Source organism: Amphiura filiformis, chromosome 7, assembly GCF_039555335.1.
Source record: "Amphiura filiformis chromosome 7, Afil_fr2py, whole genome shotgun sequence".
NCBI lineage: Eukaryota > Metazoa > Echinodermata > Ophiuroidea > Amphilepidida > Amphiuridae > Amphiura > Amphiura filiformis.
The window spans coordinates 22,998,305-23,110,486 of record NC_092634.1 but is presented as its reverse complement, the minus strand read 5'-3'; the positions used below and the strand labels follow the sequence as shown (position 1 = coordinate 23,110,486).

Genomic DNA, 112,182 nt, shown 5'->3' with positions numbered 1-112,182 from the left:
GTTCAATAAGAAACAGTTAATTAAAATGTACGGTACAACTTAATATCCAGCTTTGAAAAAAAAAAACCTCAGAATTTTTAACTTTTTTTAAGCAGCATTGTTTCTCCAGTTCCAACCTTGAATAACAAGTAATTTAAATGGTCTATTATAAGTATAGCTAGCCTAATAGTAATAAAAATTTGTAAAAAAAAAAAAATTTAAAAAGGAAAAATGTTTGTTGGAAAAAAACGCAATGGCTTAAATTTTTTTTAAAGTCAATTTATAGCCGATATTATCAGTCAGGACAACTTGACCCTAATTCCTACAATTTTTTAAACAGGTTACGATGCAAAATGGGGCGAGCTCTGTTCAAGACAAATGGTCATATAGACGGTACAATAGTATGCAAACTTTAAATGACATTCATGATTCTTTTACAATATACTTGCTGAGGGGGATAGCTCTTGTGTATTTACAAGATACAATGTTCAAGCTCTCCTCAGGTTTTAGAGCAATGTCCACTAGTACTAGCTCAGTGAATTTCTTGATACAAGTACCGGTAGGAATCATGTATGTAAGTATGGTAATCAAACATGCCCTTTGCACCAACCTGTTGCCTTGACTCAATTGTTATCATTTCGTCATTTGTTAACATTACATCATTTCGTATATGTATTTCATTTACAAATAGACATAGTAAACTAATAAACAACATCAACTTGCATGTCATACATGTATTTGGTGGGTACAGGTACCCAAAAAAGGTGGCAGAATTTCATTAAAAATCTGAAAAATGCATTGGCATTTCGCAACAACCCCTTGTAGACTTGCAATGTTCGAAATAAGACAAACAACACAAGTGTGCCCCAATGTGAATGTCCTATGGCTCCCACTTGCTTTCAAAAGCTTTGCGTCAGATCGGACGCACAACAGAAAGACCTGGTTGGGAAATGCCTGTCACACAAAATTTGTGCATCCGTACATGTACCGTATTGTTCTTAATAAGCGTTCATGGGCCGTGACATTTCATGAAGGCTGCAGGCGTTTATTAGGGACCAATTTTTGTGTGTACGTTTTTGCATTAAATGACCAAAATAACACTACCCATTCCAGTTTTATTAGAAGCGTCTGTTTGCAGGAGGAATGGCTTATCATCATGAGAAATTAATTTGGGGGAGGGGTGGGTGTTTAGACTGGGCGCTTATTAGGAACAATACGGTATGTAATTGTGTTGGGCATCAGGCAATACAATTTGACAGGGCTCCTGATCTCCGATATTACCGTACATCACATCGCAGATTGATGCTAATATTTGACTATTTCCTTCCACTTTCCTAATGAAATTTTAAAGATCGACTATTATTGTCAATTGATAACAATTACTTGAATCATGCAAACTTGATGACATTGTACGATAGTTTAAAAATTTGTATTTTTCCTCAAGTGTTGAGTGAAAGCTTACACGCCCCAGGGGCATTGCACAAAGGGGGCTCATGGACTGTCATTTGGAAAATACGTTTCCGGGTGTTTCTAGTCCATATACACATCGGATGCCCATGTGCAATTTGAACCAACAAAAAACCACAAATTTTAACTAAATTTATGGGATCTGAATGGGTCCAGCATAAAAAAGTGGATCTAGTTATTTGAGACTGAGAGCAAACTGTGAACCCTGGCAAGCAATACACGTACATCATGTATGCATCAAAGGCAAAAATGTTCAGACGAAGCCCGGGATGCAAAGTATGTTTCGATATTCCTTTGTCACTTTTGCATGTAGGTCCAATAGATACAGTCTTGTAAGTGTAGTGATATTGATGTGAAAGAGTAATTATCTTGTTGACTTTCAACAATAAACTTTTGAGAAATAAAGTCACTCCAGACATAAAAGATGAAAATGAGCAAGCAACATGACCGTGTATTTGTGACATGATTAACACTTTTATTCAGTCATTTACACAAAATATCGGTTATTATGCCATTTAGGGTACAGTTTTGGTTCAAACGCCATTTAGCGGGTGACTTTTGTTTTTAAAAATCACGCCACTAAGGGTTTGAATGATACGTGTATATATTACCGTACACCATTTAGGGTAGCAAATTAACCGGCACTGATTACGCCACTTACATGTAGGGCTCACTTTTGGGATTGATTAACAAGCAGGAGTGACTCCATTAAATGTCGCCTGAGGTTTCCCAACACATCCACATTGAGTCTCCTGGCCATCATGTAGATTTGGACAAAGTTCAAATTCTGGACAAGGAACCCAGATATTTTGAGCGTGATGTGAAGGAGGCCATCTATCTGAGTGAACCAGCCATCGCTGAACAGAGACGGGGCCGATACAAGTTACCTAGAGTGTACGACCCAATTTTGGGGTAAAGTGTCCGAAAGGTCGCTGACCTCTAATTTGGGTTGCAAAGGCCTAACAAAAATAATCTTTGGTTTCTGGTTACATTGCTGAAAAAAACTGGGAAGGTAGGTAGGAAAAAAATTTTATTTTGAAAAAAAAATTTGATCCATGATGCAAACTATTATAGCCCTCCAGTGTTCGAATTAAGGAAAAATAAACGGTTGTCCCACGGACAACCAGGTTACAATTTCTGGTTGTCCGTCTAAGATTTTGGTTATGTATGTACAAAGGTCCATTTGGCTACAGATTTATGGTTGTCCGGCGGACAACCGAATCAGTATTTTTGGTTGTCCAGCCACTTTTTTAGTTGTCCCGGGCAACCGGACAACCAAAATTTCGAACGCTGTAGCCCTCTAACCCACCCCATCCTACGACATAAGTATAAACTATACAAACCCACCCAAGCCCAACCAACCTTTAACCTATAAACCCAAAACCCTTGCCCTTACTAAGGCTGGCATTTTCGAGGCGGGCTTATGGGTACCACCAAGATTACATTACCGGGAAGGAAATACCCTGCCCGGTACCAAATTAAAAAAAAAAAAGTTTTTTTTTTTTTCGGTTTTGTAGTGTCCCTGGACCTAGACCTAAATGCTAGGATCATTCATGGTTGACCTAAAAAAAATTCAATGCATTTTGATATCATTAATAATGACATGAAAACAAATTATCAATTTTAATATTAAAAACACAAAACATTGTGCAAATTTTTTATTTTTTTTAAGTCAACCATGAATGATCCTAGCACTTAGGTCTAGGTCCAGGGACACTACAAAATCGAAAAAATAAATAACTTAAAAATAAAATTGGATAAAATTACTTGAGTCGGCAGGGTTTTACACGGTCGGTCGGGATACCAGTCTGCTGATGAAAGTCGTAAGTGTCGACTGAAAATTCCAGGTACGCAAATTTTTGTGTTGTGATTAAAGGTTTAAACCACTAACATACTCGGCAGTGGGGTTTGACTCCAACCCTTTTTATTTTACCCCCACCCTTTTTATTGAGGCACCCTTTATACTGAAAATTCCTGACCCCCACGCTTTTTACTGAGGCACCCTTTATACTGAAAATTCTTGACCCCCACCACTTTTTGCTTTTTCCGCTATTTGTAAACTCACAAAGTCGCACGCAATTTGGTTAGAAGTATGAAGTACGCCGAATTCTGCACCTATTTCACATGTGCGAGTCCGATGTTTTTCTCTCCAATAAGTTAATTGATACATTACGTGAACAATGCAAATTATATGTGAAAAACTACTACTGCACTGTAAAATAAGCATTTTAATGAATAACTGTACTTTTATGGTGTTCAAATGTTGTTCTTGTCATGAAACTTGACGTACGCTGTGTTCAGCGACTATATCCTACTTCTTCCGTGCTGCTTCGCTCAATCAATTATGCATGTTAATGACGTCACTCATATGACAAGGTTCGAAATGTCACCCCGGTTTGACTGACAAATTTGCCAAAAAGTAAAGTTATTGCTAAAACAATAAAATACACTTTTTCTATAGTGAAATTTTGTGCAGAATCTGAATCTGAAGTCAAAAATACCTACAGTGCTTTCGTTTTCAAAATCCAAAATTCCTATGGCAATTTCCTATACTGAAAAAGTGTGTCCAGGGCTCTAAAATGGGCATATCAGATTGTTAAAAAAATCCAGGCTTTTTTAATAATCGACCTATGGACTTAAAATTCAAACTTGATGTAGCCAAGTATCTTGGGCACATCAAGTTTGAATTTTAAGGCCATAGGTCGATTATTAAAAAAACCTGGATTTTTTTAACAAACGCATGTATTTTTTTCACGCCCTTGAAAATTAAGGGGTAGGGGTAACATTTTGTGATTTTTCTGAATATTTATAAACAATAATAAATACAAAATTATTATCAGCATTTAGCTTATTAAATGCTGAATAAAATGAGGGTAAATCTTCTTTGTAGCACCTTCTGATCAAATTTTATGAATGTTACAAGCCGTTTGTCATTCGAAAATTGAGTTTTTTCGTGAATCTTTTGTCACAGCAAATGTCAATTTCCAGTGACCGTTACAAGAAAAATAAAGGATCAATATGGAAAATAATGGTTTTGACTGAAAAGTACTACCCTAAATTAATGAATAAAAGTGATAAATGGATCATCACTAAAGGTTAAATGGGTATAATCAGTGATTCTAAATGAAGGCTCCAAAATTTTGTCACGCGAAAATGGCGTTTTTCGGACAAAATTGATCCAAAATCAGTATTTTTTTCAAAAACTATACTAGATACAAGGTTTTAAGTAGTAAAATTAGAAACTACAAACAATTTTACCCCAGAAATGACCTATAAGCATATGTTTTATTGTTATTTTCACCCTCAAATATTTTTTTCACGCTCGTGTCAGTCAAATCGGGTGAGTTCTTGAATGCTGTCATATACGATCAATGTAAAGAAAAATAACACGTCATGGAAAATCGGACATTTGCATATGACATAGGTGTTTTGGCAGCGCTTCCGGGGGAGGATATTGTGTACATTGCACTGGATTCACGTAAACAAGCGCGAGCCTGCATCAAATGGAATTTTATCTTGCGACATAGTGTGCAAGTTTTGGTGATTTTCTTGGAACTATGATTATTTTATCATTCAATAAAAATATACTGTAAGTTGGAAGCCCCACGCTTTTTATTTTAATCCCACGCTTTATATCAGTCCACGCTTTTTACCCAAAAAGTTTAAACCCCCACGCTTTCACCAATTTTCAGAATTTCGAACCGGCACGCATTATAAAGCGTGGACTGCCGAGTGTGACTAAACTATATATTTTTCACATTAAAAAGCTAAGCTTACTGTGGTAACGGCAGGTTCAGAAATCCGACGCGAATCAATTCGCACAAAGATTCTTGTAAAACATCAACCGGGCGAATTCGTATGGATTCGTGTGATGCATTGGCAGTTTTACAGAAAGACACTTTATACTTCATTTTTTTAAGGATGTCTCCGGCAATCACAACATTTAAATGCCTTACAGCCTTAGAAAAATAAAATTTTGAATATCGCGCGTTGAGAGATGGCTGTATTAATTTGTTTTTATGATCAATATGAGTTTGTTTCAAATAAAACCATGTGATTCGTGCTTGATAATTAATTTTCTCTCATGAGGCATTTAATATTGTGTTGTGATTGCGGAACCCCAAAATGCCAAATTATGGTATAATTTACTTGTATAATAATACTGATTTGAGAGGGCATCAAAATCAGCCATCAGTTGTGTGCCGATCTTTCATTATTCGCCAAAGCCGCCATCTTGGATGACTGTATGAGGGCAGTATTTTTTCAATCTATAAAGTGCAGTGGGAGCCGGAGACGTAGATTTGTGTGAATCCAAATGGATTCGCCCACTGCCACAGGATAATTAAGGTAGTATGAACAGCTATGGTGTCATGCTGAGATTTGCTTGAAAATGGTAGGCCTACAGAATGTGTAATTAAAATAATGAGCGGACCACTCTTCCTCCTGCTCAGCAATAATGGATTTTTTGGATCATGCCTGCCTGCGTGCGTAGCTACAGCCCCACAGATGTAGATGTAGATTTACTTGAGAACTCTAGCTTCGAATTTGCATTCGATGCTAGAGTGCTTTGCTATCGTTTTCAGTAGGACAGCACCGGAGGTTATTTATTCTGTTGATGTTGAATTGAAATTTGGATCAAAGTTATTTCGATGAGTCAACTGTATCTTTTCAGCAAGATTTGTCTATTTTGGACAGTCTAAAATTTTGCTGAAGTGTAATTTAGCAACATTTTTGATGCAATCGCCTGTCGTGATCAGCTGTGTTTACTTAGAACTTCCATTGCTTTACACGGTGTCATGTTTCAGCGAATCCGACTAGATTTTGAATGCAATGGACGAATGGTCTCTAGCTAGCCTACAATGTAGAATGTGAATGTACGATCTGCCATTAATTAACATAATTAATTTGGATCATTTTATCATATTATAGTGATCTACCTTATTGGATTAAGATCAGTTCATGAAATTCATTCACATATGTGACATAAGTTCATGAGTTTTGTATTTTAAAAGTAGTGTGATGTTTGTTGATTCACCGACACCGTCTCTTAGTTAGCCATGGTCACATTTTAACATGTGAGGGCGGGCTTCATTAAGCTTCATGTGCACCAAGATCCTGTCTTAACTGTGCAATCCAATAGGAAAATGAAGAAAATTTGGATTTTTACCCTCAAAACTCCAACCTAGCATGATTTTTAGAAAAAATGCATCTGTGGAATACTACTTACTATCAAGTAGTGAAAGCCACATTTCATGAAACATTAGCACATTTTTTTGTAAAATGGCCCTGCGTGCTCAAAAATTTGGCCCTAAAATACATACACACATGTTAAGACATAAAGTTGTTTTCTTTAAACTTCCGTGGGCGGGGTACGCGCTGGTGAATTGCGATCGCGTAAAAGTGACAAGGTCGCCTAATACGCGCCGAACAGACAACCAATGGGTCAACCGACTTGTTGTCAAGTGCATTGATCAGCCAATCAGCGTGATTGCTTATTTTTTCTGTGTGTACGCTCGTAGACGCTTGGCGCACAGCTCGGACCACGGAAGTTTAAAGAAATTAACTTTAGGAAGCCATTGATAATGCTGGGACACACAATTTGGGACATTCAGGCGAGCTACTTTTCCTCATAACATTGCCAATTGTAGGCCTACATACACGATTGACCCGGCCTCATTTTTTAAGTTAAATGATTCTCTTTTTAATGAAAGCAATTTTAGATGAATTTATTAAATTTCAAAATTTTATGAACATGCGTATCTTAGTCTTTTTCGTTACAAGTTCAAATACAAGGATAATTTACAGTTTCATTATTATATTCTAAAGTAATCTAGTGTTTATGTTCACTAATATTTATGACAGTATGTCATTGATACATCACATCATGTCATGTGAATGAATGTGTACACGTATACAATAATACATACTGGCCCAATACATTGAATACGTACACACTCACACTGTCATGCCATATCTGCGTGCAGTGCAATTTGTAGAGAGGGGTACTTGGAAATTGTTTTTAAGATCGTTTACTTACACAAATGTCGATACTGTTTTCCGGAAAATCCGTCCTACTAATGAAGCTTATGCCGCTTCACCTCCACTGTGACTGTCTGTCGCAGCTTTTCGGCGAGAAATGGGGTACAATTCCCACAAATATGGTGCAGTGAAATACCTACACTCCGATAAGTTTAAACCGAATAACTTCTTTTTACCACGTAGTACGGAATTGGGACGAAGTACGGATATCAGCAGGGAAATATCATTACGCAGCAGTATATTTAGAAACACCATTTCTGATTGGTTGTTCAGGTAATTTTATGGACATTTGACCAATCACGTATGTTTTGACTTACACTGCGTCTGGATTACTTATTTCGACATTTCATATCAATATAAACCATTAAAATCAACTGAAATATTCAACATTGACTGCTTTAAAAATAGTCATATTACATTTCATTCCATCTTTATATTTCTCACAGAGTAAATAGGATACAACTTGATGATATATACAATATAGTCCCCAGCGGAAAACATAATTAACCTGTATTATAAACAACTTTAACCCTGATTATGGCCTCTAGTTGATAAAACGGTCCACGTGGAAAGTTGATGACTCAATCAGGCTGGGTCAATTGGGCCTATTGAATCAGGCTAGTGGCAGTGGCACTTCCCTGATTGAATGAAATAGCTGCCCCTGGCCCCGGGGGCTCGGGGGCTCGAAAAAACTGATGACATTTAGGGACCGTTCATAAATAGGCCTACTTTGGTGGGGGGTGGGCACTTGGAAATTTTTGGAGTCAAAACTTTTTTGACCCCCCTCCAGAGAACCTAAAACTTTTTTGACCCCCCTCTTTAGACATAGGCCTAGGCCTACAAAACTTTTTTGACCCCCCCCCCCTTTCCAAGAGGTTAAAAAACAATCTGGGGAGGGGGGATAGGCCTACTCCATTTGTGCAAACTCAGTCACAATTATAGGCCTAGGGCCTACATGTTTGAATAGGCCTAGGCCTGTTTCCTAAATAAGTTGGAGGTGTTTTTCACATGCTGTGACTTGCATGAAGTTTAATTTCAATTTATGCATTCTAATTTTTTGAAAATACATATGTTTCATTCTTATAATTAAATTAATAAAAGTAGGCCTAACACAAAAAGGGGAAATTAACAGTGGCGTAGGGGCCTACGTAGCTAGGGCTAGTGGCACCCAGGGCTAAGGATAGGCCTAGGTGTCGCTCCCCCGATTCTTGAAATACCGTAATTATTGCGCCCGGAGCACAAATAGGGCCTACCACTAAGGGGCTGTGCAATAATTATGAGCCCTGTGGGAGGGTAAAATTGGGGGGGGGGGGAGAAATTTTTGGCGAGCCGAAGGGGGGGGCAAGCAATTTTTGGCAAGCCGAGAGTAACATATACTAAGAGTGAAATGTACTGGAAGAGTGACTTGCACTCTGGAATGAGCCACGCACTCTGGAAGAGTAAATGCACTCAGGTAGAGTGAATTACACTCTGACTCTGAGTTGCACTCTGGATGAGTGAAATGCACTCTGGAAGAGTGAAATGCACTATGGAAAAAATGAAATGTACAGTCTGGAAGAGTGAAGTGCTCCTTGGAAAGAATGAAATGTACTCTGGAAAGAAAGAAATGCACTCTTATAAAGAGCGAATTGCACTCTGGAAAGAGTGAAATGCAATCTGGTAAGATGATATACACTCTGGAAGAGTGAAATGCGCTCTGGAATGATGAAGTGAATTCTGCAAAGAGAAATATGTACTCTCGAAGAGGGAAATGCAATCTGCAAAGAGTTAGAATGCACTCTGGAAGAGTGATTTGCACTCTGGAAGAGTTAAATGCAATCTGGAAGTGGAAAGAGTAAACAAACACTCTGGAAGAGTGACACGCACCCTGGAAAGAGTAACATGTACTCTGGAAAGAGTGAATTCTCCTCGCGAAGAGTCACTTGCACCCTGGAATGAGTTAAACGCACTCTGGAAGAGTAAATGCACTCAGGTAGAGTGAATTACACTCTGACTCTGGGCAGAGTGAAATGCACTTTGGAAGAGTGAAATGCACTCTGGAAAAAGTGAAATGCACTCTGGTAGAATAAAGTGCTCTTTAGAAAGAATGAAATGTAGGCCCTACTCTGGAAAGAAAGAAATGCACTCTTATAAAGAGCGAAATGCAATCTGGAAAGAGTGAAATGCAATCTGGTAAGATGATATGCACTCTGGAAGAGTGAAATGCGCTCTGGAATGATGAAGTGAATTCTGCAAAGAGAAATATGCACTCTCGAAGAGGGAAATGCAATCTGCAAAGAGTTAGAATGCACTCTGGAAGAGTTAAATGCAATCTGGAAGAGTAAAGTGCACTCTGGAAATCTTGAATGAAATACACTCTGTTAAGAGTTAAATGCACTCTGGAAAGGATGAATTGCACTCTGGAAGAGTGATAAGCACTCTAGAAAGAGTGAAATGCACTAAGGAAATAGTAAAAATCACTCAGGAATAGTGACAAGCACCCTGGAAAGAGTAAATGTACTCCAGAAAGAGTGAAATGGACTAAAGTGATTTACACAGATCGAGTAGCTAGAATGCAATGAGTGTTTGTTTACTCTTCCCACGTGGGAAGAGTAAACAAACGCACCCTGGAAAGAGTAACATGTACTCTGGAAAGAGTGAAATGTACTCTGGAAGAGTGACTTGCACTCTGGAATGAGTTAAACGCACTCTGGAAGAGTAAATGTACTCAGGTAGAGTGAATTACACTCTGACTCTGGGCAGAGTGAAATGCACTCTGGATGCGTGAAATGCACTTTGGAAGAGTGAAATGCACTCTGGAAAAAGTGAAATGCACTCTGGTAGAATAAAGTGCTCTTTGGAAAGAATGAAATGTACTCTGGAAAGAAAGAAATGCACTCTTATAAAGAGCGAAATGCACTCTGGAAAGAGTGAAATGCAATCTGGTAAGATGATATGCACTCTGGAAGAGTGAAATGCGCTCTGGAATGATGAAGTGATATTCTGCAAAGAGAAATATGCACTCTCGAATTGGGAAATGCAATCTGCAAAGAGTTAGAATGCACTCTGGAAGAGTGACATGCACTCTGGAAGAGTAAAGTGCACTCTGGAAAGAATTAAATAAGAGTTAAATGCACTCTGGAAAGAGTGAATTGCACTCTGGAAGAGTGATAAGCACCCTAGAAATAGTGAAATGCACTCTGGAAAGAGTAAAAATCACTCAGGAATAGTGACAAGCACCCTTGAAAGAGTAAAATGTACTCTGGAAAGAGTGAAATGCACTCTGGTAAAGTGAATTACACTCTTGAAGAGTATAATGCAATGTGGGAAGAGTAAACAAACACTCTGGAAGAGTGACACGCACCCTGGAAAGAGTAACATGTACTCTGGAAAGAGTGAAATGTACTCTGGAAGAGTCACTTGCACTCTGGAAAGAGTTAAACGCACTCTGGAAGAGTAAATGCACTCAGGTAGAGTGAATTACACTCTGGAGAGGTGCACTCTGAAAAGAGTGAAATTCACTCTCGAAGAATGACATGCACTCTGAAAGAGTGAAAAGCACCCTGGAATTTAAGAGTTTATTGCACTCTGGAAGAGCAGTATGCACCTTGGAAACTGGTTAGAGTGAAATGCAATATGAAAGAATGAAAATACACTCTCGGAAAATAACATGCACTCTGGAATAAGAATGCAATGTTGAAAGAGCACAAATCACTGTATAGAAGAGTACGAGTCAGTATAATGTACTCTGGAATAATGAAATACACTCTGGAAAGAACGGTATGCACTATGAAAGAGTGGCATGCACTCTGAAAGAGTGAAATGTACTCTGGAAAGAATGAATTGTACTCCGGAAGGAGTCAAATGTACTCTGGAATAGTGAAATGTGTTCTGGATGAGTGAAATGCACTCTGGAACGAATTAAAAGCACTCTGGAAAACGACCACGACCAGAAATGCACGATGGAAGAGTGAAAAGCACTCTTGAAAGAGTGAAATGCAGTCTGGAAGAGCGAAATGCACTCAGAAATATTGAAATACACTCTGAAAAGAGTGATATGCACTCTGGAAGGAGTGTAATGCACTCTGCAAAGAGTGAAATGTACTCTGGAAAGAGTAAATACACTCTGGAAGGAATGTATTCTGGAAGAGTGAAACGTGTTCTTTAAGAGTGAAATATACTCTAGAAGAGTGAAATGCACTCTGGAAAAAGTGAAATGTAGAATGATATGCACTCTGGTTAGAGTGAAATATACTCTGGAAAGAGTGAAATGCACTCTGGAAGAATGAAATATACTCTTGAAAAATAATATGCACTCTGGAAAGAGTGAAATATACTCTGGAAAGAGTGAAATGCACTCTGGAAGAATGAAATATACTCTCGAAAAATAATATGCACTCTGGAAAGAGTGAAATGCACCCTGGAAAGAATGAAATGCACTCTGAAAAAGTGATATGCACTCTGGAAAGAGTGAAATGCAGCCTGGAAAGAATAAAATGCACTCTAGAATAGTGAAATACACTCTGGAAAGAGCGGTATGCACTATGAAAGAGTGATATGATTCTGAAAGAGTGAAATGTACTCTGGAAAGAGTGAAATGTACTCTGGAAAGAGTAAATTGTACTCTGGAAAGAGCAAAATGCACTCAGAAATATTGAAGTACACTCTGGAAAGAGTGATATGCACTATGGAAGCGTGAAATGCACTCTGCAAATAGTGAAATGTACTCTGGAAAAAGTGAAATGCACCCTGGAAAGAGTGAAATGTATTCTGGAAGAGTGAAATGTGTTCTTTAAGAGTATCACTCTGCAAAATGCACTCTGGAAGAATAAAGTGCACTGAAAAGAATGAAATGCACTCTGGAAAGAATGAAATGCACTCTGGAAAGAGTGAAATGTGAAAAAATATAGAACCTATATAAAAATCAGCAAAACATTTTCCGTGAACCACGTGAATAATGTAACAGACCTACCTTCACCTCTACACCTTGCATACAAAACACTCACCAAAAGGAGCAACATCATTTATCACACCTGCATACAACGAGTACATAATATCTTCCACTTTACACCACGTAACTCACTCAAAAAATGAGAAATGAGAAAAGATAATTTAAAACCCTTAGTGATCAACATCTATCTCAAAACACTCCTCAAAATGAGTCAAATATATTAAACCACTCATCAAAATGAGTTACATATAAGTGTAAATGACAAAATATACCCTACTTATCAATGTATGTATTTCGAAAACTTATCAATGTACGTGTACAAACTTGTGTACTACCTTAAAATACTGCATCTATTTGACAAAATATCATAACATGTCACAAATATCAGAGCAATTCTTCAAAAACCGCAAAAAAAAAAAAAAAATAAGCAAAACCTCCAACTTCACTCACAATAAATATCTAATGACAAAATATTGTAAAAGGAACGGGTGGTCGCTGGCTTACCCTCTTTTTATTGATGGCCGAGCGGATTTGCCAAATTTTTGGAGCAGCGCCACCCCTCCTTTTAGGGTAAAAATAAAAAGTAGCGAAGGCTGGTTTCTAAAAGCGCAGATTTATGCGAACAGAAATACTGCCACCATCAGGGTAAGTTGGTGTGGCAGAACACACCGAGGTATCCGTCAAAGGAATCCTGGTCAGGCTTAAAAACACAACAAACAATGAATAATATTATTTGTTAACAAGTTTTATTAAAGTTCTTACTCTACAAAATGCATCTTACTCTACTACATGAATAACAGTTATGTCACTAATGGCTTACCATACCTGACTGAAAGAAATGATTTGATTTTAAAATGCACAGCTGTTTAATTAAACAATTAGCAACAGTGTGTTTTATCTGCTGTGTTATGACGCAAATGGCCTACCATACTTTGTTCTATGACACATTACATCATTTTACATAAAGTTTCACATTTACATGACAAAGAATACTTTTTATATGGTTCATCAAAGCATCCCACACAATGACAATACATGGTGCCTTTTTTTAAGAATTCATCAAAGCACCTGACACGTATAAATACATAAACAAAGGTCACTGCACTATTAACTTCATGCACAACTATTTGAAATACCAAACCTTACACAATTGATTTTTACCTTACTCTTATACTCAATATGGCTTCACTACAACTGTACTCCTCGTTTCCCATATTCTCGCACCTTTCCTTTAATAATTTTACCCGTAACACCTGGGCCTAAACTATTTTAATGGTCTCACCCGGAAGTTGGCAAAAATACATGGGTCGAACCATGTTTAATGTCACACCTGAAAGTTAATTAAAACACGTAGGTTGAATCATTTTTTTAATGGTCACATGACCCGAAAGTTTACCGAACACATGAATCAAACCATTTTGTCACTATTAAATCCGTACCCGCGATAACTGTTTTAATCCACAATCCCATGCCGACCACCTAGATCTACACTCTTTCACGTACATGTAAAATCCTTTAATACCACACAATCCATTACGACTCTAACACTGTACACAATGTTAACTCGCAATTTAAGCGCCTCAAACCTTCGCGTCTCTAAACTCTCACTAAAGCTCTCTCACAACTCGCCTAATCTGCAACTCCTTAATGCATAAATCTCAAAAGCGCAATTTCCAACATTAATATTACATTTACAATTATTTCACACAAATGACATCATGAATGCACACTGCAAGCATTATTCTTGAAACCATATTACGCCTACACACTGAATACACATGCTTAACGAATGTCCTCATGGAAATCTATGTTGCGCACAACCTTCGGGAGCTGATGCTGGGAGCCACATCAACACATTCTGCACCACTGCGCAGATTTCCACTTGAAAGACAGTCTTTTTTATATAACACACATTTTTCAATTGATACACAAATCCCATGTAATTTTATCCAATGCTCAACTTGACAGATTTCAACACACACTTATACAATATTTCAACAATGGCTGCGTCATTTATCACATTTTTAATGATCTATTTTTATCACACACAAATCAACAATTTCAATGCTAATTTTGTCAGCAATGGCTTGCCATACTCAAGTTATAAATACACAATTGTATTTACCAGTGTTTTGCCAAAGTACACATGGTTTCTTACTTGTACACAAGTTATTTACAAAGCATGAAATACACATTTTTATCAACACATTTTTTTATAGGCCTACAAATCTTGAATCAAATGATGCACTAATATACCTCCACACAAAGCATTTAGCCAAACCTGAAATATGATTACGCAATTAGCATGCACAAATCTGGTAAATTATGCAACTACATGTTATTTAAAGTCACACATTATTTTAACCTGGCCTACCTTTTCGCAAAGTGCACAATATCTGAACCATGCTCAAAATCGCAATTATGACGCTTTTGGCGCACCATACTTTAGCTACAAAATGTCAATCAACATGGTGAAATAGCTTCAAATATTTATTTACACAAAGTTTGACTTTCTGTACACAAAATGTCATGTCAACTTGCAGTCATCTGTGCTGCTTGTTCTGCAAAACATAATATTTCAACCCATTTTACTTTCCACAAGGTTTTGACCCAATCCCTGCCAAACAATGACCTGAACTTGAACTCTGACCCAATTTCTGATATTTTGACTCTCAAAACAATGTTCAAAACAAATACAAGCCAAAACATTGCTCAAAACACATCCCAATTTGGCAAACATTTTGTTTCACTCATCCCCCCTCAAGAAGCACAAATTGTTTGTTTACATTTAAATATGCATAATTATCAAAATCATAAACTCACATTAAAAATATACACACAATGTCCATGATGTCGTCGCCTGTTGATCTTGCTTGTCGCGATGTGCACTTTTTATCGAAGTAATTAAAATCCGACATTTTGCTGGCCAGCTTTTTAACTGCGAAATGTCCATTGCAGAAATACATGCGATGGAAGAAAACGGCGTCTTCGCTAAATCACTTCGTTAAAATACCATGTCCATTGCGTCATGAGCTGCCAAAACTCCATTGAAGACATAACCTCAATCTAGGCGATAATATCCACTCAAATATGTGATGCGATCAAGCAAAATCAGTCGGAACTCGGCCATAATAAATTTTCAGTTTCCTATAGGATAGTAAAAAGCATTTACAAAGCTGGATTTTGCAGAAAACCCCATTGAAATTGAACAACCAGTTCCAAAGATCTGAGCAATTTAAGAGTTTCTAAAACAAGAGGAAACAAAAGGAAAAACTTTCTTTGTTTGGCTATATCTCAAAATCAATATTTCCGAGTTCCGACTGATTTGGCTTGATCGCATCACATATAAAGGAAAAATTTGAATCTTTCTCATACTACGAAGTGAATGTCGTCACAATTAAAACTCGTCAACTTGGTAAACTCGTATCGTCCATACTGCTGTCAATTTACTTGGTCTTTTCCAATTCCACACGAAAATATTGCCAGTAATTTCCATCTCTTCTAAACTCTCGTCTTTCTTTCAGAAAAGCACACAAAGGTAAATATTATCTGTCCACCCGTCGAAATTGTCTTCATCTTGGTCATCCTCCACTCCCCTGTCCATCATGTCACACGGTCTGCACTCAGTCGGTCGGTCTCTCCGTCTGACAAGTTTCTCAATCCGCGCACTCAAAACCCACGCCAAAGTTGGATCAGCTGACCTCCGTCCAATCAGCGTCAGCGATTTCCAAATCCTCACAAAGGGCGAAGCCGCTTCCTGACTGACGGTGCTTATACGCGCTGAATACAATGGAGAACTTTACAATAACAACTTAAGGGCTGGGGTATGAACGTTTGGACAGTATTTATTTTGGGACATTAGAGCACATCAGACATATCGAATTGCATTCTGAATACGAAGAATGTCATTCTGATATCAAATAATTTTGATTTTTTGAAATTCGCAATTTAATACACATTTTATGGCAAATCATTAAAATTTATATTTTTGATATTTAACAGTACTTGAAGTAAACTTTATAAATCTGATGATTTATACTTAAAGTGTATGTAGGTGGGATGAAAAGCCGACGATCAATTGAAAATTTTGACCTTTCGTATTGAAGATATGGATTTTTCCCCAAAACACCAAAAAAAAATTAGGTCTTTTGGGAAAAAATCCATATCTTCAATATGAAAGGTCAAAATTTTCAATTGACCGTCGGCTTTTCCTCCCTGCTACATACACTTTAAAATATATCATTAGATTTATATAATTTACTTCGAGGACTGTTATATATCAACAATTTGAAAAATATCAAATTTTTATAATTTGTCATAAAATTTGTATTATATTGTGATTTTCAAAAAATGAAAATTATTTGATATCAGAAAGATATGCTTCGTATTCAGAATGCAATTCGATAGGTCTGAGGTGCTCTCATGTCCCACAAAAAATACTGTCGAAACGCAATAAACGCTCATTTTAGATCCCTTAAGTGTGGTACAAAAAATACCTTGATGTGGCCGCAAAACACGTGATTATTTGGCTTGCAAAATAGTGGAAAACAAGCTATTTATAGAGGGGAAATCCCGTTACAATATACTCGTCTTATCAATGCATGTATTTTAAATAAATATCAATGTATGTGTATCATTATCAATGTACCTTAAGGGGGTACTACACCCCTCGATAAATTTGTGTCTATTTTTGCATTTTTCTCAAAAACTAATAACACAGTAGTAACAAAAGTTATGTATATTATAGGGACAAGGAATCCAATTACTACACTGGAATTTCAGTGACCCAAGACAAGCGGTTTGTTATTTATGATCAGAAATAAGGTACCGCTAGGATGTACCTCGTTTCCTATCATATATACTGAACCGCTTGTCTTGAGTCACTGAAATTTCAGTGTAGTAAGTGGATTCCTTGCCCCAATAATATACATAACTTTTGTTACCAGTGTGTAATTATTTTTTGAGAAAAATGCAAAAATAGTCACAAATTTACCACATGGGTGTAGTACCCCCTTAAAACACCGAAACTATTTCACAAAAATATCATCCCAGCAAACACAAAACGTTTTCGACATCATTCGCAAAAGGTCATAAAAGGTTGTCAGAAAACGTTTAAATTTCGGTTATATAAAGGGTACATTAATGGTATAAAACGTTTTCATAACATTAAATAACATTTGTTGGTAATTTACTGCACAGCAAACACAAATGTTTTACAGAAAACATTTAAATGTCAGGTTATATAAAGGGTATAAAAACGTTTTAATAACATTCCAAAAACATTTTTGAAAACTTGGTACAAATCATTCTAAACAGAATGTTATTTTGGGGTTGAAAAAATATTTTGCAAAAAACGTTTGCCCAAAAACGTTTTTAAAATGTTTTCACGACCTTTATATGACCCGACATTTTAAATGTTATTAAAACGTTTTGTAAAACACATTTAAAGAACATTTCTGTGTTTGCTGGTTGCAAATATTTTAACATAATGTTATTTAAGTGTTGACAAAACATTTGGCCAAAAATGTTTGCCAAAATAGTTTACAATGACATTTCGAAAACATTTAAAAATAAGTTGTAGTGTGTTTTCATACAAAACGTTTTAAACGATATCATGACCTTTATATAACCCGACATTTTAATGTTATTAAAACGTTTTTACCTAAGCAAAAACCCAAAATATAACTTATTTAAAACGTTTTAAAAACGTTTTTGTGTTTGCTGGGATGGCATATCACAAATATCGGAGTAATTTTTCATAGACCTCTATACACTTCATCAAAATGATCAAATTACTACATGTATACAATGCAATATCAACACTGATTCAACATAAAATTCATTTTGTCAACAACCGTGTCAGTTTTAAACTAACTTTGCAATAAACATTGCAATTGCAACTGCACTCAATTATTTAACAATATCAGGGGCTGTGCAATATAATTATGAGCCCTGGGGAGGGTAAAACAGGGGGGAGAAATTTTGGCGAGCCGAAGGGGGGGGCAAGCAATTTTTGGCAAGCCGAGGGGGGGACGCTCTAAAAGGCTTAGGGAAACCGTACGGAAACGCTTATATATGCAAATTGTACAGGGTGTAACAATAAAATTTGTACAATTTGGAAAATAGAATGACACAAGTCATCATCATCATCATCAGTCGGCTGCGGAGCAGGCGACTACAAGCTTTCTCCAACTAATGCGATCTTGGGCAAGCGAAACAATTTTGTTTGGCTGCAGCATCCCTTCAGTATCTCCCAGGAGGTGCTGGACATACTGTAAGTACAGTGTGCGTGGCCGTCCCGGTTTCCTCTTCCCATGTGGTGGAATATAAAGCGCATATTCTTTCACAGGCTCGCCATCTTCAAGACGCAGTATATGGCCGAGAAATTTGAGTTGATGAATCTTGACTCTGGCAACCAGTGGAGTGGTGTTGGTCAGGTTGTAGATGGTTTCATTTGGAATCCGATCCACACGCTTGATGTTTAACATGACTCTGTAGCAAGATGTTGCAAATGCATTGATCTTGTTTTCCATGTCCTTGATAATTACCCATGACTCGCACCCGTACAGAAAGACAGTAACACACGTTGTCTGAAACAGCTTGATTTTTGTTTCGATTGGCAAGGACGGGCTTCTCCAAAGGCGTTCCAGTTTCCAGAAAGCTGCCCAGGCTAGTGCTTTTCTTCTTTTTAGGTCTCCAACACTAGAGCCCATCTTGGAACCCAAATACTTGAAGTCTGTGACATGGTTGATGGTACTACCATAGACTTCAAGTGCTGGTTGGGCGTTACAGTTTGCAGTCACATATTCTGTCTTAGGTGCGCTGATGACAAGGCCTAGATCTGTTGCTGCAGTTGCAGTCCTAGTAAGCTGTGACTGGGCCCGGTCTATGGAAGATTCCAGCAGGGCAATATCATCAGCAAAATCCAGGTCATACAGCATCTTGGCAGGATACCTGCTTGACCGACGTGGGTAGGTAACAATTCCAGCGTCAATTCCAGAAGTTGATTTCATCAGAAGGTAGTCTACCAGGATAATGAACAGGAATGGTGCCAACACATCACCCTGAAGCACTCTAGTTGTTACTTGGAAAGGCTCTGAGATACTGCCATCTACCATAACGGCACTATTGGAGTCTTTGTAGAGCACCTGGATGGCATTGACCACAACCTTTGGTATTCCATAATGCCGCAGCACTGAAAACATGACGGACCTGTTGATGGAGTCGAAGGCTTTTTGAAGTCCACAAAAGTGACTGTTAAGGGAAGTTGGTACTCCTTGAAGCCTTCCATGATCCTCCTCAAAATGTGTATTTGCTGAGCACAGCTGCGACCCGATCTAAAGCCAGCCTGGTTGCTTCTCAGTAAAGGATCAATGTGGGGTCGGATCCTGTTCAGAAGGATCTTGTTGTACACTTTTGCGGCAATGGACATAAGCGAAATACCCCGGTAGTTTGTCATGAGAGAGAGGTCACCTTTCTTTGGTAGAGGAATGATTACATTCGTAACCCATTGACGTGGCGGTGTCAGCGTTGAGAATACTTCCATACAGGATTCGAGAATCATATCAATCATGCTATCCCCTCCTCCCTGAAGTGTTTCTGCAGTTATAGCACAGTCCAATCCTGCTGCCTTATTGGTCTTCATGGCTGCTAGCTATTGCTTTGACTACTTCTTCACGAGTGGGGGCGCAGTGATAATAGGAAGATCTTCAACAGCTGGTGCAGGAAGTTCTGAAGCTGCTGTGCCACTGTCGTTGTTAAGGAGTGAGCTAAAATATTCCTTCCATTCCTCAAGCAGTTCATGGTCACTGGTTGGAGCTGATCCATCTCTCTTTTTGACTTGAGACTTTTTCCTTGAGTTCTTCCCAGAAAGCGAGTGTATAATTTTCCAGGTGGTGGTATAATTCCCCATCTCGTCGGCCAGCTTCAGGTCTTCCATTTGCTTATTGAGGGTAGCAAGCTCATCAGATTTATACGAGTTGTTAAGGCTGGTGTTCAAGTTCCTCCATATTTCTCTAGATTGACGAGACTTTGAAATGGAGTACCGCTTTTGGCCTCATCCCTTTCAAGTTTAAGTCTGATGGTTGCATCTGATACCCAACTTGGTAGTATAGTCCGCATGGCTCTTGTTTTCCAATAACTTTCTCAGCAACTTCACGGACCGCTGTTTCGAAGGTCTCATACCTATCAGAGATGGGTGTGGTGTCATCCATGCTCAAGACCTGGAATCTGTTTGATAGTTCCAGCTGAAATTCGTCCTTAGTATCAGGATCTTGCAACTTCTTCCAGTTGAATTTTGGTCTCTTGCAAGGTTTTCCTTTGCTAGTTCGCAGACTGGCAGCTAGACGGATGCTCACAATACGATGATCGGGGTCCACTTCTACTGAGTTGTATGCTCGACAGTTGCGGAGAGAATTTACCCACTTGCTGTTTATTAGTATGTGATCTAACTGTGCATGGGTTGATCCAGCTGGATGGGTCCAAGTCCAGAGACGGTTCCTGGGTTGCGGGAATCTCATCTGGGCCGGTCTGAGATTGTACTCCTGGCAGGTGTTGACCAGACGCTCACCATTGTCATTTGTTGAATCATGGTAGCAATGTGGACCAATGACCCAAGGATGGGAAAGATGACTGTCTGTTCCTATTCTGGCATTAAAATCGCCGAGGATGAGATGGATGTTGTGCCTTTTCATACCATCCAGGTGGTCAGATAGAGATGAATAGAATTCCTCCTTGTCAGAAGATGTTGCGCACTCAGTGGGTGCATATACAACATTGATGCTGAGCTGAGGGTTGCCATGGAATGTTACAAATAGTATCCTCTTGGAAACACAAGTATGTCGCTTATTCTTTGGTTTGATATTTATATGACTATCCAGATCATTTCTTTAGCTACCAGATAAGCTTTGTTCCAATAAAATCGATGGTATACAAGTAAAGTTATGGCCAATTATGTAACCTATAGTCTTTTAAGAAAACCGCTTGGGCCATTTTTGTCTAAGTGTTACAAAAGTGACTAAATAGAGTCGAACCATGGACCAGTTGGACGATGCTCTTAGGTAGTTTTAAACAATGGGGTATTCGAAGTGGTAGAAATGATTATATAATCCTTGAGTTTTGAAAGTCAGAACTAATACATAACAACCTCATTTACTAGAAATCATGGCTGCAGCTCAACAACTTCAACCCCAATTCACGTTGGAAGAGCGTATTTTTATGGTTGTGACATTCGGTAGCACATGGAGTCAAGCAGAAACCATAAGATTGTTTATAGCTCATTTTCCAAACTCACATCTTCCATCAAGGCATACAATTACATATAACTGTGAGAAGTATGTGGAATTTGTTAACAGAAATGTTGGCAATAGTCGCCCCAGAACAGCTAGAAGCCCAGCTGAACATAATTTCAAAGTTTTATTGTTTTGTACTTATGTTATCAGTTTTATGAATGATATCTCAGGAAATTAATGTACTTTATTTTAATTCGAAAGACATTTCATGACTTCATTTATAGATTTTAAAGAAATATCATATTATTATTAAGTTCATGTTAATTATATGAAGAAACACCACTTATGATTCTTTTGTGTCAGTTCTTTAATGCACGATAAGCATATCTACGTGGTTCAAACTTGATATGCGCAAACATGACAAAAGTGGCCCAACACGTTTTCTGGACGATTTAATTAATCGGACATAACATTTGAACCCAAGCTAGTAAATAAACCAACTAAACGTCTTCTTTTAGCCAGGATATTACTGATTAAAGTGCGTATAACATTTGTACCATAACTCTTTTAGTTTTTTCGTGAGAAGTCAAAATGTAATTGTACAAATTTTATTGTTACACCCTGTATTTAAAGTTTGCAAATTGGGATCCCAAAAATTTGGCATGTGCAAGGGGGGGGGCAAGAGATTTTTGGCGGGCCGAGAGAAAGGGGGGGGGCCAAGCGATATTTGGCGTATTTTGACATATTATTTAAATTTAAATTATGATAATATGTCGAACTTTGCTCTGTTGACCTACAAAGACAACAAATTTGGCCGATTCCATTTAGGTACAAGTTGGGACATTTGTAAAATTACAAATATGCAAAACAATCAAGTTTGAAAAAAAAAAAACAATTTCATATTATAATATCGCACATTATGGCTTTAAATATCAATGCATGTATCGTAAACACTTTGCACCTGTATAAAAACATTGCATAATAATTCACAAATAGCTTAAAACATATTCAATGCATATCAGAATATGGGGTACATTTCATAAAGGAGTTTGGGCACATTTTATTAACATAATTTGTATAAAAATCAGCGATGATTGAACTGCGAAGGCGTGATTTATCTCACAAATGTTCTGTCTTGATACACGCCGTGAATCTTGTCATGCGATGAAAATATTAAAATGCGATGGCGTGATCATTTTAATGCATGCGTGTTCGTCAATACAGCTTTAGTCTCCTCCACCTTCGTGGAGTGACTGGAATCACAATGACGACGGAGGAGAATACTAGCTGGTCAGAGAGTTTAATTCTATCCAGCATAATAATACCTGAATAATCACCGTCATTTCATCGATTTACTACAAAATAAACTGAGCTCAAAAAGAAACTTATAATTTTTCACAAGGTCATATCTTGAAATCCTGTCCATCAAATTGAACCAAAATTACACACAGATTTACTTCAATACTCTACTCTTAACACATGTCAGTAACCAAGCAGTTATCCAACTGACACAACAGCAAAATGCACTGACATGGGACAGCTTCCTGGACCACATTCACAGTTTCTTTTTGAGCTCAGTTTATATTGTATACTCAAAATGTAATTTTAAAATTGTAAACCTGTTAACTTATATATTTGTGTACTATATATTGACACGTAAATAAAATCATTTGAAGACAAAATGGCCGCTAATCCGCCTATTGTCTAGACCTAGGCTACATCTTCCGGTTTGGTTATGTAACCTAGGATGCTTATCCCTTTGTATCCCTGTTGCAATCTACCATGACAGTTCGTCTCACCAGAGAAGATGTAAAGAAAGGAGATAGATCCAGCTATCCTCAAACAAAATATGTGTGTTGCCGCTCATTCAAAAGCAATCACGCTATTTAGGTTTAACAATAAAATACAACAAAAGGGTTCGAACCCATGACGGGTGTGATACACAAGTTGCTGCTTACTAGTTTTAGGAAAGGTCAGTGTCTGTATACCATCAATACTATGCATACCATGCATGCAGATCCTAACATCCAGTTTATTTCAAATAAAATATGACCGAAGTTCCATGGCAAATAATAATTTTGCACGCTTGGTTACGCTTTTAACCTCTACGATTTATGATACAGCCTATTTTCAATTATCAAAATATCTTTATTAGGTTTGCAGGAAATGACAGGAAAATACATTAAAACAATAAAATATAGATGATCAAAAATCATCCCGTTTCTAACAAAATCCTAAAACACTCTCCTAAATAATTAATATATGTTCCAAAATGGGCTAATTTTTTTGGAATCTTTACAAAACTACATTTCTTTCTTATAGTATCCACGTGTGGTATCCCTGCAGAGCAACATCAGGTACTTAACACACACGTGTCATACTTTCAAGGAATTATCTATAGAAACATTGGATATGGTTTCAATTCTGGAGTGAAAATTAATCAACCGTAGTCGGCAACACACATCACATCAAAGGCTACTTTCAAGTAGATGTGTAACTACTTGAGAATAAAGGACTATGAATAGATGCGACAGGATAACCTACGGGATTATCTCAAGGATATAATTCCGTTCTTCCTCCTTCTTTTTCAACTTTCCTGGTCTCACACACATAACCCTGCACTACGATCAAATAGGTTGATGACAACATTTGATTGAATGGACTGCACTCCGCCATAACTACGGTGAAGGACACCGGCTCAAATCCTTTGTTTGGAGCCAATCAATAATTTCATGCAGGGCCTCTATACGCCGTAGAAGTGACGTCATAATCGGATTAACTACCATAACAATAGATGAATACAATTTTGAATAGACCGCCCTGCACTACAAGCAGATTGCACTAATCAACTGTGTATATCAGCAAACATAGATTGAATACAATACCGCTCTTTTCAAAGATACTTATCTTACAGGTGTGAGTGATCAGCCTTGAAAAATTTCTTTGACATCTATGGTTCAATGCATCGGTACCGCATGAACGTTGTAGTGCAGGGTGGTATAGTCAAAATTGTATTCATCTATTGCTATGGTAATTAATCCGATTAATTACGTAACTTCGCCAGCGTATACGCCGTAGAAGTGACGTCATAATCGGATTGACTACCATAGCAATAGATGAATACAATTTTTGAATAGACCGCCATGCACTACAAGCAGATTGCACTAATCACCTGTGTATGTCAGCAAACATAGATTGAATACAATACCGTTCTTTTCAAAGATACTTATCTTACAGGTGCGAGTGATCAGCTTTTCTTTGACATCTATGGTTCAATGCATCGGTACCGCGTGAACGTTGTAGTGCAGTGCGGTATAGTCAAAATTGTATTCATATATTGCTATGGTAGTTAATCCGATTAACTACGTCACTTCTACGAGCTTCTACGGCGTATAATGGCAACTGCGATAGCCGAATTGAATTTTGAATCCAGAATCCAGAATTTTTTATATTTTTTTTACATTTTATAAAAACCATTTCTGCTTTCCATAAATTTTTCTTCGGTTCAGCTTTCATACAAGTCTTCTTTCTTCGGTATCACCGTCATGTAAATCTTCTTTCTTCATGTATCATACGTAAACATCTCCTGGCTTGTCACTTCAACACATGGCCATCTGAAATAACATCACTTCACACAGTTCGATGCCAACCAAGCTGCCTCTGTATGTCGAAACTGCAAATTCGCCTGGATGGGTAATTTTTTTGTCAAATATTTTCATATTTTGGTATGAAATTGAGCAAATAAAATTCAATGTCATGTTAATTTGGAGTTATTAAGGGCAACTAAAACTGATTTGAGGTAAGTTGTAACTGTTTGGAATCTGTATTGACTATTCTGAGGGAATTACTGCAATGTAAACAAACTAACTCATGGCCCATATGAACATGGTGTACTGGTTTTCAGTACACCATTTTCCCATTTTCCCCAAACAAGAATATTCTGAAAAAGGTATGGATCCCCAATCAACATTCTGCACTGTTACACTCTGATGAAGTAAAATATGAAACTGTGAATCAATCAATCAATAAATAAAATAATGGTCAAGCTGGTTGCCATAACAACGAAGTTGAAGTAGATTGCGAACATGTTATATGTTCATTTAAGGCATGGAGCTGCAACTTTCAGCAACTTTAACATTTGAACTTTACATTTGCCTTCTTTGCCCAACTTTAGACATTTTCCCAAAGTGACATCGTAGCCTATTATTATTATTTTTTTTATAAATTTGCCTCGGCTTCTTTAGATTCATTTTCATGATGACGAAGATGATCCTGTTTTAGTTGATCATACTGCAGTTACTGTCCATTTTTCCTATACATAATACACAGTACTCTCACCATTGACGCGTGACCTCTACACTGAACAGTGCATGTTATAGGTATATGGGCATTGCCTAGTTAACGTCACTGTGTGAAAAATAACCGGCCAATATTTAAAGTACTCTCTGAAATTCTAGAAAATATAGTTTTGTAACATGTCCTAAATTTTTAGCTAATTTAGGTGTTTGGAAATATTCGCACTTTGGTGTTTTAGTGTATGTTATAGGTAATAGGGCATTGCCTAGTTAACGTCACTGTGTGAAAAATAACCGGCCAATATTTAAAGTTCTCTCTGGAATTCTAGAAAATATAGTTTTGTAACATATGTCCTAAATTTTTAGCTAATTTAGGTGTTTGGAAATACTCGCACTTTGGTGTTTTAGGAAGGATATGTAAACGACAGATAACACCAAAAAATATGAAGAAATTATTCCCAAACCGTGTTAAGTCTGTAACCATTATGTTTCTCATTTTCAAGAATGCTGGTTAACAATATGCAGACTATTGTCTCATTTCTTAAACAAAGGCGCACAGAGTATTGTAACCTTGCGTTTGCTTTATAATCGTTCACCCAACTGAAACTATAATACCAGCTCATTTCTCATTGCACAGGTAAAACAGAAACATGTGTAGTGTGGATTTAACCAGAGAAGATCTGATTTAACATAGTTAAGCTGTTGTCAATGAGTGTTATCTTGGTTTAATAGCTTTTAATGGGGTTTAAGTCCTGCAAAGGTCGTGGTGAATGCATGCTGCATCATGTCACTAGATATAGTTTGTAGCTCTGTGTCTTGAGAATTGGACATCGACCTCTGGGTTGTGAATACATGTGTCTTTAGCAAATTTTCATCCGGAGGTGTTTGTCTTCCAGGCTTCTGATCCCATGGTCGATGCAGTTCTCGGTTGTTTTCAACTTTTTCAGTTTTACGCTTTTTGCGATACTTGCTGATAAGTGCCGCAATGGTGTACAAATACGGGTTGATAGCAGAATTTACGGGTAAAATAACTGAAACAGACCATGCAAATACCGAAGAGGGTAAAGTCATTACCCCACTTTGCACCAATATCCCAAGCACAATAATCGGAGACCAACAAAAAAAATCTGTAAGAATTATGGCAGAGACTTTGGCAGTCATTTTGATCTGATCTTTCATACCTAAATCACGTCCTACTCGTTTTGATGACTTGACAACAGATCGCACAATCTCTACATAACACACCATTATAACAATAATGCAGATGCCATTAAGACCTAGAAATATTGCCGACGCATAGTACATACCAGGAACATAACCAAGAGATACAGATCCATCAAAGATACTTAAAAAAAAAAAATAATTATTTCCCATTGGAATTCCCACGACTGATACATTCTTGAGTTCGAATCTTTCAACCTGCGCCAGAGGAAGTCCGATGCACACGTGAGAGTTCTCATAAAATTTGAAGTTTTTTCCTGAGAAAATGGAGGGAATCACTCCTAATGTGAAAGAAATCAGCCAAAGAAATGTTACTGTTACAGCTGATGACCTTTGTCTTAATTTGCGACCAGAGTAAGGAAATCGAATGTTCATGAATCTGTCAATGCTTATCAATGTTACAAAAGAAAACAGAAGCTTCACTGGACAGTATCGCCATTGCGCCAGCAATTCTGCATGTGACACCAGTTCTCCAAGACTCAGCATGCATAGGAAAATATTCACCAAAATAGATATCAGCGGATGCAATGATAAGCATATAGATTCCCGTAAGTAAATCAGACAGCGCCAGATTGCTTAGCAGAATAGTTTGAATTTTACCTTTTTCTTGTTTTGTTTTTTTCCTGCATAAAACAAACAAATTCCCAACTATGGCATTCAAAGCAATGAGCCACATAAAACCCAACAACACCCTACTGGACAATAATCTATCGCATGTCAAATATGGAGACCTCACCTCTGCAGCTTTACAATTATCACTTGGTAGATAACATTCACATATTTCTGATTTGCTTACCACAATTACAGTCTGCGTTGGAAAATCGACAAATGTATTGTTATCTATCATTGTCAATCTGTTTTCTCGTAAGTCAATGTAGGTAAGATTGTTTAAATGGGTAATATTTGGAATGTTTGTTAATCTGTTATCATTCAACATCAGATAAGTGAGGTTCACTGTGTCTTGAAATATACGGGAATCCAAGATATGTAGCCGATTGAAAGACAGAGACAAAATTGCAATATGTCTCAATCCCTCAAATGTTCTGTAATGTAAATCAGTCAAATAGGGGCTGTATGTCAGGGTAAGTGCTTCCAAATTAACCAGCTTCCAAAACGTTCTATATCCTAACTTCATCAGTTTGGGAAAACGCATAAACAACCCCTTTAAGTTAAGTAAAAAAAAAAAAAAAGTATCATCTAATGATGCTATTTCATATATTTCGATGAATAGTGCTTGCAAGTTACTAATTCTGGAGAACAACCCTTTTGGCATATTTGTCAGGTTGAGTTGCAGTAAAATCAGATTACCTGTGTCATTGAACAAATCTGCATCTAATGAAATAATTTGATTTCCACCAAGGAACAACTGTTCGAGGTTAATCAAACCTTTCAATAAACCGTTTGGTAAAATTGTCAAATTATTTTTAAACAGATCGAGTATGATCAGCCCACTCGTGTCATTAAACAAATCTTTATCTAATGAAAGAAGTTGATTTCTTCTAAGAAACAATTGTGTAAGGTTAAACAACCCTTTAAGCAAACCTTTTGGTAAAATTGTCAACTTATTTTCATTCACATCGAGTCTAGTCAGCCTACTAGTCTCATTGAACATATCTCCATCTAATGAAATAATTTGATTTCCATCAAGGGACAAGTTATAAAGCCTAATCAACCCTTTGAACAAACCTTTTTGTAAAATTGTCAACTTGTTATTAGACAGAATGAGTCTAGTAAGCCCACTTGTCTCATTGAACAAATCTCCATCTAATGAAATAATTTGATTTCCATCAAGGGACAACGTTTCAAGGTTAATCAACCTTTTGAACAAACCGTTTGGTAAAATTTTCAACTTGTTATTAGCCAGACTGAGTCTAGTAAGCCCACTTGTCTCATTGAACAAATCTCCATCTAATGAAATAATTTGATTTCCATAAAGGGACAACGTTTCAAGGTTAATCAACCTTTTGAACAAACCGTTTGGTAAAATTTTTAACTTGTTTTCATTCAGACCGAGTATGCTCAGCCTACTTGTCTCGTTGAATAAATCTCCATCTAATGAAATAATTTGGTTTCCATAAAGGTCTAACGTTTCAAGGTTAATCAACCCTTTGAACAAACCGTTCGGTAAATTTGTCAACTCGTTTTCACTAAGGTACAACTGACTAAGGTTAATCAATCCTTTGAACAAACCTTTTGGTAAAATTGTCAAATTGTTTGTAGCCAAGTAGAGTGAAATCAGCCTACTTGTCTTGTTGAATAAATCTCCATCTAATGAAATAATTTGATTTCCATGAAGGGACAATATTTCAAGGTTAATCAACCCTTTAAGCAAACCTTTTGGTACAATTTTCAACTTGTTTTCATACAGGAAGAGTGTAATCAGCCTACTTGTGTCGTTGAATAAATCTGCATCTAATGTAATAATTTGATTTCCTCTAAGGGACAACGCTTCAAGGTTAATCAACCCTTTGAACAAACCTTTTTGGTAAAATGGTCAAATTGTTTTCAGACAGGAAGAGTGTAATCAACCTACTCGTCTCTCGTTGAATAAATCTCCTCCAATGAAATATTGTGATTTCCATGAAGGTCCAACGCTTCAAGATTAATCAGTCCTTTGAACAAACCTTTTGGTAACATTGTCAACTTGTTTTCATTAAGACCGAGTATGATCAGCCCACTTGTCTCGTTGAATAAACCTCCATCTAATGAAATAATTTGATTTCCATGAAGGGACAACGTTTTAAGGTTAATCAATCCTTTGAACAAACCTTTTGGTAAAATGGTCAAATTGTTTTCAGACAGGAAAAGTGAAATCAGCCTACTCGTCTCGTTGAATAAATCTCCATCTAATGAAATAATTTGAATTCCATGAAGGGTTAACGTTGCAAGGTTAATCAATCCTTTGAACAAACCTTTTGGTAAGATTTTCAACTTGTTTTCATTCAGATCGAGTATGCTCAGCCTACTTGTCTCGTTGAATAAATCTCCCTCTAATGAAATAATTTGATTTCCATGAAGGTCTAACGTTTCAAGGTTAATCAATCCTTTGAACAAACCTATTGGTAAGATTTTCAACTTGTTTTCATTCAGATCGAGTATGCTCAGCCTACTTGTCTCGTTGAATAAATCTCCCTCTAATGAAATAATTTGATTTCCATGAAGGTCCAACGTTTCAAGGTTAATCAATCCTTTGAACAAACCTTTTGGTAAAATTGTCAATTTGTTTGTAGACAAGTAGAGTGTAACCAGCCTACTTGTCTCATTGAACAAATCACCATCTAATGAAATAATTTGATTTCCATCAAGGGACAACACGTAAAGCCTCATCAACCCTTTGAACAACCCTTTTGGTAAAATTGTCAACTTGTTTGTAGATAGGTAGAGTATAGACAGCCCACTTGTCTCATTGAACAAATCTCCATCTAATGAAATAAGTTGATTTCGAAGAAGGGACAACTTGTAAAGCATCGTCAACCCTTTCATTAAACCTTTTGGTAAAATTGTCAAATTGTTTGTAGACAGAAAGAGGGCAAGCAGCCGACTTGTCTCATTAAACAAATCTCCATGTAATGAAATAATTTGATTTTCATTGAGATACAAATCTTGAAGTTTAATGAACCCTATGAACAAACCTTTTGGTAAACTTGTCATATTGTTTGCAAACAGGGATAGCGTAGTCAGCCTTCTTGTCTCATTGAATAAATCTCTATCTAATGAAATAATTTGATTTCCATGAAGGGCCAACACTTTAAGGTTAATCAACCCTTTGAACAAACCTTTTGGTAAAATTGTCAACTTGTTTTCATACAAGAAGAGTGTAACCAGCCTTCTTGTCTCATTGAATAAATCTCTATCTAAAGAAATAATTTGATTATCATAGAGATTCAAGTCTTCAAGGTTAATCAACCCTATAAATAATCCTCTTGGTAAAAATATCAACTTGTTTGAATTTAGTGAGAGTAAAGCCAGCTTCCTAGTTTTATTAAACAGTTCTCCATCCAATGAGATTATTTGATTTCCATGGAGGTACAACTCATCAAGCTGCATCAACCCTTTCTGATCGATAAAGGCATTACTGGTCACTTGAACTATATTCTGTTCTGACAGGTCTAATGTCATGATGTCATTTGGATAAATAATCAGAGCTGTGTGATTTGACCGGGAGTTGTGACACGTAAATTCTACGTATCTATTCCCAAGAAAAGCATCACAGTTAGTTGGAAACTCAAACAAACAAGTGAAATCAATGAAAGAGGAACAGGTAATAGTATGATTGAATTCTTTTGTGGGACATTTGTTTGAATCATATTCACCGGAAAGAGCCTGATTGTGTACGCCATCTCCTTCTGAGCACAAAAGCAAAGACTGGTTTATTGGTATATTACTCATGAGGACGTTGCCAGTACCATGTAGATATAGTTGGAGATTTGCGTGTGCAAATATAATGTAACAGGATTCATTTGCTACAATAACAACATATCTATTCTGACAATTCAAAAGATCTCCTTGCTTGTCTACGTACATAAAGGTATCAGTGGGCATTCCGTGAGGAATACGTGTCAAGGCACCTGTTCCTTCTGATGCTGTTAATTGCAAGCTGCAAGAGTTGAATGGATCTCCACTGAAAGTGAACGTGATTTCATCGATTATTTGTTTTTTATCCTGGGTGAGAGAGCACATAAAGTTGTTACTGTCTGCACTATTTCGGAGAGGAACTACTTGCAAACTCGCAATAACATGAAACACCAGATTGAAGAAAATTAGGGGAAACGTGTTGGGAGTAGTTTTGATTCGGAACATGCTAAAAGTTGACATGTTGAAGGTATTAGGGATCTTTGTGGCTTGCTATATAACTATATATTTTAGTAATTTAATTTACAAATACCCTCAAAACCATGACGAACAAGTTGGTGTATAAGCACAAACCAGGCTGTACCAAAAGAACTACATACCAATTTTTCTGAACTAGTTAACTTATTTATTTATCTGTCAATATTACCGACGTGTTGTCATTGTTCGTAGAATACGTCAAATGTCCAAAATATTTTTTATTCACTAAGAATAAACAACTACGCCAATATAATATTGGTACAGTGCCGATAAATAAGTTATTTCTGATATCCAGATAGATTGGAGGGTTTGAGATATTATTTGTCACCTCCCTGGTAGTCGTTGTCATAACCTAGGGAACTGATTACTATCCGCGAGCCACCAACAATACCTACCTAGACGAATGACTGCTTCAATTTGGATTTACTTCCAACGATATGAAAGAACCCCGGTTTAAAGCTTGGGGTTGGACAACAATATAAAAAGCTATAAAAGAACTCCGGATTGAAGCTTGGGGCTAGACAATTCAGTAGTTTCTGATTCAGATGGATGACCGAATTGCGCAATCTTTACTTTCTTTCTTAGCTGACGACGATTCTTTTGGATCCTTTCTTCCAATTATAAACAGAAAGTCAGAGACAAAGCTTTAGGTTGGACTCCGGATTGAAGCTTGGGGCTAGACAATTCAGTAGTTTCTGATTCAGATGGATGACCGAATTGCTCAATCTTTAGGTTCTTTCTTAGCTGACGACGATTCTTTTGGATCCTTTCTTCCAATTATAAACAGAAAGTCAGAGACAAAGCTTTAGGTTGGACGATTTATCAGGTTGAAATGATATACTTGCTTTTAGCGAATGGGCAATGGTAGTTTCGACAATACAGTAGATCTTCAATCAGTTTATGGATTCCGTTCTAATCGTGTACACAGATCTGTTTTAACAACAAAAAGATAGCATGGTTAGAAATACAACAGCGGTTCATATTGGATATTCCTGAAATTATTGGCACCCCTTCAAATGAAGAAATTAGAATTCCGTACAAAAACAATTAATAAATGCCTTTTCAGAAGTGCAAATTATTATTATTATTATTATTATTATTATTATTATTATTATTATTATTAATTATTATTATTATTATTATTATAATTATTAACGAATATTTCGTGATCCTAGCATCCTCTTTTACGACATTTTTCAGTACATATCCACGAAAAAAGCATATTCCCAAAATTTCAGTTGATTCCGATTTTGCGTTTGCGAGTTATGCATGATTATGTGTATTACACAGCTCCATATACAATACGTTGTAATTTCGTTCTGGTGCACCAGAACGAAATTCAAATTTCGCGATATCTTTGCTAAACGAATTAATCTGCAAGAAATATTTTGTACATAAACATTATGTAGCCAGAGTATTCCAGTGATATAAAAATCTCAACTTTTTTTTTGAGAAAAGTGGGGGGATGAGGCTGTGGATCACGAAATGCCCTTTTAAACGCTTTAATAATTTTTTGGGTTGTTGTTGTTTTTGTATATTTTGCTCTTGTTTGTTGGTTGATGTTGTTGTTGTGGTTGTTATTTTTGTTACTCCCAAAAGATTGGAACGGGTGCAAACAATTGACGGTCAACGATTTCACAAATTATGCCGGGGGAAAGGTGTTAGTCCGGCAGAGAAAACAATATTTTGAAGGGCTAGATGGATTTACCAGTTATCCCAGATAGCAACACTACGTTGGCCCAACGTTGGTCCAACGTGGGTGAATTGACCTTACTACGTTGGTCCAACGTTGCTTTTCGACGTTGGCCCAACGTGATTTTGGCCGGGCAGCCAACCACCAAAACGTTGGGCCAACGTCGATCCAACTTTGACCCAACCGCAATACAAATGTAACTTGCGACGTTGGGCCAACATCAAATCTTTCATGATGGGCCAACGTTATTTGACCAACATTGATCCAACCATTAGCCAACGTTGATCCAACCATTGGCAAACTGGCCCAATGAGAAAAAAAAACCGGAAAAAATCAGTTACTTGTGAATACTGTGCTTAGTTTAAGTCTAACATTGTCAGGCTCTCTATTTTACAACGAAGACAAATTAACTATCTTAAATTTACACAAGACACTTACCTTAGCACCTACCGGGATTCGAACCAGGGACCGTCTGTTTATAAGTCTGATGCTCTACCAATTGAGCTAACTGGGATTACATACGAGGGTCATTCAAAAAGTTCTACCTGTTGGGTTATAGCTTTTGTTTTGTTAAAGGTAGCTACTTGAAAATTTGCATACATATAGTTCGTAATGTCACCTACAGGTGGTGAAAACATCATGTCAAGACTAGACTCGCTGAGTCTCATGGACGCCGTTCCTATGTCCATCAGACTCGTATTTCCCATTTTGATGTCAATGGGAAATACACACTTAACGATTTGCGCCGGTTAGAAACTTGAAAAAATTTCTTTAAAATTTTATCAATGTATATAAAAGTGGTACCAACCTTATTGAGGCTTGCTAATTTAAGACTCGGTTGAAACAAAATTAAGGATCGAATGCATTTTAGTGTCCAAAAACCGGGCAAAATTATCGTCAAAGTTCTGCTGAAATCGGCATGTCCTACCCTTGCGAAGGGGTTCAGAATTCGAATCGGGAACGAAAATATCCGATCTTTGCGATCAAAAACACAAAATTACAACTTTAAACAAACTAATAACAAAAAGACATTATTACCAAACAATATAGAATAGAAAATTTGACATCATTTTCTCAAAATATTGAAGAAATTTACTCACTAGACATCGAAAAGTACGCAATCCAATTCCCTGTTCAAACGCGTGAGAAACTGAAAGTGCATAATCCCGACTAGTCAAGACCATTTTCAGATTTTTGTTGGTGTCCTGAAAAACACAGTAAGATATGGTACACCGGAAACGGTGACGCATCTTTGGATATTGCACGTGAAAACATGCTTGCAGCCAATGTACGAACTTCCCTCTTTAAACAAAAAACTCCGATATTAGTAACAATATAAATTTTGAATGAATATACACTACAGTCCAAAACATCATCTGTGACTGAAAAAGTAAAATTTTGATGGACACAAATTACCCAGAATTCCAATTTTTAGAGGGATATCTTGTAACATCTCAGGTATTGATAATCAGCACAGTGTACATCCCTACAGCGTGACTTTTCTAGCTGCTCTTTTGGATAAAAGACAAAAGTTCAAGCTACTATAACACATTTTTCAGTCAAAAAAGTAAATTTAATTCCCTTTGTGATCTATTGTGGTATTTTATTCCAAAGAAAGCGACATAATGCTACCATTTTACACCATGTTTTATTAAAGTCAATATCTTCATAAACTGTGTTTGTGGTCATTTATACTAATTTTATTAGACTGGCTATTTGTTCTATTAGTTTTGTGCATATTAATGTCCATCATTTTCAGTTTGTGGCAACCTTTTAACCAGTACATACAATTTTATGATTATTCTTGTGTTTTATACAGTTTTTACTGTATAACATGACCAAATGGAATATGGGATCTTCAGCACACTTTACTTGAGACGCCTTTGTAAATATTGTACATATTTTGACCGTTTCCGGTGAACCATATCTTACTGTAGTTTTCAGGTCACCAACAAAATCTGAAAATGGTCTTGACATGATTTTTCACCACCTGTAGGTGACATTACGAACTATTTGTATGAAAATTTTCAAGTAGCTACCTTTAACAAAACAAAAGCTATAACCCAACAGGTAGAACTTTTTGAATGACCCTCGTAGATGAATAAGTGTTTGAAGTTAATATAAGCTATATTTTCATGACTAAACCTGCCAAAGTGCATCTTTTTAGGGATATTGATCAAATTTACAGTGAATATTGATAACATTTGCTATAAATGTTGATTTAAAAAAAGAAATAATATAAAAAAATATAATTCTTATTGTTGATTTAATTCAAAAGCAATATTGTTATTACATGTATTATAATTACATACCTAGTAGGGTATAAGCATTATCATTATTATCATCATCATTATTATTATCATTGTCATTATTATTCATTAGGCCTATTATTATTATTATTATTATTATTATTATTATTATTATTATTATTATTATTATTATTATTATTATTATTATTTGATATTATTTGATATTATTATAAGTTTATCTAGTGGGGCTTTTATAGTCTTTATTTAATGTCACTTTAATACGCCTTAGTAGTAAAAAGAAAATAATTATAAACATGATCATTTCCATGACTTGAACAACAGTTTATACCATCGTTGGTCCAATGTTGGGATTCCAACCGTTTATGCGACGACATTGGCCCAACCTCCACGGTCATTTTACGACTGGCTGGTAACGTTGGTGCAACGTTGGCATACCAACTATCATTTTAAGGTTGGCACAACAACGTTGGCCCATCCTCGGCGTACCGACTGTCATTTTAAGGTTGGCTTGCTAAGTTGGCTCGACGTTGGCATATCGACCATCATTTAAGGTTGGCACAACAACGTTGGCCCAACGTTGGCATACCGACCGTCATTTTAAGGTTGGCTGGCTACGTTGGCTCGACGTTGGCATACCGACCATCATTTAAGGTTGGCAAAACAACGTTGGCCCAACGTTGTCATGCCGACCGTCATTTTAAGGTTGGCTGGCTACATTGGCTTGACGTTGGCATACCGACCATAATATAAGGTTGGCATAACAACGTTGACCCAACGTCGGCCTGACGTTCCCATACCAACCATGACTAAAGGTTGGTATGTCAATGTTGATCCAACGTTGGCTTGGCGTCGGCTTACCGACCGCGACCATGCCGACCATTGCCAACGTTGGGCCAACGTTTTCTTGCTATCTGGGATAGTTTGTTTCTTTCCTGATTTTTGCTAGTTGAGTCGTACACAATAAAATTCCGGGGCTAACGGTTATCAAAATGATTTTGTCCATTATTATGTGCTGATGAATAAAAGTGTGTGAATATATTGGATCCAACATATATTAATGATAAAATTGGTGGGAAAATTGGATGCTTTACGCCCAATATTGCCGGGCCAGGCAGCATGTTGCTTGCGCAGGTAGCATGGACTTTGGTAACTCTTCCGAATTTGACAGACTAAGCCCTAAATGGTGATTTTATGAATTTTATGACCTACATATAATTGACAATTTTCCACCGGTGGAAAAACAAATTTCATAGGGAATAAAATAATTTGAATAACAAAACAATTTCTACCGGTTGTTTGAAAATTTAATTTAAATATGCAAGATTTGAATAAAATGATGAAAAAACACCGATTTTTCATCCATTGATAATGTTATAAAATTTAACTACTTCTTTAGTCTAATAAAACCAAGAATAATGGTGTAGAGTAAACGGATGCTCTATTTGAAATAGAGCATTGCATTATGGGATACCATGTTAATTGGGTAGGCAACATGCTGTCAGGAAATGTTTCCTGGCCAGGCAGTCGGACCAGACTGTTTATTGGTCTCGCTATGAGCTTTAAAATATTGGACGAGGCATAGTCGAGTCCAATATTTTAAAGCTTATAAAAGCTATAAATCGATCAATTAATATGGGCTCCATCCCCTACACCTATGCCCATGGCTAAATCTTCATTGGTGCTTATGAAGGCCGCGGTGCGGAGGGGTGATGGGAACCGGGGATGGAAACATACTTCATCATACAGAACATCACATAGTGCTGCAGAATGGTGAAACCATTGTTAAAGTTTTGTGAAAAGTGTGAAATTTGGCTCAGATGTAGTATTCTGTCTGGTGAACAATAATCTAGGGGGAGGGCCAAAATATTTTGTCCAATATGGCCGCTATAGAGGTCATCGAGCTTTATACAGGGAAAAAATTCAAAGTTATTCAAATTGAGTTATAAACCATGCCAAAGTGTTCCTCTGGTCACAAGGATTCAGAAAAAGTATAGTTTGCCCTATCTGTGATGTATGGTTCTCAAATTATAAGCACAGGGGCCAAATGTAAACAATAATTGCTCGGATTGTTGTCAAAATGGTCTCAAATTCTTCCTCTCGTCATAATAATTCATAATAAGGTTTCACATTACGTAGGAAGTTTGCTTCCCAAGGTTACACCAACAAATTAGTCAATAGTTTCTATGTACATGTTTGATATGGAGCTTTATGGTCTTGACCTATTTGCCTGTGCAACCTCGGGAAGCAAACTTCCTACATAAACACAGCCAAAAAAAAGAAAGTCTCCAGTAGTTCCATCCCCATTTAATAATCAGAGTCTGATGAGTTTATGGCAAAATAATTTATATAATAGTTTTCTATACACGTTCCTTTAATGGTTCATACCAAATTTGATATCAAAAGTTTAATTTGGCCGCCATAGAGATGACCTCTATGGCGGCCATATTGGACAAAATATTTTTGGCCCTCCACCTAGAATTGTTCACCAAACTGAATACTACATCTGAGCCAAATTTAACACTTTTCACAAAAATTTAACAATTTTTTCCTATGATTCACCATTCTGCAGCAACACGGTACTAGCGCAGTGTAGACGAAAGCAGGAGGTACTAGTAGTCTAAAGCAGATGACGTACCCCTGGGACGTACCAGGCTCACTGACATCTACAGAGGTCAGTGACCAGGCTATTGTCAATAGCCTTAGTCGGAGATCCGTCGGCCTATGGTCTCAAAACTATAAAACAGGTCGGGACAAAATGGCAATGCGTGGCTGTTGAAGAACTAGCGGATTAGCTCTAGCATCATGGGAATTTCATGGGAAGATATCAAGGGCGATGACACTGTGCGCAGAGGAGTATAAATTTAGCTTCCACATCGATATTCTTGTCAGCTTTTTGTCTTTGCTTTTAATACTTATCCCTTTAATGATGTGTAATCGTCTATGTAATTACATGTCATAAGCCTCCGTCATCGTGGAATCGATATCTTTCCAGAGGTGAACGCTTCTCTACCATGTTTTGCGTTCAAATTTACATTACTGTCATGTAATTCAGTGATGCGCCTGTCACACTACACCGAATAGGTCTTCCGTACAAGAAACGGATGGTATTTTAGTAAATCCGTTGTTGTTCGTCAATGATCGTTTTATGTTTTTTTTATGTCCTGCTATCATCCGCCAAATGCGTTTCGTGTTAGGTGATGTTCGTTAGAATCCGTCGGCAAGTTTGTGCATGCACAAAACTTGAAACGGAGTGTACCGAATACACATGTTCGGTATTTATCCGATGTGTGTTCGTATGGTGCTGCATATTGCCGGAGTTTGTTCGCTCTCCTTTCGTTCATGTTCGTTCTTTGTTCGTTGCACTCGGCCCGTGTTCGTTGCAAACACGTTCCTGTGAGGCCTTCACCCCCAAATATTCGGTGTGATGTATGTTGACCCACCCGTCTTAGTGTCACACTACACCGGATCGGTCTTCCATACAAGAAACGGACGGTATTTTAGCAAATCCGTTAGTGTTCGTCAATGTTCGTTTTATGTTCTTCATATGTCCTGCTATTATCCGCCAAATGCGTTTCGTGTTAGGTGATGTTTTTTAGTCCGTCGACACTCCGTTTCAAGTTTTGTGCATGCACAAAACTTGAAACGGAAATGTGCTCGGATACTACATGTTCGGAAGTTGTCCGATGTGTGTTCGTACGATCCTGTATATATTCGATTGGGTTGTTCGTTATTCTTTCGTTTATATACCGCAGGTGTTTGTGAGGTTTCGCAGGTTTTTGTGCCGGATGTAGGCCTATGGCGAACATGTGCATCGATCATGGGGGGGGGGCTCTTTCTGAAGGGTGTGGGACGCAATATCAAATCGCCCCAGTAGTTTTAGTAGTGACTGACAAGTAGAAAAAAGGGGGAAAGGAGAGAAAAAAAAGAAAAGAAAGTGAGAAAAATTGAACAGAGAAGAGAAAAAGTTAAATTGCACGTAGGCCTAATAAGTAGGCCCATGCATGTAAGTAGTATCGGGGGAGGGGCACTTTCTGAAGGGTAGAGGACGCGATATCAAATTCCTACCAGTTTTAGTGATTGACAAGAAAGAAAAAAGAAGAGAAAAGGTTAAATTGTACGTTATTGAGTAGGCCCAGGATAGCAGTAAGCCTAAGTATAGGCCTGTGATTATTATAGGCAGTGCTTAAAGGTGGGTCCTTGGCCCAAAAGCCTGTGAAAATTACTGCCGGCCCGTCGATATGTAGGGCCCGTGACATTTGTCACCAAAGTCAGTATTTAAGACGGACTTAGGTCTATTACTGACTTTAACATATATCAATCCATGCATGCTTTACCTGAAATTACGAGTCTGAAGTCTTATATCTAAGTGTCAGTGGACCAGTGTAACATTTTAAATTTTGCAAATTCAGTTCGGGCTTTCTTTGTTTTTTTTTTTAACATGTTTAAGGCAATAATAGTGTAAAAATGATGTACCAAAACAATTTTCCAAATTTTCCATTTTTAAAACTAAATTTTTACACAATAGGCCTAGGCCTAATAATGTAAATAGGCCCTACAGTCCCCATGCAAATGGCTTCAATTGGACCTTCATTTTGAAAATGGACAAGTCTTCCTTTTGCTTCTGCTATGGACATCCACGTGTTATTTTTAAAACAATTGTTTATATTATACAATAATGGTGAAAACTTTTCAATGGCTTCAATTAGGCTTTCGTTTCACCAATTTGCGGCTGTTTCAAACTAAAATAGTACCCAATAATAGTGCTAAAATTGATCCAAAAAAATGACAAATGGCTTCAATTGGGCCTTCATTGTCCAAAGGTTTCTCACCTCTATTGCCCCCGGACGCTGGTTGCCCTGATATATAAGATTTGTAGCCGTTTTCGGCAAAGTTTTCCCCCTTAAAAGTTGTCTTTCCCCACTTTGTTCACCCTCTGAAAAAGTGCTTGCTACGTCACTGCCTCTAAGGGGTCAAAAACCCTCTCAAACACCCTCTCCTCCCCACTTTTCTGATAGGGTGGACGTCCCTGTTGGTGCCACATGCGACGGATTCGCCGGTCATTAGTCGGACGTTGAACGATTGAATATAAGACGCCTGCAGGATTATTAGCGGCCACAACGCATAGAGAGACGAACGGGAATCGGACCCTCAAATCCGGTCATTTGTCGGACGTTGACCCCCAAATCCGGTCATTTGTCGGACGTTGAACGATCGAATATAAGACGCCTGCAGGATTATTAGCGGCCACAACGCATAGAGAAACGAACGGAATCGGACCCCAAATCCGGTCATTTGTCGGACGTTGAACGATCGGATATAAGACGCCTGCAGGATTATTAGCGGCCACAACGCATAGAGAGACGAACGGGAATCGGACCCAAAATCCCACCGAATCTTCTGCCGGACTGGTGATTTTTCCACCGAATAAAATATTTTTGTATTCGGTGATGTACGTTGATCCAGTCCGTCGTAGTGTGACAGACCTATGACATTAAGACAACAGAACACTTGCATTACCACCAAGTATATGTCTTGTGAAAGCCATATTATAACAATTGCTGAGGAGAACGCCCTCAAATTTTTTTAAATTCTGGTTTTATACGATTGTAATGTACTTAGTCAATAAAGATACTCTGCAAAAATCAAGACTTTAGGTGCTGTAGTTTTGTCAAAATCCGAAATTTTGAATAAAACGCTGGACCCGGTGTTTTATTATTACGATGGAAATATTTGTCGAACACGTATGCACAGTACGTACGCGGCGTGTGGGATACACATACACACACCCAGAGGATCGTACCGTATTACAACCGCTTTTATATCATGCACGGGCGCTAGTAGTAAATACCCATTTTCTATGCTTTACCTCACTTGTTCGGCTCAAAATTAAAGGGACATATCTTACTGTAAAAGCTAACATTTTATGGAAAATAAAATACTAATCTATTTTACAGAAATGTTATAATATGGCTTTAAGACAAAACCTATGTAAGAACACAACAAATAATCTTGCCCACCCCTAATTTTCAATAAATAGAGCTCAAGTGTTTTTTTAGTGTTCTGTGTAAATGTAGTCTCGTGGAGCATCTGTTTAGTCTTCTTTATCAGTCGTTTGTTTAAACTATGACTCCAATTATACACATTGGTATAATATAAAAATATAATATAGATACACAAGGCCAGAAAAATTTTAACCAATGACAATTTAGTTTTTAATTCGACTTCGCTTAATTAAAAGCCAGTCGCATTGAGTTCTATTGAGTTACACTGACCTTCTTAATCGCTGGACAAGGAAGCTCCCCAGATAGTTAAAACTAATCTTTTTCTTATTATTCGCAACAAGATTATTAATTTGAGACCATTTGAATAAATTCAGAGCAATTTCCATTTTCGCCTCAGCGGAGCCAAAAGATGGTAGGTCAAATTATACTTTTCTGAATCCTTAGGATTACGATGGTGTTACGGTTTTTGCAGGTTTGACTATGAATAAATATAAATCTGACACCGCGCCGCCCATGAAAACCACAAGTTAGTCTCCTGTTGGCAATACTAGTATATAATGTAATAAAATAATATACATAATCATATTTAACGGAATTTTATATTTGCATTTAGAGGACAGAAAAATCATACTTCTAACACAATTATTTCGACAAATTATTTGAGAGAATTAGGTGTTTAACATTCATCATGTTCGCACTGTTCATAGATATAAAAACAAACCACTTACGTTTTTGTTCTCGAATCTTTTCAGTTCAGAGAATATTAGTCCATGCCACAGACGGAAATGATGTCCGTGCTTCAACGTTACTCCATCCCATAAGCATTTAATGTTCTAGCTTACGATCCACTCCCTGTCTTCAGTTTTCACTTCCCTGGTCAGACGCCTCAATTTTATCAAATTATATCTCTACCAGTTGTAAATCAGGCTTTTATTTCAGTAAGCGATTTACAGCAACAGAATTTTGTTCTTCTCATTCTGTTAATCGAATAAAATTAGAAGTCTATCCGATCGTGAAAAACATATTTCATCATACTGCTGATGGTGTATTGAAGAAAATTTCCTTTAACCAACGACACTAAACAAGGCAAGCAACAACAGTCGAGCCGAGTAATAAGCCAGCTAAATTTAAACTCAAAATATTAATTTAAAAAACAAATCTATTCAAAAAGGGATGCGTCTGGTTCAGAGAGCAGATTGGATGCGTTGTGAACATGAAAACAAGACTTGAAGAATCAAGAATCAAATACTAGTATATGTCCCGGTATATGTATTCTCATGCCATTTCAGCTATGGCACGATTTAGGGTGTAATTTCTGTGTGAGGATTTTGTGCCGCACTCACATTATTGCCCTCTACAGTCTCTCCACATTTTTATTTTCGGTGGTTTGTCCCTTTTCAAATCGGCCAAAATACTACCATTTCTATAACTTCTCGACATGGGGCCTCCAGCCTACAACAAAAATAAAGACTCTCCTCTACAGCTTCACATAAAATGCAATTTTCGCCAAGTATTTAATCTTTATTTTACCGAAATTGGTCCAGAAATTTGCTCGATTCGAGGTCAAAACAGAATGTAAACAAACTGAGTCAGCTCTGCTACAAGTCTTCAACTAGTCGCTCTGTTTCACGATCTATTGTGGGTTGAAAAGCGTAAGTGTAGCGTCATGTAAAATAAGTACCCGGATGGCTGGGGTCACCTATACACTAAAGTACTTCCCCATATTATTTAAATTATCCTTTTCGATAAATTATGAAATTTAGGAAATATCGGCACCGGTCACAATTTTCCAAGAGCTCTATGTAATTTTAATCAAGTCGGGGTTATATAACGTCACTGTAACATCATTTTTCTACGATAATTAAGAAACATGATGAAATGTTGACTAATAGCAATGCTTTATTTGAACTAAAATGGAAGGAAATTATAATCTGTTGACCCTATTGAAATGTCTAACTTTCTATATTACCTATTAGTGATAGTTCTGTTCTATTATATGTACAGTCAATCTTTATTAAAGTGTTCTTTAGTATGCCAAATATGAAATGTTTATCACCTATGTCACGAGCGAGCCATGTTTTGCCCTAAACATGCTCTAATACGGTCCATGGTTTTAACAATTTAAAATACTAGTAGTCACATGATGCTCACATCATATCTCCGATAAACATCCTACGTGTCCTACCCTGGCAATTTGTATGAGGTGTCACAAGATTTGGAATAGATAATAGAATGAACTTCCATTTGATATTCTATTTTAAATCAATGCACATGCACTTCAAATCCAACCTTCTACCTCTTGTCAGGCAAACGGTCCAAAGGTCCCACAAACATACTATAATATTCGTTTGTGCAAATGGACTGCGCATTAGGCGCAAAATATTAGTTATTATTACAAATTATTGGTATGGCTGGACATGCGGTATAGGGTTAAGGTTACGCTGATTTGGTGCACTAAACTTTCTACTATAAAATATATTATGGCTACTTCATCATCCTTTCTGGTTCGGATTCTACATCTTCTTGTTTGCTTCATTTCAATCGTTGAAACGGCCAAGTACCTTTTTACATCATGGATAATGGTAGTGTTGGACTCAATATTAAATCTATTGGCAAAAGCATTAGCCGCAAGAGGACATGATGTTACCTTCGTTGTTCCTGAGGAAATCGGTAGCCGTTTTGATGATGGCGCTGAGAATACTTACAACCTGATAAAATGCAAGGGTGTGTTTTCTGAAGAAGAGTATTTAGCTATAACAGCTTTCTACTGCAGCTTTGCAAGGAAAGGTAAACGACGTATTTATTGATTTGAGTATTGCTCATACCATCGATGCGAAGAGGCAACCGCGTTATTCAAGAATGCAGAACTCATGAATCCTTCGCAACCAAACCTTCGACTTGCATTTTTTGAGTCTATGTATATCGAATTTGGTCACACAGCGAACGCCATTAAGGTACCATACGTTCTAATGGACCCAATGCTGACGAACCCATATATGGCATGGTTTATAAGAGCACCACGGAATCCATCTTATCACCCGGGAGATTTGTTAGACTTTGATCAACACATGTGTTTTACTCAACGACTTCAGAATACAATTGAAAACATCAAAGGCTTCATCTTCAACTACATATTTGTGTCAATGTCAGAAGTTTCGCCAGAATATCTGCAGATGAATAAACCAACATCTCAGCTAATGATGGAAGCAGAACTTGTGTTCGTCAGAACACACTTTGTTTGGGGCTTCCCAAGACTACTACCACCTCATGTTATACCAATGGGAGGACTAATGGCAAGACCGATACAACCTTTAAATGAGGTAATTTACTTTCCATGCTCAAGAACCTGTTAAGCCATTCAAGAAGTAAAATTACTAAGGTTTTACATAGTATATACAAATACATGCACAAATGAAAAACCACACCACAAATTGATTGATTTGTACAGAGTGTCTCAGAAAAAATACCAATTGAATAAATTTGGTCATTATTCGAGAAATAGGCATCAGAACCCCAAAATTAAAAACAAACAAACAACGTGTAGCTCATCTTATTATGCAACTTATACGCACATTTTATTTGATTCTGGTTGACTGATTGTGAAGAAATGATGCGATTATACAATTTACACATGCGTCAATTCATTTCATTCCAAGTTTAAAAGAAAGATCATTCAACCAACACAATAGAGGTTATCCGTGTTCTATAAATTGAATACATGAATACAAAAGCCACCTAAGTCCATGCGAAGTTATTTTGAGAGAAAAACCTGTGTATCATTTTAATTCCTTCAGTTAGATTTACCTGGTCAATATGGTAAGTTTTACGTGCAAATGAGTGGATAACCTGTATTAGGTATGACGATTAGCATTTCAGGGACTTCGTGGGGTTCATTTTAAATTTTGGACTTAGGTGGTTTTTTGAATCATATACAAAGCCAACAATGTTAGAATGAGATTACCACTAGTAAGATAATACAAAATAAAGCACACAGGTATGTATAATGTTGATAAGCATTCTGCCATGTAATATAAACCACACACGTTCCTTTATTAAACCCATTTTTTGTTTTAAAGTCAATATCTAGCAATAAATGTGTTACAAGTGGACTTTTATACATACTGGATTTCAATCAATGTGTTACAAGACTCAAATCATGGAATTGGGTGATTCTTTCATACATGCTATTTTTCACATGCCCAATAGACACAGAGAATGAATTTGAGTTGTTCTTTCATGCATATGACAGTATGTATAGCAACAATTTCCCATGCTTAACTCAATTTGGCCAAAGCTATGGACTTAGGTGGCTTTTGTATTCATATATTCAATTGCATATCATATCAGCGACTGCTATCCTTGTTTAGGACTTTCAAACGAAGTACCTGCATGTGCAACATGACTGTTCAAAATAGCCCGCCAAAGTCATGCAGGTAACTCCGAGGTCGTGCATTGAATGGGTTTGAATGAGGAATACTACGGGAATCGGCGCCTTTTTTAGAAGTCACGCATGTAATTTGTATAACCTCTATGTGCATTACTAGTCGTTAACTGGCAATGGGATTTATATTTTGTTCGGTAAAATCCATTTCGTTCTTTTTTTAACAATCTGTGTCTTGCAAAACATTTCATATTTTGCTCCAATTTGAAAAAACTTCACGATATTGAAAATGAAAGCTTGCATGTAAGATGGTGCTCGGTACTTGTAAATATCTTGTGAAGTACTTTAATTTGATTATTTATCTTTGTTTCAATTAAAATCTATTTCATGAGACATTTTAGGGATTCTTCAGGCATCAAGTTGATCAACAACAAATTGAATCATTTCTAATTTTGAATAGTTAGGAATTCCCATTGATTGTAAAGTGAAAGTGACATCATGTTGGGGGAAAACCCAGGAAGTGATGTAATGAGAAAGGTTAATGTTATAATTATTATAGATTGAAACTTACCTGAGATCCATCAATTATTTATTCTGGTGAAAGATAGAATTCACACCATAATAGATGACCGATGGATCTCAAAATTTCACGAGGAAAAGACTCGCTGAATACACGAAATGAGAAATAAACGGATAACAAAATATAACTTCACAATAATCTTTAATTCCGCATCATCAAATATCAACTAAGTATCACAACATAGATTATGGATTGAGTACGCTTGCGGTGTGTCTCCTTCTAGAGCTGACCATCGACTACGAAGAATCGTAGGCGAGCGTGATTGATGAGAGAAAAGACCGCGGAGCAATACATTTAAATAATTGGTAAATAGACATGAAAATAGCGCCATAACATAATTAAGGCTTGGCAATTTCAAGATTACATCATGTGTTGTAAAATAGCAATTGATTATTTCCTGAGCTATCATGTTCAGTGTAATTCCTTCAAATAAAGGAATTTGCGAACCAGAATTATTTTATGTAGTCAATGTACTACTATACCTTTGATGTCTAGTTTACGTCAAATGCGTACCTCTTCCACGAAAAATTATATTCATCTGTCGACTTGCTGAAGTCTGGTTTATGAAACAACACATCTGTCAATGTAAGAAACAGAGTACTGCTGCGACACAGATCTATTTCCTGAAGAAATTGTGTAAAAGGTGAAAATAGCACAATTTTGGAGATAGTCAATCTTGCGATGATTTTAAGCAAAGGATATAAAAGTGAAAAAGTCTTCAGTGAACTTCGCTGAACAGTGATCTTCCCAAGTGAATCAGGATATACATCAAGAACAATAGAACTTGAACTTGGTAACCATCAACAAGAAGAAGGCTGCTGGATAAGAACATTCATAGTAGATATATTTGATTGTGCATGTATTTTTATGTTTATGTATCAAATCATTATAAACTATAATTTTAATAAAAAGACTTGGGTTATAATTAACCAGTGTGTTTTGTTGTGCATTCTGAAGTGAATTTGGGATAATTAAGAAACATGATGAAATGTTGACTAATAGCAATGCTTTATTTGAACTAAAATGGAAGGAAATTATAATCTGTTGACCCTAGTGAAATGTCTAACTTTCTATATTACCTATTAGTGATAGTTCTGTTCTATTATTTGTACAGTCAATCTTTATTAAAGTCTTCTTTAGTATGCCAAATATGAAATGTTTATCACCTATGTCACGAGCGAGCCATGTTTTGCCCTAAACATGCTCTACTACGGTCCTTGGTTTTAACAATATAAAATACTAGTAGTCACATGATGCTCACATCATATCTCCGATATACATCCTACTTGTCCTACCCCTGGCAATTTGTATGAGGTGTCACAAGATTTGGAATAGATAATAGAATGAACTTCCATTTGATATTCTACTTTAAATCAATGCACATGCACTTCAAATCCAACCTTCTACCTCTTGTCAGGCAAACGGTCCAAAGGTCCCTTAAACATACTATAGTACTAATATTCGTTTGTGCAAATGGACTGCGCATTAGGCGCAAAATATTAGTTATTATTACAAATTATTGGTATGGCTGGACATGCGGTTACGGTACAAAGGCATTTTTCCAAATTTAAACAAGTAAGATATGTACTAATAGGGGCAAATGGACTACAACTACTGCACTGGAATTTTATTTCAGCACAAACAACAGTTGTGGAGTTAGAGTCAAAAATGAGGAAAACCAATATTTGATCAATAAATCAATAACTACTTGTCTTGCGTTGCTGATTTTCATTGGTATTGGCTATAATATGGACATGCTATAATTTTGAGTTAAAAATAGGCACGCTGATTTGGTACGCATTTGGTGCTAAACTTTCTACTATAAAATATATTATGGCTACTTCATCATCCTTTGTGGTTCGGATTCTACTTCTTCTTGTTTGCTTCATTTCAATCGTTGAAACGGCCAAGTACCTTTTTACACCATGGATAATGGTAGTGTTGGACTCAATATTAAATCTATTGGCAAAGCATTAGCCGCAAGAGGACATCATGTTACCTTCGTTGTTCCTGAGGAAATCAGTAGCCTTTTGATGATGACGCTGAGAATACTTACAAACTGATAAAATTCAAAGGTGTGTTTTCTGAAGAAGAGTATTTAGCTATAATAGACGCTGTGGCTACTGCAGCTTTGCAAGGAAAGGTAAACGACGTATTTATTGATTTGAGTAAGTTGCTCATACCATCGATGCGAAGAGGCAGGACCGCGTTATTCAAGAATGCAGAACTCATGAATCAACTTCGCAACCAAACCTTCGACTTGGCATTTTTTGAGTCTATGTATATCGAATTTGGTCACACAGCGAACGCCATTAAGGTACCATACGTTCTAATGGACCCAATGCTGACGAACCCATATATGGCATGGTTTATAAGAGCACCACGGAATCCATCTTATCACCCGGGAGATTTGTTAGACTTTGATCAACACATGTGTTTTACTCAACGACTTCAGAGTACAATTGAAAACATCAAAGGCTTCATCTTTAACTACATATTTGTGTCAATGTCAGAAGTTTCGCCAGAATATCTGCAGATGAATAAACCAACATCTCAGCTAATGATGGAAGCAGAACTTGTGTTCGTCAGAACACACTTTGTTTTGGACTTCCCAAGACTACTACCACCTCATGTTATACCAATGGGAGGACTAATGGCAAGACCGACACAACCTTTAAATGAGGTAATTTACTTTCCATGCTCAAAGAACTTGCTAAGCCATTCAAGAAGTACAATTACTAAGGTTTTACATAGTATATACAAATACATGCAGAAATGTAAAACCGCACCACAAATTGATTGATTTGTACAGGGTGTCTCAGAAAAAATACCGATTGAATAAATAAATTTGGTCATTATTCGAGAAATAGGCATCAGAACCCAAAAATTAAAAAAAAACCCGTGTAGCTCATCTTATTATGCAGCTTATACGCTTATTTTATTTGATTCGGTTGACTGATTGCGAAGAAATGAGCGATTACACAATTTACACATGCGTCAATTCATTTCATTCCAAGTTTAAATGAAAGATCATTCAACCAACACAATAGAGGTTATCCGTGTTCTATACGTGGCGAATTACGTAATAAATCGGATTAATACCATAGCAATAGGTGAAAACACTTTTGAATATACCGCGCCGCACTACAAGTAGGTTGCACTCATCACCTGTGTATGTCTATAATCATTTGAATACCTTTTCAAGATTTAACAGGTGCAAGTGAGATCATTCCGCGTGAACCAAGCGCGGTATATTCAAAATAGAGGTTATCCGTGTTCTATAAATTGCATATCCTATCAGCGACTGCTATACCTTGTTTAGGACTTTTAAAAGAAGTACCTGCATGTGCAACCATGACTGCTTCAAAATAGCCCGCCAAAGTCATGCAGGTATCTCCGAGGTCGTGCATTGAATTGGTTTGAATGAGGAATACTATGGGAATCAGCGCGTTTTGTTAGAAGTCACGCAAGAGTAATTTGTATAACCTCTATGTGCACTAGTCGTTAACTGGCAATGGGATTTATATTTTGTTCGGTAAAATCCTTTTCGTTCTTTTTAAACAATCTGTGTCTTGCAAAACATTTAGATTTTGCTCCAATTTGAAAAACTTCACGATATAGAAAATGAAAGCTTGCATGTAAGATGGTGCTCGGTACTTGTAAATATCTTGTGAAGTACTTTAATTTGATTATTTATCTTTGTTTACAATTAAAATCTATTTCATGAGACATTTTAGGATTCCCCTCTCAGGCATCAAGTTGAGCAACAACAAATTGAATCATTTCTAATTTTGAATAGTTAGGAATTCCCATGAGATTGTAAAGTGAAAGTGACATCATGTTGGGGAAAACCCAGGAAGTGATGTAATGAGAAAGGTTAATGTTATAATTATTATAGATTGAAACTTACCCGAGATCCATCAATTATTTATTCTGGTGAAAGATAGAATTCACACCATAATAGATGACCGATGGATCTCAAAGTTCCACGGGGAAAAGACTCGCTGAATACCCAAACAGAAATAAACGGATAACAAAATATAACTTCACAATAATCTTTAATTCCGCATCATCAAATATCAACTAAGTATCACAACATAGATTATGGATTGAGTACGCTTGCGGTGTGTCTCCTTCTAGAGCTGACCATCGACTACGAAGAATCGTAGGCGAGCGTGATTGATGAGAGAAAGACCGCGGAGCGATACATTTAAATAATTGGTAAATAGAAAGAAAATAGCGCCATAACATAATTAAGGCTTGGCAATTTCCAAGATTACATCATCTATCTACATCTATTAGGATACTCAGTAAAGTTGCCAAGGCAATATCTGACTGAGAAAACAATACTGACGCCGGTCATCAGACACGGATAAAATACCTGACATATAAGTTTAAAAGTGCGTACACTTCCACGAAAGGAACTTATAATTGACATATAATAAAATTACTTAAAGCTACTTAAACTTACAAAATGAACTGCACTACTTAATTAACACTTTTGTTTTAAGACCAGATGTAAATGATTCCAGTTTGTTACAATCATGTTACAATCATTCCAGTTTGTTACAATCATGTGTTGTAAAATAGCAATTGATTATTTGAATGTTGTTCTGAGCTATCTAATGTGCTCACAGTGTAATTCCTTCAAATAAAGGAATTTGCGAACCAGAATTATTTTATGTAGTCAATGTACTACTATACCTGCCAGTGATGTCTAGACATTTACGTCAAAGTGTTACGTCACGAAAGGAAATGTATATTTATGGCTTCTCATTTTTCCTCTTCCACGTTCAAGTCTATTCTTTATGTGAAGTCTGGTTTATGAAACAACACATCTGTCAATGTAAGAAACAGGGGTACTGCATGCGACAAGAGATCTATTTCCTGAAGAAATTGTGTAAAAGGTGAAAATACCACAATTTTGGAGATAGTCAATCTGGCGATGATTTTAAGCAAAGGATATAAAAGTGAAAAAGTCTTCAGTGAACTTCGCTGAACAGTGATCTTCGTAGGACAAGAATGAATCAGGATATTCATGGCATGAACAATAGAACTTGAACTATACATCAACTCGAAAATAGAACTGAACTGGGTAACATTTCATCAACAAGTGAAGTTGGCTGCTGGATAAGTAACATTCATTCACTCTGCCGATAGATATATTTGATTGTGCATGTATTTTTATGTTTATGTATCAAATCATTATAAACCATACTTTTCTTTTAATAAAAAAGACTTAGACATTGTTAACTTAATTAACCAGTGTGTTTTGTTGTGCATTCTGAAGTGAATTTGGGAAAGGTGTTTTGGCCTTCAGTCATTAAGCGACTCGTAATAATCATTTTTCGTTAAGGGCTCTGGTAACAACTTAATTTTAATTTATGCATATTTTAATTATTTTGTCTGGTACTGAACTTGTATTAGTAATGTGGGACGTAGAGCGCATCAGACATATCGAATTGTATTTTGAATACTAGGAATTCCTTTATTATTAAAAATGTATATATTTTTTTAAAATATTTTTCCGATTTAACAGTCCTTGAAGTAAAATTTATAAATCAAAATTAATGATATGTACTTTTAAGTACATATCAGACTCTTCACAAATGATTTTGAGTTTACCATGTTTACTGTTTCCCTCCCGCATTATTTGATTTTCATTTGACATTTTCTTTATTTAATGACATTTTTTATTACATTGATTTGCTACTCTCTTACTTTGATCATCCTAACTATGGTGCCGAACAAACAACGAACACCCCTCCATTATTATGCATACAATCAACCATAACTGCAATATAATTAAATCCGCAGTGCCAAAATATACTGTTGATATTGGCCTATGATCAATCGTTTCAAAATAAAGAAAATAAAAAGTAATTAGTTATTAGTTACTGATTTGTTCAGTAGGTGACGGACAGACCAGGGTGGCTAGGAGAGGATTGCTCACCCGCCTAGCTTACATACGAGTGGGTGGAACTGATTCATGATGAAGAACCAAAACAGCACCAGGGTTAAAGCCCCTGAAATTACTAACCCGCCACTTCTTCCAATAGGCCTACAAAGGACAGAGCACCATGACGCTGCAGCCCTAAAGCCAATTGGAAGGTTTGATGGTTCTCCCAGCGCGGGACAAACACCAAGCCGACTCCCAATTAGACGGGTTGTTGCTGATACACCAAAGGAAAGAGTGGCACTACTAACTACAAAAAGCAAGTATTGAATCGGGACCTGGAATGTTAGAACATTGCATCAAACAGAGAACCTGGAAATACTACTTAACCAAATGAAGAACGTTAAATGGGAAATACTGGGAATTGCAGAGACGCACTGGACAGACTCTGGTGAATTCACCATGGAAGGCTATAAAATCCTTTGCGCGGGAAATGACACCATACACCGAGCCGGAGTCGCCCTGATTCTCAACAAACAGGCACAAAATGCCCTTCTAGGCTACAACCCCATCTCAGCAAGAATAATGTCTGCAAGATTTCAAACAAAGACGGGAGCCATCACTATCATCCATATGCGCCCAATACTGCAGATACAGAAAACAGTGTGGACGACTTTTACGACCAGCTACAGCAGGAAATAAACAAAAAAACCAGAAAAGACATTCTAATTGTAATGGGAGACTTCAATGCCAAAGTAGGAGACAACTCAGAATGGGCAAATGTCATGGGAAACTATGGATATGGAAACATTAATGCCAGAGGTGAAAAGCTATTGACTTTCTGCGCCACAAATGATCTGTGCCTCACCAACACTATCTTCAAATAAAACAAAGACAGCAGACAATGGACATGGGAATAAAAAAAAAAAAAAACTCACAATAAAATTGACTTTATTATGATCAGCAACAAATGGAAAGGATGTATTACAAACTCAAGGAGCTTTCCAAGTGCTGACGTGGGATCCGACCACCAACTTGTACTAGCAAACATCCAACTGAAATTCAAGACTAAACCTAAACCAAAATATCCCAAGCGATATGATGTCTTTAAACTCAAGAATCAATCTACAAGAGAGAGAGAGAGATATGAGATTGAAATTGGGGTAGTTTTGCCCTGTTGCTTGATGATGATGACACTGATATCAATGACACATGGGAAGCAATGAAGTCAGCCTTCAGTAACACATCAAAAAAGAGCTTGGAAACAAAAATACTCAATTTAGCCTAAACCCTGGATAAGTGAGGAGGTTATCAGTCTAAGTGAAGAACGTTCGAAGGTCAAGCTGGAGAAACTGATAGATCCTAGCAAAAAGACAAGGTATAACTATCTCACCAGGGCAATCAAGCGGAAAAGCAAAGGCTGCAAAGACACTTGGCTTAAAGACCTGTGCAGAAATGTAGCGAAAATCAAAATGCAGACTGTAAAGAACAAAGAAGGAAAGATACTAAACTTAACTCCAGGATGTGAAAAACCGATGCAAAGAAAACTATGAACAACTTTACAACAACCAAAATCCTATAAATGAAGGGATAGCAAACAGCATCCCGCAAATGCCAAACACAGAAGAGAGCCAGATATACTGAAGGAGGAGATTACCAGCGCCATACACCGGCTGTGTAACAAAATATGGAATAACGAAGTCTTCCTAGAGGACTGGGGAAAGGCCATAATAACACCAATATTCAAGAAAAAAGACAAGTTAGACTGCGCAAACTACAGGGGCATCAGCCTACTGAGCCAGGCAGGGAAAGTATTCTGCAACGTAGAATCATGAAAAAAGCAGAGGAGGTCATCTCGGAATCTCAAACTGGCTTCCGACCTGGAAGATCAACAGTTGACCAACTTTTCACCCTACGTCAAATCACAGACAAATTTCTTGAGAAAGGCAAAGGAACTCTATTGTTGCTACATCGACTTTGAAAAGGCCTTCGACACAGTTTGGCAGGACGGTCTCTGGAAAGCAATGGGATTCTTCGGCTTCCAAAGCAAGATCATCAGGCTTCTCAAAGCACTATACAGTATATCAAACAGTGCTGTGTGTGTGAATCGCGGCCTAACTGACTGGTTTCACACAACAGTAGGAGTGCGGCAAGGCTGTATGATATCACCGCAACTCTTCAACATAATTCTAACGACTACAAAGCTGTTGCGGATAGCATCAATGATCACTTCGTTTCGATTTCTAAAGATCTGAAGCCTCTTGACATCGCGGAGTTACCAGCGTATAGACCGGATCCTAAGCCCTTCCCCATTGTTCAGGACTTTCAAGTTTATAATATGCTTCGTAAGACTAAAGCTGGTAAAGCTGGTGGTCCGGATGGTATTTCATCCAGGATAGTCAGAGACTTCGCGTATGAACTTAGCAAACCCTTAGCAGACATTCTCAATCAGTCTTATAAAGAAGGGGGTTGCCCACCTCAGTGGAAGAGAGCAGTGGTGGTACCCATCCCCAAATCAAAACCTGCGGTGTGGGATAAACTAAGACCTGTGTCCTCACAGATCACTTCGCGAAAGTGGCTGAAGGCTTTATGGCAAATTGGCTGTTGGAAGACACGGAGAGCGGCATTGATCCAAACCAGTACGGAAATCGCAAGGGCGTCTCCACCACTCATTACTTGGTCAAGCTTTTAGATACTTTGCATGTGAACGCAGACAAACCTGGGCACACAAGCACCGTTGCTATTACAGACTTCAGTAAAGCATTTGACCTAGTAGACCACAACATCCTCATGAACAAGTTAATAACCCTAGGCGTGCGCCCATCTGTTGTTACCTGGATTGCCAGCTTTTTAGATGGTAGGGAACAATGTGTACGCTATCGCGGTCAAACTAGTGACCGATTCTTTGGCCACGTACAGCGAATGGGCAACGACAGATACCCCAACATTTTGCTAGAGGACAATGTACATGGGAAAAAGACCACGCGGAAGACCTCCCAAAAGATGGATGGACACTATTAAATCAGACTGCCTAGCTCGAAACATCACCTCCGTAGCAGCAGCAGGAGCTAGCAGGAAGGCTGGCCAAAGACCGGGTGACATGGCATGGAATCACCATGGATCAGATGGCAAGGCAGAGTGCATCAGCATCCGTGCCGACGCCTTAGGTCAAGGGTCAATAAAAGGTTAAAGTTAATTTTTTTTTAAATCTAAGACAGTAAACTAAAAATTTAATGTGAAGCGCCTTAAAGCTGGGAGGAATAGCCGACGTTATACCAATGGGAGGACTAATGGCAAATCCGATAAAACCTTTAAATGAGGTAATTTACTATCCAGAACTTGTTAAGCCATTCAAGAAGAATAAATAATTAGACCTTAACTATGGCTAAGGTTTTACATACATTTGAAACTGCACCACAAATTGATTGATAAGTACAGGGTGTCACTTAAATAATGTTTATTTATATATATAATTCCCGTCGATCATGCCACTCTTTTTCCGTTTAATATTTCCTCACAGGGAGGATGGCAATTTATTTCTCGCCTTTACCTTTACCTTACTATGGGCTATTTACGGGGAGGAGATAAATTTAAGTTACCGCTTATGGGTTCGAATTTCAACCAGCCTCATCATGATGCTCCCGTGGGCAAGTGGTTAAGGCGTAGGTCTCGTAAACCTGAGGTCCTGGGTTCGATTCCCAGGTGGGATCACTTTTTCTACTTGTCTCCTTTATTATTTGCGACGGCGAACCTGATGAAAAATAATGTTTATTTAACAAAATTGTAATTGGAAAAATTGACAGAGTTATACACTAAAGTACTTCCCCATATTATTTTCTATAAATTACCCTTTTCGATGGAAATATCGGCACCGGTCACAATTTTCCAACATCTCTACGTAATTTTAAACAAGTTGGGGTTATATAACATCATTTTTTTACGATAATTAAGAAACATGATTAAATGTTGACAAATAGCAATGCTTTATTTGAACTAAAATGGAAGGAAATTATAATCGGTTGACCCTAATGAAATGTCTGACTTTCTATATTACCTATTAGTGATAATTCTGTTCTATTATTTGTACAGTCAATCTTTATTAAAGTGTTCTTTAGTATGCCAAATTCATTACTATGTCATTGATGTGATTACTCATGCATAAAATTCCTCCACATAGGCTGTTTAGCTTAATCGGGAAAGTGACCTCTTGAAATGATATCATAGTGATCTTTATGTTATTACAGTGAGGCCCACATACAATGTTCAACACAAAGTGAACGATGCTATAACTTGGAGGGCAAACAAACCAACACCGCCAAAATTCGACTGACGTGCTCTGATACAACGTGGGAAGCTATGGGGGAAATTTAACATTCTTTGTCTGATCATGCGTGTGTTTATGGTTCGGAGAGCGGTTCCGCTTGGGTTTATTGAATAAACTCTATAGTATGAACTCTTTTGATATTCTATTATTTTCAACCATGATGCACATGCACTTCAAATCGAACATTCTACCTCTTGTCAGGCAAACGGTCCAAAGGTCCCTTAAACATACTATAGTACTAATATTCGTTTGTGCAAATGGACTACGCTGATTTGATGCACTAAACTTTCTACTATAAATTATATTATGGCTACTTCATCATCCTTTGTGGTTCGGATTCTACTTCTTGTTTGCTTCATTTCAATCGTTGAAACGGCCAAGTACCTTTTTTACACCATGGATAATGGTAGTGTTGGACTCAACATTAAATCTATTGGCAAAGCATTAGCTGCAAGTGGACACGATGTTACCTTCGTTGTTCCTGAGGAAATCAGTGGCCTTTTTGATGATGATGCTGAGAATACTTACAAACTGATAAAAGTCAAAGGTGTGTTTTCTGAAGAAGAGTATTTAGCTATAACAGACGCTGTGGCTACTGCAGCTTTGCAAGGAAAGGTAAACGACGTATTTATTGATTTGAGTAAGTTGCTCATACCATCGATGCGAAGACTCAGGACCGCGTTATTCAAGAATGCAGAACTCACGAATCAACTTCGCAACCAAACCTTCGACTTGGCATTTTTTGAGTCTATGTATATCGAATTTGGTCACATAGCTAACGCCATTAAGGTACCATACGTTCTAATGGACCCAATGCTGACGAACCCATATATGGCATGGTTTATAAGAGCACCACGGAATCCATCTTATCACCCGGGAGATTTGTTAGACTTTGATCAACGCATGTGTTTTACTCAACGACTTCAGAGTACAATTGAAAACATCAAAGCCTTCATCTTTAACTACATATTTGTGTCAATGTCAGAAGTTTCGCCAGAATATCTGCAGATGAATAAACCAACATCTCAGCTAATGATGGAAGCAGAACTTGTGTTCGTCAGAACACACTTTGTTTTGACTTCCAAGACTACTACCACCTCATGTTATACCAATGGGAGGACTAATGGCAAGACCGATACAACCTTTAAATGAGGTAATTTACTTTCCATGCTCAAAGAACCTGTTAAGCCATTCAAGAAGTATAATTACTTAGACCTTAACTATGGCTAAGGTTTTACATACATGCAGATATTTGAAACTGCACCACAAATTGATTGATAAGTACAGAGTGTCCCAGAAAAAAATTACATACAGAGTGAATATATTTGGTTATTAGTCGAGAAACAGGCATCAGAACCCCCAAATTTAATAGAATGATATATATTATTTTAACTTAACTGCAGTGTTTAGATAACATGTTCCGTATGCCATGATTAAAAAACAGTGATGGATATAGTAGGTCTATATTGTCATATCGGAGACTGCATAGAGTTAACCATGCAGGTTTATTAATTGTAGTTAGTGATTAACTAAGATAGTGCTAAAATTAAAATGTAGTTTATTTCAATATGCATATCACATTTTAACAAGTGTTTATTCATTTCATAAACCAATGTGATTATATATAGTAGAAGAAAATACTAGTATTGTATTTCTGTATTTCAGTGTCCCCTCAATTACAAACACAACAAAATTATATATTTTGTCTTCACTAATCTGATCAACATGATCAAGAGACCATTCATAAACTAATACATTCACAAAGATTCATTGATCAAAGAACGGGGCAAGTTTAGCATATTTAGCACAGTAGATTTCGGGTACTATCATGACAAGAATAACACACTCGTGTTTTTCAGGGTTTTTCACGCTGACAAATTTTGGTTTGGGGTTTAAATGCAAGATAATTAACAACAAAATTGTAATTGGAAAAATGACAGAGTTATAGGTGACCCCGGAATGACGTCACAAGTCGTTGACCTCCGTTGACAACAAATCCGATTCAAAAGTCAAATTTGTAGTTTTCTGTGGTTTGTCCTTTTCAAATCGGCCAAAATGCTACCATTTCTATAACTTCTCGACATGGGGCCTCCAGCCTACAATAAAAAAATAAAGACTCTCCTCTACATGGTCATGTGTTCAGCTTCACATAAAATGCCATTTTCGTGAGTATTTAACCTTTATTTTACCGAAATCGGCAGAAATTTGCTCGATTCGAGGTCAAAACAGAATGTAAACAAACTGAGTCAGCTCTGCTACAAGTCTTCAGCTAGTCGTTCTGCTTCACTATCTATTGTGGGTTGAAAAGCGTAAGTATAGCGTCATGTAAAATAAGTACCCGGATGGCTGGGGTCACCTATACACTAAAGTACTTCCCCGTATTATTTTCTATAAATTATCCTTTTCGATAAATTATAAAATTTAGGAAATATCGGCACCGGTTACAATTTTCCAACAGCTCTATGTAATTTTAATCAAGTCGGGGTTATATAACATCACTGACACTGTAACATCATTTTTTTACGATAATTAAGAAACATGATTAAATGTTGACTAATAGCAATGCTTTATTTGAACTAAAATGGAAGGAAATTATAATCTGTTGACCCTAATGAAATGTCTGACTTTCTATATTACCAATTAGTGATAGTTCTGTTCTATTATTTGTATAGTCAATCTTTATTAAAGTGTTCTTTAGTATGCCAAATTCATTACTACGTCATTGATGTGATTACTCATGCATAAAATTCCTCCACATAGGCTGTTTAGCTTAATCGGGAAAGTGACCTCTTGAAATGATATCATAGTGATCTTTATGTTATTACAGTGGTTACAGTGAGGCCCACATACAATGTTCAACACAAAGTGAACGATGCTATAACTTGGAGGGAAAACAAACCAACACCGCCAAAATTCGACTGACGTGCTCTGATACAACGTGGGAAGCTACCGGGGGAAGCTATGGGGAAATTAATTTAGGGGCTGTGCAATAATTATCAGCCCCGGGGGGGGGGGGAAAATTTCCGAACGGCTCGCCAAAATCGCTTGCCCCCCCTCTCGACCCGCCAAAAATCGCTTGCCCCCTCTCGGCCCGCCAAAATTCTTTGCCCCCCTTGAACATGCCAAATTTTGGGATCCCAAATTCCAAACTTTAAATGGTCTAGATGTATGTTGCGAGCGCAGCGAGCAGGAAAATTTGCATATTTAAGCGTTTCCGTACCGTTTTCCTAAGCTTTTAAAGCATTTTATTAAAAAGGTGCCCCGTGAATGCGTGCCAAAAATCGCTTGCCCCCCTCTCGGCTTGCCAAAATTGCTTGCCCCCCTTTCGTCTCGCCAAAAGTTCTTGCCCCCCCAATTTTACCCTCCCCCAGGGCTCATAATTATTGCACAGCCCCTTAGCATTCTTTGTCTGATCATGCGTGTGTTTATGGTTCGGTGAGCGGTTCCGCTTGGGTTTATTGAATACACTCTATAGTATGAACTCTTTTGATATTCTATTATTTTCAACCAATGCACATGCACTTCAAATCCAACCTTCTACCTCTTGTCAGGCAAACGGTCCAAAGATCCCTTAAACATACTATAGTACAAATATTCGTTTGTGCAAATGGACTACATGTACGCTGATTTGGTGCACTAAACTTTCTACTATAAATTATATTATGGCTACTTCATCATCCTTTGTGGTTCGGATTCTACTTCTTCTTGTTTGCTTCATTTCAATCGTTGAAACGGCCAAGTACCTTTTTTACACCATGGATAATGGTAGTGTTGGACTCAATATTAAATCTATTGGCAAAGCATTAGCTGCAAGTGGACACGATGTTACCTTCGTTGTTCCTGAGGAAATCAGTAGCCTTTTTGATGATGACGCTGAGAATACTTACAAACTGATAAAATTCAAAGGTGTGTTTTCTGAAGAAGAGTATTTAGCTATAACAGACGCTGTGGCTACTGCAGCTTTGCAAGGAAAGGTAAACGACGTATTTATTGATTTGGGGAAGTTGCTCATACCATCGATGCGAAGAGGCAGGACCGCGTTATTCAAGAATACAGAACTCATGAATCAACTTCGCAACCAAACCTTCGACTTGGCATTTTTTGAGTCTATGTATATCGCATTTGGTCACATAGCGAACGCCATTAAGGTACCATACGTTCTAATGGACCCAATGCTGACGAACCCATATATGGCATGGTTTATAAGAGCACCACGGAATCCATCTTATCACCCGGGAGATTTGTTAGACTTTGATCAACGCATGTGTTTTACTCAACGACTTCAGAGTACAATTGAAAACATCAAAGCCTTCATCTTTACCTACATATTTGTCTCAATGGTGGAAGTTTCGCCAGAATATCTGCAGATGAATAAACCAACATCACAGCTATTGATGGAAGCAGAACTTGTGTTCGTCAGAACACACTTTGCTTTGGACTTCCCAAGACTACTACCACCTCATGTTATACCAATGGGAGGACTAATGGCAAGGCCGACACAACCTTTAAATGAGGTAATTTACTTTCCATGCTCAAAGAACTTGCTAAGCCATTCAAGAAGTAGAATTACTAAGGTTTTACATATTATATGCAAATACATGCAGATATTTGAAATTGTTCCACAAATTGATTGATTAGTACAGTAGGTTGTTTTAGAAAAAATACCGAGTGAGTTTGGTCATTACTCGAGAAATAGGTCCTGATATTACAACCTATTCTGAAAGAACCAAACAGTTATCATCAATGAGCTTAAATGCAAGAAAGAAAAGCAAATACCAGGATCTTGTAGCCGACTGCGAAAATAGGGGATGGTGACGCACTACTTCCCAATTGAAATTGGAAGCAGAGGTATTTACAACACATCGCTGACAAAATGCATCGCTGACAAAATGCATCGCCGCGCTCAGAGTACCAAGTGGAAAGAGACGTCATATCATGGATGTGGCTTCTAAAACCGCACTCAGATCGAACCAGCTATGTGATATGGTTATGCCGTCAAAGCAAAGCATTCCGACAGATAGACCTGGAAACCGTCTCCATGTGACGATAAAGAAGACGAACCAGCACAAGACACTCAGACCTAAATATGCCAAGTGACACCTATAAATATTCCTCAACGACACTTTTCATCACAGTACACTCCCGGAGTACACTAGTCCTGCCTGCTGCCTTACATCACCCCGCACAGTGACATCGCCCCGATATCTTCATGGTAGAAATCGCCATGGTAGGTTGAATCCACAGCCACCCATGCCCATTTTATTGGGACCTTATGAGATGCATAATTAGCGAAGTGACCTGACTAAGGCTGCTGACAATAGACGGGGTAATTGATTTCTTTACAACACATCGCTGACAAAATGCATCGCTGATAAAATGCATCGCCGCTCTCGGAGTACCAAGTGGAAAGAGACGTCATATCATGGATGTGGCTTCTAAAACCGCACTCAGATCGAACCAGCTATGTGATATGGTTATGCCGTCAAAGCAAAGCATTCCGACAGATAGACCTGGAAACCGTCTCCATGTGACGATAAAGAAGACGAACCAGCACAAGACACTCAGACCTAAATATGCCAAGTGACACCTACAAGCTTGCTGTGTGAGCAAGCTTGTAATTTTGTATACGACATTGCGGTCAATGGTTATGGTCTCCACTTGAGTGAGTGCTGCTATAGCCTGCTGCGCGCTGTAGTCCATATAGGACCAACGCAATATAAAATTAAGAGTTTTGGTCAAATTTTGAGTTCAAAGCGCACGGCCAATTTTCAAAGCGCACGCTAACGACTATCATATCTGTTCAACACGTATTTTCAAGTGTATGAGACCACATCTGGTTTCTTGAGAAAAATTCATTTACGGGAGATATTCATCATTTTCTAACCCAGTGATCCGAAGATTTTCGTCTGATATCAAAATCGTGCATAGCAATTCACGTGTATCGATCCCGTGTATTCATTTTAATGTCTCAGCTGCACCAAATAATTATTAGCCAGGCGATGTCGGTGTGCCCCGGGTGGACCGTTGCAACGGTGTGGCACTTGCTAGTGTAACAAGCTAATTTTGTTCGTTTGCTAGTTAGACTGCAACAAGGTGATTTTTCCAATTTTGTCATCTTCCAAGAGAGAACTACACCAGGAGTGCTCATCTTAAGAAGGGTGAAATTAGACTATAAGACGACCGTTTGATGATACCTCTACCCTCTGCCACCCAGTCTGGATGAGAGATGTCAGAAACTCTTTGGCTAAACGAGTTTAAGAATTCGATTTCATTACATATATCTTGTGCAAGCCATGCATAGCCAAAGCCATACGAGAAAAGAATCTCTTTAACAGCGCTTTCCCAAGTTGTTTTACCATTTTCATCAAGTCTGAGAAGCATCTTATATGCAATTTTTGGATATCTATGATCGGGAAGTCGCAAAATCCTCAGCCAATTTTTATAAATCTGATTATATGACGAGATGATCTACCACACTCACCCAGAGCTGCACAATTTGGAGTCGATGAATTTACACCAAGGAAAAACTTACACACTTTTGTTTGGACTCTTTCAATAAGATGATATTCACTAAAGCCTCAAATTTCAGAACCATACATAAAAATGGGAGCAACAGTTGAATCAAAAACTTTAAAAAGTGCCACATGTGCAAAGCCGGCACCTTTTTTTAAAATTAAACGGAAAATGAGCTTTACTAGCTTGGTCCGACAAAGTGCTTTTCAATAAAGAATAATAGAGGGTTTTTTCTGGTGGTTTATCGTGGATAAACGTTGAGTCACATTATATTTGATGTGAATTGGTTTATCGTGGATTACACCTGTTAACCGAGCTCCCTACACACACATTGTCTTCAGGGGCGGATTTAGAGGGGGTGCATCCGCCGGGCGCGCGCCCCTCTATTTTTCGGCAGTCACACGGGTATTACTTCTCATACTACTTTAGATAATTATACCTATTTATATTTGCAACTTTTTCTAGGATCTTGATGCTTTCATCCGCCAATCAGGACATCACGGTACAATCATCTTCAATTTTAGTACCTACATGAGAGCAATGACGAAAGAACAAGCTGCCATTTTCATCAATGCATTTTCAAGACTCAAACAACATGTCATCATGAAGAATAAAGGTGATACGAAGCTTACTCTCCCGGACAATGTACGGAGCATGAAATGGATAGCCCAAAATGATCTATTAGGTAATTCTTGTTTTGCTTCGTTTAACTGTGCAACACTGTTGTTTGATGGGATCATGTATTAATTTTTATATAATGTTCAATTCTAGACCAGGGCAATACCAACAGCTATCACACTAATATTCGCACAATTTGTTTAGCTATTTTTAATATAGATTTTGGTCTCTATATCAAATTATTCATCTTTTTCTGCATTTTTTTGTTATTTTTATTATATAATCTGTACTTTTGTGTGCAAACTGAGGGCGCTATTTACCCGGGGCTATTTACACATATTTTAAATTTAAATTAGCCAATTAGGCCTAATATGAGTTATTCCTTTTATTTCATGATAAATTTATTTTTGAAAATTTCCTTCTCATTTGTCTTTATCTGATGTTCTAAAACCATTATATAAGTGTATATACCCCCTTGTAAAGATACAAACAATATTTAAGATAAATAGCGCCATCATTGTTCAACTTTTCTTTAAAAATGGTACAGTTTTACATGCCATCAAACAACCGTGGCAACGCGTTGTTCTTCTTTCCCCTGTATAGGCCTATATTGATATATTAATGCTCTGCGTGCTAGCCATGCGCTTCAATGGAAAAAGTTCCAAGTTTTGAAATATTTTCTCAAAATATCAAGAGCTATCTTAAGAACTACTGAATCAATACTATGCTTGTTTGTACTCATTTTAATGCATTTTTCATGCTGATTCCAGATATGGTGATGAAAATTTACATTTCTGAAATTTTTGAAGTTTTAAAATGTTTTTGAAACTTGTCGTCTGCAGTCGACACCCGCGTTAAGCATGTTAAGAATTACGATTTAACATTAATTATTTAATCTCGTCGCGGCGCTAGTTGAAAAAAATGTTTCTTTGTTCTAGGGTAGGATGCGTAAGCCTCCTCCCTTCTTTTTGCATTTTAATACCGTTTAGGTTATATGTTATAATAATAATATGCCTATATGGTAGGTTTGCCACCCATTTGATTTGATAAATCTTCTTGTTTAGCCTAATACAAAAACCAATTTAAAATTCCATTTTTACGTGTACGCCTACAGAATTATAGGCCTACTAGTTGTACATACCGAAATCTGCATCTGAAATTGTAAAGAATCCGATGTTGATTCTGTGTGTTTTTTTTTTTTTAATTTATCATCATTTCAACTATGTTTTCCTTTAGGTCATACCAACACCAAGTTGTTTATATCTCACTGCGGATGTAATGGCGCCTTTGAAGCCCTCTACCACGCTGTTCTATCATATGCATTCCTCTTTTCCATGATCAATTTGCCATTGCGCAACGTATAGTATCAAAGGGAATAGGAATCAAGCTAGATATTGTAGGATTAACCAGTGACAAGTTAGAGGACGCTATTTCATATGTGCTAAAGAATCAAAGGTTAGTGGATTTTGTTGTTAGTCATAGATTTGAAATCATTGCCTTTGTAACTACCTGTATTAGTAAATCAAAATTCAGAGGAATTGTGTTTCCATCATTTAATTTCGATCAAACGGAATCGAACACTGTGTCATCTGTATCATCCAAATCTCCTGAAAAAGATTAATTTTTACGAGTAATCATTTGGTAATGAGCGCCAATCTAAAGGTCGGGTCTGTAGGCCTACATACTACTTAATGTTCATTATCAATTTTGTAATGTATACCATTAATCAACAAGTATAGCATAAATAACAATGGGCCTAAAATAGAACCCTGCAGCACACACGTGCTGCATATAATAATTCATATAATATTCTGTCTTACCTTACAGCTACCAGAATAATATTAACCATCTCTCAGCGATTTATCGAGATGACCTCCAAACACCCATCGAACGAGTAGTCTATTGGATGGAATTCCTAGTACGTCATGGGGCGCTAAACATCTACGAAGCTCAGCCGATGACCTAAACATGTTCCAATATTATCTCCTTGATGTGTATTTTGTACTGATAATAATTTCCATTGCTGCCATTTTTGTGGTTCTTAAGTTTGTAAGATTTGTATATCAAGGACTCGTTAAATGCAAGAAGGTATGGTCAGATCGTGGATCTAAGGCGACCAAAAAGAAACCAGAATAGTGCGTACTCATCGACCAGTATCTCTTAAAGATATAAATCAATACTTTGTACCTCATTATGTTTCACTGCCTGAAGAGAATTGAACATATCTCACCTTCTTTTCCAACCAAATTGACGGTAATAACTCTTGTAGTGAGTGAGGGATCAATATTTAACCACAAATTACGTCAGGCCAAACTCACTTCCTTGGAACTAAATAACGCACAAGGTCATTTTGTCATTTTTATGTAACTTATTGACCCATTTGTGTTATACTGCCTCCTGCCTCTAGCTACAAGCTGTATCAAAATGATTGGTACCCAATTGATAAGGGACGCATCATTAGATTCTCAGGGTGGGGGTAGGAAGTTTTTAAAAAAAAAAACCTTCACCCACTACATGAGCAAAAAAACACTTTCCCCACCAACACTAAAAAAAAAAAAAAAAAAAAAAAAAAAATTCCCCACCTAACTGTGTATAATGCATGAAATTTAAAAAAAAACTTGCAGCCTGCTTGTAAAAAAAAAGAAACTTACATGCTTGATTTCTTTTCCCGACCCCAACTTCCTACCCCCCTCTGAGTATCAAATGGTGCGTCCCTAAGCCTGCCTCTTCCAAATGCAGCATTGGATACCCTTGCAGTACCCAGAATGTATAGTTTATGCCTTGGTATACAATTAATCTACAAATATTTGGATCTTATGTTGAATTTTGATGTGTCGGACTCATCCATTATCAATGAAAACTGCCCTGATTTGGTAAAAGGATCTAACTTGAAATTTGTACATTTTGAGATAAATCCATATCATGGGTAATGTGAGGGCGCTCTTTCCATTGGTGACATCCCAAAATCACCACCATGCCACCAAATAATGAGATTTTTATGTTTTCCAAGACATTAGATCTGTTTAATAATTTATTTTATTCAAAAAGAAAAACGTCAAGTGTTCAAACTTTAAAGCTCTTTTTCTTGAAACAGCGATTTTAATTTCAAGTTAGATCATTTTACCAAATCAGGGCCATAATAAATCAGTTGATAGTACTCATAAATTACATAATTAGTCTTCAGTAAATAATAAATAACATAATTACTGTCTTCAGTATATAATCATAAATTATATTATTATTGTTTGCAGTTAATAAAAATCTTAAATTTCAAAATTGTCTTCAGTAGATTTTTCAAATTTATCTTTAGTATAATAATAATAATAAATAATAATAATAATAATAAATATAATAATAATAATAATAATAAATTTCATATTTGTTGTATAAATTTCATAATTGCTGTCTTCAGTAGATACCAATAATGAATTATTATATAGTAAATAATAAATAACATAATTACGGTCTTCAGTAGATAATAATAAATTATATAATTATTGTTTGCAGTTGATAAAAATATTAAATTTCAAAATTGTCTTCAGTAGATTTTTCAAATTTATCTTTATTATAATAATAATAATAAATAATAATAATAATCGTAATAATAATAATAATAATAATAATAAATTTCATATTTGTTGTATAAATTACATAATTGCTGTCTTCAGTAGATAGCAATAATGAATTATTATATAGTAATAATATGTTATATAATTACTGTCTTTAGTAGATAAGAATAATACATTCCGAATCATGTTAAAATCCACAATCACATGTTTCTCATTTAATGTAGCTTTGTTTGATACAATCACAATTAACATGGTTTAGAAACAAGCTCTTCAGTTGTTATTTTCAATATATGGTAATTATCAATTTCATAATTGCTGTCTCCAGTACCGGGGGCACTCCAACTTTTAAGACCCCCTTTTTGCAACATCGCTGTCACCCAAAGACCCCATATTTTTTTACGAACACAGCAGGTCGAAACAAGGGGTCTTTCGGTGAGAGCCTAGACGCTGAAAAAGGGGGGTCTTTCAGTGAAAAGGCACCCAAAAAGGGTCTTTCCGTGCGACCGGTGAAATCTGACCAAAAAAAGGGGTTATTCAGTAAGACTGGGAAAAATTTTAGGAAAAATACTGAAAAAACGGGGTCATTTAGTGAGAGATTATCAGTAATTTCCCAAATTTTTTTGAAAAAAGGGGGGTCTTTTGGTGACAGGAAAACAAAAAAGGAGGTCATTGGGTGAGAGGGAGTTCAGTAGAATAAAAAAGGGGGTCATTGGGTGAGAGGTAGTTGAAAAATGGGGGTCAATGTGGCCACACATCCCCATCACCCATTTTTAGTGAGTGCCCCCCCGGAACATACCCACCAACATTTTTCATGTGCCCACCCCGGGGGCTATGTTACATATGGACATATCATTGGTGGATATCAATAACCTCCACGCATGTGTGTGTTTGCATATGTCATCTAGTAAATTTCTGATAATCTTATAAATAGTTCAATGTTTTTTAAAAATACTGCCGTCAAATCCCGATGTTTGGTTTTGGCTATATAGGCCTTGGTACCGTGCACGTGTGTTTATTTAGGCCTTTCTGAAATCGATCCACTACACTGTCAACTTTTATGTTTTTGACTGGTACTGCATTGTATATCCCTGTCCTGATTGATCCTTTCCCGCCCTGCCCTGTCTCGTCTTGTCCTGTCTTGTACTGTTCTGTCTTGTCATGTTCACCTCCCTCCCAACTCTAATATTTCCCTATCAAATTTGCTAAGGTGGGACCAGCCTTAAAGCCCTTTGACTTTATTTGGCCTCTCCTTCACATGTTTTATTTTCACCCCTTCATATTATTCTCTTCTCGTTTTCAAAATCTACTGAGTTAATGAGTATGTCCATACTTTTTGTACAAATTAAATTTTGTATCATTAATTGAATTGAATACCTGAGTGGAAGAAGGGCCCAACTCCAATTTTTTACAAAAATGAGTTAGACCCAGCATTTTATTGTCAACAGACTGTTCTTCCTTGTGTATGAAAGATGAGCCAAAATCCACTCTCTAAATAGTCTTCCACGTACACTTAATCATGGTTTTCATGGAAGAAAGGCTAACTCCATGGAGTTGGGCCCTTCTTCCACAAATATAGGGTTAAAGAGGTATTTTGTTCATCCATGAAATCTGCTTTTCACTACAATAAACTTTCTTGCTAACATATTACATGAGTTCTACTTGTGCAATTAATGGTGATTACCTAATTTCTGTAGCTATTTATAACACAGAACTGGCACTTGCAATATATTAGTGGAAGAAGGGCCCAACTCCAGCTCGCATTAAGACCTCTGCCGTTGCCATGGAAACATCATATACAATTTCGAATGTATGTACTATTGTATGTTCATGTATTACAGGTCCCCTGAAGATAAAAACGTTCTATCTATAAAACTTTTCCAAATATTAAGTTTTTTCTTAATATCTCAAAAACAGTTTTGATGGAGTTGGGCCCTTCTTCCACTCAGGTATTCAATTGCTAAAGGGTTCACGAAAAATAACTCCCCCCCCCTAAAATGACAAGACATTTCTTTGCATAACTTGACATACATTTTGTTGATTTGAAAAATCTAAAAACCTGTGAATAAAGGAATCATTTTCCTACCCTCCCAAAGTTCTTTTCTTAAAAAATATTTTTGTTTGGGCCAAAAAAAAAATCACATTTTCCAAAATTGATGCTTTCAGAAAAAGTTGCACTTTTCCACATCCTATACATTTAATGTACAAAAACATTCTCGATATCAATGTTTTGATTTATTTAATGGTGTTTTTGTTTTCTTTAAATTTTATGTATACGATTACCCAGTCACCCATTCAATCATCTTGCAGTATAATACAATGACTAATTGACATGTCCGGTGTTTCAAAAATGGTAAAATCAATTTAGGAGTTTCTTTGCATAACTTAATATTCATTTTGTTGATATTGAAAATTTAAAAACCTGTGAATAGAGGCATCTTTTTGCTACCCTACCAAAGTTATCCCTTCTCAAAATCTTTTTGTTTTGGTCAAAAATAATCACATTTTTCAAAAATGATGCTTTAAAAAAGCTGCGCTTTTCAACATCCCATACATGTAATGTACAAAACTTTCTCCGTATTAATGTTAATTTTTTTTCCCTTCACCTTTTTGTCTCTTAACTCTTAGTCACCCATGCAACGATCACGTAGTGCAAAATAATGATTTGTTGAAGCTAATTTTGACATAAATGAGGATGTTGAAAAGTGCAACTTTTTCTGAAAGCATCATTTTAAGAAAACGTGATTATTTTTGGCCAAAACAAAACAATTTTCAGACGAAAGAATGTTGGGAGAGTAGAAAAACAATTCCTTTATTCACAGGTTTTTAAATTTTTCAAATCCACGAAATGTATGTCATTAAGTTATGCAAAAAAATGTTTTGTAATTTTAGGGGGGAGTTATTTTTTGTGAACCCTTTATTTAATCATAATTTTTCTGTGTAAATATTTTATATAAATTTGTTCTACTATACACATATGTTTTTGGAAATTGTGATTTGCATTAACTGAATTATCATAATTTTTTCTGTGTAAATAATTAATATCAATTTGTTTATATTTATATTTTCGGAAATTGCGATTGTGATTTGCAATATAACCATTTAATTTTGTATTATCCTTCAGATACATTTCATTATGTTACCAACTTAAATTTGTTTTGTTGTTGATGCTTAAATTTTGTATATATTATATAGGGGTGTGTGTGTGTGTGTTGTATGTGTGTGATTTTGGAAATATTGTTATTATACATAATGTGAAATCATGTGTGAATAAATTGAATGAATGAACAAGCAAGTTGACTGCGATTACTTGTGGTGTGATAGGCAAGGTCATGAAATGGGCATGAATTACATTAGTCTTGTCATTATGAAGCAATAGAATGGAACTTTATACGAAAAATATAAATGTACAAAAATGTATTACTAAATTTGTAAACTTTTCACAATAAAAACTAGGGAGGGTGGTGAAGCTTTTGCAAAACATGCATTCTTGCAATGCTAATCATACACCGCTTTATTTTCAATGTTGGTATTAAATTACTCTTTTAAGTTGCCAAATGAAACATAGCTAAATCCTAATCCTTTGGTTGGTCTGAAGTGGCAATGAAAGTCAAATTTAAATATTTTTGCAATTTGAGGGAAAATGGTCCAAAAACATGCAATTTTCTTACAATTGTAGTCACAAAGTTGTAAGAATTGGCACAACTCTAAGCATTCAAAATCTTGAGTATAAGGTAAGAGTTAGCTCATAATTTTAATATAATATGTTATATTTTGCTAATTGGTTATGAAAAAAATTACAAAATGTGTTTTCCAAAAATTAGCATGCATAACTTGAAATTAGTCTTTGTTCAAGTCTTTGGGCTTGATTAACACAGAATACGAAAAGGTCGAAAAATGCCTTAAGGGATCTAAAATGAGCGTTTATTGTGTTTCGACAGTATTTTTTGAGGGACATGAGAGCATCTCAGACCTATCGAGTTGCATTCTGAATCTGAAGCATGTCTTTCTGATATCAAATAATTTTCATTTTTGAAAATCACAATATAATACAAATTTTATGACAAATTATAAAAATTTGATATTTTTCAAATTTTGATATATAACAGTCCTCGAAGTAAATTATATAAATCTAATGATATATTCTTAAAGTGTATGTAGCAGGGAGGAAAAGCCGACGGTCAATTGAAAATTTTGACCTTTCATATTGAAGATATAGATTTTTTTCCCAAAAAGACCTAATTTTTTTTTTGGTGTTTTGGGAAAAAAATCCATATCTTCAATACGAAAGGTCAAAATTTTCAATTGATCGTCGGCATTTCATCCCACCTACATACGTTAAGTATAAATCATCAGATTTATAAAGTTTACTTTAGTACTGTTAAATATCAAAAATATCAATTTTTAATGATTTGCCATAAAATGTGTATTAAATTGCGAATTTCAAAAACCAAAATTATTTGATATCAGAATGACATTCTTCAGATTCAGAATGCAATTCGATATGTCTGATGTGCTCTAATGTCCCAAAATAAATACTGTCCAAACGTTCATACCCCAGCCCTTAAAAATACATGTTTTTGGCCCTTGTTTCCAAAAATTTACTAAATAATAAATTTTTACTTTCATTGCCAGTTAGGACTAACTAAAGGATTAGGATTTAGCTATGTTTCAATTGGCAAAAACAGGATAATATTTTTCAATCCAAAAAATTAGTTCTGTATTTTTCTGGAATGGGGAGTAGGGCAAAACAAAACAAAAACAACAACAAAAACAGTGATATTTTTACAACAGTTATACTTTTAATTTATCCCTTAGGCGACGAAAAAAGAAAACCCTGTTCTACGGGCCCGACCGACCCAGATTTTGAACAAATTGGGAAAAAAAAGTTTCATGTACAAATAAATGCCGACCCAAATTTCGGACATTTCAGGAACAATTTTTTTTTGTATTTTCTCAAATTTCAAATTATTTACAGATTTTGGTGATTTTTTTTTTGTAATTTCCAATTTCCAAAAAAAAAAAAAAAGGCCGACCTACCGACCCTACTTGAAAGGTCCGTCCGCCCGTAGAACAGGGTTTCTTTTTTTCGTCGCCTTAAGTCCCACTATCAACCTACCACTGTTACATGTATTGTAGAGTATTATAATATTTGATTAAAGTGGAACCTCCTTAACACAAAATTGTCAGGGCCTCCTATTTTAGTTTGTGCTAACAGCAGGCATGAAAACTGGTCTTGAAACACTAGGAGACGATTTTGTGTTAATAAGGTTCCACCTACATTCACTGAACTGAAGTGATCGAGATCTACTTTAATGAATGTCTACTTTATACAAAACAATTTGACTTAATTTACCCTCTTTCACATATGCTGGCAATTAAAGCCATATTATAACATTTTCAAACAAAATAGATTAGCATTTCGTTGCCATAAAATGTTAGCTTTTACTGTCAGATATATCCCCTTTTTTTTGAGCCGAGAAACTACGGCAAAGCAACCTTTGTTGTGTATATCACCGTCCCGCACGCCGTGTACATACTGTGTGTTATGAACATCGTGTATGCGTTCGACTAATAATTCCATCGTAATAATAAAGCGCCCGGTTCGGCGTTTTATTCAAAATCTCGGATTTTGACAAAACTACAGCACCTAGAGTCTTGATTTTTTGCAGGGTATATTGGTTTAATAATTGTACAATTTAATCGTGTAAATAAGGAATTTTAAAAATTCAGTGAGGGCGTCTTCCTCGGCAAATGTTATAATATGGCTTTAAGTATACCCAATGTTTACAATAAGAAATTGAAATGATACCAATTGACCCTTTCCATCATCATCTCAAAATGAAAATCACACTTTTCTGAATTCTTATGGTCAGACGAAAACCTTTACATTGGAGTGGGTTTCAACATTAAGATATCGAGGGTTGAGAGCCAGAAAGTTTCAACTCGAAATCACCCGCTCCCACAAAATTGAGCATAAAGTCGGCAGGGCACAGAAGATTAAGTCCATTAATTATGACAAAATTCAACAGAAAACAAAAGACATTTGGAGGAAATATTGATTTTTGAAGACCAAAGCAAGTAGTCCACTTTATGCTCAATTTGTGAGAGCTGGTCATAGTGACTTATGGCTTTCTGGTTCTGAACCCTCGATATGAGCAATTTTGAAATTTGACCCTGTACAAAATTTGATCTTTTTCTCATACTGTAAAAGTGGAAATTTTCGTGTGATTAATCTTTCACATTTTACCAACGAACTGTTTCCCTTGTTTTTATATTTGAGTTTCCATACTCAAAAGAAATATGTTTGTATGTTGTTATTTTCACAGTAGAAATTTGGAACATGAAAGTAAATATAGCTTGAAAATTTCACTTTAATAATAAACTGAGCTCAAAAAGAAACATATTTTTTTACAACTTGTGAATCACAAGGTCATATCTTAAAATACTGTCAATCAAAATGAACCAAAATTACACACAGGATTACTTTAATACTCTACTCAAAACACATGTCAGTAACCAAGCAGTTGTCCAACTGACACAACAGCAAAATGCACTGTCATGGGACAGCTTCCTGGACTTCCTCCACTTTCACAGCCCAACATTTGACACACAGCACAAAAATTCTGTGAGAATGCACACAAGATCCTTGCACAGATGATAAAACAGTGCTGCTTTCTGCTTTTCATACACTTTTTTCATGAAACAGGGCTGGGCTGTGAATGCGGTCCAGGAAGCTGTCCCATGTCAGTGCATTTTGCAGTTGTGTCAGTTGGATAACTGCTTGGTTACTGACATGTGTTAAGAGTAGAGCATTGAAGTAAACCTGTGTGTAATTTTGGTTCAATTTGATGGACAGGATTTCAAGATATGACCTTGTGAAAATTATAAGTTTCTTTTTGAGTTTAGTTTATTTCACATGATTTGATTGTTTTAGTGTTAATTGTTCACACAAGGTACTCACACTACTGAACTTCCCCACCCCAGGATGCCAAGTGTATGGAGAAAACAATCCTGTTGCAAATGTTTTGACCATAAAAAGGTTTCTTGTTCATGTATTTTGAAGTGAATTTTGAGATTACTAATACATGCAAAATATTTCTGACAATACTCACATTGATTCATCATGTTGGGTTCTTCTTTTGTGTGGATTTTGATGTGTTTTGTGAGGCTACCGTTTTGTGCAAAATATTTTTTTTTTACTTTTTACAATACATTGCTATTAAAGTTTCTCTTTGGTGTGAGTTGTGATGTGTCTTTTTAGGTCAATGTTTTGGGTAAAGCAATTTTGACAATACTCACACTGATAAGGTTTCTCTTTGGTGTGAATTCTGATGTGTGTTTTGAGGTTATTGCTTTGTGCAAAATATTTTTGACAATAATCACACTTATATGGTTTCTCTTTGGTGTGCGTTCTGATGTGGATTTTCAGATATCGCTTTTGGGTGAAAAATTTCTGACAGTACTTGCATTGATAAAGTTTCTCTTTATTGTGAGTTGTGATGTGTCTTTTCAGGTAAATTTTTTGGGCAAAGCAATTTCGACAATACTCACACTTATAAGGTTTCTCTTTGGTGTGAGTTCTGATATGTTTTTTGAGGTTGTGTTTTGTAAAATATTTCTGACAATAATCACACCTAAATGGTTTCTCATTGGTGTGCGTTCTGATGTGGGATTTGAGATATCGCGTTTGGGAAAAACATTTCTGACAATAATCACATTGATATGGTTTCTCTTTGGTGTGAGTCCTGATGTGTTTTGTGAGGCTACCGTTTTCTGCAAAACTTCTCTGACAATATTCACACTTATAGGGTTTCTCTTTGGTGTGAGTTCTTATATGTACTTTGAGGTTATTGCCTTTTGTAAAATATTTCTGACAATAATCACACCTAAATGGTTTCTCATTGGTGTGAGTTAAGATGTGGGATTTGAGATATCTCTTTTGGGAAAAACATTTCTGACAATAATCACATTGATATGGTTTCTCTTTGGTGTGAGTTCTTATATGTACTTTGAGGTTATCACGTTTTCTAAAATATTTCTGACAATAATCACACCTAAATGGTTTCTCATTGGTGTGAGTTAATGTGATGTGGGATTTCAGATATCGCTTTTGGGAAAAACTTTTCTGACAGTATTCACATGGGTAGCATTTCTTTTTATATCACCCACTACATTGACCTTTACAGATGAAGGAGGAACATGATTTAAGAAGTTGTACTTTCCGATGAATCCTCTTACACTTACACAGTTTTTACATTGGTACATTATCATCTTGGGCAAGTTCAAATGTCTTTGTAGGACTCCTTTTTCCACAAAGCTTCTTTGACAATAGACACACCTTTTGCTTCTATAAGCCTGTACATATTTAATCATGTGTCTGTCAACATGAGTTTTCCATCTGTCAAATGAATGAAGGTTGGTTGTACAAAATTTACAAGTGAACGGTTCGAATAGTCTGGTTCTCATCGTTGTTAATGTTTCAAAATGTATTCAAAATACAGTCAATAAAATCCGGCAATAAAAGCATTGTACAATCATAAGACAACTTTATCCAAGTTTAGACTATGCGCACCAATACATCGCCATCGAAAAAGTTCACTTTACCAATAAGTCGCCCTAGAGTGAAGTAGCAGACCAGACCTCGGCACTGGCTCCTTGCTGTATTATTCCTGTGGTTCTACGCAGTCTTTCAACACCCAACAGATCAATGTGTTCAAAATATCTGAAATGTACATAGAATTTTACTTCGATCACTAGTACTTGAATCATATAAAATCAAGTTTAATTTATTCCAACAAATTCACCTACATAAAAGCTTATTCATGCAGTGATCCCAGCGAAAGTTTAAAAAATATGTATAAATTGCCTAAAAGTGAATGATAAGTCATTGAAATGATCATTATTAGGGTTTTTTTGTAATGAAATAAGGAAAAAAGCAGTAATGATAAAGCTGAAAACCAGGCCCGTACGCAGGGGGGGGGGGATGCGGGCGGTGCGACCGCACCTCCCTAAATTTTGAAAAGTATACAAATAGTCCCAAAATATCAGAATTTGAGAGCGTAGCGAGCAAAAAAATCAGGTTTTTAACGCTTTTTTGGTCAAAAAAGGTCCAAATTTGTGGAAGAAAGTCCACTTTTCACAAAATCGCCCTCCCTTGGAAAAAAAGTCCACTTTTTCAAAATCAGCACCCCCAAAAAAAATCCTGCGTGCGGGCCTGCTGAAACCCCATTGAAACAGTTCATGTAAAATGTTGTATTTTGTCTTGGAGAGGCTTGGAAAGGAGAGGCTTGGAGAGGAGAGGCTTGGAGAGAGAGGAGAGGCTTGGAGAGGAGAGGCTTGGAGAGGAGAGGCTTGGAGAGGAGAGGCTTGGAGAGGAGAGGCGAGGCTTGGAGAGGAGAGGAGAGGCTTGGAAAGGATAGGAGAGGCTTGGAGGAGAGGCTTGGAGAGGAGGAGGAGGGAGAGGCTTGGAGAGGAGAGGAGAGGAGAGGAAGAGGAGAGGAGAGTGAAGTAGCAGACCAGACCTCGGCACTGGCTCCTTGCTGTATTATTCGTGTGGTTCTACGCAGTCTTTCAACACCCAACAGATCAATGTGTTCAAAATATCTGAAATGTACATGGAATTTTACTTCTGTCATTTTCTTCGGAAGAGGGGCGTCATGAATATACTGGGGGTCATAGAATATTTAGACCAACACAGTACATACATGGCATGCGTGATGGACCACATCAGAGGCACGTATTGGCAACATCTGATTTGCATAGTAAATTCCAGTTTTATTTGATTTACCTCATGTTGTCCAGCACAATATTAAAAGGGGTACCTGACAATAAATGGTAACATTTTATGAAAAAGAATCTAATCTACTAGGCGGTGACCCGTATTTGGCGGTTCTCGGCTGTCGCGGTTACCTGGCTGATGGTGTCTGATGCCCATAGGACAGTTTTTACCTCAGATGACCCCTTGTGACCTTGAAATGACCTTCCAAAATTTGGCTCTAAATGTTAAGTGTACCCACCACGTTTCATGCCCATACGAGTTTTTAGTTATTTGACCTTGGATGACCCCAAAATGACCGTCCAAAAATTTGACTCTAAAAGTTGACTGTACCCATCAAGTTTCATGCCCATACGACAGTTTTACTAATTTGACCTCAGATGACCCCGGATGACCCCAAAATGGTCGTCCAAAAATTTGACTCTAAAAGTTGACTGTACCCACCAAGTTTCATGCCCATACGACAGTTTTTACTAATTTGACCTCAGATGACCCCTAAATGACCTCTGGTGATCTTGGCCCACTAACCGAAACAAACTTGTTCTGTCTGAGGTCCAGATGCACCCACCTACCAAGTTCGAGGAACGTGCGACCCCTAGTCTCTGAGAAAATAGGCGGAAAACAGTTTTTACTAATTTGATCTCAGATGACCCCTGGGTGACCTTAGGACCTTAAGACCTCCGTCTTAGGTCAAGATACACCTACCCACCAAGTTGCATGCCCATATGACAGTTTTTACTAATTTGACCCTTAGATGACCTCTGGTGACCTTGACCCACTAACCAATACAAACTTGTTCTGTCCCGGGTCAAGACGCACCCACCGTCAAGTTTGAGGAACATGCGACCCCAGTCCCTGAGAAAAACAGTTTTACTAATTTGACCCCTGGATAACCTTGGGTGACCTTGACCCACTAACCAATACAAACGTGTTCTGTGTGGGGTCAAGCTGCACCCACCCACCAAGTTTGAGGAACGTCCAACCCTAGTATCCGAGAAAATAGGCGGACAGACAGACTCACAGAGGGACAGAGTCACAGACTACCAGTATTATTATATAGAACTAGGCGGTTACCCGTATTTGGCGGTTCTCGGCTGTCGCGATTACCTGGTGACTGTACTCACCAACTTTTATGCCCATAGGACAGTTTTACTAATTTGACCTCAGGTGACCCCTTGTGACCTTGAAATGACCTTCCAAAATTTGGCTCTAAATGTTGACTGTACCCACCACGTTTCATGCCAATACGACAGTTTTTAGTAATTTGACTTTGGATGACCCCAAAATGACCGTCCAAAAATTTGACCCTAAAAGTTGACTGTACCCATCAAGTTTCATGCCCATACGACAGTTTTTACTCATTTGACCTCAGATGACCCCTGGATGACCCCAAAATGGTTGTCCAAAAATTTGACTCTAAAAGTTGATTGTACCCACCAAGTTTCATGCCCATACGACAGTTTTTACTAATTTGACTTCAGATGACCCCTAAATGCCCTCGGGTGATCTTGGCCCACTAACTGAAACAAACTTGTTCTGTCTGAGGTCCAGATGCACCCACCCACCAAGTTTGAGGAACGTTCACCCCTAGTCTCCGAGAAAATAGGCGGAAAACAGTTTTACTAATTTGACCTCAGATGACCCCTGGGTGACCTTGACCCACTAACCAATACAAACTTGTTCCGTCTTAGGTCAAGATGCACCTACCCACCAAGTTGCATGCCCATATGACAGTTTTTACTAATTTGACCTTTAGATGACCTCTGGTGACCTTGACCCACTAACCAATACAAACTTGTTCTGTCCCGGGTCAAGACGCACCCACCCGTCAAGTTTGAGGAACGTGCGACCCCCAGTCCCTGAGAAAAACAGTTTTTACTAATTTGACCCCTGGATGACCTTGGGTGACCTTGACCCACTAACCAATACAAACTTGTTCTGTGTGGGGTCAAGCTGCACCCACCCACCAAGTTTGAGGAACGTGCGACCCATAGTCTCAGAGTCACAGACGATGCGTATTATTATATAGATTTTTTATGAAAATGTTACAATGGCTTTAAATAGCAACCCATTGACTTTGTGTTGTGATGATTTTGATCATGGTTCCGAACATAAATAAAGGGGAACCAGTTTACCTAAACCTGGTAACAATATATTTTGACATACGACAGCAAATTTCTGAACTATACCTAAAGCCATGATTTCTGTGTTACAAAATTTAAAATCTGTGTTACAAATTGTACGATTTCCGTGATTTTCCATTTTCAACAATAAAGCACTGAAAAGTTAAAACAAACATGTTTTAAAAGTGTATTTTGTCTTACCTTTTATTGTAGTATATGGCCAGAGTCTTGCATCGAAGGCTTAGAATTAATGCTAGAATGGATTGTTAATGGTTGATTTCTGCTAAACGATCACTTTTCTTTGTTTTATTTTGCAAATCAACACAAAAAGTAGACATTTTGCAGTTTTTCACTATAATTTTGTAGCATTTTCCGTGAGCAAACCCTGAATTCCATGAATTTTTCCGTATCATGGAGAAATCATGGCTTTACTATATACCTGTTTCACTATTTCATTGTCATAAAGATTGGAATACACCTAAATTGAAAATTTTGGTTCTTTAATTCATTTTTCACTCTCGACAAACACACAGAATATTGGAGACAACCACATACGCATTAATGTTTGTGTTACTGATTTATTGCTAGTCTATAATAATCATCAAGCTGTATTTATGTATGGTCTAGAACATTATAAAAATATGTGCAGGTGAGTATAATTTATTATAAATTGGCAAGTTGATGAACATGTTAGTTATTAAATTGAAAACCTAAGTGGAAGGGCCCATCAACTCCACCAAAAACGTTTGAGATATACACAAAAAACTGAATATTATTTTTAATTCACCATCTTTTAATCTTCAGAGAATCTCGACCTTTAATATATGAACCTGCATTTATATATCCATGTGATATGAAATATTCCATTACCATGGCAACACCACATGTCTTTGTTCATGCTGGAGTTGGGCCCTTCTTCCACCAAGATCACTGAAAATGTTTGTTCTTTTAGCCAAAGTGTTATACATACATTATTGTATAGCTCTGAAAAGTGGCAGTTACACAAATAGAAGAATGGAATTTGTTAACACGAATGTTTTTATAAGTTAACCCCCTGGACACAACTGGTTATCTAACATGATTTCTGATTGGTTGATAACTTGAAATGCTCATTTCAATTGCCAATTATAAATAGGCTTTACAACTATTTATGGTCAAATTTGCAATTGCAGATGATCTTATTAACACCCTCCTTGATTGGTTCAAAATTGGACTATTCATTTTGGCCAATCAGCAGGTAGTTTTCATGGGGTTAACAAAAATAGATGATCAAAACCTCTTAAAAACCCAAACACCTGCATTCAATATATTTTCAATATTAGGCCTATACTTGCATTGCAACTCGATCAAAAAAAACACCCCACCATAGGCCTACTTTTTTTCTAAAGTTTATTATCAAACTCCTCTAACCCCTCTACGAGGTTTATTATCATACCATAGTATTATCATTACCAAGTTTAACAGAATTATTAAATATCCACTTGCATAATGGGCAACTCCACTGAGCAAAATATTTAATGTAATTAGCAAAATATTTAATGTAATTTAACAACAGCTGGTAAAGAGACTGTTTTACATCATTTGATCACCCGAAATAAGCAAGTAAGCACACGTACACTTTTACTTCATCCTTATGGCCAAAGGAATACATTTACATTGGAGTGGGTTTCAACACCAAGATGTGAGCGATATTTCATACGGGTTGATTTGTCTAGTCTTAGCGTGTTTTCACAGGGACCTCACAAAATGCATAGTGGAAAATCATTTCTGTTGCAATTGTTTTGGCCACCCTACATAATATATTTCTGGGATTATTATGGCTTTTCTTTCATGTACTTTTATGTGACTTTGGAGATTACTATAATGTGCAAAATATTTCTGACAATAATCACATTGATATGGTTTCTCTTTGGTGTGTTCTGATATGCTTTGTGAGGCTTCTGTTTAATGCAAAGCATTTTTGACAATATTCACACTGATAGGGTTTCTCTTTGGTGTGTGTTCTGATGTGCTTTGTGAGGCTACCGTTTAATGCAAAACATTTTTGACAATACTCACATCGATAAGGTTTTTCATTGGTGTGTGTTCTGATATGTCTTGTGAGGTCAGTGCTTTGTGCAAAACATTTTTCACAATACTTACATTGATAAGGTTTCTCTTTGGTGTGAGTTCTGATGTGTCTTTTGAGGTCAGGATTTTTGGTAAAGCAATTTTGACAATACTCACATTGATAAGGTTTCTCTTTGGTGTGAGTTCTGATGTGACTTTTGAGGTCACTGTTTAGTGCAAAACATTTGTGACAATACTCACATTGATAAGGTTTCTCTTTGGTGTGAGTTCTAATGTGTCTTGTAAGGTCATTGCTTTGTGCAAAACCTCTTTCACAATACTCACATTGATAAGGTTTCTCTTTGGTGTGAGTTCTGATGTGTCTTGTGAGGTCAATGTCTCGTGTAAAACATTTCTGACAATACTCACATTGATAGGGTTTCTCTTTGGTGTGAGTTCTGATGTGTACTTTAAGTGACTTATTATCTGCAAACAATTTGCCACAATATTCACACTGATAAAGTTTCTCTTTGGTGTGAATTCTGATGTGTCTTTTGAGGTTAGCCTTCAGTGCAAAACATTTCTGACAATATTCACACTGAAAAGGTTTCTTATTTAACGTGACATCTTTGGTATGAGTTCTGATGTCTTTAAGATCACACAGGTCTGCAAATCTTTTCTGACAGTACTCACATGGGTAGCATTTCTTTTTTATATCACCCACTACATTGATGTTAACACATGATGGAACATGATTTAAGAAGTTATACTTTCTGATAAACTCTTTTAAACATTTTTTACATCGGTACATTGTCATCTTGGGGAAGTTCCAATGTCTTTGTAGAACACCATTTTCCACAAAGCTTCTTTGACAATAGACACACCTTTTGCTTTCACTAGCCTGTACATATTTGACAATATGTCTGTCAACGTGTGTTTTCCATCTGTCAAATGAATGAAGGGTGAGTGCACAAAATTTACAAGTGAACGGTTGATATAGTCTGGCTTTCATCGTTATACAAAATGTATTCAAAATAAGTCAATATTGTACAATGATAAGACAACTTTATTAAAGTTAAGACTATGCGCACCTTACATCGCCATCGGAAAAGTTCATGTTACTAATAAGTCGCCCTAGAGTGAAGTAGCATATCGGACCTCCGCACTGACTTCTTGCTGCATTATTCCTGTGGTTCTTCGATCTTTCAACAACAGCTAACTCTAGCGATTGACGTGTTCAAAATATCTGAAATGTACATAAAATTTTACTTCACTAGTATGTCTTGAATCATTATAATCAAATTTAAATTTGTACTCCAACAAATTCACCTGCTTAAAGTATATATTGATTTGTTCGCAGCAGCATGAACTAAAGATTACTTTTATATACGAGGTGGATTTTATGTTGGAGTTACAATGGCGACATTGCTACTTTTTGTTGCACCTATACTCATTAACCCCGGGTCATTAACCCCATGAGAACTACCTGCCGATTGGCCAAAATGAATATTTTGTCCAATTTTGAACCAATCAAGGAGGGTATTAATAAGATCATCTGCAAATGCAAGTTTGACCATAAATAGTTGTAAAGCCTATTCATAATTGAATATATGAATACAAAACCCACCCTAGTCCATACGTTGGCCAAATTGAGTCAAGCATGGGAAATTGTTGCTATACATAGGCCTGTCATATGTATGAAAGAACAACTCAAATTCATCATCTGTGTCTATTGAACATGTGAGAAATAGCATGTATGAAAGAACCACCCAATTCCGTGATTTGAGTCTTGTAACACATTGATTGAAATCAAGTATATATAAAAGTCCACTTGTAACACATTCATTGCTGGAGAGTGACTTTTGAAAAAAAAAAATTGGGTTTAATAAAGGAACATTTATATTACATGGCAGAATGCTTATCAACATTACACATACATGTGTGCTTTATTTTGTATTATCTTACTAGTGGTAATCTCATTCCAACGTTGTTCTCTTTGTATATGATTCAAAAAACCACCCAAGTCCAAAATTTAAAATGAACCCTTCAAAGTCCCTGAAATGCTAATCATATACTTAATACAGTTTAATCCACTCATTTGCACGTAAAACTTACCATATTGACCAAGTAAATCTAACTTAAGGAATTAAAATGATACACAGGTTTTTCTCTCAAAATCACTTCCCATGGACTTGGGTGGGTTTTGTATTCATGTATTCAATTGGCAATTGAAATGAGCATTTCAAGTTATCAACCAATCAGAAATTCTGTTAGATAACCAGTAGTATCCAGGGGGTTAACATAAGGGATGACTTCAAAACCAAACCTCCAGTGTACTACCAGAATCAGCAGTTGGGCCTAATTTCAATAGTTTTGAAGTCATCACTCACAAAACTGATGCCAATCATATAAACTATTCTGGCTGCATATGTTAGCGAGAAAAACACCTGTTCATCGACTTTGTTGTTCCGAACACTAATAGGGTGAACCAGTTGACTTGGCAAGAATCTATTTTGACATCATACTATGACAGTGGATTTCTGACAGTGGATTTTTGCATTTAAAAATGCACTCCATGCATGCTTTGTGCAACTCTTCACCCCATCTGGTGCATACCATACATACCGGTACATGTAACTGTTTCACCATTTTATTGTCATAGGGATTGGAATACACCACTTGTAAATATTGGCATAATGCATTTTTCACTCTCCAGAAACACAACCACATACATATATTATGCTAATGTATTGCTACAGTCTATATGCTGGCGAAGTTACGTAATTAATTGTGATTAATTACCATAGCAATAGGTGAAAATAATTTTGAACATATCGCGCTGCACTACAAGCAGGTTACACTCATCACCTGTGTATGCTGCAATCATAGATTGAATACAATACTGGTCTTTTCAAAGATACTAATCTTTAGGTGCAAGTGATCAGCATGATATGGTTCAATGCAGAGGTACTGCGTGAACGTATCAGTGCAGCGAGGTATATTCAAAAATTGTTTTCACCTATTGCTATGGTGGTTAATCTGATTATTACATAACTTCGCCAGCATATGGAACATTATATAAATATGTACAGGTGGGTAATTTATTATAAATTGGCAAGTTGATGAACATAATTTATGTTGGTATTAAATTACTTTTTCAGTCCAAAACAGGACAAAATGTCCTAAAATACAGATCCAGGGTAAAACAATAGTGATACGCCAAATATAGACTTTTTTTTTTAAATAACAGTGATACTTTTTGAAGTCCAACTATAAAACTGTATTATCATCTATTTACATGCATGTTCACTAAACGTAAGTGAGTTCTATTTTAGTGTCTCTACGTAGAAGTGTTGATGTTTCCTTTCAACAAAACATATTTAAACTCCCTCACACAGTCGGCAATGAGTTACCAAATACTATCTTGCAATTTTAGAATTAAACTAATGCCAATTGACCCTTTGTGCTGTAATCTCAAAACAAGATTCTACCTGCTGTATTTACTGTACTCACAGAATTTAAAAATACCCACTTGCATAATGGGCAAGTCCACTTGCATAATGGGCAAGTCCACTTGCATAATGGGCAAGTCCACTCGCACAATGGGCACGTCCACTTGCACAATGGGCAAGTCCACTTGCACAATGGGCAAGTCCACTTGCACAATGGGCAAGTCCACTTGCACAATGGGCAAGTCCACTCGCACAATGGGCACGTCCACTCGCACAATGGGCACGTCCACTCGCACAATGGGCAAGTCCACTCGCACAATGGGCAAGTCCACTTGCACAATGGGCAAGTCCACTTGCACAATGGGCAAGTCCACTCGCATAATGGGCACGTCCACTCGCACAATGGGCACGTCCACTCGCACAATGGGAAAGTCCACTTGCACAATGGGAAAGTCCACTTGCACAATGGGCAAGTCCACTTGCACAATGGGCAAGTCCACTTGCACAATGGGCAAGTCCACTTGCACAATGGGCAAGTCCACTTGCACAATGGGCAAGTCCACATTTGTCACAATGTCCACATTTAAAGGGTCTGGTGTGACTTCTGATGTGGTCTTTAAGTGCACTACTCTCTACAAAACCTGTGCTGTAATCTCAAAACGAGTGTCTACATGTACCTGCTGTATTTACTGTACTCAGTTTTTGAAAAATACCCACTTGCAAATGGGCAAGTCCACTTGCATAATGGGCAAGTCCACTTGCACAATGGGCAAGTCCACTTGCACAATGGGCAAGTCCACTTGCATAATGGGCAAGTCCACTTGCATAATGTGACTTTAGAGGTAATTGCAGGGTAACCTAAACACATCAAAAGAAATAAATCTCCCTCTGAACATGTCGTCATAACATAAAGTTTCGTTTTGTACCAATAAAACTAACTTTGAAATAATTATATGACTGTTTACTAAGTGCTGTATGAAAATGAGAGATTTCCATGACTTCATCACAGGGCTGAATGAGCCTAAATTGAAGGCAAAAACTGCCCTTTTCAAAAGTCACAAAGTAGGCGGCCTATGCTTTTCACAAAAGTTGATTCATGGCTTGTTGCTAATGGAAAACCCCATGTGTTTGAGTGCAGTTTAAAATCCTCACCAAGTGAACATTTACTGTAATGTGTATTGATTCTTGATCATTCAGCCATGCAAATCCCCTTGGTGCAGAGTTCAGCACAGTGAGTTGTAAGATGGCCAGTTCCATTCCTTGCCCCAATATGCCTTGCAGTTTACAAGCACAGGCCTACTTTGTGACTTTTGGAAAGGGCAGTTTTTGTCTTCAATTTGGGTTCATTCAGCCATGAAGTCATGGACATCTTTCATTTTCACAAAACACTTAGTAAACAATCATATAATTATTTCTAAGTAAGTTTTATTGGTACAAAGTTTTACTTTACGATGTTATGACGAAATTTTCAGAGGGGTACTTATTTCTTTTGATGTGTTTATGTAATTTACGGGCAGGTAACCATGGTGATGGATCCAATCAGAGTGAAGTGAGAAATTTGCACCCAAATTTGTCAAATAAATATCTCCGAACAGATGTAAGTGAGAAGGAATAGTACGGTATTTTGAGAAAATATATATGGAGCAAGAAACCCTGGACACTGGGATGGATTCATCTGACCTGTGTACTGGGATATCGATGCATGACCAGAGAATATGGAAAGCTGTCATGGTTTGGCAAAACCGCCCAAAATAAGCACGGAAGGAAGCACACTGTTTCCAAATCCTTATGGCCAGACTCTAGAGTAATACATTTCCATTGGGTTTCAACACGAAGATTTGAGCAATTATGAAATTGTACCCTGTATTTCAATATTTCATTTTTTTCTCATATTTCATAATGGGTCTGATTTTTCTACAGTTTCAGTATGTTCTCACTGGGACCTCAAAAAATGTATACTAAGGCCAAGGAAAATGTGCGCATTTTGGCTATAATCGCGCATTATAGATCCGACCGCAAATTTTCCCAAAATAACCATTTTCAAGTACTCATTTTCCAAAAACTTCCATTTCACTAAAATCAAAAATCCATAATAATCTGCAACACTATCCATGTTAAAAAATAAAGAAATATAGAAAATAGACCGTCGCAAAAAAAATGTAAGAAAAAAAGTAAAATTTTTGAAAATATTTTAAATTATTGCAAATACAAACTTTTTGTGGAGAAAAAATCACAAATTTTGGAAAAAAAAGGCGCAAATTGAGCATTTTCGAATACTAGCGCGCATTTTGCTCTCAAAAATCAAGCATTTTCCCTATGCTTAATGTATATATTGTGGTAGTAGAAAATCATTTCTGTTGCAATTGTTTTGACCACTCTGTGTTATATATTTCTGGGATTATGGCTTTTCTTTTGTGTACTTTTATGTGACTTTGGAGATTACTATTACGCGCTAAATATTTCTGACAATATTCACATTGATATGGTTTCTCTTTTGTATGGGTTCTGATATGCTTTGTGAGGCTACCATTTTGTGCAAAACATTTTTGACAATATTCACATTGATAGGGTTTCTCTTTGGTGTGTGTTCTGATATGCTTTGTGAGCCTACCGTTTAATGCAAAGCATTTTAAACAAAATTCACACTGATATGTTTCTCTTTGGTGTGTGTTCTGATGTGCTTTGTGAGGCCACCGTTTAATGCAAAGCATTTTAGACAATACTCACATTGATAAGGTTTCTCTTTGGTGTGAGTTCTAATGTGTCTTGTGAGGTCAGTGCTTTGTACAAAACATTTTTCACAATACTTACAATGATATGGTTTCTCTTTGGTGTGATACCTTATGTGCCTTTTTAGGTCAGCATTTTTGGCAAAGCAATTTTGACAATACTCACATTGATAAGGTTTCTCTTTGGTGTGAGTTCTGATGTGACTTTTGAGGTCACTCTTAAGTGCAAAACATTTATGACAATAATCACATTGATAAGGTTTCTCTTTGGTGTGAGTTCTAATGTGTCTTGTGAGGTCATTGCTTTGTGCAAAACCTCTCTCACAATACTCACATTGATACGGTTTCTCTTTGGTGTGACGTCTGATGTGTACTTTAAGTGACTTACTATCTGCAAAAAATTTCCCACAATATTCACACTGATAACGTTTCTCTTTGATGTGAGTTCTCATGTGCCTTGTGAGGTCAATGTCTCGTGTAAAACATTTATGACAATACTCACATTGATAGGGTTTCTCTATGGTGTGAGTTCTGATGTGTCCTTTAAGTGACTGATTATCTGCAAACAATTTACCACAATATTCACACTGATAATGTTTCTCTTTTGTGTGAATTCTGTTGTGTCTTTTAAGGTTACCCTTCAGTGCAAAACATTTCTGACAATATTCACACTGATAAGGTTTCTTATTTAATGTGACATCTTCGGTATGAGTTCTGATGTCTTTAAGATCACACAGGTCCGCAAAGCTTTTCTGATAGTACTCACATGGTTGGCATTTCTTTTTTATATCACCCATTACATTGATGTTTACATATGAAGGAACATGATTAAAAAAGTCGTACTTTCTGATGAATCCTTTTAAACAATTTTTACATCGGTACATTGTCATCTTGGGGAAGTTCAAATGTCTTTGTAGGACACCATTTTCCACAAAGCTTCTTTGACAATAGACACACCTTTTGCTTTTATGAGCCTGTACATATTTGACAAAATGTCTGTCAACGTGTGTTTTCCATCTGTCAAATGAATGAAGGGTGAGTGCACAAAATTTACAAGTGAACGGTTGATATAGTCTGGTTTTCATCGTTATACAAAATGTATTCAAAATAAGTCAATATTGTACAATGATAAGACAACTTTATCAAAGTTAAGTCTATGCGCACCTTACATCGCCATCGGAAAAGTTCATGTTACTAATAAGTCGCCCTAAAGTGAAGCAGCATATCGGACCTCCGCACTGGCTTTGTGCTGCATTATTCTTGTGGTTCTTGTGTCGATCTTTCAACAACAGCTAACTCTATCGATTGACGTGTTCAAAATATCTGAAATGTACATAAAATTTTACTTCACTAGTATGTCTTGAATCATTATAATCAAGTTTAAATTTGTACTCCTTGAACAAATTCACCTGCTTAAAGCATATTGATTTGTTCGCAGCAGCAACAACTTAAGATCACTTACAGGATGGATTTTATGTTGTAATTACAATGGTGACATTGGTAGCAAATGATAGTTACAATGAAATTGATGCTTTTTGTGGCACCTATACTCATTAACCCCATGAGAACTATCTGCCAATTGGCCGATTTTGAACCCATCAATGAGGGTATAGATCATCTGCAAATGCAACTTTGACCATAAATAGTTGTAAAGCCTATTCAGAATTGGCAAGTTATCAACCAATCAGAAATGATGTTTAGATAACCAGTAGTGTCCAGGGGTTTAACATAAGGAATGGCTTCAAAACCAAATCTCCGGTGTACTGCAAGAATCAGCAGTTGGGCCTAATTTCTATTAGTTTTGAAGTCATCACTCACAAAACTGATGCTCGTACAAACGATTCTGGCTGCAAATGTTAGCGAGAAAATCCCATTTGCTGTTGTAATGCACATCATACTGGTTCGCGATTAGTTTGCAGTGCACACCTGTTATCGCAACCCATTGACTTTGTTGTTCCGAACACAGATAGGGTGAACCAGTTGACCTGGCAACAATCTATTTTGACATCACACTATGACAGTGGATTTCTGAACTGTGCATCTCAGAGAATGATTTATTGATTTTGATCATTTTGCATCTACAATGTACCCCCCCATGCCTGCTTTGTGTGACTCTTCACCCCATCTGGTGCATACTATACACACCAGGACATGTACCTGTTTCACCATTTTATTGTCATAGGGATTGGAATACACCACTTGTAAATATTGGCCTAATGCATTTTTCACTCTCTACAAATACACACAAAGAACAATACATTAGAGCCAACCACATACGCATATTATATATTTTGCTAATGTATTGCTACAGTCTATGAAGCTGCATATTTATGTATGGAACATTATACACAGGTGTACAGGTGGGTAATTTATTATAAATTGGCAAGTTGATGAACATATGTGTTGGTATTAAATTACTCTTTCAGTTCAAAACAAAATACAGATCCAGGGTGTACATGTATTTATAAAAAAACAGTGTTAAGCCAAATATCGACTTTTTTTAAAAATAGTGATACTTTTTGCAATTTGACGTCCTATTTACTATAGATGATTTCTATTTTAGTGTCTCTACATCGAAGTGTTAATTGATGATGTCTACTTTCGAAAAAACATTCAAACTCCCTCACACAGTGGACAATGAGTTACCAAATGCTCTTGCAATTTTAGAATTAAACTAATGCCAATTGACCCTTTGTGCTGTTATCTCAAAACAAGTTTCTAGCTGCTGTATTTACTGTACTCACAGAATTTAAAAATACCCACTTGCATAATGGGCAAGTCCACTTGCATAATGGGCAAGTCCACTTGCATAATGGGCAAGTCCACTTGCATAATGGGCAAGTCCACTTGCATAATGGGCAAGTCCACTTGCATAATGGGCAAGTCCACTTGCATAATGGGCAAGTCCACTTGCATAATGGGCAAGTCCACTTGCATAATGGGCAAGTCCACTTGCATAATGGGCAAGTCCACTTGCATAATGGGCAAGTCCACTTGCATAATGAGCAAGTCCACTTGCATAATGGGCAATTGTGATGATACCACTGCATTTTTTTCTGATAAAGATATTAACGTTCTCTATGATACAATGATGAACTGCAAGAAGTATGCAATTGGTTCAAATGTAATAAATTATCTCTTAATGCTTCTAAAACTAATCTAATGTTACTTGGAACGGCCTACAAAACGAAGAATGCTAAGGTAAATCAATCAATTCAATTAGACGGTTGTAAACTGACAAGAATTACTAGTACAAAGTTTTTAGGCATGATTATAGATGAAAATTTGACATGGAAATCTCATATTGAAAATGTTTGCAAATTATGTTCCAGAAATCTTGGTGTCTTGAACAAAGTCAAACACTTCTTGCCCAAAAATTCATTGTATCAATTATACTGTTCTTTTATCTTACCTTACTTATTATATGGAATATTGTTATGGGGTAATGCACCTAGGACCTATTTAACGAAAAGTATTCAAGCTTCAAAAGCGGGCTATAAGAATAATATCAAACAGCTCATACTTGTGTCATACAAAACCATTGTTTGAAAAATATAATACTCTGAACATTTTTGAAATATATAACAAAGAGCTGGGTATTTTCATGTATAAGTACAAGAAGGGTTTACTTCCGTCATCATTTGATCATGTTTTTACTGAATTAGGAAGCTTTCATGGATATGATACTAGATACAAATCAAATTTCCGACATGAAATTCATAAAATTAAAACTGTTTTTAACACAGGACCAAAATTATGGAACAGTTTACCTGAATCAGTTAAGGATGCAATAACTTTGAATTCTTTTAAGAAAGCTATCTCTTCCTTCCTAAGTAATACAAATGATCAAATGAGTAGTAGACATTCCAGTCTTGTGAGTCGGTAAATTTCTAATAAATTATCACCATAATTGTTTTTCCCAGGAAACGTTGCAGTTTGGCTGGATTGCGGGTGGAGGGGTGGGGTGGGGGGTGGGGGTGTGAAAGCTTATTTTTGTCCTTGAATATGGTGAAATGTTGGTGAAGTGTTTCGGCTTGGGGTTATGTTATCATTGAGTTGTTGTTACAAGATTATCCTATACTTTAAATGCTTTAGGCCCCTAGTTTCTTAGTAAGTACTTTAGTTTACAATTTTGTGTATTTTCATAATTTACATTAATTATGTTAGGGGTTCATTCATGTATTTTCATGGCTGGGCGGTTGTTTGTGCCCGAGGGGCCGCTTGCGGCCCGAGGGCATAAACGGCCGTTTATTCGTGTGGATATATGAAGGAACCCCGTTCCTTCGACCCTGAATATTTTATGATTCTTATATCATCAAAACAATATATAAAAAAAAATACAAATACATTATTAAAAAACATGATTTTCCTTACCCGACGATCTCACATCCGGGACGACTATTTACGCGCGCTGTTATATAGCGTGTATGTATGAACGTAAATTAATGCTTATTTACCGGTTGATTAACCGTCATTTTTTAATTTGCCGGTAAATTAACATCACTGACTTATTTATTTTTGTTTATCCTTATTTGTTAGGCCTCCGCACTTGTCTTGTTTAGTTGTTATGTGTGTGTGTTTAAATTTTTTTTTTTTTGTAAGGTGGTGCAACACTTTTGCAGGCATTTTGCCTTTTGTTGCATCTCCTCCATCTTGTGTTTTTTAATAATTTTGGTGTTAATTAAGTATTCTTTGTATTTTTGATGGAAATAAATTGAATTGAATTGAATTGAATTGAAGTCCACTTGCATAATGGGCAAGTCCACTTGCATAATGAGCAAGTCCACTTGCATAATGAGCAAGTCCAATTGCATAATGAGCAAGTCCACTTGCATAATGGGCAAGTCCACTTGCATAATGGGCAAGTCCACTTGCATAATGGGCAAGTCCACTTGGTAATCCACTTGCCTGACTTGTTATTTTACATATAGACACCAGTAGGAGTGTGACTTCACAGGCAATTGCAGGGTAACCTATGTAATTTACGGGCAGGTAACCATGTGATGGATCCAGTCAGAGGTAAGTGAGAAATTTGCACCCAAATTTGTCAAATAAATAATCTCTGAACAGATGTTATGTGAGAAGCAATGGTATTTTGTGAAAATAAATATAGAGCAAAAAACCCTGGACACTGGGATAGAATCATCAGACCTGTGAACCGGGATATCGATGCATGACCGGAGGATATGGAATAATGGAAAGCTGTCATGGTTTGGCAAAACCGCCCAAAATAAGCAAGGAAGGAAGCACACTGGCTGTTTCCAATTCCTTATAGCCAGAGTAATACATTTCCATTGGGTTTCAACACAAAGATTTGAGCAATTATGAAATTTTATCCTGTATTTAATATTTCATTTTTTTTCTCATATTTCATATGGGTCTGATTTGTCTACAGTTTCAGTATGCTCTCACTGGGACCTAAAAAAATGTACACATTGTAGCAGGGTTATAGCTAGACAAATTTTAGTGCCGGGTGAAATTTATATGAAATGATAAAAAAATTTTGATAAGAATTGCTTATTTTTATACTGATTGTTCATTGATTTTGAAACATTGAGACTTGAGTGCCGGGTATTTAGGCTCAAAATTAATGTGAGTACCAGGTGGAAATTAAGAGTGCCGGGCGGGTCCACCCGCCACTGCCCAGCGTAGCTAAAACCCTGCATTGTAGTAGTAGAAAATCATTTCTGTTGCAATTGTTTTGACCACTCTGTGTCATATATTTCTGGGATTATTATGGCTTTTCTTTTGTGTATTTGTATGTGACTTTGGAGATTACTATTACGCGCAAAATATTTCTGACAATATTCACATTGATAAGGTTTCTCTTTTGTATGGGTTCTGATATGCTTTGTGAGGCTACCATTTTGTGCAAAACATTTTTGACAATATTCACATTGATATGGTTTCTCTTTGGTGTGAATTCTGATGTGGGTTGTAAGTGCATTTGCAACTGCAAAACTTCTCGGACAATATTCACACTGATATGGTTTCTCGTTTGTGTGAGTTCTAATGTGGTTTGTCAGGTCAATTTTTTGCACAAAACTTCTTTGACAATAATCACACTGAAATGATTTCTCATTTATATGGAATCTGATATGTCTTGTCAAATGACCTTTCTGTGTAAAACGTTTCACACAATAATCACATTGATAAGGCTTTTCTTTGGTGTGAGTTCTGTTATGGGTTTTAAGATTGTGCATTTTTGAAAAGCATTTGTCACAATGTTCGCATTTAAAGGGTCTGGTGTGACATTTGATGTGTTCTTTAAGTGCACTACTATCTACAAAACCTTCCTGACAAAATTCACATAGATATGGTCTTTCATTTGTGTGAAATCTAATGTGCATTTTAAGACGGTAAGATCTTGAGAAACATTTCTGACAAAATTCACACTGAAACGGTTTCTCTTTAGTGTGGGTTCCGATGTGCGTTCTCAAATGAGCATTACATGCAAAACATTTTTGACAATACTCACACTGATAGGGTTTCTCTTTGGTGTGAGTTCTGATATGTATTTTTAGAGCACTATCTCTCGCAAAACACTTCTGACAAAATTCACACTGATAAGGTTTCTCTTTGGTGTGAGTTCTGATGTGCTTTGAAAGGCTACTGAATTGTGCAAACCTTTTTTGGCAATACTCACACTGATAGGGTTTCTCTTTGGTGTGAGTTCTGATGTGGCTTTTACAATTATAAGCATGCATAAAGCTTTTCTGACAGTACTCACACTGGTAGCGTTTCGTATTCATATCACCTACATTAATATTCACACATGAATGAACATGGTTTAAGAAGTCACATCTTCTGATGGCACCCTTTAAACAGTTTTTACATTGGTACAATACCATCTTGTGGATTTTCAAATGTCTTTGAAGGACACCATTCTTAGCCAAGCTCTTTTGACAATAAACACAGCTTTTGCTTTTATGCGCAAGTACATATTTGATCATATGTCTGTCAACATGAGATTTCCATCTGCCAAATGAAGTAAAGTTGATTGTACAAAATTTACAACTGAACGGGCTCATAAGTCTGACTGTCATTGTTGTTTCAATACCTTAACCAGGTTAAACTATGCGCACCTTATTTATATCCACATCGAGAAGTCGTTTCACAAGTTATCCCCCCAGGAAGTAGCAGGTAAGACAAGACCTCTGCACTAAACTGGTTTCCTTCTTGTGTTTATTCCTGCAGTTCTGGGCAGCTTTTCCACAACAGCTCACTAGATGATGTTCTAATAAAGAAGGGAAACAATGAAAAAGCAGAAAAAGGTAAAAAATGAAGGAAGGCGAGAGGAAAGAAGCAGTGATGACTCCGCCATGTTTGCATCTCGGTCATGGAGGCAAAATAGAGGTCTACAGATTATTCTGCTATGCACCCGGCAAACTTTGACGCAAAGTGCATAGTTGTTTGCCTTTTGCATGGAACATGTTCTGCCAAACACACACATTAAAGAAAGTCTCCCGCAATCACAACATTATGGATTATATGTTGGGAAAAATAATTACAAGCACAAATCATGTGGGTTTTTTTAACAAACTCATAATGACCATAAAAACGAATAAAAACAGCCGGCTCTCAACACTCAAAATTCCTGCACCAAAATTGCCTAGGGCAAATAACGTCATGTGGATTTTTGCTCAATTGTCTTCAGCCTTGATTGTAGCACTGGGACATCACTGCACCAGAAAATTTCGGTGCACAGGAATTTTGAATAGCATGTGCTGAGAGACGGCTGTATTTATTCATTCTTATGGTCAATATGTGTTTTAATTAAAACCATGTGATTGGTGCTTGATAATTATTTTTTTCTAACATATAAGGCATACATGTAGTGTTGTGATTGCCAAAGACTTCCCTTAAGCACCGCATATGCAGATGTTTGTAATACTCACTCTTAAAGATGCCAATTATTGTTCCATTTTGGGCTTCAGTGAATTATGTGTGAAGCTTTGTGATAGTATTCGCACTGGTAGCTCTCTTCTTTTTCTTATCGCCCTCTACATTTTACACACAAATGAGCACAGTTTAAGAAGTCACACCTTTTGATCACACCCTTCAAACAGTTATTAGTACAATAAAATAAGTTCAAATGGCTTTGAAGGACATAATTCTCAGTATAACTTCTTTGACAATCAGGATCCAAACCTCAACAGAAACAGGGGGTGCCATGACCTTCCAGTTGTTTACAACAAGATTTTGTCACTTAACCAAAACCAATCAATACATGGTAGTCAAGTGTCAAGTCAAATGGAATAATCTCTTCAGTGGCTAAAGAAGACCTGTAGTCGATGCAGGTTGCAAACTACCACACCTCTGCAATAGTGTAAGTCTTCTGATCTTTTTAAATCTAATATACATGTATGTACTTTTACATAATTTGATTGTATGTTTGTCAATCTGCTATCTGAAGTAAAGTTGATTAAACAAAATTTAAAACTGAATGGGTTCATCTACATTTTGATGTTTCAATATCTTAACCAAGCTTAGACTATGCGCACCTTACAAGAAGTCAGTTTTCACAAGCTGTCCTCTAGGGCAGCAGCAGCTAGCAGGCAAGACAGGAAATGTGCACTAAACTGGTTTGCTTCTTGGCAGCCTATTCACAACAGCTCAAAATCTGAAATATACAAAGTACACTATACTAGTTAAGCTATTGCGATGTTGAAAAACATTGACCATTGTTATTAAACATAAAACATTGAAAACATTTACTACAAGGTCATAGCTATGATTTGACAAGTGCCCGTCATTGACACAAAACTGCCTGTCCAAAATTTGACCCTAAAAACATAAACCATCAACTCCTTTTGGGGGTCCAGTCAGGTTAAATAGCTATTGCTATAGCTTTGATTTATTTGCCTGGTCTTGTTTTGAGTCAGGGGCTGCGGAACAATTTTGAAAGTGGGGGGGGCAGTCAGGGTGATGTAAAAAATCAAGAAGTGTCTGAGAAGTGAAGTGAGAAACTTTTGCAAAATGAAGGCCCAAATGAAACTATTTTATGGACTATTTTGGTACTATTATTGTGTACAATTTGTAAAATTAACTGTAATATTACTGTAAATATTAAGTGTTGGGTGTCCAAAGCAGAAAAAAGGGCGAAAACAAGGGGGTGTCTGAGGGGGGATGCGCCCCCTCAGAAGTGAGAAACTTTTGCAAACTGAAGGCCCAATTGAAGCCATTTGGTGGACTATTCTGGCACTATTATTGTCAACAATTTTAGTTTGAAAAATCCGATAATGGGTCGATCAAATGAAGGCCCAAATTGAAGCCATTCGTGGATAAGTTTTCACTATTATTGTATAAATTATTGCTTTTAGTGTTGGGTGTCCAAAGCAGAAGCGAAAAGGGGAATTTGTTTATCCATAGGCCTACACACTGTAACACAGGGGAGTTGGAAAATGTTGCAAAATGAAGGTCCAATTGAAGCCATTTCTTCTGGGGACTTTTGTGGCATAAGCCCTTTCGCAATTCTAGAATCATGATGCATTATGGGCAATATTTGCTGATTTTTTTTGGATATAAACACAAGGAGGCTGCAGTGCATTTGCAATGGTGGCGAACTTTGCACTTCCTTCAAAAACACATTTTTGTAAAACATTTTTTATTCATTCCTACATGTTAATATTTCCTGTGAAATACAAATTATACAAATTTCCTGCGAAGACCCAACTGTCAGCGAAATTCCAGTACAAGGGTGTTTACGTTTAAACGTTTCACATGTAACCGCCTGTTAAATGCACTATCCGTTTAGAAAAATCGCTAACCGTTTAAACTTTACACAAAGTCTAACCCATCCCCAAACCTTACTATATACAAGCCTACCCTAGCCCAACTAACCTTTAACCTAACCCAAAACCAGTGTTCTTAGTCGGTTAATTAACCTCAATCTTACCGGTTAATTAACCGGTTAATTAACCGCATCATATTTAACCGGTGGTAAAATAGGTTAATTATGAATTTTGAATTATTTGACGCTTTTTGAAGTTTTAACATTTTAATATCACTTTGTGTTCACTGGAAATATTAAAATAGTATTCTTCTTCTTGCTCTCTAGTCCTAGAGTGTCATGCAGCACATCATAGACCATTATATGCAGAGAATTATCATAGTCTATGAGCACATGTACAAATCCGGGGGGGGGGGGGGGTTACTTTGAAAAAATGTGTACGGGGGGGTGCCACACAAACTTTTGGATGCTGACTTTCTCTATACATGTACTTCCAATCAGAATCAACGAAAGCTAACAGTTCCCCCGAAAAACACTGTTCCCCATTAAGTCAACAGATAAGCAATTCAATGTTATAGCAGGTGGTAAATCAGTTGAAAACTACCTATCCAAGCACATTTTTTGACCAAAATGTAGGTTTTAAAAAGTCAAAACGTCAAGTGTTCCTTACAATATTTTTATGAAAATGCACACTTATACTAGCCTCATTTTAATGAGCAATGGCCAATTCTAAAGAAGCACTTACAAATTGACATGACCCAAAATGTGCAAATTTTGGCACATTTTCCCTGTCCTTACCCATATACCAAAATTGCTGAAAAGGTACCTCAAAACCATGGCACATCCAGGTATTCAGTATCGAAGTTACGTAATGTTACTATGTCAACGCGGGATCACGCGCTAGAGTAATGAACCACGATCGAAATGATCACCACATAAAGTATATGGCACTCGAAGGCATACCAAAGTAGCGTGATCCGGTAACCAAGAGAATTACGTAACCACTTCGATGCTGAATACCTTCAACCAGGCAGAATGCCCATGCCTCGATCCTCCACTACCACCTGTTGTACAAAGTACCCAAAAATCTACAGCAGAGTGAGCAGATTTAACCATTTTTGCCCAGGATTGCTTCAATCAATAAATAAAAAGTTGATAAAATTAACAATATATGCGAGTCACAGACTTACAGTGTCATTGTGCATCTGTGTCAATGATTGTTAAATTTTTTTAAACATGTTGAATTGACATAAGTTTATATAAAAATATTTTTTTAATATTAAAATTTTAAAATGGAATGTTTTAAAGCTATAGGTGGACAAGAACACTTTGTTTTGCTCATGTTAAATACTTGCACAATGTTCTTCAGTATGATGGCATATTGAATTCAGAGCTCGGATTTATATATTTTCCAACCATAATTAACCAATCTTACCGGTTAATTAACGTTAATTAACCGGTTAATTAACCGCCGTTTATAATTAACCGGTTAATTAAGAACTTGCCCTTACCCCCAAAAGGGAACTAGGGAGAAATTGATTTCACCTGAAAATCGGACCTATATTTAATGTTTTTAAATGCATGAATTTGTAATGTTTTAATTACTAAATGTGCCTTCGTCGGCACCGTTTTTTAATGTCGACATGCCGATATAATTCGTATACCGACGTCGACAGTGTGTCGACATAAAAAAAAATTCTAAAAAAAAAAAAAAAAAAAATTTTTTAAATTATTTATAAAAAATATTTTTGGCCAGAAAAGCAAGTTACAGGCCCAAAATGACTTGTTATTCAAGGTTGGAGAGCAGAGAAATACTGCTACTCCAAAAAAAAAAAAAAAATGCCAATTTTTTTTTACAAACTTAAGCTGCGTTCTCACTATGCCTGTTTGATACCAGGACGTGGACTCGATCCTACATCGAGTCCACTTCCAAGCATAGTGAGAACGCAAAATAAGTGGTTTCGATCCTACATCCAGGATGTAGCATCGAGACCACCTCATTGAGGTAGTCTCGTACCTAGGACGTGGTATCAAACAGCATAGTGAGAACGCGTTTACAAGTGGACTCGATCCACTTATACCGAAAATGTTGTATACACAACCTTGATGGCCGTCGTTGTACTATACAATATACATGTCTACATTATATAATTTTCCATGATAAAATGTAAACATGCATTTTTAACTTAAAAACTCGTAGCTGGTATTACAGAACAAATTTATACATGCATGCTTTATTTCATGAATTTACAATATTTATTTTTTTTTTGGTTATTAGTCGAGGGGAAAGTGGATATACACGGACGTTAGTTCGCTCGAGATGCTTGCCGTGGTTTGATGAGCAACATGCTTCTCGTGCAGTGTGAAAACAATGGCATCGCGGCAAGATACAGATTTTATCCAGTTTCAGAATTAAACAAAACGACATTGGGCTTTACAGTATAATACAAAAGAATATTCAGGTGTAATATTCGTTTTTGAGGTGTACATTTTGCTAGACTGAGCCCGGGGGCCACTCAAATATGAGAGTGTACGCATGCGTGACCAAATTTTTTTCGAACACCCCCTAAACAAGTTTTCCTCTGTGAGCAAAATGACCCCCTAAACAAGTTTTTAGCGCGCTTTCCCCAAAAATTTGACCCCCTAAACAGGTTTTTGTCTAATTTTGACCCCCTAAACAAGTTTTTGTCTAACTTTTGCCCCCCTAAGCAAGTTTTTGTCTAAATTTGACCCACGTTACAAGTTTTGATGGATTTTGACAAATTGAACAAATTTGTAGGCCTACTAAGTTAGTAACTGGCATTGAACACTATAACTGCACCTCCTGGATATAGGCCTACCCCCCCTCCGGAATACCATACCGTAGGCCTACCACTTTAAAATATAAATAATTCAGATTCGTAGCTTGTTACATGAATCTGATTGGATTCTCGTAAAGTAGTTTTGTGAGAATATACCAATATTCAGCGTAATTTATCATTATAGTTTATCCAGAGGAGAGCGTGGCCTAGCGGTTAAGGCATAGGACTGTGAACCCAAGGGTCAAGGGTTCGAATCCCAGGTCCGGCTCTTTGTGTCCTTGAGCAAGACACTTCACTCTACTTGCTTAGTGCTTCGGAGGGCACTTTAAGCTGTCAGTCCCGTGTACATGCATATTTTCTCACATTAATGTAGTGTGCACGTTAAAGAACGTCACAGGCTATTCGAAAAGAGCAGGGGATCATCCCGGTCATGTTGACTGTACTTCAAAATACACTCATCTACTCTCGGTTCCAGAGTAAAAAATAAGTACAGCTTGTCTGTACGCAGTGCGACAATACTCATACATATGAGGGAGGCACTTATAAGGAAGAAGAAGAAGAAGACGCAACGTTTAGAGCAGGCCCCGGCAGTATTCACATCGTATTTGGTTCCGAATTCGGCACCTAAAGTTGATTATCGTGTCCTGATATCAGCGGCCCTTTTCATGCTTTCTACTGCATATATAATTTCCTAAAGTAATCCAGAGAAGGGGAAACTCGCAAATCTACTAGCAGGAGTAGTAAATAATGTGAGGAATCTATAAAGGTTCTAAAAATCTTAAGTTGAAATAGGCCTACATGATATTTTCATTCCGGATTTTCGTCTCCCGGTTTTGTCCACTGAACTATATACCCATCATCATAATCATGACGTCATTAATTAATATGCACGTTTTTTTAATCTAAACAGTATTTTACATAGAAGTACGAGGCCATGGTTAAATCACATGTAACACGTCATGAAATATATTTGCATAACATAGTGCTTTAAACATTTATACGACACTGGAATAAACTTTTTTTCGGAATCGGAGTTTCAGCAGATTTGAAAAGCGGATTAAAATGGTACCCTAAATGCGTTACAAACGATTTTAAAACAACCCCTTTTCATGAAACAACCCCTTTTCACCGTTTTTGCCCCTTAACGCGTCCGCAGCGTAACGTGCCCAACCGAAAAAAACACCCCTTTTCACGCTGCTTTTTTTGGTCACGCATGCTTACATCATTATATTTGAGTGGCCCCCCCCCGGGAGACTGAGTTAAAATTACCAATCAAAATCAAGTATTTTTGATGGTGATTTAGAGGTTGTGTTGCGTGTGAATCGGCGTGCTTGACCAAAATCAGAAATAACAACCCGATGTATTTCTCTCATTTTACACGTAGGCCTATATAAAATAACAGTTTTTAGAGGTGTTTATTTCAGATCTTTCCAAATACAAGCATAATTTTTATCACAAAATAACATATCCATAGATTGAAGGAATATATCAGGGGGCCTGGAAATAAAACATGATCTTTCCAAATTGATAGTCTATAGTAAAGTTTGATTTGTGCTGTGAGTTCGGCTCAAAACATGCATTGGAACGGAATTTGTGACGTCATGGTCATGCATTGAAGCCTTGATATTATAACATCCGGGTAAGTGGAGTCGATCCTACTTCAGCATTTTGGTGTTAGTGAGAACGCGAAATCAATGTGGACTGAGTCCACTTGTATGTGGACTCGGACCTAGGTACGAGACCCCATGTCTGTAGTGAGAACACGACCTTGGATACATTTGTATATTTTAAATTACTTTTGCTTCTATTTCAATGTGTCCCTGACTGTTCAAAATAAACAAATTTATCCAACTTTGTAAAAAAAAATTGGCTTTTTTTTTTATAGTAGCAGTATTTCTCTGGTTTCCAACCTTGAATACCGGTAACAATTAAGTAATTTTGGGCCTTCTTCTTTTTTTTTAGAATTTTTTTTTTTTTATGTCGACATGTGCTGATGTCGACATTATGTCGACATAAGGCATGTCGACGACGGCACTATTAATTACTGTACTTTATTTATCCCCATTTCATCAAAATTGTTATTTCTATAAAATAAAAGAGAAACCTCTCTCATAATTTTGGAAATTTAAAATTTAAAAAAATTTCTAAAATTCTAAAAATACCAAAGAAATACAAATACCAAAGCAAAAGCTTTTTTTCTTCAGGTTAAGAATTATTTTCTTACATATGCAACAGTTTTTTTCCTTGCTCCATAGACAATTGTGTTGTAATTTCGTTCTGGTGCACCAGAACGAAATTCAAATTTGGCGATATTTTTTGCTTGCTAAGCTAATTAATCTGCAAGAAATATTTGGTACATAAACATTATGTAGCCAGAGGTATCCAGTGGTGTAAAAATCTCAACTTTTTTGGGAAAAAGTGGGGGATGAGGCTGTGGATCACGAAATGCCCCTTCAATTATACAAAATGTGTGCATCAAATTTCTAACCTGCAAGAAAAAAGCTGTTGCATGCAAGAAAAAAATTCTTTGGTTTCACCTCATTTTTTGTTTGGCTCGAAATTGTGGACAAAATGTGATCAGTGAAAACTAACATTAATTTAGGAATCTATTCTTTATGTAAATTCTGCTTTACAAATACAAATTTACAATTACTCAATAATAAAATTATAAGCTTACTTACAAACATTAATTTAAGTTGCGCTGAAGTTGCGCATGAAACTATTTGATATCTACTATACATCTTATTCTTATACCTACATATTTTGACATTCATATACTGAACATAACAGCGGGTTTATATGGCAAAGAAGCTGAAAATCCACGGTAAATGTAAACGATATTTCTTTGTTCGAATAAAATTGTGCCACTTTGGCTGCGACTAAAAACAGCTCGTCCACACCAAAATTTGTTACAGGGCTCATTGCGTCCACTCTTTTGGGCACACATCCGGGGGGGGGCACTCAACTTTGGAAGTGACGGGTATGTGCCTACCGGAGTCGCAAAGTAGGGGCCTATCGGGTACAAAGCGTTATTTAAAAAAAGGGGGTCATTGGGTACAAACAAAATAAAAAAGGGGGTCATTGGGTATAATATTTTGAAAAAAGGGGGTCATTGAGTATAAGATTTCAAAAAAAGGGTCATTGGGTAGAAAATTTTGAAAAAATGGGGCAAAATTTTGAAATTTTCGGCATAATTTTGAAAAAATGGAGCAAAATTTGAAAGTTTCCGCATTATTTTGTTGCATTTTGATGATGCTATTCTAGAAAATCTTGAAAAAAAAGGGGGTCATTGGGTAGAAGCAACCAAAAAAAAAGGGGGTCATTGGGTAGCCGCAACTAAAAAACAGGGGGGTCATCAGGTATGACTTTTAAAAAAGGGGGTCATCGGGTATAGGCGACTTCAAAAGAGGGGGCCTATTGACAGGCACATACCGTCACTTCCAAAGTTGAGTGCCCCGGCACACATCACTAAATAAAGGGGAGCAACATGCCCCGGGCGCCACCCTTAGGGGGCGGGGCGCGCCAAATTGACCAATTCAGCATCGATCCTGCACCCCTCCAAGTGATGAAAGTCAAAATTTTCAGCACAAGATCAATTGAAAGAACATTTTAAGACCGATATTCAACTTCTAGTAACCAAAATTAATTTATTGTATAGGCCTTATTTGTCCAAAATTTCGCAGGCACAGCGCGCAATTGTTTCAGGAATGAGGGGCATTATGTATCCTTAGCTCCTATAGCTACGCTACTGCCCGCGTCTAAGATATTGTCGGTGGGGGGGGAGGGGCACCAATTTTGTTTCTTGCCCCGGGCGCTACCAACCCTAGTTACGCCACTGCATTTTAAACAAATTTGATTTGATTGTGGGCTGGGCCTATATATTTCATATGCACTACAATGGGGTCAAAGAGGGTGGTGGGGGAGATCAATTTTTAGCAGGCTGTGAGGGGGAAGCAATTTTTAGCACGCCATTTGGAAATTTTACCATCCTCGGCTCAGTAATGCACAGCCCCCAAACGATGAACTGTAGAGGTTAAATATGTCATAGGCAATTGGCTGGCCTGTAGATTGTTGACTTCCATTGCAAATAACAATACATAACATTTTAGAGAATTAATGACAAGGGTCATTTGGTGACAGCTTATCTAAATTATGTTCCCTGGAATATGTTCATGGGGTGGTTTGGTGACAACAAAAGTGAGAGGGAGTTGAAAATAGGGGGGTAATGTGTGTGTATGGGGGGGGGCAGGGTCTTAGCTAGAAATTGAGGGTTGCCCATCATTTGAATAAATTTGCCTGTCCTAATTTGACCTTTAAAATATTTACCAGACATCTATAGCCCATTGGGGGTTCAAAGAGTTCAAATATGAGCTGATATGGCCTTGTTCTACAAATTGGATCTACTATAGGGCAATTAGCTTTTCAAAACATGATATAGCACCTGTCAAAGGCATTAATTTTGCCCGTCCCGTCTAAATTGACGGCCAGACCGGGTGGCTAGCTAAGACCCTGGTGGGGGGGGTGAGGTGTGTGAATATGGCTGCACATTTCCATCACCCATTTTCAGTGGGTGTCAGTAACATAATGCCATGCACCCCAACTTTTGACAATCAGTCAGGAGGAAAGTGAACTGCCCCCACGGGGAGGGGGGGAATGACCATGTGTGGATGTGCCGCAAACATGGGCAGCATTTTGGGCCTTTTGGTATATCAATGACCCCTCTATCTAGGCCAATTTTGGTATATGGATTAACTGGTCCTTTTGTTCAAAATTTCCTCGATTTTTTTTGGAAAATTTTGCCTCCCTGGCAGCCAAAAACCTTTGAAATTTCCCCAAAATTTGGGAGAAAAGTTGTACAAATTGAGACAATATGTGTTAAATTTGGCTGAAAATTTTGAATTTTCAAATATCGATGGGTCCAAATTTTTTGAATAATTGGTATATTGATGGCCATGATGGGAATACTTTCAAATTCTCAGCAGCACAACCCTACCCAAACCAAACTTCGGTACCCCACTCCACCCCGGACTCAGGTGACTGAAATGCATCTTGTTGGGAGAAATTTACATCTCCCCATGTTTGTCAATCGGTAGAAATGCACCTAGTTACTCTAGATGGGCAATAGCAACACATAAAAGTGAGCAACATTTAACATTATTATGTTTTGATGAGTCCAAGTGTGTGAAAATATTGGATCCAAAACATAATAATGACAAAGCTGGATGCTTTACGCCCAATATTTATTGGTCTTGCTATGAGTTTTAAAATATTGGACTTGACCATGTCTCATACGACTCAAAAACTCATAGCTCGACCAATAAATATGGGCTTAATCGATCCAATTTTATATATGTGACGTGTCATGTCAAAAGGAGACACTTTTGGGCAGGTTATGAATTTTGAGGTTTTTACATATCTTAAATATAGAGATATTTTGCTCCATAACGCCGTTTTCCCCAATGAAATCGGACATTTCTAAGCGAAGATATTGAGTTCGGAAGTTATGGTATTATAAAATTGGAAATTGAGATATCTGCCTTTAAAAATATTATTGACAATGTTGAGAGTAGGAATTAACTTGAAAAATGTCTCAAAAATACAAGATGCCAGTTATATTCCGGTCTGAAACTATCAGACAATATTTTTAACATTAATAACATCACAAATTCATAACAAACCCAAATTGTGAAAAAATCACCCACCGGCAGATTTTTGGCTATTTCTCCATTTACGATCCTGCCCAAAAGTGTCTCCTTTTGACATGACACGTCACATATATCAAAATTGGTAAAACCCTTAACCCCCAGTTTTTCCGAATTGAACCCCTGGAGGTAGTGCCTTAAAAGTAGTCATCGTTCTCAAAGATATTTATGATACGATTCTTTATCAGTTGTTTTATTTATGACAATATAATATTCAACACTATCGCTGGCTACTAACTTGCTAAAACCCAGTTCCATTATTCAATATGACCGCAAGAAGGCAAAGCTCAGAGACAGCTTTATCCACATCATACCAGTTACTGTAGGCCTAAAGTTTCTCATTGGTGGGCGTTCTACTGTGGTCTCTGAGGTGACTTTTTGTTGAAAAGTTTCTGACACAGAAACAAATGTCTCATTAATGTGTGTTTTAGAGTGTATTTTAAGATTACCACTTTTTGCAAAGCATTTCTGACAATAATTACACTGATACGGTTTCTCTTTTGTGTGAGTCCTGATGTGAATAACAAGTTGACTTCGTGTCGTAAAGCATTTCTGACAAAACTCACACTGATGGGGTTTTTCATTGGTGTGAATTTTGATGTGTCGTTTGAGATCATCATTTCGTGCAAACCATTTCTGACAGAGCGTACACTGATGGGATTTCTCTCTGGTATGAGTTTTCACATGTCTTTTGAGCTCGCTGTTTTGTGAGAAGCATTTCTCACAAAACTCACACGGATATGGTTTTTCTTTCGTGTGAGTTTTGATGTGTCTTTTGAGGGCACACTTATGTGCAAAGCAGATCTGACAATATTCACACTGATAAGGTTTCTCTTTGGTGTGGACTCTCATGTGGTCTCTAAGGGTATTGTTCCGTCCAAAACATTTCTGGCAATAGTCACATTGATAAGGTTTCTCCTTGGTGTGAGTTCTGATGTGTTTATTCAGGTCACCTTTTTGCACAAAGTACTTCTGACAATACTCGCACTGAAAGGGTTTCTCTTCCATGTGAGTTTTCATGTGTCTTTTGACATCACTGCTTTGTCTAAACCATTTCTGACAATACTCACACTGAAAGGGTTTCTCCTTGGAGTGAGTTAAGATGTGATCTTTGAGATGGCTACTTCTTGGGAAACATTTCTGACAAAATTCACATTGGTAAGGTTTCTCTTTGGTGTGAGTTCGAATGTGATTTGCGAGTTGGCTTCGTGTTGCGAAGCATTTTGGACAGTACTCACACACGTATGGCTTCTCTTTTGTATGTACTCTTACGTGGTCTGTAAGAGTGCTGTTCTGTGCAAAACATTTGTGACAATACTCACATTGAAATGGTTTCTCTTTAGTGTGTGTTCTGATGTGTTTTTTCAAGTCACTTGTTTGTGCAAAGCACTTTTGACAATGCTCACACTCATAGGGTTTCTCTTTGGTGTGAATTCTGATATGTTTTTTGACATCACCTTTGTGTGAAAAACATTTAAAACAATATTCACATTGATAGGGTTTTTCTTTGAGGTGATAGTTGATGTGTTGGATAAGGTCTTCGATTTGTGCAAAACATTTCTGACAATACGCACACCAGTAGGGTCTGTCATTAATGTGAGTTCTGATGTGGTATGTGAGTAGAATTTGTGTTCTTAAGAATTTGTGACACAATGCACACTGGTAGTTTTGGATCTTATGGATATTCAAATGTCTTTGGAGAACACCTTTTTCCACAAAGCTTCTTTGACAATAGACACACCTTTTGCTTTTATGAGCATGTACATATTTGATCAAATGTCTGTCAACATGAGTTTTCCATCTGTCGAATGAAATAAAGCTGATCGTACAAAATTTACAAGTAAAAGGGTTCACACGTTTGGCTTTCATTGTTCTCCTGTTCAAAATGTATTCAATTACTTGTGCCCACCTCAAACTCACTGTGGATTCGTCACTCGTCAGTTTATGTAGCATACACAAAAAGACCTAAGTCTGCAATCTGGCTCATAGTTGTACATGTAGTTATCTTGGTGGTAAAAAGTATATTGCCATCCAACCTCCAATAGCAGATCACAGAATTATGCTCAAAATACTATGTTAGTGTCTGAAATAAAACAAAATATTTAGTGGCTTTTAGTGGTTTTTTTAATGTAAAAATATGTATCATGTTTGGCTGACTAACAAATGTGTTAACTACCATTAATGGTTTGCCTTTCAATGAGCTTTTGTACCTACAGAATTCAGCTAATAGTTAAAACCATTTTGTAACATTTGTTGAGAAGGATGCCCTTTTTCAAAATTCTGTTTATTACCCAGTTGTAATGTACTTTAACATAGCCTGCAAAAATCAAGACTTTAGGTTAGGTGCAGTAGTTTTGTCAAAATCCGAGTGAATAAGTTCGAAACCATTGTAATTATTACAATGGAAATTTAGTCAAACACATAGTATACGTGATTTAGGGTTTATTCATATATTTTCATGACTAAACGGTTGTTCATACATACATGCTATATAACAGCGTGATTGGTCGAGAGCCGGGCATAAACAGCGTTTATGCCCGGTGTCCCGGATGTGAGATCGCCGGTAGGGAAAATGAAGGAAAATCATGTTGTTACTTGTAAATTTTTGTTATTATTGTGATGAAATAAGAATCACAAAATGTTCTGGTATGTATGAACGGGGTTCATATATTTCATGACTAAACGGTTGTTTATGCCCTCGGGCCTCGGCCATAAACAACCGTTTAGTCATGAAAATATATGAATGAACCCCTAATTTATGCCCGAGGGCATAAACAACCGTTTAGGCATGAAAATAAATGAACCCCGTTCATACATACCAGAACATTTTGTGATATCTTATTTCATCAAAATAATAACAAAAAATAACAAGTAACATAATTTAAAACTATGAATTTCCTTTGTTTTTCCTACCCCACGATCGCACATCCGGGACACCGGGCATAAAAGAGGAAATTTGAGAAAAAGGGAAAGGTTTAAATAAAATGAATAAATTAATACCTTTTCAATGATTCTACCTGTTCAGTAATTCTTCCTGTTTTATTGAACACTCTCATAAATATCATCTAGCAGTAGCAGTAGCTGTAACCATAATCAGGTCCGTAGATGTCATTATGTTTATGATGAAGACTGAAGTCTTGCTGGCAAGACTAGCAGTAGCAGGGACCCACGCGAAGCGCGGTTGTCCCACTAGTGTTCATAACACAGTACGTACATTGTGTGCAGGACGGTCATACAGTACATACATCAACAAAGGACCGTGCCGTAGCACGACCGACGGAGTGACACACATGGGCCACGGCTAGTTATTCAAATGTTCTTTGCTTTTTGCTTGTATTTTTTAAAACTTGTAACCTGTTTTTCAACTCAAAATTAAAAGGGTAGGGGAGATTGGGGTTAGTTGAAACATTTTTCACAAAATCGTCTTTTTAACGCAAACCGATTAGGTGATTACTTTCAAGAAACACTAACCATATCAGTATAAACACATACATACATGCTACAAATACAGCCTTAAACTTTATTGGACCTGCTTATGATTATTCATATAATCCAATTTGAAAAAAAGTGTTTCAACTAACCCCACCCCTGGGGTAAGTTGAAACATAGGGTGGAGGTTAGTTGAAACACGACTTGTAAAAATTTCAAAATAATTATTATTGTGTTGTTATAGGGTTATACTTCCCTTGAAGGCACCCTTTAACATACAATCAGTGTGAAAAAATGAATAAATAAATATGTGGGAGTCTTGGTCAATACTTTGGACACAAGGTGACGAGTGTCACCATGGACCAAAATATGAGAAGCCTAAAATATTATAAAATGTACTTTCTGTGTGCTCTTTTTGCTTGTATTATTGCTTTTTAACCATAAAAGCAATATTGAAGAAATAGTAAACATGTTACAAATTTTAAAAAGTCAAATTTTAACCATATTTTTCTATGCAATTTTCATGTTTCAACTAAACCCCACCTCAAAAGTTTCAACTAACCCCGATGCCTATTTTTACATTTCAAAGTTCATTACACAAAATAAGAAATACAATAAAACTTTTATTTAACATTATTCTGGGACTTACTACTAGTGCTTATGTCATAACTTATGATACTCAAAAAATAATCCCCTGAATCTTCAAACAACATGGAGATAACGCATTTTTTCTGAGGGGTATAAAAATTAGTCAGTAAGTCAAAAAACAGATATTCCTTTCCCAAGCCAACACTGGTGGGGCATCAGTGCTGTTGCTAATTTGGTGGATGACCCTTACTAATACCTATTACTAGGTGCCAGTATTTTACCAAATTAATTTTTTGTGTCAGAAAAAAAATACAATGTTTCAACTTACCCCGCATTCCAACTAACCCCAATCTCCCCTACCGGTACTTATTTGACAGTAAAAGCTAAAACATTTATCGGAAAGAAATACCGGTACTATTTTTTCCATGGAATGTTACAATATGGCTTTAAAGCTTACCAAGTTACAATACAAATTACATTGACATTGTGCGTTTATTCTCAGCAATCTGAGACTGAGAGCTGCACAGTATTGGAAGGAAGGTCAAGGAAGGAAGCTGGAAGAATAGAATGGAAATTTCTTTCCTGTTAAGGCTGTTAATGTTCTGCTTTCTGCATACGGATTAACTGAGTTAATACTACAAAGTTAGTTAATTATTCATTACCTACATAAACACTCACAAACTGGTCACAAAACAGCCAATATTATGTTGAAATTGAAGCACTAAATCCCAGAAAAACATGCACAAGAAATTCCTCCATCCGATTTAGGAGGTTAAACACAGCTCGTCCACAAAATTAAAGGCTCACTGCACTGTGAAAAGGTGGCGCATGCAATGGAAATTGCCCGGCCAGACCAGACCCTGGGCCAGATCGCTCATTTCAAAATAGAGAAAATATAATTAATAATTAAAAGTTACATCGTGCCTTTTTTTAAAACCTTAAACAATAAACTAAGAATTTATTGTAAAGGGCCTGGGGGTTGTCTAAGTATTTTAAATATTCAGTGGTGTATCAGGGGCAAAGACAAGTTGGTGGTCACATTTTGGTTGTAGGGCCTATTTTTCTATAGGCCTTATTGTACACTATTTGAGCAAAAAAAAGGTGAAATTTTGTGTTTGCCAGGCAAATTTTAAATTTTTCATTTTTTTCTCCAAAATTAAGGTGAAATCTTGTGTTTCCAGCCAATTTTAAATTTTACACTCATCCGATGGAGGGGGTGGTGGACTCAAGGGTTGAAATTGTCATGTTTAGGGGGGGGGGGGGGGGGAAGGGGTTTAAATTTTCTTTTGAGGGTTGACTTAATTAGCAAAACAACTCATTTGGGGATCATTAAAGGAGAATTCTTTAGAATAGGAACTCCAGTAATTCTTTAACCTAAAACACCACAAACTAACAACTATCCTCTTGTCTTCATCACAAAGTACACAGGACATCTAGAATCAAACTGTTTAAGAATGACATCAAACTTTCAGGCATATTTCCCAATACTCCACTTATATAGTTTCCTGACCGGAAGGCTTTTTTCTTAACCATTTAAATATCCGCTGCAATTATGTTTTTCTCTCTTCTCTTTTCATATAGGCCTAGTAGGCCAGTATGCTTAAATTGACTTTTTAGTCTGTCATTCTAACGTAGATGATGCACACCATACTTTTCAAACTATGTTTGATGATGCCTGTAACGTTCATTGTCCTGTTAAAGAGAAGCGTGTCAAGGGTTCATTACCTGATTGGATTACAGGAGATTATATTAAACTTTCAAAGGACAGGGACTATTATTTTGCTAAAGCTCATAAAACCAATAATTCTGATGATTGGAATATGGCAAGACAATTAAGAAACAAAGTCAATAAACTTAATAAGACATTGAAAAGGAACTATTGTAACAAGGCCATCAATGAAAATGTAAAAGATTCTAAGAAATTATGGAGTACAATTAGGAAAATAATTCCTAAGAATAAATCT

General features: G+C 36.9%; 2 protein-coding genes across 14 annotated transcripts; one reads left to right on the top strand and one right to left on the bottom strand.

Annotated features, from left to right (window-relative positions):
• Positions 1–60,584: 60,584 nt before the first annotated feature.
• Positions 60,585–66,810, top strand: LOC140156895 (UDP-glucuronosyltransferase 2C1-like). Its single transcript, XM_072179925.1, has 4 exons — positions 60,585–61,651; positions 64,116–64,335; positions 65,505–65,723; positions 66,096–66,810. The coding sequence occupies exons 1-3, from the start codon at positions 60,800–60,802 to the stop codon at positions 65,630–65,632; spliced, it is 1,200 nt and encodes a 399-aa protein (XP_072036026.1). The 5' UTR covers positions 60,585–60,799; the 3' UTR covers positions 65,633–65,723; positions 66,096–66,810.
• A 10,499-nt stretch (positions 66,811–77,309) lies between these two features.
• Positions 77,310–111,013, bottom strand: LOC140156894 (uncharacterized). 13 transcript variants are annotated; one of them, XR_011859604.1, is made up of 7 exons: positions 110,885–111,013; positions 108,111–108,284; positions 96,470–96,588; positions 95,051–95,202; positions 89,130–89,288; positions 82,876–83,030; positions 77,310–77,440 (listed from the first exon to the last, which is right to left on the bottom strand). XR_011859604.1 is itself a non-coding variant. In XM_072179918.1 (7 exons), exon 7 carries the CDS (start codon positions 82,794–82,796, stop codon positions 81,624–81,626), a length of 1,173 nt encoding a protein of 390 aa, XP_072036019.1. In that variant the 5' UTR covers positions 82,797–83,030; positions 88,468–88,524; positions 89,130–89,288; positions 95,051–95,202; positions 96,470–96,588; positions 108,111–108,284; positions 110,885–111,013; the 3' UTR covers positions 79,886–81,623. The 13 variants fall into 13 exon arrangements, 12 of the variants coding, with proteins under 12 accessions (XP_072036019.1, XP_072036018.1, XP_072036024.1 ...); XM_072179918.1 differs by lacking the exon at positions 77,310–77,440 and adding an exon at positions 88,468–88,524 and having other exon boundaries at positions 79,886–83,030; XM_072179917.1 differs by lacking the exon at positions 77,310–77,440 and having other exon boundaries at positions 79,886–83,030.
• Positions 111,014–112,182: the final 1,169 nt, after the last annotated feature.

Coding starts and splice junctions, on each gene's coding strand:
- LOC140156895 (XM_072179925.1), top strand. CDS start 60,800: ATGGCTACTTCATCATCCTTTGTGGTTCGGATTCTACTTCTTCTTGTT. Junction 61,652..64,115: donor CGACACAACCTTTAAATGAG/GTAATTTACTTT, acceptor AACTTTTTCTAG/GATCTTGATGCTTTCATCCG. Junction 64,336..65,504: donor AGCCCAAAATGATCTATTAG/GTAATTCTTGTT, acceptor GTTTTCCTTTAG/GTCATACCAACACCAAGTTG.
- LOC140156894 (XM_072179913.1), bottom strand. CDS start 108,154: ATGCTACATAAACTGACGAGTGACGAATCCACAGTGAGTTTGAGGTGG.